This window comes from Podarcis vaucheri (genome assembly GCF_965113315.1).
Source record: "Podarcis vaucheri genome assembly, chromosome: 2".
NCBI classification, from domain to species: domain Eukaryota; kingdom Metazoa; phylum Chordata; class Lepidosauria; order Squamata; family Lacertidae; genus Podarcis; species Podarcis vaucheri.
In genome coordinates, this window is record NC_138760.1 from 38506342 (window position 1) to 38621783 (window position 115442).

General features: G+C 45.5%; 7 protein-coding genes and 2 long non-coding RNA genes across 11 annotated transcripts; 5 read left to right on the forward strand and 4 right to left on the reverse strand.

Annotated features, from left to right (window-relative positions):
• Window positions 1-3516: 3516 nt before the first annotated feature.
• Window positions 3517-8402, reverse strand: ATP5PD (ATP synthase peripheral stalk subunit d). The gene is made up of 6 exons (XM_082212037.1): window positions 8245-8402; window positions 7571-7701; window positions 6020-6116; window positions 4984-5055; window positions 3868-3930; window positions 3517-3732 (listed from the first exon to the last, which is right to left on the reverse strand). The coding sequence occupies exons 2-6, from the start codon at window positions 7690-7692 to the stop codon at window positions 3601-3603; spliced, it is 486 nt and encodes a 161-aa protein (XP_082068163.1). The 5' UTR covers window positions 7693-7701; window positions 8245-8402; the 3' UTR covers window positions 3517-3600.
• A 749-nt stretch (window positions 8403-9151) lies between these two features.
• KCTD2 (potassium channel tetramerization domain containing 2) lies at window positions 9152-20359 on the forward strand. Its single transcript, XM_082212036.1, has 6 exons — window positions 9152-9624; window positions 11198-11306; window positions 12048-12139; window positions 13345-13440; window positions 14918-15043; window positions 16719-20359. The coding sequence occupies exons 1-6, from the start codon at window positions 9316-9318 to the stop codon at window positions 16746-16748; spliced, it is 762 nt and encodes a 253-aa protein (XP_082068162.1). The 5' UTR covers window positions 9152-9315; the 3' UTR covers window positions 16749-20359.
• A 1985-nt stretch (window positions 20360-22344) lies between these two features.
• On the forward strand, window positions 22345-41695 carry LOC309525662 (E3 ubiquitin/ISG15 ligase TRIM25-like). Of its 2 annotated transcripts, none has more exons than XM_082211080.1 (7): window positions 22345-22484; window positions 23489-24151; window positions 27832-27927; window positions 30086-30319; window positions 32952-33114; window positions 34973-35035; window positions 41071-41695. In XM_082211080.1, the coding sequence occupies exons 2-7, from the start codon at window positions 23567-23569 to the stop codon at window positions 41607-41609; spliced, it is 1680 nt and encodes a 559-aa protein (XP_082067206.1). In that variant the 5' UTR covers window positions 22345-22484; window positions 23489-23566; the 3' UTR covers window positions 41610-41695. The 2 variants fall into 2 exon arrangements, with proteins under 2 accessions (XP_082067206.1, XP_082067207.1); XM_082211081.1 differs by having other exon boundaries at window positions 30086-30166.
• A 5166-nt stretch (window positions 41696-46861) lies between these two features.
• On the forward strand, window positions 46862-66016 carry SLC16A5 (solute carrier family 16 member 5). The gene is made up of 5 exons (XM_082211098.1): window positions 46862-47016; window positions 50593-50873; window positions 58625-58768; window positions 60433-61290; window positions 64743-66016. The coding sequence occupies exons 2-5, from the start codon at window positions 50654-50656 to the stop codon at window positions 64985-64987; spliced, it is 1467 nt and encodes a 488-aa protein (XP_082067224.1). The 5' UTR covers window positions 46862-47016; window positions 50593-50653; the 3' UTR covers window positions 64988-66016.
• A 7867-nt stretch (window positions 66017-73883) lies between these two features.
• On the forward strand, window positions 73884-83311 carry LOC309525623. Its single transcript, XR_014216463.1, has 2 exons — window positions 73884-74484; window positions 81813-83311. It is a non-coding gene; the product is annotated as an uncharacterized lncRNA (long non-coding RNA).
• On the reverse strand, window positions 82698-84312 carry LOC309525622. The gene is made up of 2 exons (XR_014216462.1): window positions 84163-84312; window positions 82698-83358 (listed from the first exon to the last, which is right to left on the reverse strand). It is a non-coding gene; the product is annotated as an uncharacterized lncRNA (long non-coding RNA).
• An 84-nt stretch (window positions 84313-84396) lies between these two features.
• On the forward strand, window positions 84397-91907 carry ARMC7 (armadillo repeat containing 7). Its single transcript, XM_082210993.1, has 4 exons — window positions 84397-84522; window positions 87647-87741; window positions 88055-88198; window positions 90546-91907. The coding sequence occupies exons 2-4, from the start codon at window positions 87651-87653 to the stop codon at window positions 90881-90883; spliced, it is 573 nt and encodes a 190-aa protein (XP_082067119.1). The 5' UTR covers window positions 84397-84522; window positions 87647-87650; the 3' UTR covers window positions 90884-91907.
• A 1275-nt stretch (window positions 91908-93182) lies between these two features.
• Window positions 93183-96839, reverse strand: NT5C (5', 3'-nucleotidase, cytosolic). Its single transcript, XM_082210992.1, has 5 exons — window positions 96500-96839; window positions 94889-94989; window positions 94738-94798; window positions 93626-93740; window positions 93183-93525 (listed from the first exon to the last, which is right to left on the reverse strand). The coding sequence occupies exons 1-5, from the start codon at window positions 96686-96688 to the stop codon at window positions 93383-93385; spliced, it is 609 nt and encodes a 202-aa protein (XP_082067118.1). The 5' UTR covers window positions 96689-96839; the 3' UTR covers window positions 93183-93382.
• Window positions 96840-99920: 3081 nt separating this feature from the next.
• On the reverse strand, window positions 99921-111452 carry JPT1 (Jupiter microtubule associated homolog 1). 2 transcript variants are annotated; one of them, XM_082212277.1, is made up of 5 exons: window positions 111279-111452; window positions 106081-106226; window positions 105185-105279; window positions 103714-103735; window positions 99921-100969 (listed from the first exon to the last, which is right to left on the reverse strand). In XM_082212277.1, exons 1-5 carry the CDS (start codon window positions 111332-111334, stop codon window positions 100821-100823), a joined length of 468 nt encoding a protein of 155 aa, XP_082068403.1. In that variant the 5' UTR covers window positions 111335-111452; the 3' UTR covers window positions 99921-100820. The 2 variants fall into 2 exon arrangements, with proteins under 2 accessions (XP_082068403.1, XP_082068402.1); XM_082212276.1 differs by having other exon boundaries at window positions 105185-105282; window positions 111279-111450.
• Window positions 111453-115442: the final 3990 nt, after the last annotated feature.

A 115442-nucleotide genomic window follows, 5' to 3' on the forward strand; every position in this document is an offset into this window, starting at 1 on the left:
CATGTTAAAGAGCAATTTGGAATCTGCAAAATTAATTTCGTGTCCTGTTTCTTTCATGTGTTGGAAAAGAGAGGAAGTTTTTTCTTCTTTTTTGACGGCATTCTTGTGTTCTGCGATACGTGCATTTATTCGTCTGTTTGTTTGTCCAATGTACGTGGCTGGGCAGACTTTGCAGGGTATTTCATAGACCCCTTGGTTTTCCAGCTGGATTTTGTCTTTTGGGTTTCTGAGGATATTGGCTATTTTTTGGTTGGTGCAGAAGGCTGTTTTGATATTGTGTTTATGGAGGATTTTGCTGATTTTGTCTGTAGTGCCCTTGATATAAGGAAGGAGGGCCATGCCATTGTTTTCTTCTGTGTCTTGGTTTTTGGGGGGTGTTTCTTTTTGGATTAGCTTCGTAACCCTGTTTTTCTGGTATCCATTGGCGATTAACACATTTGAGAGATTCTGTAACTCAGTTGTCAAGTGGTCTTTGTCAGCCAGGCGTTTGGTTCTGGAGATGAGAGTCTTGGCTACGGAGTTTATTTGTGCAGGGTGGTGGTGTGATTGTGCATGTAAGTAGCGGTTGGTGTGTGTGTTTTTCCGGTAGATAGTGTGTCCTAGGGAGCCATCAGGTTTTTTGTAGATTAGGACGTCAAGAAAGGGGAGTTGGTTGTTGTCTTCTATTTCCATAGTGAATTGTATTTTGGGGTGTAGGCTGTTGAGATGTGTGAGGAAGCTATCTAGTTTTTCTTTCCCGTGTGGCCAAATTACAAAGGTGTCGTCAACATATCTGAGCCAAAGTTTGGGTTTGTGTTCTGACTTGTCTAAAGCATTGGTTTCAAAGTGTTCCATGTACAAATTTGCGATGACCGGTGAGAGGGGTGATCCCATAGGTGCTCCTTCTATCTGTTTGTATCTTTGTCCATTGTGGATGAAGTACGTGTTGGTTAGGCAGTGGTTGGTCAGGTCCAGGATGTATTTGGGGGGGTTGTATTTGTTTTGAATGGCTGTCAAGGCTTCATTAATGGGCACTTGAGTGAAGAGAGATACAACATCTCCAGAACCAAACGCCTGGCTGACAAAGACCACTTGACAACTGAGTTACAGAATCTCTCAAATGTGTTAATCGCCAATGGATACCAGAAAAACAGGGTTACGAAGCTAATCCAAAAAGAAACACCCCCCAAAAACCAAGACACAGAAGAAAACAATGGCATGGCCCTCCTTCCTTATATCAAGGGCACTACAGACAAAATCAGCAAAATCCTCCATAAACACAATATCAAAACAGCCTTCTGCACCAACCAAAAAATAGCCAATATCCTCAGAAACCCAAAAGACAAAATCCAGCTGGAAAACCAAGGGGTCTATGAAATACCCTGCAAAGTCTGCCCAGCCACGTACATTGGACAAACAAACAGACGAATAAATGCACGTATCGCAGAACACAAGAATGCCGTCAAAAAAGAAGAAAAAACTTCCTCTCTTTTCCAACACATGAAAGAAACAGGACACGAAATTAATTTTGCAGATTCCAAATTGCTCTTTAACATGGAACATCACCACAAGAGAATAATCATGGAAGCCATCGAGATAGAGAAACACCCTCACAACATGAACAAGCGTGACGACACGTCCCGCCTGCCAGACATCTGGAAATTAGCCCTCCCCACAAAAACCGACACCAGAACCAGAGGCACACAGAACGCCGTCACCAATCAACCACACCAGACCCAAACCCAGACCCTCTCCACAGACATATTACAGACTCCATCCAGTAGCCAAACTATAGTGGCACCTCCGGATGCTGCACCCCCCTGCAATCCCTACACAGATCTGGCTGGCACAAGGCACAAAACCACAGCTCGCCCCTATACACGAAGCCAAGCCAGAGCACAACTAAATGCAGCACAGCCATCTTCTCAGAAAAACTCTTCACAAGCTCAGGAGGTCAAGACACAAAAGCTTTAGCAACTAATCTACACTTAATGACCCACCCAGTGGTATTCAGAATATCACTCATGAAATCACTCAAGATATCCCTCAAGTAATTAAGGAACAAAAGAAGAAAAGGCACACTAATCTAGGAACTTCCTCTCTGCCCAGAACGTTGGAGGCTATACACCACACCCCTCAACAGTATTTATAGGAACTCAAACACCAGATTCTGCTCTGTTCCAGTAACAAGAAGCCGAAAGCACCAGCCTGAAGATGACGAGTGAGACCTCGTCGAAACGTCGCACAGACACCCCGACTCTTACACGGGAAGACACCCGAAGACACCAAAACCTGCATATATATATATATATATATATATATATATATCGTATTTTTTGCACCATAACACTCATTTTTTTCCTCCTAGAAAGTAAGGGGAAATGTCTGTGCGTGTTATGGAGCGAATGCCTACGGATGACAGGGGAATCTGCTGCAGTCGTGAGCAGAGGATCCATGATTACAGCCTGCACCAAAAAAATCATGCACCCACTGTTGCCTGGGGTCACAATGGTGCAAAAACATGGTTACAAAGCATGGATCCACATGGATCCTCAGGATTTTTGCATTGGGCCACCCCAAACTCACCGTCAGATCACATGTCTGTGGCTGCAGCATGAACCACAAAAATCATACATCCACTGTTTCGTTTAGAATATTTTTTTTCTTGTTTTCCTCCTCTCAAAACTATGTGCGTGTTATGGTCAGGTGCGTGTTATAGAGCCAAAAATACGGTATATTTTCAATAGCTCACTTTGTGCCTGGCTCAAGGAGGGGTGGGGTAGGACCTCCTCTCCTTTGTCTTCTTTTAATGTACAAAGTTTGGAACGCACCATGATGCAAAGTACTGGATGCAGGCTGGTGAAAATGAAATTCAGCCACAACAAAAGTTGTCCAAGGCCAATGATCCAGCACATCCTGGTGTTTGTGTTCAGTCTCTTCTGGGTGGGGTTATGCTCACTTTTAAGGATCAATGTATTAGTTCCAGCTCTGTTCCTGAATGCTTAGGCAGCGCCTTTTTTTAGTATTAGCTGTGTGCTAGCTGCACCCTCTTGTGGAGAAGGATGCTCGTGAAAAATGTACTGCAGGCGACAATGCAGAGCCTTTCAAACACATTCAGAAACTGCAGAACATAAAAGCCGCATTATTAATCTGGACCGGCCACAAGAATGTGCTACAATGGTGCTTGAAGAACTTCACTGGCTTCCTAGCACAATTCAAAAATGTTGGTGCTGACCTTTAAAGCCATCCATGGTCAGTGATCAGAGCACCTAAACAATTGCCCACTCCGGTGTGGGGAGGCCCAGGACTGGGGACCACATGGGGGTCCCCAAAAAATCAAGTTAAAGTTAGAATCTTGGGCCAAGATTGGCAATTTTAGCTGAACCACTCAGGCTTTCAATCCTCAAAAAAAAGAAGTTTAAGGCAACAATCCTACACAGCCTTATTTGGGATCCATACTGAACTCTATGGATCTTATTTCCAAGCAAATATGCACAAATCAATAACAAGAGACAAGACAAAACAAGGCTACTAAGATTCCTGTAGAATTACTTTATTTAACATACTCCCAGGGATTCTAGAGTTGATGGTTATGGCAAAGTTCTTTTGGATAGACAGCGCTTACAATTCAGCAATAGGCTTGTGTGGCCAAAATGGGTATTTTTCTTTGTCCAGCCTACTTCCTGGAAATGCCTCTTGGAAATCTTCCATTGTCATCTGATCAAAAGGAATCATGCTTCTAACCTTCTGAAGCTTGAAAAGAAAAGACAATAGCCCATCATTAGTACATTATGAAGAAGACTACTTAAAATAAAAAGAACAGCTCTTTATTAGGAGAGTGCAACTTGGTGGAGCAGACTACTTACACCACAAAAATCACCAGCTTACCTCTTTCTCATGCTCAACAACACGTTGCTTAGAGGCTTGTATGAAAGAAGCAGCACTCTTGTCCTGCAACACAGCAAATTATTCGCTTCGCATATTAGTGACGTTAATAATAATATTATTATTCATTATTTATACCCCGCCCATCTGCACCATAAACTGCATTTTCTCTTGCCTATAATAATGCAAACTATCACCTTGAGGCTTGCAGCCTTGCATTAGACATGCCCCTATATTCCAGTTATCTTACCCCTTTCCAGTTTGGGTTCAGGCCTGACTTTGGGACAGAATTTAGTCTTGGGCGCTCCAATAGATGACCTCCTTCAGGGCAGAGACAGGGGGAGCACAACCCTATTAATTCTTCTGGGTTTCTCAGCTGCTTCTGATATCTTTGGCTACAGTATCCTCCTGGACCATCTGTGAGTAGGGGGGTATTGCTTTATGGAGATTTCACTCCTACTTACAGGGTCAGTTCCAGAGAAAAGTATTGGTGACTGTGTCTTGACACCCTGCCAGTTAATCTGTGGGATGCCCCAAATCACAATTTTGTCCCCCAGTGCTATCTTCAGGAAGCCACTGTGGGTGCTTATTAGAAGGTTTGGGGCAAGGTATCTTGATGATATCCAGGTTTATCTCTCAGTAATATCTGAACAAGCCCTAGACCACTACCAGGATGCAGTCATAGGCTAATAAACTGCAAATGACTCTTGGCAAGACAGAGACCCTATGAGTAGGCAGTTCCCAAGTCTGGGAATTGTGTTGCGTACAGACTCTGGATGTGGTTGCCCTCTCTCTGAAGGAGGTATATAGCACGGGAGTGTTCTACATCCGCTGCTAGCAGTGGTAGCCCAAGTGACCTCGTTGGCTCAGAGTAACCATTAACAACTTTGGTTGGTGCATCAACTACAATAGTTTGCGGACAAGGATTGCTTAGAGATTACTATTGCATTAAGCAATATAAAAACTGTATAAATAAATACCAGCAGAGGAAAATCAGAAGTATTGCCGATCACAAGCGGAATATAGTAAGTGGTGAGCAGGGAATAATGCCTAACACAATTTACCGAAGTGGGATACACAAAATATAACTGAACAAAGGCACACAAAAACCACACTTACAGCCTCTTTTTCTTGGGCATCTATCTTAGCTGTCTGGGTATCCACAGGCTCAGGAATCTTGAGTGCTTTAAACTGTGAAATTTGAGGGGAAAGTATTTTAAATGTGTTTCGTCCAATTCTGTCAGTGACATATATACAGTCAGAGATAACTTTTCCAAGTCCTGTCTGTTTCCCTTTAGTTGTAAGAGGTCCTTAACTCAGTCACAGTGTATGATTTGCACTTTCTAGCCTCCCAGTTCAATCCTCTCCATCCGAGTGTGGGTCAAGACCAAATGTCCGGTCTAAAGTAGACGGCTACACTGGGAACAAGCCACCTGAACGCCTAGCAGATTACTAACAGAAATTAGCTGATTTTACAGAGTTTGCTTGCCAGCACCCAAGTCATTTCACAGTGAATGACAGTTCTCATACAGCTACAGCAAATGCACACCATCTATAATTCATTCTTAAAGTGTTAACATGTTTCAATGTCCTCTAAATTCTCTGGATTGCATTTTCATACATTTATCGCTGTCCCACATGAAGAAAGCCAGGCATTCATTCATTAAATTGGATTTATATACCAAATTTCTCTGGCGCCATCTATATTGATACACATACTTTCCCGGTTCATAACCAACAAAAAATAAAAATCAGCATGATTGTTGCTTCAAGTTTAGCTTTTCTAGCCTATCCACAAGGCAGAAGTTGGTGGGAAATGTACTAATTGGCTAAAGACAAGAAAATGCTGTTGCTGTTTTTTTATGAGCACAACACCATGCAGCTGCAACATTGGTGCCAAATTACCCAGAAGGAAATAATTACTATACCCAGGGTGATTTCTATTATTATTATTATTATTATTATTATTATTATTATTAATTACCTGCCCTTCACCCTAAGGTCCCAGGGCAGGTTACAACACGAAAACACAGTATTAAAAGCAATTTAAAGCAACTTACAATTAGGTGGGTCCTAAAAATACACACTAGACTGTGTGACATGCAGTGCCTCATTTAGATTGAGAAACACTTGAAGTAGCATAACACAACCTCACCTTTTTCTCAAATTCATCTACCATGGCCTTATCAGCAATTGCAGTCTTGTAAAAAGCCCAATCTATAGCTGGGGGGTTCTCTGGCAAAGAAGCAAGCCTGTTTAGATGAAGGAAAAGTACACTTAGTATAACTTTAACAAGTTTTCATGCAATTCTTCGTTCTGTAGCCATCTCCCATTACTGTCACCCTCCTTAAGGATAGCTAACCATAGCTGCCAATGTTCTCAGCTATTCAACAGCAATAATGAACCTTGCAAGATTCATCATACACACTAACAAAGACTGGTGAGTTAAGTCCAAAATAGTAGACTGATACACTTTTGCCAGAAGCTGATAAAAGGGTTTTGTCAAATCTTAAGGCAAAGAACTAAACTTCAGTCAAGACACAGAAAAAGCATGTGACATCTCAAATCTTACTAATGTCAATCAGATAGATTTTAACCATATCAGTTACAGTGGGGACAGGGGACCAGAGGCCTTGGGACTTTTTCCAGTCTGTGCCCTTCAGCAGACCAGACACCCCTCATTAGTCCAGCTCTGCATCTGAGTCCTTTTGCCTGGCTGGAATGCATCCTTGAACAACAATACTGTATGTCTCTTACTTACCTGGATGAAAGATAGTGAGACATATGTATAGAAACCTCTGGCTTTTTGCATGCCTGGAATGAAGCCTATTGTAAAAAGATTAAAAATACACCCAATATTCCACTTACTTTTGCATCTTACTCCACCCACCATTGGAATGAAGCCCCCAGGAGATGATGCCTAATATATTGCAGCCCTCCGGGGGGGAGGGAGGGAGAGATAGACACATCTTCCTTTAACATTTTGCTTATCACAGAAATATACAGAATATAATCTGCAGCAGAAAGGACTGCCATAAAGTTGCCAAAAAGAACAAAATGAAATTTGTGTATCACTTTAATAGGCTGATCTCAGCAACAATGAATGAAGCAGAGAGCTGTGGCGTATATGGCAGGGGCTGAAGAACCCTTTTGGCCTGATGGGCCGGATTATCATGACACCAGGGAATTGGCACCTATCAAAGAGCCTGCTCAGCCCTAAACACTGCACTTCCCAAATGCCCAACAAACAGGTGGTTGGCAAGTGATTGAGAAGTACTGTATCCAGGCCTAAGCAAACTTCACAAGCCCTGTTCTTGGCACTTAGAAAGTGCCGGGCCAAAGGTCTACAAAGCGCTTTGCGCACTGCTTCCCAGACACTTGACAATCAGCTGGGTGCCAGGTGCTTGAGAAGTGCTGCACACAGGATATTGCAGGTAAGTGTGGCCTGCCCAAAATAGCATCACAGATCAAATGTGGACTGCAGGCTGGAAGTTTCCCACACCTGGTATATAGCTTAACAAACCAGTGACTGGTTCAAAGTAATTTGTAAAGATATAACCAAACAAGGCATTCTATTAATTTATTACTGCTAGCACATAGCCTGAACGCATCAACCTTGCACAAATACCAAGGCATTTGACACAAGAAAACGTGAAATTAGCAAACATAGCTCCACAGTGCCCTTTGCACACTGGGACATACTCACTTGGCTGCCAGAGAATCACTGCGTGTTTTCAGGGCATTAAACATGGGCTTCTGGTTGGGAGGCACTCGCTCAGCAAATGCCATCCAGTCTACTGCTTTCAGAGCAAATCTGCGGGCAGCCATTGTTACTTTCTAGAAAATAATAAAGCAGGAAGAAAGCTTAATAGGGAGAAAATAATCAGAACACTAACTGAGCAGCAAAAGCTATATGGCTAGGGAAGGGTCAGATGAGAGACAAACAGAAGAATGGTTCAGTTTCATCAAAACAATAATCCAATGAGGAGTTCACACCAGCACACACTTACCTGGGAGTAAACCCTATGAATTCACTACTTTATTTTCAAGTAAGCAAAATAGAGTTAGTCTGTTGAACTCACGCCATTCTTTTCATTCAATAAGGGGGGGAGGAGAAATAAAATTAATGCGGATTCTCCTTTATTAAAGATGACAGCGATGTAGCTTCTACAGTTATATAGGCTTCTGCTTGCATGTTAAAGGCGCAGCCAAAGGCAAACCAACTTGAAGAAACATTAAAAGGACCTCTGCTAGGACACCAAGGAATCCCAGCGCCGCGGTCAGAAGGTGGGGGAATAAAGAACAGAAAAGGCCCGTTAACACCACAATATTAGGAAACAGCCAACAGGGTCCCCCAAAGGACGGCCGTACTCCACTCACCTTCAGCAACCCTTCACCCCCACGATACAGAAGTCGCCGGAAACGTCCTCCCGGAAGGAGAGCCTGACCGTCATCGCCGTGACCAATCAGGACCAGCAACCCGGGAAATAGTCTGCGGCACCCTCAGCACCATAGATAGCGGAAAATATAGACTAGTAGCACACGCCTCCATTTTGGGGCAGTTAAGGGAGGCAAAAGCACAGCGTGCAAAGCAATGGAGGGCAAGGCGCGGTCACCAGTTGCCTTGCCACTCACAATCTAAGGGTCATAACAGGCTCGGTTTTTTCAGTCGGGCAACTTGCAAATATATGTACTGTATAGGGGAAGTTATTTTGACGGGAACCACTGACTGGTGCCCCCCTCAAATTAACATTCACATTATTTATTCCACAGAGAGGATTAATTGCTTCTTTGGGCGGGTAAGGAAGTGGGAGAAGCACCCGCTGCTGCCCAATCACAGTTTCAATTAAATCCTGTATCTTCTCCTCTTATCAGCTGTCACTTTCATCACGTTGACAGAGCGGGGAAAGGGGATTCGAAAATAAGTAGGAAGTCTCCTCTGCAAACAAAGTGCCGTTCTGCAACTTTTATGTATCTATGGTATAGGTAATCTAGGAACGAAGTTTCTGTTTCCTTCCTGGAATCCTGTTTCCTCCAGTGCCTTGTTCTGTTGGAGACTTTTCCCTTTAAATAATTTTATATAATTTACATTTAATTAACATTAAAATTAATTAAATTAAAATCAATTTAAATTAATTTAAATAATAGTTATTATTATTCTCCGCTTCTGCTGGCTACCTCCAGCATTACTATGTAATGGTAAACGAGGAGCATGTAAGGCCTCGGCGGTGCTCAAAGGGGCCTCGGCGGCTATTGCACCCAGAGAACGGTTGGTGACCCGGAAGTGACCTTTCCTCCCGGAAGTCCGGCTCTCCCTGTCAGCAGGGACTGGGGTGATGGCTTCCGAGCCCAGCCGAGCGCAGCTCCAGTTTCTCCGACCTGGCCGTTGAGCTGGAGCGACCGTTGCCCGTCTGCCTGCCGTAGGCCCAGGGGAAGAAACCGTAGCCCAGAATGGCGGAGCTGGTGGCCGGAGAAGGGCCGCCGCGGGGCCGCACTCCCAGCCCGCTCCCGGGGCCGCCCAGCCCGCGTCCAGCCGCCCAGCCCGCTTGCCCGCCGCGCAGTCCGGAGCCGCCGGCGCCTGAGAGAGCCGGGTCGGGGGGCGGCGGCGGGAGCAGCAGCAGCAGCGGGGGCTCCAAGTGGGTCCGGCTCAACGTGGGCGGCACCTACTTCGTGAGCACCCGCCAGACCCTCTGCCGAGAGCCCAAGTCCTTCCTCTGCCGCCTCTGCTGCCAGGAGGGGCCCGAACTGGGCTCCGACAAGGTGAGTCCGGAGGGTCCATGTGGAGTGGCAGCGCTGACCTCTTCCTTCCTTAACCGCCCGGCCCCTCCTGGGACGCTTTCCTAGAACGACGGCATGTTCTCCGCACCCCGGTAGCCCTCATACCCTCCGCCTCGTCTCCTTCCCGCTGCGATCACTGGAATAATAGGCTTGTTTCCACGCATTTAAGCCTCTTTCACCCAATGCATTTAAAGCAGTCCCCCCCACCCCACCCCAATCCTGGGAACTAGAGGTTACCCCTCACAGAGCTACGGTTCTCAGCACCCTTAGCAAGCCACAGTTCCCAGGATACTTGGCAGGGTGTGTTTTTGCAGACATCAAAGCTAACCAAAGCCTTGATGGGAACTCCTCAGCAAAAAAAGAAAGGGATCCACACAAAAGGGGCATTGCTCCCGTTGCATGTGGCAGTTGGGTGCCTGCCCACTTCAGTGACAGTTTATAGCCCCTCTAGTGGTTTCTGTGTTGACCCAACACTTCCCTGTAAGTAGTAATTTCAATATATTAACTATGCAGTCATTACACAGGTGCTGTACTCTTATTCATCAATAGTGTGGCCTCTGCTTCTGTTTTAGGGAAATAAGAAAACTGAAAAGCTTTAATCTTGTGTGCAAAATGAAAATACTTGTGAATAGGGTGTTTCTTTCAGCAGATAATTGCTGAGAGTGTTTAAATACTGTGGAACATTCTGAGCGCTCTGTAAAAGACATTATTTTAGAATAGAACAAAAGCCATTTCCCAGAATAATTAAATCAAAGTGAGAATGGGTAAGCTCTGTTTCTTATTTATAGCTTCCTTGGTGATCTTAAACAAACAAACAAAACATCTGAGCACGTAGTCAAAGGAATTGATTGCACTGCACCACTTGTGTTCAGCAGAATCTTTTTTTATTTTCTTTTTTACCATTACTAAAGAGTGATCTGAGTTGATGTTTGCTTGACACATAATAGAAGTCAGTTTGGATTAGACTGACAGTTTAGATTGGCAAAAGTATTTCTTAAGAATTCAGTTGCAAAAGTTAGGGTTGTGCTCATTTTTGTTTTTACTCTTGTCATTGTCATATCATGACAATTCAGGAGCCGATCTCACTAATTTTTAGGAGAATGCCGCTGATAGATGCAAGAACAGTTTATTTCAAGTAAATAAGCATATGATTAAGTGATTAAGTGGAATCGCCTTATGTAGGTGGTACCCTACCTTTTTTAATTATATCATGGTGTCATCTTACAGTAAAGGTAGGCATAAAAAGCTTTTGACGCCAGAGTTTAGAAACCTGCCCGTACTGTTTTCCCATCCACCTCCACTACTTCAGTAGAAGATACCCATAGTCTCCACCATAACCATGACAACATGTTAAATCTAACTTCTGTCTTTTGTGGATGATTCAACTAGTTTAAAAGAGCCCACTGGTTTTCCTGAGAACGGTAATTCTTTGCAGAGGACCAAATTCTCAACCTTTGTAAGACTAGTCTCCCCCCCACCCCCCAAGCCAAATGTCTTCATTCCATTGAATTGTCCTTTTTAGCATCAGAATCTGACACTGGTGTATCTCTAACAGGATGAAACGGGGGCATATCTCATTGATAGGGATCCCACATATTTTGGTCCAATCCTGAACTACCTCCGGCATGGAAAACTCATAATAAACAAGGAATTGGCAGAAGAAGGTAAGAAATGGAGATTGCGGTGCTTTGTCTGACTTGGGCAAGGTAAAAATCGATCTATATCCTTGAAAACCATAGGGAAGCTTAATGGATGTTGGCCACATTTCAGCCCAGAGCTAGTGCACTTAAGCCTATTGAAATCCATGGTCTTGAGTGCATTGACTCCTGTGACTGAGCGAGGCCTTGGTCAGCATCTTTCTGTGTCATAAGTTTGTGGTTTATTTTAGATTGACCTAAGGAGGAGGTGTACAAAACCAGCTTTATTCATGGAGGCACATTATTCTGATGCAACTATCTCATACAAGGCATTCTGTTAATAAACATCAGTGGCATTTTGTATTAACTTGTTGTTTTTCATTGAAGTGTGGTCTGCAAAAGCAAGCTCCTTTTTGTGAAGAGCTTCAAATGGAGGGAACACATCTTCATGAATCCCCAAGTTCTAGTTTTCTGCTCTTCATGAAATAGAAGTTTTTGCAGCTGTTTGTGGTCACATTTTTTCCTAATCTTTGCCTTTGTTTTTGCTCTTGCAAATTGAGATTCTGGTAGTATAACGTTTGTTGATCTGCAGATTAATTATTTAGGTTAAAATATATACAGTATGCAAAAAAATAATTCTGCAGTGTCATAGGCTTCAGTAATCTGCTCTGCGAAGAAGACTTTGGGGTTAGCACAATATTGCTTCTAGCATTCTTCCCTTTTTAAGGCTAACAATCTTCCTAACTGCACCCCCCTTCTCATTCGTAGGTGTGCTGGAAGAAGCTGAGTTTTACAACATTGCATCTCTAGTGCGGTTGGTGAAGGAGCGAATACGGGATAATGAAAGCAGAACTTCTCAAGTAATGCATGTTAAAGAAAATAGAAGGGGGGGTTTTGTAACTGGAATCAAGGGCAAATCTGTGCTTAGCCTTCCCTTATTTGTGGTTGTGGTCAACTGCTAGTCTCTCCCTGTGACATACACTTTGGAGAAGGGGGCTGGGTTTCTTTGCTGCTATGATGGGCTTTTGCAGAAAATCCAAGCAGCGCTTCAGTGCTGTTTCAGTCTGCAAAAGCCCAGCAAAAAGGAAAAGAAGCCACACATCCTTTCTTGTCCCAAGTTCTTGATGGAGGAAAGGCGAGGTGTGTTCTCTTCCTTGCGCTGGGCTTTTGCCAGAGGTGCCAACAAGGACCTCACTGCTCCTGCTGGACCTTTGCAGGAGCTGACAGAAAGGGAGACAAAGCAGCTCTTCGCTCAACCAAATCCTTCATGAACTGCTGGGAAATGAGGGGGAAGGGACAGCAAAGAATGCTCCCTTGTCTGTCGCAATATTTATTCATTTATTTATATTTAAAGGATTTGTATCCTGCTTTTTGGGAGAACCTCCTCACAAAGTAGCAAGCATCATGTGGAACAATACAAGCACAGTTTAAAGCTTTTTATTTTACAGCAACTCAAAAAATCCAGTCAGCACAGCTGTAAAACACATTATGAACATTAATTGCCTGCATACAAATCACTTCATAAAAGCAGCAGAGAACAGATGTGAATTCAAAACCTGTTTGAAAATTTGTAGGGGAGTGTTTTTACATGCTGAGTGGGATACATGCTGACTATTACAGGTTCTGCCAGGTTAAAAATGCTGAAGAGAAGGGCAGTCTGGGTCACTTTCCTATCATTCCCAGAGACACTATATTACTGTACTTTCATTTGAGTCATTTGTAGCAGTTTGTTGCCATGATGCCTTTATCCCGTCCCAATATGCACCAGTGTTTGATGCAATGTATCCTGGCTATCTCCATACCTACATTTCTATACACCTACCTCCCTGGGGTTATTTCTGGCTCCTAGATTTTCAGCAAAACTTGCCACATGTCTTTTTTGATGGTTGGGGAAAGCATGACATGTCCTTTTGAAACATTTCTAGTGGTGTGTGTTCTCAGGAATCAGCAAGGACCTATGACACTAATTTCCTTGAAGCTAAGCCTCTTTAAACAAGCTACCACTACTTGGCAAAGCCACAATGTTAATTTCTAACTTATTGTTTGGTTCCCCTTTGTGTCCCAGGGACCTGTCAAGCATGTTTACAGAGTCCTGCAGTGCCAAGAGGAAGAGCTCACCCAGATGGTGTCCACTATGTCTGATGGATGGAAATTTGAACAGGTATCCAGTGCTAAAGAATACTTTCCTATCCAGAAGAAGGGGCCCACTTCACAAGGCTTATATAATGGCGAATCTTCCACCTCTATTATTTGTTATTGATTGGAAGGGGCTGTCAACAGCTTAGTGAATAATGAATGCTTTAGTGGGTTTTCCTTTCACCTTTTCAGAATCTAGAGAATATGGGAATTCTCATGGAACGTAAATTGTGCCTAGTCTGCTGGTGCCTGGAGAGAAGTCTGATCACTGAGTCCCTAACAGATAATTGCTGATTATCTTCTAGGGTAGTCTGATTACAAGCCTCTGCCCATTACCCTTCCTCACTCTTCACTTTAGTTGATAAATGCTGTCAGCCTTGAAACTGTTGACTGATGCTAATCTTGCACTCAATAAATAAGTGCACAACTTGCTGGGGCCGGTCTTTTGCTATGAGAGACTGTGGCAGAATGTGCTTTGACTAATGCTTCCAGTCTTGTTAGGTTATTGGTTTTTTATTTACTTCTGGTTTTATGCATTCTGGTCAGTTGAATTTCCTCTTAATGAGGGGGAATTCTTTTTTATTATATTGAACCATCATTAGGGGGCTCTGTCGGACTTCAGGTTTTTTGCCTAAGAAAATGCATTGTTTGGGGTATGGATGGATGGCAGCTTCCCACAATTCTGATTTGGGGTACTGTAGAGCTTCACTTGGAAGTATGAAAGTCATCATACTGATGAGCTGGTGACTATCATTTTTTCCCATCTTGGAAGCTTGTTTGTTCAACTCAAGTAATCCTTATAGGCTAAACAACCAGCATTAGTCCCTGTCTCCTCTGTTTTTATAATACTGTTTTTTGCTACTTTTCCATAACGCTAAAGGTTTAAAAAAATATTAAGCTGCCTAGAAATGCTTAGTTGGATACAACTCAGTCCTAAATTCTTCATTTCCTTATTTGGTGTTTCCTAGATGCATCTGTGGCCTTTTTCATTTTGGGGGGAAAAATATTAGTGTGTATATTTTAAAATCGCACTGGTGGAATTTTAAGTAGTAACAAAAAGGAGCGCAATAGCTTGACAGAAAATACACATGGATTGCTTGCTGGTTTTGTGAATCACAGCATTTCAGGGGCTCAGACTAGAGTATGGATGTGTCCTTAAACCTTCTAAAAGTTAAGAAGGAATATAAAGGTGCAGAGTGCTCTGTCTTGTACTCTTTAATGCTTTCTCCTGCAGATCTGTATTTGATCACTGTGAGAGACTAGATACAGACCAAGATCATATTTTAGTTCAGTGATGGGAATCCTGTATCTTTCCACATGTTGCTGATTTACATTTTTCATCACAGTTGGCCATTTGTTATACTATCTGTGAATGATAGGAACAGGAGTGCAACAACATCTGGAGAACCCCAACCCATTTTAGCCTAGTATTTTAAGGCTAATTCTATACTATTCCTTGTTTATTGCTGCTTCTAACTTTTACATTCTCTTTATTACATTAGCTAATCAGTATTGGATCTTCTTATAACTATGGAAATGAAGACCAAGCAGAATTTCTATGTGTTGTGTCCAGAGAGCTCAATAACTCTACCAATGGCATAGTGATAGAGCCTAGTGAGAAAGCAAAGGTAAGGAACCTGCTTGCGATTGAATTCCTTGAGGATCACATTAATGTTTCTGAATACAGAATGGAATAAATACAGAAGGCAGCTTGCTTTTGATGTTGCAAGGTGTATAGTTCCTGTTAGTCAGAGTTTTGTCAATAATAATAATAATGATAAATTTGTATACTGCCCTGTACCTGTAGATCTCAGGGTGTTTCACAACATAAAAGTCTAAGATAAATGCAATACCCTACAATTAGAAATTGTGGAAGTATAACAATAAGCCACTGAAATGAGGGAGGCAAAAATGTACAAGGGTGGTGGTAGATATTTCCTAGTGTATTGGTCAGTTAATTCTGGAAATATCTGGTAAAGAAGCTGTCGAGCTTTCAGTATGTTCTCCTAATGGTAATCTTTAGAAACAGTTCCTCTCCCTGCTTCCATCTTCCGTAAAGTTTCTGAAAGAGTCTCTGGGAGCTTTTAATCTTTCAGTTCAATGTCTGCTAAGAAGTAAATCTTGTTGGTATCAGTGGGGTTACTCCAGATAAGTATGTATAGGATTGCAGGTTCAGAGAGTCTGGTCTTCTCTTTAGCACTGTCACCACTGCAAATTTGCACAGAACATGTGTAATGTAGTGCTGCATAAAGGGGTTGGCAAGGACCATGTTAACATTTCTGAATATATTTGTGCTATAGGGTTGTATCTAATGGTGCCTATTTGACAATAAGGCTTCCGTCCATGGAACAGGGAGGGGAGTAATTTTCAGTAGTTCCTCCTTCCACCCACAGCCCTCTAAGCACATATTCTACATCTGCTCAAGAGGGTTGGAGGACCCTCTTAGAATATTGTGGGGGTTTTTTGGTGGGGGGCAATAAGGAGACTGCAGACGTATTGCTGAAAATGGCTTCCCTCCCCATTCCATTGATGGAACCTTTGCTGTCAGCTGACAGACACCATTGGATACAACCTGTAGCCTCTGTCACTAAATCTTACATTGAGCTGAAAAGTGAAGGGAGATCGAGAGAAACTGTGGGTTAAGATAAGGGATGGGTTATAGCTCCATCCCAGGTTCAATCCCCAGCTCTTCCAGGTAGGGCTGGGAGAGAATCGTGCCTGAAACTGGCGAGTTGCTGCCAGTCAGTGTAGGCAGCACAGAGCTCATGGACCAGCTGTTGTTATACGGCAGCTTTCTATGTGACTGCATCCACAAATATTCACAAGCCACACAATGCTGTAGTGTTAGAACAACTTAAAAGCTGATATAGTCCAACTATTCCCAGCAGTTTAATCCATGAAACAGAAGCTTAAAACTGATGATGAAATCTACTTAAAGTGTAGCACAAGTAGTGAGCTGGAAGGGCCAATATGTAGGCAAAGGTGCCTACTAAACTATACATGTATTATTAGACAGAACCAGCTGCCAAAGCACAGCCCAAGTATGCCTCAAAAGTCAAATATTTTAGCATGGAGCTAAATAATTCAGTTTAGCAATAACAAAGAACCTAACCAGCTAAGGGTTTATTTTGTAGAGTATTTAGCCTCCTGTAGTTAATAACTTTTTCCTATAATACCCTGGGTGAGAAGCCAGGTGCTAAGTACTATGGTACAAAGTTCAGATTTTTCCTTCTGTTTCTTTCCCCCTCTATTGCAATAAGTTCTAATCATGTTGCTGTTGTCTTGGTGCTTCTCTCCCCACAGATTCTTCAGGAACGAGGATCACGGATGTAATCTAAGCATCTAATACTTTAAAACTCCCAGATGTCAAAAGGGCAATCTAGCTGGGCAGAGCATTTTTCCTGCAGTCCAACCTTGCTTTTGTACAGTAATCAAACTAACACAAAGCAAAGCTGAGCCTGTCCTGCCAGTAGAAAATTAATCCTGGTGAAAACCAAAGGCTCATCCCACTCCAGTTACAGAAGATGAAGAAAGAAGAGAATCTTCCAGCCAGATAGCCCCCTTTACTCCACTAACTCTGTTTCTTTTTATTTCTGTCTTGGCACTGATGTGATTTATTTTTATTTAATTGTGTTTTTGGCTCTCTTTAGAGAGGGCTAAAAGTGAGGGCTGCCCAGATTCCTGGGCTCTTTTAAGATATCCCAGGCATCAGTGGTCTGGACTGATGACTGAGGAGTTTGGTTTAATGGTGTCATTTTTAAAGAAATTTGTAACACGCTTTCCCAGATCTGATGAAAATGCATTTGAAAGTAAATGTCTAAACCAAGAACATTCCTGCCCCCCCAGCAAAAAAAAAACTTTTTAATTTTTGTTTTGGATTCGTTACTGACTCAGATACCTGTTAGATGGGCAATTTTTAATTTGGGAGTGGGTGGGGTTATGTTTACCATGGGGCCTTGGCTGAAGGGTTTTTCTTCAGATAACACTAAAATATAAGCTCTGAGCATTTCTCGCAGTGTGGTTTGGTCATCGCCATTCACACATCTTTAAAAATATGCTATTTCTGCAAATTTCAAATCCATTTCTACTATCTCTTAAATGTCAGAGGAGCGTGGCAACGGGGCTTATGTCCCGTCTTTTTTCCTGCCAGAGCCTGGAGTATAGTCCCTTGACTAACTTTAAAGTTGCTCTTTGATCTGGAGGATTTGTCCCTGCCAAGTTCAGCTTTGCCTTGTCTTGTATTCAGCAGCATGAAAAGACCCCCTTGTTCGTCCTGCATTAAAAGCAGGTTTTCTTTTTACTCTTAGTTACTTTGGTAGGCTTTAACAACTCCTTATCCAATACATTCAGGGACGGAGGGTCCCTTATTTACACATGGTGATTCTGCACTTTCAATCCTCCACCTCCTTTTATTGTATTATCTTACCCCAAATAACTAAGTGGTATTGCGGGGGGTGGGGAGGGGTGGTGATGAAAGTTGCCAAACTGTTGTGATTTTTTTTTTCTTGTCCAAAGTGGTGTGTGAACTTCTGTAATGTGTTTTTTCCCCCCTTTGGAATGCCTTGAATGGACGTGAAAATGTCGTGCCTCTCTTCTGATCTTAGCCAAATGGGACTCACTGATCTTGTCAGTGAACTTGTGCCATCCCTAATCAGTGAAATGTCCCCTCCTAGTTGTTGGTAAATGGGAATCCCTTAAGCATTTGCTGCATGCTACCTCCCCTCCGTATCCTGGCTTTGTTCCTTGGGAGTCATCTTGACTTCTGGGCCTTTGAGATAAGCCCCAAAACATACCGAACCAAAGTTTCAGAAAAATTGAAATGCTTTGGTGTCCCTTGGCAATAATCAAAGCTCTCTGCTTACAATCCGAAGACCCCTTATATACAAATTGATGTGTTTGGAATTTTCCACCAAGGAATTGCATTCACTGTGTCTTCTTTATGTTTTATAGTGTGAGTTGATGAGGCTTCTCGTTCCATTTCTTCCTTAAAAGTGAAAAGGGTGGGGTAGAAGGACAGTGCATGAAGTTTGGATGGGGACGTTAAAGGCCTCATCGCGGATAAAATGCATGGAGTTTAAATCAAGTTTGGCACTTAATTCCCCGCTGCCCCACATCCTCCATCGTTCTTCAGTTTGTATGTGCATATATCACTGAGCTTCCCACAATGCACCTCCAGAGAAGTTTTGGTAGGTTAAGGGTTAGAATAACATGTCCTAGTTCAGTCTCTATTACAAGAAGACTGTACCAAAGGTCTTGAGGTCGGTCGGTGGCTGCTGAGACTCGACTGGCTCCATATTGTGTTGAAGTAAACCAACATTCCAGTCTTGCCCTGCCCTTCCTGTTTATAATGTGTTGGTATTGGCATGATTAGACTACGTCTTGGCTGGATCTAACTAACACTGTGATGTGTACATAAACCCCTATCTTGTACCTTCAGCTGTTGTCAGTGTATGTCCACAACTGATAAATAATCGGGTGTGTATGTGCTGCGAGGAAGTATAAGAACTGCAGATATATATTTATATATATAGCATTCACATATACCCTCATAATCTCTCGTTCTCAGGGAGGAGGCGAGAGTGGGCAGTGGTGCTATGAACTAGTTGAAAGAAAAACAGGCTGACAATGCCAAGAGTAGCTGCCATTTCCAACATGGCCTAACCCAACTCATTCCCCACCTTGCTGGGCACGTAGCAGTGTTAGGTTTGCTTGGAAGGAGACCTTACTGTGTAGCTTTAGTTAATCAAAATGAATACCTCATTGCTTTATTTTATAGTCACCAAAAAGCACCATGCATGGGGAAGCCCCATTAGAGGAGTGCCTGATGTCAGGATAACAGACTGGATAAATAAGACTCATTCTGTTGCCCATATTGTGCCATTGGGAATGGCTCCATTGGAATCTGGAGGAAAACCAGATTGTGAGATGAGCCGTAACTGGCTTGATGCAATGCATTACAGCGGGATTGCAGTTAAACTTCTCTGAGAAGCAGTGTTTCTGCCTAATAAATGGGGTAGTCCTATCCTATATACTCCACTTGCTGCTGGCAACTAGTGAGCGTTTTTCAGTGGATTTTAAGTTCTTCACTGGAACACAATTGCCTTCTCCCTACCTTTCCTTGTTAAGTATTCTCAACTAAAGTAATCAAATTCGTTGGGACCCTCCCTGGAGTGGTGAGCTGTTTAGCTGGAGATAGAAACAGTATTAGGGATTGGAAAAGCTGTTGGCTTTCCTAGTATAAGGGCTTGAAATCCAGCTACGGCAAGACACCATTCTAGCTCATCCGTTTGTGATGTTCTTTCCCCACAGAGACAGGTCACCTCCAGGCCCTGTTAATCTCAAGAACTGGCTTCCATTTTCTGCACCAGTTTTATCTCTGCCTTTATTAGCAACAGGGCTTTTCCTTCCATTTGCCTTTATCTCTGTCCAAACATTATCTCCTAAACTAAAAGCTGGAAAATAAGTAAGAACCCTGTTTCCCCTGCAGAAGGCAGTAAATGAAAAGAGAGGAGCAAATGATTGGATGGGTGTTTATCTGGGTGATTTGCATCTCTTGAGGAGGTTTCCTTTAAAACATTAGCTAGCCCCTGGGGACCAATAGCAGGTCCAGTTTCCCAGTGGCCAATTGTTCCGTTACAGCAAGGTTGGAGCTAACCTCTTAAAAGTGTCTTTGTTTCTGCACATTTTTAATCAATTTTTCTCAGGGGTGACTGAGTGGTCCGAGGGGAGGGGGATTTTCCACAAGGGGGTGGGGGTTGGCTCCTCGGACCTCCGCAGCTGCGCCGTGGGCTCCTCACCCTCAGGTTTTGCCTGCAAACCTTGAGGTTTTGTACAGTTCGTCACATGTCAGTGCCCTTTGCTACTGTTTCTCTTTGTTTATTAAATGTGTTTGAATAATAATGGAGATGCTGTGATTTTTTTTTCCAATAAAGATTCTGACATGACTTGAGCATCTGAGCTATTTTCTTATGCCCTACAACTCTACCTGTAGTAAAGAGAGCTTGGGAGTGTCTTTCACGTGTGTTTTCTGTGTCACAAAGACTGCAACAACTTCTAACCTGGAAGCAATAGCTTTTGCTGGTCAAGGTTCTGTTGCTGAAAGCTTACAGGCTCTTACACTTTACCCAAACTCTTGCACCAGAACAGAAAATGCTGTCATCAAAGGGAAGACACCTAATGTCTGTTCACACACTGCCTACTTAAACAAGATAGAAATGTAAGGGTGAAAGCAGATCCATTGTCATGGGTTTAAGATACTACCTTGTAGATAAAAAAAAGTTGGGGTCCTCATTTTTAATACCGGAAGGTGCAATTTTGTATCATTTTTATGTTTTCATTGTTGTCCAAAGGAGACTTGCATCTCAGGCCATTGAGAATTAAGGGTGCTAAAATACTAATAATGAGGTGAGGTGACTTCTCTGATCATTCAAAAATAAGGAGTTTGAAAGTTACGAGCCCACTGTTCTCTTATTTTTCTTCTGAATCTTCCAACATTCAACTTCATTAGATGTCCATGTGTTCTAGTATTATGACAGGAGTATATATATACACACACACAAACTTCTTCCATGTCATGCATAATTTCTAACACTACAATTCTACGATACTTCCATGTCGCTGCTTATTTTCCTTTTCTCTGAAAAGCCCCAAATGCTGTAACTTTTTGTCACAGGAATTTATCCATTCCCTTGATAACACTGGTTGCCCTTTTCTGTACATTTGGAGGATAAAGCCATGCAGTTAATATTAACCTATACCCTGTAGTCTATGTTTCCGTGTAATCTGTAGTTCTCTGAAGCCTAAAAAGTAGCATGTCTGTGCTCTATGGGATGCAGATATATGTGCCTGCTACCTGGCTCCATGATTCTCTGGGACAAGCTTCTGTGTTTTCATACAGATCATATTTTACTTCTTTAGTAGTATAACAAACACATGATGCTAAGAATGTAGGCCAGTGGGGTACTTACACCTGAGCAGTTGTTCTCACAGGAAAGTTGGCCACCTATGGAGACAATGTTCCCAATCGTACAATAATTAAACAGATCTGAACAGCAAGGCCATAAGGCTCAGTGGTTTAGACCACAGCGCCACCCACATCCCAAATCAAATCCCCCATGATGGGGTGAGCTCCTGTTGCTCTGTCCCAGTTCCTGCCAACCTAGCAGTTCGAAAGTATGCCAGTGCAAATAGATAAATAGGTACTGCTGTGGCAGGAAGGTAAACAGTGTTCCCGTGAGCTCTGGTTTCCGTCACAGTGTTCCATTGCACCAGAAGAGGTTTAGTCATGCTGGCCACATGACCTGGAGAGCTATCTGTGAACAAATGCCGGCCCCCTTGGCCTGAAAGCAAGATGAGCACCGCAACCCCATAGTTGCCTTTGACTGGACTTAACCATCCAGGGGTCCTTTACCTTTTTTTAATTAAACAGATCATATACTTGAGGACAAGATGCTGAACGAAATTGTTCTGGTGATGCAATGCAAAATGTTGAAATTGTTATGCAGTCTTCCTGAGAGAGAGCTAAGTGTATCTCATCAAAAATAGAGACTGTTTTCTTTCAAATTTTTTTTAAATACATTTTTCTGTTTCTGGGAAATATCTGACCAGTATTTAGACTAAATTAAGAGGACAGAGGGAAGAATTGCCTCAAAGTGCCTGGTTTCCATTCAACGTGGTCTTCCCTCTTCATGTCAGTTCGCTGAGGTGCCTATAGCCTACCTCCCCTTGCAAGAGCTTTCAAGAGTGGTCTTTTTAATGTTTGACTTGGACCTGCTTGTGCAATGACGTCATAACCAGAGTGCTCAGCTCCCCCCTCCCTTGTAGTTTGAACTGTGATGTCACATAGCAAATTCAGACCCCATGAAAGACTGTAAACTGACAGGAACTCAATATGAGTTGCCGTTTTGGACCAAGAAAAGAACAACGTAAAACCTTTAGCCACTGGAGCTAGATGAAGGATCTGTTAGTAGGTAGAACAGTTGCTATTAGCACCTACGGGTTGCTAATTTTTGCCAGATGGTACTTAATGTTACAGAGTGCCACAATTGACTTTGTATCACAGCTGAACAGGTGAGTGTGGGAAATGAGTTTCACTGATAAAAATCCATCTGTTTGTAGAATTATAGGATCACAAAGGTAGGGATGGAAGGAACAGAAATAATCTAGCCAAGACTCCTGTATGGAGTGTGCTCTTTCCACATAGTTTTAACCCAGATTATCCCAGATTTGCAGTTTAGTAGTGCTGCAGAGAGCTTGCTGGGGAGATCATGCATAACAAGGAACTCAAAAATAACTTTAACAAGGTTTTAATAACAAAACAAAAACTCCTTTTACACTAAAGATAACAACAACAAACCAGACCCAACCACCAACCCATCCCCCCAGGGTAATGAGGGAGCTAGGTGCTGCTCCTTATATACTATGCCCAAATGCTGGCACAGCTTTATTAACACAACCTAGCAGCACCTGCTATGTTTCACAGCTGTAAGACTGGGTCTCGTTATTTGCCCTGGCCCTAGCCCTTAAAGACATACACAACTTGTGAAACAATAAAGAACCTTCACATTTTACAGTGACCATTCAACACTTCTGGGGGTTTTTTTGTGCTACAACACAAAATCCAAAAGTTGTGTCTACTGTTCCTGCAGAATTCACTGTGCCAGTCTTGCCTCCTTCTTAGACTAGCTCTCTCCTGAGTATGACTGAATGATGCAGTCTCACCCATTGAAGAGTGGTAACAGGTTTAACCATCTACAAAGAACACTACCTATTGCATCTCAACATGAGGAAGCCATTGTCTTTTAACAGGGATTACAACCGCCAATTACCGGTAATTGGTTGTAGTAACTAAGTAAAGAAAAGTTTGAGCAACTAAAACTTTGCCCACAGTCAATTTGGCAAGACATTTAAACATTTTGTTTACTTTTAGTGCACTCTGCAATATCTTCAAAGACACACTTTTTTCTTCTAAAATGTTATTTTCTTAGCTCTATGCAAATGTGCATGTTTTACCAGTCAATTAAAAACCATTTGTTTCAACTACTATGTGTGTTTTTTTTAATTAAAAAAAACAGGTGGCAGCCCAACTTTTCCTAGGGTTTTGTGCAACTACAAGCACTGGTTGAGTCTCAGCCAAAAAAGAAAGTGTTATTATGAAGAAAGCTAGCTTGCTTTTCCTTGAGGACAACATTGTGTGTCCGATATGCCTTGAGGTGTTCAGAGACCCCGTCACCACAGCCTGCGGACACAACTTCTGCATGGACTGTTTGCAGGATTACTGGGACCACCAAGCCCTGGTCGGGGATTGCCCCTACTGCCCTCAGTGTCGTGAGCCTTTCAGTTCGAGGCCTCAACTGCGCAAAAACACAACCCTGGGAGAAATCGCCACAAGGTTCGCACGGGAAGAAGCCCAAGGGTCAAGGAAGCTGCAAGGTCAGAGGGAGGTTTTGTGTGACTTCTGCTCCCCCAGGAAGATGAAGGCTGTCAAGTCCTGCCTGCAATGCATGGCTTCCTTGTGCGAAAACCACATCCGTTCCCACTATGAAGACAACGCCTTCAGGAACCATCAGCTGATAAAACCTCTCAATGACCTGAAGGCTAATATGTGCTTGAAACATCACAGACTCCTGGAGCTGTTCTGCAGAATCGAAGGGAAATTTATCTGCCACATCTGTGTTCGGGAAGAGCACAAGAATCATGACGCCATCTCTCTGAAGGACGACAGGAGCAAGAAAGAAGTGAGTATCATGCCATCCTTTAAAGTCAGCAGTTAGTTTTCCTGCCATGCAACTTTCAGAAGAGGACAACTGGTGCTAGGTCAGTACTATAGCACCTTCTCCTAAACGATTCCTATCAACATCTTTTGGAGATTGTGCGTGTGGCGTCCTTCACCCCTCTTGGTTGGCAACTGGGGGAGGGGAGGCAGCGTCACTTCCCACTGGGTCAGGTTGGGATTTCAGTAGCACAGACCATCTCCCATTTCACCCTATTTCTCTTACTTCTATTCTTCATCACTGTTCTTTCCATTGATAGGCACTAGAGATGGGACAGCCCAGGAAAAGAAAATTCTTAACAATTCAGAGGGAGAACTTGCTTTCCTCCCAAAGCCTTTTGTTTTTTAACTTCCCCACAAGGACAAAAATTGGAATATGACATGTGAAAAGGTACAGAAGCTTGTTTAAACTTGGGTAAATCCTCAGTTTTTAGAACTGCAGGATAAATAGGACAAATATAGAGAAGCAGAAACTGATAGTATTAGCTAAAAAATGAGACTGATAAAAATGTATATAGTATCAATTTAGTCTTAGTTCCCACCTATCTCTCTTTCTCTCTTGTTTGCGTGGTGTTGTTTTTTGGGGGGTGGAAAATGAGAGGTTTACAGTGGTACCTTGAGTTACAGACGCTTCAGGTTACAGACTCCGCTAACCCAGAAATACTACCTCGGGTTCAGAACTTTGCTTCAGGATGAGAACAGAAATCGCACGGCAGCAGCGGAAGGCCCCATTAGCTAAAGTGGTACCTCAGGTTAAGAACCGTTTCAGGTTAAGAACGGACCTCCAGAGTGAATTAAGTTCTTAACCTGAGGTATCACTGTATATCTGTTTGACACTGTTGAGGACTAGAGGAGATATAATAATTTTCAGAATGCATATTTTTTCCCCTATAACAATGATGGTGTCAGGGGTTCAGGAGCAGAGGCGAGGGCAAGGGAGGAAACAGAGAGCGAGGGGGAGGAGGCAGAAGAAAGGATGAGTGATGACGACGACCCGAGATCTCCGAGTCTTTCCAGTGAATCAGAAGATTCACAAAAAGGAGCACCAGTGGCCAGGGCAAGGGGGGAGACTAGGGGGACACCCCAGGAAGATAGAGCCAGAGGGGACTCAGAGGGGAGCAGTTGGAGATCGGGACCAGCGTCACCGCCAGAGAGTAGGAAAGAGGAAGAGCGCCAGGGATCAAGCGCTGGCAGCTCGCAACAGGAGGGAGGGCACGAGTCAGGAGTGGCCACACCTTCATCGGGGAGCGAAGTGACGGTTAGACGGAAAGTGGAAGGTTGGGCGCGCGCGCCAAGTTCAAATGCACAGGAAGGTGGCGCAGTAGGCAGCCCGGAAAGGGAGCCAGGTCCTAAAGCCCGGCGCAAGGAGACAGGAGAGTCAGGGAGGTCAGCGTCAGAAGAATCCCGGAAGGAAGAGACCCAGGGGGGCAAAGGGACCCAGAGGAGAACTGTCAGGCGGAAAAGGTGGAGCAGGGCTAGGATATTAAGTTGGTGCGCAAGGGGCGGAGACTCAGACGGAGCTTCGCCGATCTAAGCATAAGACGTAGGGTTGCACGCAGCAGCTCGAGAATGGAGACTGTAACTCAATAAAGACTTTTATTTAACGATCGCTGGCTAGCGTGATCCTCTGTGAGCTAGGATCTGGAAGTAACCCTGACAGATGGTTTATCTTTTTTATTGTTTTTTGCCTATTCATAACTTGGAAAACGAAAGAGATGATGTGCTTTAATGTTACTGACATGTTATGTGTTGCTTGCTACAATGTGCCCTATGACATAGGGTGGGATATAATTTTTAAATATAAATAATAAAATGATGAGCCCAACTGTGTGTGTGTGTGTGTGTGTGTGTATATATATATATATATATATATATATATATATATATATATGCAGGTTTTGGTGTCTTCGGGTGTCTTCCCGTGTAAGAGTCGGGGTGTCTGTGCGACGTTTCGACGAGGTCTCACTCGTCATCTTCAGGCTGGTGCTTTCGGCTTCTTGTTACTGGAACAAGTTCCAGTAACAAGAAGCCGAAAGCACCAGCCTGAAGATGACGAGTGAGACCTCGTCGAAACGTCGCACAGACACCCCGACTCTTACACGGGAAGACACCCGAAGACACCAAAACCTGCATATATATATATATATATATATATATGTAGAACCTGGTGAACTATATATTAGACATATTAGCTATGAGGTTAAAATGCTGTCTGTATTTGTGATATATGGCTTGTACTTGTATGTACTTTTCTTTCACATCCTTTATCTCTTCTAAAAGGAGAAACAGTCACATTAGGAGTGATGTTTTTTCAAGCAAGCTATCAGCAGAAGACGAGTGAGCCCATCAACTTGCCATTGCAACAAAAGCAGTGAACCAGTTCATACTGACACCAAGATTGTTATACCTTTTTTATTTTGAGTTTGCTTGCCCTTGAGATTGTGCAATTTGGACAAAGTTGGTTAGAAGCTGAACAAAAGGGTTCAGCTGAGGACAGCACCCTATCCGGTTACACCCAGTTTCATAAAAAGAAAACTGGGATAAGAACCTCCCTGCCTATTAAGATAATCAGGTGAGGCTTTTCTACTATGCCCCACATGATTAACCCCCATTCTTGGGCAGAGTGAGGTGGCTAGCAGATACTAGAGGCTGTGGATCCTTCTCCTGAGTCTCCTAGCCATTCCCTTCTGTCAGAGGGCACAGTTCTGTGTGCCATGTAGTTTGTCCCGGACCCCTGCTGCCCTCAGGTGTGGGGGGTCATGCTATCCCATCCGTACTATTGAAGTAAAATTTGACTGCCCTCCAGTTAGCTTGTCTGGAGAAGGAGGACATCATCTTATCCTTTGCCTCAGGCAGTCCTAAGTCTTAAACCAGCCCTGTTGTCCCAAAATCATTGGAGGTACAGTTTGCGATGGAAATTCGCTTGCCTTGGAGGTTTCATTATTTCCCATACTTCAGGTGTTTTGTTCGAGGGTTGCTTTTTTTATTTTACCAGACAACTAGCATGGAATTGTCAAGGCTTCTTGGCACTGCTTAATGGTGTATTGTTCTGCTGTTCCATATTGTTAGGTGTCAGCTGCAAAGGGGATTCGGACATTTAAGCTGGCATATTTTACCGGAGATTTACCTGCTATTCCAGCTCATGCAACAAATAATCTCTAGGAGACTTGACCGTGGTTTATTGCACTGGTAGCGCTAAATATTTTTTTTTTTTTATGTTTTTATGGTTATTGCTGTTTTTCCTTTTGTTCTCCCTGTGAACGATGCCATGGCCTTTGGCTAGTGCAGTAAAGTTTATGAATGAATATTGTTAGGTTTTGTATGAGGTATTAATATCAGAATTTTAAATTCTTTTTTTAAAAAACTGTAAGCTGCATTGAAGACATTTTGCGTCAAAAAGCAGTTTGTGAATAAAAAATGGGCTTCCTGATTTATTCCAGCGGCTGTTCATCTAGTCCAGTCCTTTGTAATGTGAGTCCAAACAGGCTCTCTTCTATAAAACTGGAATACACATCCCACATATCTCATTTATTTATTTTTTTAAAAAATGAGCACTGATTATTTATGCTCCACTTTTAAAAGAGGTGTATGTGAAGTCGTCATCCCCAGACTGCTGCTTCCATGTTCTAATTCTTTCTTTCCCAGGTCGAAGTCAGGAGAGTACAGGCCAACGTGGAAAACCAAGTCTTGATGGTGGCAGTGGACAGTCAGCAACACAGGGGCAGAGTTAACTACCTTGCGGTGAGAAAAGCTTCTGAGGGAAGGGACCGAATCCATGGCACATCACACAGATCCAGGGGCACTTACTGCCACTCAGTATTGTACCGTTCCTCATGTGGGCATGTATTTGCATGTACAGTGGTACCTCAGGTTACAGACACTTCAGGTTACAGACTCTGCTAACCCAGAAATAGTACCTCAGGTTAAGAACTTTGCTTCAGGATGAGAACAGAAATCGTGCGGCGGCAGCGGGAAGCCCCATTAGCTAAAGTGGTACCTTAGGTTAAGAACAGTTTCAGCTTAACAACAGACCTCCAGAACGAATTAAGTTCTTAACCTGAGGTACCACTGTACTGAAGTCAAGTGGTTGACACTTCTTTAGATCTGGAGGCCTAGCCACCCTGAAAGACCCCTTGCAAATGCCAGCTTTCTCTGCTACTCCATGGAACATCCCAGGTCATGCTTGGCTCCCATTCTGTTCTTCTGGCTGACTGAGAGTCATATACACTATACAGTGGTACCTCGGGTTACATACGCTTCAGGTTACAGACTCCGCTAACCCAGAAATATTACCTCGGGTTAAGAACTTTGCTTCAGGATGAGAACAGAAATTGTGCTCTGGCAGCACGGCAGCAGCAGGAGGCCCGATTAGCTAAAGTGGTGTTTCAGGTTAAGAACAGTTTCAGGTTAAGTACGGACCTCCGGAACGAATTAAGTACTTAACCCGAGGTACCACTGTATACTAATAGCAAACTCATCATCTGAGTATGAACTCTTATGTAGCCAAAGTGGTAACATTCATGCATAGGAATGAGCTATCAGCAGGCTCAGGGCTTGCAGATGTACAAAACAATGTGTTTTGGGGGAAACCTGCTTTAGATCACAAACTGCATCGTTTGAAGACCTAACAACATTGTTGCTTCAAGGAACTGCTGTGCGTCTGAGGCTGTCGGTCCCACAAGCGACATGTTGCTGCTTCTTTTCTTTTTTAGAAAATATGTCCAGCTTTTATTGTGAAGGACTATTTGATAAATAAAGCAGCTAAACAGCACTGAAAGGGACCACAATGCAATACATACAGACATCCCAGCGCAAACAGGAATAGGGTTTCCTGTGGTTGGTGAGCTCTGCTTTCTTCTCACTACCTCTCCTCAAATTACACACATAGGCCCTCCAGACTGAAAGCTGATTCCCTTTGTTTCCTTTCCCTCTTCACCACCACATTTCAGGTGGACAATCCTCTTTCAAAGGAAAAAATGAAAAGAAAAGAAAGCACAACAAGCAAGTTAGCCTGCTTCTTTGGTGCCTTATTTTCTTTTATCGAAAGCAGGACTTTCTCTTAACTTGAAAGGGTGCTCTCAGGAGGAAGACAAAGTTGGGAGCGTGAAGCCAATTAGCAGTGTGTGCACAGTACTTTTGCTAGAAACCAGCAGAACCAATTGCTCCTTATTTATGTATGGTTCCATAGCAGCTTTGCCACTTTAAAAATGCGTGTCTGCACCTACCCTGAGAATTTCACAAAGGAGTATTAAATGAACACATAAGAAGATAAGGAGAGCCCTAGTGAATCAGGTCCAAGGCCCACCTAATCCAACATTCAACAGTGGCCAAACAAATGCTAGGGGGAATCCCCAAGCAGGACATGAGCACAATAGGACTCTCCCGCTTGCAATCCCCAGTCACTAGGTGAAATATACTCCGAGTCGAGAGTGCATTTCATGCTCTTTATTCAGCTCATAGTGGTGAGGAGGAATGGAAGTTCCCCCAGAATGTCTGCTTTATATACATTATTTACACAATGGGCCCCATGTGATTGGCTAATTCCAGGATTCACCTGTAAGCCAATCGGGTTGCGGATTCACTTTCACCTGGAGCTGGATTGGGTGGCTCCTGTGGATCAATCAGACTGCTGCATTCTGAATCCTATTGTTCTAGGACCAATCAGACTGCTGCCTTTTGGATCCTATTCAACTCAGTACATAACACTAGGATTCACAGGCATCACGGCAATACATAGCCATCATGACTAGCAGCCATCAGTAGCCTTATCTTCCATGGATTTCTCTAATCCACTTTTAAAGCTGCCCAAGTCAACGCTACGTCGTGTTGTAGCAACTTCCATACTTTAAACAATGGTAGGTGAAAATGTGATGTGCTTGGCATTGTCTTTCCCTTTCAGAAAGTAGTGAAGACGGCCCGAGACGAAGTGAATAGGGCCTTTGCCGAGGCGATGAAAGAGCTCAAGCGGCTGCAGAACAAGGTGATGGACTTTATAGATGAAGAAGAAAGATCGGCCTTAGTTGGAATGGGGAATTCCATTCAGCACAGTCAAGAACAGCTGATTGATCTCCAGAAGCAGAATTACTGGCTGACAGGTCTCATGGAAGACCCAAGTGACCATCAGTTTCTGCAGGTAGAGTCCACACTGTAATTGGAGCACAGTCAAGACCAGGGAATCATAGAACTGTAGAGTTGGGACCCTGAGGGCCATCTAGTCCAACCTCCTGTAATGCAGGAATCTCATCTAAAGCATCAATGACAGATGGCCAGCCAACCTTCAGTGAAGGAGTGTCTACCACCTCCCAAAGGAGTTTAACAGCTCTTACTGTCAGAAAGTTCTCCCTAATGTTTAGTGGACTTGAATCCATTGGTTTGAGTCCACAGCCAGTGTGGTGTAGTGGTTAAGAGCGGTAGTCTCGTAATCTGGTGAACTGGGTTCGCTTCCCCGCTCTTCCACATGCAGCTGCTGGGTGACCTTGGACCAGTCACACTTCTCTGAAGTCTCTCAGCCCCACTCACTTCACAGAGTGTTTGTTGTGAGGGAGGAAGGGAAAGGAGAATGTTAGCCGCTTTGAGACTCCTTAAAGGGAGTGAAAGGCGGGATATCAAATCCAAACTCTTCTCTTCTTCTACCTTCTGGAGCAGGATAAAAAAGCTTGCTCTGTCTTCCATGTGACAGCCCTTTAGATATTTGAGGATAGCTTTCATATCTCCTCTCCGTCTTCTCATTTCCAGACTAAACATACCCAGCTCCCTCCACTGTTCCTCATAAGGTTTGGTTTCCAGACCCTTGATCATCTTGGTCACTCTCTTCTGCCTTTATTCTAGCTTTGTCAATATCCTTTTTAAATTGTGGTGCCCAGAATTTGACACAGTATCCCAGGTATGGTCTGACCAAGGCAGAATAGAGTAGGCAATCTTACCCAGCCATGGGTCCACCAGATATTTTAGACTACAACTCTCATCAGCCCCAGACAACATGCTGAGCAACCTGATTCTTCTCAGGCATCTCTTAACCCTTTCTGACCTCTTTTGTCCTTTGAATGGTCGGTGCTTCCAACTGTTGTTGCTACTGCCCCACCCATTATTAGCATGAAAGAAAGAGGGTGACTTGGTTAAGGAGTGTACTGTGCTGGGTGAAATTCCTCTACCACATATTCCTCTTTACTCTGCTGGGAAGTGTGCCAGTACCAAGCGCAAGAGAGTAAGCAAAGGACATTTATTTTCACAAGCCTAGCCCTGGTGCCAGCTTCCATCACCTGCTTATTATTAGATTGTACTTGTTATGTGTTTACAAAATTCTCCCCTTATGCCAGCAGCAGGTCATGTAGCCCCAGCAGCTGCCCATCTGAGGCAAGAGACTCCCAACTTCTTATACACTGCCGCTCATAAACGTTTTCAGAGGATCACCTGCCTTGATTCTAAAATCTCCAGTGCGGAACAGCAACAAAAATTCATCTTTTCGCTAAAAACATGCCCAAAGAGTGCGACTTTATTTTTCGTTTGATCAAGTGTTTCTCTAAGCCGCTAGAGAAATGCAAATAATAAAACAGAGTCTTAAACTGAACACCATGTTATGTGAGCAAATGACCTCTGTACCATTTAAGCCACACAAATGGAATGTAGCGGGAGGAATGGGCCTGTTTGCATAGAGGTGGCATTTAGCCTATAAGGCCGTATTTGGCCCATAGCAAAAGAGCAATAAAGCGTTCAGTGATATTCCAGTAGCATTATTATATCCTCGTCATGCGTGAGTGTTTGTGCGATCCTTTGAACTGAAGGTAAAGATCTTGGCACTACCCTCCCTTCCCATTTTATCCTCTCAACAACCTTATGAGGTAGCTTAGGTCTTGAGGGACAGTAACTTGGCCCAAAGTCACTCAGGGAGCTTCATGACTGAGTGGGGCTTTGAGACCTAGTCTTAGGTCTTCGTCCAACACTCTAAACATGAAGCCACACTAGCTCTTATAACATTTCTAACTTTCCTTTCTTCTGTTGTGAAGGGAGAATCAGTTTGGTCTCCCAGGCATGCACTGCTCAGACTTGCAGCTGCTTCGTTTGAACATAGTTACAGTACCATGTGCCTTCAGGCCATCATACCCTGATAGTTATAACCAATTATCCATGTTCCCTTGGATAATTAAAAAGGGGAAAGGTGGTTGTTTTTTAAAGAACATTTTCTCAAATATCTCTGGTATTTTCACCACGAAATTCAAAAACCTGATACATTCAAAGCATTAAATAGTCTCCTGTCATGGCTTGCTGTGATGGTGCCCCTTCTAGGCAGAGGGGGAAAGTTGTAGATTCTTCTTCACTGGAGGCACTTAAACAGATTTGTGTTTTGCACTGTACGTATCCAGCCTTGAGCAAAGGATGAATTCTGAGGTCCCTTCCAACTAGTCACTGTAGAAACAGAATGCTAGAATAGATTGCATGGCCAGCCTGAAAAATATTGGCGCCTGAGGTAAACCATAAAATGGCACAAACACCCTGCCAGGGAAGAAAGGGTGAGTGAAGATATACACCAGGAACAAGAGGGGTGAATGAAGATCTACACTGGGATCTGCTACCCCTGTGGATCCTGCCGCCTGAGGCAGTCTCTTCATCTTGCCTCATGGGTGAGCCGGCCCTGGATTCTATACACGTAGTCAGAAAGCCTGCAGGCAAACCAAGATGGTTGCATTTTTGTAATGAGGACATCAAAATTCTCCCAAAAATGTTTCAGTGAGTTTCAATCTTTTGTTAAAATCTATTTGTTCCCACAGGACTACCCAAAAATAAGAGTAATGTCGGGTTGCACAGAAGCTTTGATTGGACTGAAGTGTGAGGAGCCCACCAGTTTCGTAGCACTTAAACAGACCTTGAGTGACTTGAAATCCCAAGTGTCCATGTTCGGACTCTGTTTCATCAACAAAGCCCTTCAAAAAGGTGAGTTGGCTCCACATAGATGCTACAGCTAGAAAGATGCATTCATGGGCTCAAATAACTCTTCAACACATGGTGCTGTAGATTTTTTTAATTTTACAATATTTTTGTTTCATTTAAGAAAGGACATATGCTTCAATGGCATACAATAATATAGAAAGACAATACAACTGAATGAAAATTAAAATTAATCATATGCTCACACACAAAATACAAATTTGGGTAATTTCACTCACAATCCTTGGAAAAAGCTGGATCTATGTACACATTAACGTACACATTAACAATCTGATGTATGCATAGCCTCTCAGTCCCTTTGTTTCACATTAAGACTCAGAAACCCTTCAGAATGATGCAGCCACATATAAAACACTTGAAATCAAATGCATTGCTCCTTTAACATACCTACAAATCAAATGAGTTTGTGTTGTGGTGTGACCAGGAGAGGGCTTAGGGTCACGATGGATAGTTTTCTGAAAATGTTGATCCAATGTGCTGAAGTTATGCAAAAAGCAAATTCTAAACTAGGGATTGCAATGAAATGGACTGAAATCTCTTCCTCTCTGTGTAGATCCAGATGCATATAGTTGTAAAATAAACTATATAGCTTAAAGAGCCCTTAAAAATAGATTATTATAGACCTTTAAAAATAAACAAATTACATTTTTCTGTTAAATCTAACAAAACTAAGAAGCATATTTACCTGGATAGAACCAAACACAAATTAAACAGTGTCTTCTGCATGTGCTGTGGCAAAAATTAGGATTAGACAAATTCATGGAAGATAAGGCTTTGAGTGGCTGTTAGTCACTGGGGGCAAGTTACCAGCAGCAAGAGAGAGCTGTTTCACTCATGTCATGCTTGTGGGCTTTCCATTAGCATGTGGTTAGTCACTGTAGAAACAGAATGCTAGAATAGATAGCTTAGCAAGGCTCTTCTTCTGTCACATCATGGGGTATTTGGGGGGGAGGGGACCGACCAAGCTTTGGGCTATTTGAGAGTGTCAAAGTTGTACACTGGGTGAGCAGAACCCAGTGTTCTGGTTACCTTTTAATGGACAAGATGTGGTGGCTGTAGAAGAATGAGGAGAGAGACCCCAAAGAAGACTCAGTTTATTTTGCTGTGGTGCAGCACCCCCAGTTCTCACAAGCCCATGGTGATCTCCTGGTCTTCCACATGGCAGACGTGGGGGAATTATTAGTTCTGCCTTTTTGGGGTATAGTTTGCAGCCAGAAGCAGCTCATTGGGTGAGGCGCAGCCATTCAGCTAGCTTCACAGCAGGTGGGTCACTGCTGCCAACATAGAAGGTGGCTGGGAGTGGGGCTAGCGTAGTGCTAACAATGATCCGGCTGCCGGGAAATTAGCACAGAGGCTCTGCCCCACCCAGCAAGCCGCTTCTCCTTGATGCCCTGCGAGTTTTGCAACAAAACACCACACTAACTTCGAATGAAGGAAGCTCCTATAAGACTCTATCCCTTTGGTATGGATCAAGTTATTCAGGTCTTTAATTTCCCAGCCAATTATACTTGTGTCTAGGATGATTCCCGTAAATGCTGCTGGATTAATAAGGATCAGCAACCGCTGGTTGGAACAATATTTTTGTTAGTGTCTGGTGTGCCAAAGAACTGTTGTTGCTTTGCTAGATTAAAAAGGTTGTGTTTCTGGAAGGACGAAAACAGGGAATTTTGCAAGATAATGCAGATCAAATAAGTCTCTTACATGAGGGTTAAAAATAAGCTCAAAAATCTGTGTAGTCCACAGCCCTGAGGGCAAGATCTCAAATTTCTGTTTACATGGCACCCTGCACAGGCTATGCACACACACACACACACAAATAACTCCAGGACCTTTTGTCTTTCAGGGATCACAATGGTGCCTTATGAAGTGATACCAGCTCCCACGGATCGGAAAAGTCTCAGAAAGTGTAGGTGTTGCAATTCCATTTGACTTCTCATTGCTTTCCTTTGGAGTGCTTTAAAATTTAGCCTGTGCACACAGTACCATTTTATCTGGTGCCAATGTACTCCTATCACTGGTATGTGAAGCAGAGTCCTTGTGACGTTTGCCACAAACCATCTGTATCCTGAGGTTTCTTGAGAAATACTGTTACTTGAGTTGTTTTCCCTCAAGCCGGCTTCCATCACATTTGAGAAAACAAGCCGTGATTAAGCTCAGGGGTGTACATCTGGGACAGCCACTGCCAGGGCTCCCCCCGCCCCCAGTCAGATCTCGCCAGAACTCAGTTCCAGCACCTCTCAGGTGGGCACCATTGCCATTCTAAGAGAACGATGGAGGTGTTCATCATTAGTTCAGTCAACTGGCCTAACTTGTTCATTGTGACTGACCTGGTACTAGCAGCAGTAGCTTAAATTGAATTTCACACTTCCCAGCTTTGTAAGGTAAATATAATAGCCACATTAGTAAGGTAAGACAGAGGCCAAAGTCTTTCTATTTATTCAATTCAATTATTTATAAACCACATATCATTTCGCAAAGCAGTATGCAAGGTCAAAACCATACCATACAACAAGACAGAGGTAAAAGTCGGTGAACAAATAAAACACCACATCGTGGCTGGAGTCACACATCTGAACAGAAGGACCTCCTTTGTGGAGATTCGTCACTGACACAATCCTGGCAAAACACTTCTTGGGGAACTTAAAAAAAAATGCAGGCATTTCACTTCAAGAACTGAAATTTTTTCAAAGCAATTGTAGAAGATATCCAAAGAACACTGTTTCACAGGGCTGCTGCAAGATTTTCTGTTTCATGTCTTTAACAGCCAAAGCATAACAGGTTTGACTTTTCCTATCACTTCATCTCTATTCTGGGAAGTTGCAGAAATCTTGGATTTCTTGTCCTTCCAGAGGAAGAAAACTTGGAGTAAGTGGTTGCTTACGGGTGTGCCCAGATGCTTACTCACTGTTTGCTTTATCATAATCTTCCTCTTTTGTTCAAGGAGTTAATCCACATCTTATCTGATGCCCCAGTCTATTGAATACCGATTTATAACCCTGACATTTATTGATGTTCAGCATTCTAGAAGGAATAATTTAGCAGAATACGGCAAGGTTAAATACCAATTCCTGAAGTGACCAGCTTTCTCCATCAACCCCTTCTTTCTTGCTACTTAATGCTAGGGCTGCATTTCCTCAACTCAACTAACACAACAGAAACTCTCCCTCAAACACTCTCCATGCTAGCCATACTTACAGCAGACCTGTAGCAAAAGCCCATTAATGTCAGGACTCATCCGCTTGTCTCATGCCTGCCTCCCATATACAGGCACAAACACAGAATGGGGGGGGGGGAGAGAGAGAGGAATGGATGCATGAAGAGAACTCTTCCTTTTTTGCCCTCCACCTTCACTCACACAGAGAGAGACACAGGTATCATTGCCTAGGCATCCTTTATCAAATACTGACCATGTGTTGTATGCTGTGGTCACTTGGATTCCAGGAAAAGTCTGGAGGAGAGTTTGAGGAGTTAGTTTGGTTCCCAGTATGTTTTCTGCAAGGTTAGAAAGTCTCAGAGGAGACCCCTACCTGCCCTCCCATCCTGTTTCTGTCTCTGGTCATCTGCACTAGGACTGACCAAATCTGGAAACAAGATGAGAGATCCTTAGAATTCAGCACTTTTCCTAAAATCATAGAATTGTAGAGTTGCAAGGAACCCTGAGGGTCATCTAGTACAGTGGTACCTCGGGTTACATACGCTTCAGGTTACATACGCTTCAGGTTACAGACTCTGCTAACCCAGAAATAGTACCTCAGGTTAAGAACTTTGCTTCAGGATGAGAACAGAGATCGTGCTCCAGTGGTGTGGCAGCAGCGGGGGTCCCCATTAGCTAAAGTGGTGCTTCAGGTTAAGAACAGTTTCAGGTTAAGAACGGACCTCCAGAATGAATTTAGTTCTTAACCCGAGGTACCACAGTAGTCCAACCCCCAAGTGATGCTACGTTCTCTAAGCATTTCATATAATAGATTGTCTCAGTTGTTGTTGTTGTTTAGTCGTTTAGTCATGTCCGACTCTTCGTGACCCCATGGACCAGAGCACGCCAGGCACTCCTGTCTTCCACTGCCTCCCGCAGTTTGGTCAGACTCATGCTGGTAGCTTCGAGAATGCTGTCCAACCATCTCATCCTCTGTCATCCCCTTCTCCTTGTGCCCTCAATCTTTCCCAACATCAGGGTCTTTTCCAGGGAGTCTTCTCTTCTCATGAGGTGGCCAAAGTATTGGAGTCTCAGCTTCAGGATCTGTCCTTCCAGTGAGCACTCAGGGCTGATTTCCTTAAGAATGGATAGGTTTGATCTTCTTGCAGTCCATGGGACTCTCAAGAGCCTCCTCCAGCACCATAATTCAAAAGCATCAATTCTTTGGCGATCAGCCTTCTTTATGTTCCAGCTCTCACTTTCAGACATCACTACTGGGAAAACCATGGATTTAACTATACGGACCTTTGTTGATAAGGTGATGTCTCTGCTTTTTATCTCAGTTAGGTTATTATTATTATTATTATTATTATTATTATTATTATTATTCCCATATGGTAGATGGGAGGCAGAAATCCTCCATACAAATTCCCACTTCTTACATAAAATATTAGAACACTGCTTTGAGGAGCCATGCAGAAAGTGCTGGACCCAGAATCTCCCGGCACCGTCTCTGAAAAAGTCCAGTCCTAGCTGAATAGGAAAGGTCAATGTCAGCACCAATCTGTTAAGTCTTGCATTAAACCAAATACCAGTCTGTGCTTGCTAGCTGGATGCTGGCCAGTAAAAATAATCACCCGTCATAAAGTTTTGTGTGTTTTGGTTGCCCTAGTTAGCAAGGGGAGCAGAACCGCAGTTATCATCCTTTAACTGAGAGCTAGCAAGAAAGCGACAGCATCAGGTGACTGCTGCAAGCAGGTGAAAGGCACAGTGTCCTTTGCTGAGGCTGGAGGTGCGTGTGGCTTCCGGCCACTGAGTATGAATAGCAAACCTCAGACTCTTGTAATCTTCATTGAACCCTAGTAATGTTGCAGGCAGTATATGGGAGTCTAGCCATAGGGGGGCCTCTAGCATCTTCTGGTTGGTATGCTAACAGTGCACCCATGTTGTTGTTGTTTAGTTGTGTCCGACTCTTCGTGACCCCATGGACCAGAGCACACCAGGCACTCCTGTCTTCCATTGCCTCCCGCAGTTTGGTCAAACTCATGCTGGTAGCTTCGAGAACACTGTCCAACCATCTTGTCCTCTGCCGTCCCCTTCTCCTTGTGCCCTCCATCTTTGCTTGGTGTCAAACTTTGGGGGGCTTTGATTCAGCCCTGACAATGGGCCCACCCACCTAACACCTACCACAACCAGGGCAGGACCCAGATCTGGTTGTGGCAACGGTGCCTGCCGTATGCTTTCTCTGCTGCTGCTGCCATATTGGTGACAGCACCACTTGTCACCCTCTGCCGGGGGGCCTCAGGACATGTTTTAGTGGTGGATGAGTGGTGGCATTTTTGAACAAGAACTGAGCTTGTCTCCCATCCATGACGGTCACCGCCATCTTAAGCTACCCAAACTGCAATGTCCCAGCCCAAAGTTCCTACCCCTAGATGTATCCAGACTACAGATCTATGAAATCAATACATTTCATACATTTCTACCTATGGGCAGAATATTACAGTTTGGGTAATATATATAGTGGTGCAAATGGCAATGTGCCTGGGTTGAGCCAGTGTGGGCCCTTACAAGCTCCTGGGACCCTCAGCCAGGGCTCAGCTTAGCCGGCCACTGGTGCTGAACCCACCCAACCCAACAGCTTCCAAGGCCCAGGACATTTTGTTAACTGAGGTAAAGGACAAGATGTTTCTCCTCCCCGCATTCCATACACTGATGGGCAGGTTAAACTTACAGCACCCTTCAATGCACCTGAGCAAAGCAGAGCAGCTTCGGGGGCATAGGGTTAGGCTGCATTACACATGACATGGGTTCAGGAGAAACAGCCGGGGGGTTGCTGCCACTGCTCCCACACCCATCCAAGCCCTCACTGCCTGAAGGGGATGTTCCACCCTGGCTAATGCTAAGGCCTGCTCTGACTGAAGGTGAAGCTCTAGCGGCTTGTGCTTTGCCGGGGGGGGGGGGGGTTCCAGCACACTATCCTGATTCCAGCATAGAAGTACTATGAGGGGAGAAGCTGCACAGCCAAATTTCTCCCTCTCGTAAAGAGGAGCACTATCCCAAGAGCACTGTCCCAGGTGAAATCTGACAGTTCTACCAACCCAGTAAGAATGATTTAGCCTTTTTGAAAAGGCTAGGGATGCAAGAAGAAGCAACTTTAAACTGTCCCCCAAGCAAATTTCAAACGAAAGAATTCCTGAAGGCTGCCAGCAAACACTGTTTGTTCTTCCACACAAAATAGCTGTGGGAGGGCTGGCTGCCAAGCAGTTCTCAGACCATGTTCAAGGTCTTGTTACTAACATATAAAGCCCTGAACAACTTGGGATCAGGTTATCTGAAAGACCTATAAGAACAGTTAGATAATCTGAGGGAATTTTACTCTCAAAACCACGCCCTATAGAATACACAGAACGGATACCTGGAAACAGTTATTTTCCATCACTGTCCCTATATGCTCAGGAATGTCCTCCTCTCTGCCAAATGTGAAGGACCATCCATTGGTTGTGTCAGGTGTCATTTAGGGGCATTATCTTTTTGCCCAGGCTATTCCTGACCTATTAGATGGGACCCTGTTATTGCATCTTTTTTTAAATACCGTTTTACTGATTTGTATGTTTTATCTCTGTTTTTATGATACAGTATGTTTTATTGTTTTTATGATGTATTTTTGTAAATGACTTAAGAGTTTCAAAATATTAAGTGGTTCAGAAATGCTATATATATATACATATATACATATACATACATATATATATATATATATATATATATATATATATACACAGCTGCAGAATAAATTGGACATTAATGTGGTCCATCACGGTCGAACAATTTCTTCCTACCATATTGTTTGCTTTCTCCTTTCTTCAAATATTGTTGTGGCTGCACATGGGGTGTTGGCAAGACAAGTATGTCCTGAAGCCAAGGCTGCTTCATCCCCAGGATTTAATTAATACTGAAATTTGGGGATGGGAGGGAATTTCCATACAGAAACTATGAGGCTTCACTTTTCCATACTTTGGTGGACTGGCTTGTTTTCTTATTTCCACCTGGGTAGCTTTAGAAGGGAAGAAGGGGATTGGATTTGATATCCCGCCTTTCACTCCCCTTTAAGAGTCTCAAAGCAGCTAACATTCTCCTTTCCCTTCCTCCCCCACAACAAACACTCTGTGAGGTGAGTGGGGCTGAGAAACTTCAAAGAAGTGTGACTGGCCCAAGGTCACCCAGCAGCTGCATGTGGAGGAGCGGAGACGCAAACCCGGTTCCCCAGATTATGAGACTACCGCTCTTAACCACTACACCACACTGGCTCTCTTTACTAACATCTTCCATCAGTAGTCAGATACAGGTACCTGTGACACGAATCACTTTGCTTGCTACTGTTTTCTGTTTGTCGTGCATATAAATACTGTAAAGAGCTGGTGGGGTATAGTGAACAGAGCATTAGACATGAACTAGGGGAAAACCTGGTTTCAAATTCCCTCACTGTCATGGAAGTTTCTCAGTGAGTTTATTACCATTTGGAGCAAAGCTCTACTGCTACTACGCTGAGCTCCTTGGAGAAAGACTCATAACATATGTTATAAACAAAAATTTCCAGATTGTTTCCTAGGGTGGTTGATGGGTGGGACTACATGTGGGAGAATTCATGGAGGTCCTTGCCTTGGGCAAGAGGCTGGAGTAAGTTTATATTCCGATCACCTCTAGCCTCAGTGACTCTATGATTTTGGAAGATGCCCACCCTTGCCCAGCTTCCTGGAGTGGCTTCTTTTGACATTTCACCCCTTGTTTTGCCTCCTACGAAACAGATTACTGTCTGCTGAATTTTGATGCTAGCACTGCCAACGAAGAACTCTTCCTGTTTAAGGAGACCCACTCTGTGCTGAACATGGGAATCTTGTTGGAGAACTACTCAAAACCCAGCCAAGGATTCAACCACTGGCCACAGCTCTTGTGCACCCGCAGCCTATGTGAGGGCTGCCATTACTGGGAGGCTGAGATTTCAAACGCATGGCTGTGTTTGGGAGTCACCTACAGTTACAAGCATAGAACTGAGAAAGCTTGCATGTTGTACCTGCTTGGCAGGAATAGCAATTCATGGTGCTTGGAGTGGGACTCACTGAAGTACTCTGTCTGGCACAACAATATTCAGACTGTGGTGCATGGCAGCTACTATAAGACAATTGGAGTCTTACTAAACTATGCTGCTGGCTCCCTGACTTTCTATGGCATCACCAACACCATGAACCTCATCTACCGTTTCCTCACCATATTCACCGAACCGCTTTACCCAGCTGCCATGGTAAGCAGCGGGGCCTCTATTACTTTGAAACAGCAACCAGACTAGAGAGGCCACAAAAAATATCCCTCTTTAAAGGCCAGGGAGGGCTTTGCTGTAGCTGATAAAATAAACTTCTACCTCATTACTGCTAAGGTGGGATTCGTTTTTCTTTTTCCAGTCATGTGGCTATAAACAGAAAGCAAATGATACACCTGAATGCGTTTTTCTGTAAGAGAAAAGGATTGCCGCAAAGGATCATTTGAAGCAGGGAGGGAAGCCGGTTATGTTACTGGTTCCTTCCTACTTTTTCTTTCTCTTCTTTCTGCCTCTTTTAAATTTTTAACCCATGGTGTTTCTATGGCTGGCGCTTGCTGTGTTTATTTGCATACCTGCTCACGTCCTCAGTCTGAAATGAAACAGAATGCCTCTCCTACTATTCCTTTCCCTAAATATGCTGTCCCCAAAGCCTCTCTACATGGCACTTGCTGTGGAGTTGCTTCATAGCCAAGGAAGGGCAATTCTGCACATCTCCAGAAGCATCTTTCCCTTTCAGCCAAGCAGCATGTTTACAGAGGGGAAATCCCAGTTAATGTGCATAGGAAATTTCACGGGGAGGAGCTTGCACCTGAAACGTGTCCATTGGACCCAACTCAAAGGCAGCACTGTTTGCACTTTCATGAGCCACAGACATTCCAGGATCCTCTGTGTGAATGCTATGCATTCAGGAGTAAGCCATCATAGGCAGAGCCGAAAGCAAAACAATTTGCCTTGAGAGTTGATCCCCACCATGTCTTAGATTCAACCTCCGTTTTGAAAAATAAAATAAAATCAGGGTGCAGTGTCACAACTGAGACACTATCGAAATGCTCACAAGTTCAACCCAACATGTCAAAAATCACTGGGAAAGGATCATTCATGATCACTGCACCAGACAATATCGCTTGCTTCCTTTCCAGCTTCCCTCAACCCAATGCAGCTTAAAAAAACAACCCCGAGTTAATTGTTTTACAGCTACACTCACACATGATCTCATTCTCATGAACTGCAGTATGATTATTTGCAGATACCCAATCTGCCGCCTGCTCCAAGTCAGTGGCTCTCTTGAAAGGCCTGTCTGTGCCTCTGCAGAATATTCCTCTGCAAAGCATTGTTCTGAAGAGGCACAGGTGTCTTTCGAACTCTTGGGGACTGGGTGTCCAGCCAGTCCCTTGAGTAGCTGGATTAACTTAACAAGTCATTACAACCACCTGACAGGCTCTTTCAAGTTACAGTTTAAGATCTTTTGATTGTTAATTATCCCTTGCTGGCAGCAGTTGCCAGCAATTCGCCTCGGATGACAGCCTTGGCTGCATCCCAGTGTCTCCATGGCTGCATCTAAAGACACTCACTCCCAAGGCACTCGCAGTGCTACAAAGCAACCCTCAAGTTCACAGCCTTGTTTTCAAGGGTGTAGTCTTCTGGTGCTCAGAAAAAAACACACATTTGTTCACTTCGTTCTGCGTTCACATTTGATGGGTGCGCACTCTTTCTTTGGCTGTTTTCCAAGCAGCATTGCAGAATGAGGTTTTGGAGTTCCCTCTTACCCTGGGCTCCTGAGTGCTTCACAGCAGAAAACTCTACTATTAGCATTTTACGCCTGTGAGAGACCCCTGAGATCAGTATGCAGCACACAATGCACACAATGAGACATAAGAATGGCTGCACATAACCTGAACAGGCCTTCTTCGTCTTATTTCTAGATTCATGTTTGGGGATGTGGAAATCTCAATTTTCATCTTCAAGAAAACTTGAATCCTACACAGCTCCAGCAGATAAGCAAAAGCTGATGCTCATAATAAAGTTTTGTTTTATTTTTTAAAAAGTAAGGCTTTTCTTGCAATTTATGTCCTTGCTAACCAATATGGGAAATTTTGTTTCAGCTGACTTTCCTGAAATCATCTTAACTCTGTCTGAAAAGCATGGGCTCCCCTGCTCAACAAGAGACACTTTCCAAAATATTTGGCCTGTGGCCATGTAAAGTCTTAACTGGTACTGTAGAACTGAGACTGCTCTTACTCTGTCAACATAAATTACCATATCCCTTGGTGATTTTTTTTAAACCAAAACACACACCTTTTCTGAATCCAAAACACTGTACATATCATTGAAAGTTAGCTTTGCAGCAATAAAAGTTGACACTCCCCCAAGTGTTTCAATGGCTCAGTTACATAGTCTTTTCCAGTGCTTTTATTTTCTAGAGAAAAAGTTGTTGGCACTGCTCAGCTGCAAGCAGGGCGGGGAGGGAGGGCACTCTGCACATGCTCAGAGGCATGCTGCCCTTTCCCAACGCTGGCATCGTCATTTGGGTGCTGACTGTAAGTGACCTGCAGGTTTTGGGAATGGCTTTGCAAGGTGACCAGAAGAATGCCGATTACAAGTGGACTGGAGGCTCTTATTCCTAAGAGTGCCTGCCATTTTTGCCCTCATCCAGCCTGTAGCTGACATCTGATCACAGAGCAGCATTTCCTGTTGACCACCCACTCCTTCCATGAGCAACATTAAACCGCTGTCTTCTATGGTCGCCGGCTCACTCCAATCCTTTGGGCATGCTCAGCAGCGATGGCCCATCCCTCACTTGCTTTGGTGCGTGTATTTGCCTCTGATCCACCTGAGACGACTCTGGGTGTCCCTTCCAACTCTACTATGAGTCTCTGATTCAGTAAGGCAGATCTGGATAAAACTGACTTGAGCAGCAGCCTCTTCAGGCCTTTTATTAAGGGTTCCAAAGGTTCAGAGGGTAACATTTAAATCTAGACAGCTGAGACACAGTCACAGATGAGTCATTTCCAGTTGCTTCATTTGCCCCAAGAAACTCAAATTTTCAGTGCATGTAAATATTTCTGCAATTTATCCACTCAACTCTCTATCCTTGAGGCCTGTGCAAGGGAACCTAAATATTTACTAGTAAGGAAAACATAAAGGTACAACATCCTCCCCTTGTAAAGTTGCCAGTTTTCCAGATGTTCCTTTCTGGGAAAGCAAGGAGCTGGGAAGAAGAGGTCTACAATTTATTTTAGTCTGTTAGAATGGAATAGAGGTTGTTTTTAAAAAACCATTGTGTTTTGTTGGTCTTTGTTTAGAATGTTATTTAATGTATGTGACTCTGAAGTGTAGTAGCCAACACCCTTGAGCTTTCAAAAGAGTAACAATAAAATATACCCCAACAAGTCCTGTAGGAGGACCAGCTTACATTTGAGTATTAGTCAAGGACAGGCAACATACTTTATACCCACAAAGAAGAGGTCATATTTTCCTTTACTCCAAAATACCTGATTATTGGGGGGATGGGGATGTGGGTGGTGCTGTGGTCTAAACCACAGAGCCTAGGGCTTGCCGATCAGAAGGTAGGCGGTTTGAATCCCCATGACGGGGTGAGCTCCTGTTGCTCGGTCCCTGCTCCTGCCAACCTAGCAGTTCGAAAGCACGTCAAGTGCAAGTAGATAAATAGGTACCACTCTGGCGGGAAGGTAAATGGCATTTCCGTGTGCTGCTCTGGTTTGCCAGAAATGGCTTAGTCATGCTGGCCACATGACCTGAAAGCTGTTTGCAGACAAACGCCGGCTCCCTCGGCCTGTAAAGCGAGATGAGCGCCGCAACCCCAGAGTCATTCGCGACTGGACTTAATGGTCAGGGGTCCCTTTACCTTTGGGGGGGGGTGAATTTCCTGACATACCTCTTAGCTCTGATAATTGGCAGATGACTGCATTAGAACATCAGGAGAGCCAGTGACCCATCTAGTCCAGCATCCTGTTCTCACAGTGGCAAACCGGATGCCTGAAGGAAACCCACAAGTAAGATTTGAGCACTCTTTCCCCTCTTCTGGTTTCCAGCAACTTGGTATTCAGAAACACTGCTGCCTCCAACTGTGGAGACAGGACATAGCCATCATACACACAGTCTCACACACCCCATTTGAATGGGAACGCCCATCAACTGTGTGGGGGTCCGGCACCCTCAAATATTTTATTGTGGGGGCCAAAGGCTAGTACCAACTGATAGCCAACTGATAGCCCCAGGGCAGGCAGGCTTTATAGATATGCCCCAGAAACTGGTGCCCACCTTTCTGTCATTTCAAGCAGCCCTAAGCAAACTTGGGTTTAATTCTGGATCGTAATTTATTACCTTCTTTTATATATGATATGAGGTAGTTTTGTGTGTGTGTGTGTGTCTATTACAAGCCTGGAGGAGAAATACATTAACCAGTGTGGTAGCTAAGGGAGGGCTAGCCAGGTTTTTTGGGGGGGTTGCCCTGGGGTGCCATTGAGATTCGCAGTCTCTCTCTGTGTGTACACAACTGCATGGGTTTTTCTTTTTCTGCCAAACTGGCTCTTTGACCCGAGTGAAATAAAGCCTAGTTTCGCCCCTGCATTAACTTACCTATTAATTACTTATTTCTCCCTGAGCTGGGAAATGTGTGTCTGGGCTGCAAAGCGAGGGTTGTTTCCCTGCAATAATAGAAAACGTGTGATGCTGGGGGTGGGGGTGGGAGGCAAGGTCAGGATCCTGGCATGCTAGTTTTCTATGTGCAGGGACATTTTGTTTGGTACGGAGTACCAGTTCCATCAGACAGTGTGCTATACTGGGGTGTGGAGTTGAATAAAATATTGAGGGCGGGGGAGGAGAGGAAGATAAGCCCCGCCCCGCATAATCGATCACATGACATGGTACACACCCTATTTGAGTGGGAATTCCCCTTAACTTTGGGGGGGGGGGCCCTAAAATATTTTATTGGGGGAGAGGGGTGCCGAAGGGACCCCTAAGATTTGGCTCCTATGGTGTTATAGCAGCACTGGGCTTCACCCTGCTCAGTTATGCAGTTCAGTGGGTGACCTTCGGCCAGTCCCTCTCCTCCCTCCCCCTCGGCCTCACCTGCATAGGTGAAACGAGCGTAAAACGAGGGAGACGAGAAGCGCCTTTGGCGAGGAGGAAGGGTGAGATAAGCACGTACAAGTCCCCCATCTGCAGCCTGAAGCGACACACAGACACAGGCTTGCCACCTCCGTGAGATCTAGGACCTTGAAAACAACTTTTGGAAACAGATCTATAAGGCATGCGGGGTGGGGGGGGGGAGGCGGGTGAACCAAGGCAGATCCCACGACCCCAATCAAATTAAGCAAAAGCAACAATAGGCTCCTCTCTCCTCCTCGCCACCCTATTGAACAGGAGCCGCCCCCGGGGCTCCTCGCCTGACCTCGGCCCCCTTTGACCTCAGCCCGCCCCGGGCTCCTCTGGCAGCGCGCGACGCTGTCGGATCTCCGGCTTCCAAGTCTCCTCCTCCTCCTTCTCTTCCATAAGCAACCGAAAGGGAACCGGAGTCGAGAGCTCGGCCGGCCCTTGGAGGAAGTGGAGCGGGGTGGAGAGCGAAGAGGAAGGGGCCACGGGGTCGCCCCTGGGAAGGGAGGAAACAGCAGCCCCGCCTGGGGGGCGTGAGCAGGTGAGCAGGCGGCGATCGGCTGGTGAACCCGATCAAGATCACTACGAGACCGCGGGGGGGGGGTGGAGGGGGGGAGAGTTCTTAAGATCCCAGCCTCTGCCCTGCACTTCCTTATGGGGATTCTTCGATCACCCTAGCTGAGGCCAGAGGGGGATCCCTGGGGGGAGTAAGGATGGGGGTAAAGTGCAGAAAGGATCCCCTTGGTGATCGAAGGGTCCTGGATCGAAGGGTGCCTGGTCTCGATTTCCTGTTTTCGGGAGGGAAAGGAACGACGACGCCCCCTCCCCTCCGCCCCCGCTGACACCTGGTCCGAAACCGGAACAATCCCTTTCTCGGTCGACACCAGATTTGAGAGTTGCTATAAGCCTTCTCAGGATCCCCGAGGCGTGCAGGGATCTCTCTCCGGGTGAGCCCTTGGAAAGAAGCTCCGTTTCGAAATTGCCGCTGCTGAAAACGGCGCGGGGGTCGAAGCAAACCCACCCCTTTCTAATACCGCTTTGCACAAAATCTAAACTGATAATCGGACGCTTGTCTGGATGGCCATTTTTCTGATTCCGTATAGACAGGAAGGGAGGCAGCCCTGAAACTGGCTCCAAAGAACCACATGGGTTGGTATGAGCAACAAGTTATGGAGTTCCCGTTTCGTATCGCTGTTGATGTTTTTAAAGAGGCAGCTGTTGTAGCTCATGACTCCAGAGATGCTGTGTTGTATACCGGCGGAGAGCCAGAGCAGTGAACTTAGGCTCAAATTTTGTCTCAGCCTCGAATTCACTAGGTCTCAATTCTCTCGTCTGCAATATTGAGATAAGAGCACTGGGCTTTCTTTACAGATTAAAGGTAAAGGTAAAGGGACCACTGACCATTAGTCCAGTCGTGACCGACTCTGGGGTTGCAGCGCTCATTTTTATTGGCCGAGTCCGGAGTGGTACCTATTTATCTACTTGCAGTTTGACGTGCTTTCGAACTGCTAATTTATCTACTTGCACTTTGACGTGGTTTCAAACTGCTAGGTTGGCAGGAGCAGGGACCGAGCAACGGGAGCTCACCCCATCACAGGGATTCGAACCACCGACCTTCTGATTGGCAAGTCCTAGGCTCTGTGGTTTAACCCACAGCACCACCGGCGTCCCTCATTACAGATTACCAAGACTTTTACTAGGGGATCAGCAACCTTTTTCAGCCGTGGGCCGGTCCACAATCCCTCAGACCATGTGGTGGGCCGGACTATATTTGGGGGGGGGGAGTGAACAAATTCCTATTCCCCACAAATAACCCATTTTAAATAAAAGGATACATTCTACTCATGTAAAAACACGCTGATTCCCTAACCGTCCGCGGGCCAGATTGAGAAGGCGATTGGGCCGCATCCAGCCCCTGGCCCTTCGGATGCCTACACCTGTTTTACAAGCACCAGCACTTTGCACTTTCCTCTAAACATTTAAATACTGGTGGTAAGAACCGTACAACTATGAACATTTCCAAGCAAATGTTAAGTACTAGGGGGCAAGAACTATACAGCTATAAAGCAGTAATGAAAGTGCATCCTTTCATGATCTTCAGTACAGTGGTACCTCTGGTTAAGTAATTAATTTGTTCCAGAGGTCCGTACTTAACCTGAAACTGTTCTTAACCTGAAGCACCACTTTAGCTAATGGGGCCTCCTGCTGCCACCGCGCCGCCGGAGCACGATTTCTCTTCTCACCCTGAAGCAAAGTTCTTAACCTGAAGCACTATTTCTGGGTTAGCGGAGTCTGTAACCTGAAGCGTATGTAACCTGAAGCATATGTAACTTGAGGTACCACTGTATCACCCTAATCTGACCAACTCCAGGCAGGATGAATAGTTGCATGTATTGATCTACATCTCACACAGGTTTCCCCCCCCCTCTCTCTCTCTGTGTATGTGTGTGTACACACATACCTGGCCCCATAGTATTTAAAAATTAAGTATAAATAAAATGTAACTTGCAATAAAGTATGGTATTTTAAAAACTGGAGCATCCATAAAGGGTCAGTAATCCAGTAAGTGTGGCTGTGGTGGTGAAATGGATTGCCTTGCTCCCACTCAGAAACTTCTAGTTTGTGTAACTGGCAGATCACACCAGAGGAGCCAGTCAGTGGGCACAACATTATCTCTTGGTACAGGTGTGTATGTGTGTTGTCCAATCAGTTTTCAGCACCATAGCTGAGAAATAAGGGGATTTGGTGTTCAGGTTCAAAATAACCCCCAGAACCCCTGCCTTGGGAACTTGCTGTAGCAAAGCACTAAGGAGGTCACAATGTTCTGCGTTCAGCACCAGCGTTACTATGAAGCAACACGAAATGGGCATTTCAGGCTGCAGAATCCATAGAGGGTGACCACCTCCCTGCTTTTGATTCATTTATGTGGCATTAAAAATTAACTACCGCTACTTCTGGTGAAATTTTGAGGGTTGGAAAACAGACTGCTGGCAACACATGATCCCTTAAATACCTAGGAGACCACTACACTGGCTAGTTTATGGAACTCAGGGGAGAGGAACATACAGAAGAAGGCCTGACAGCTTTGAGGCATGCATCCCAACTTCTTCCTCCGACTCTCTGCCAGCAAAATGCCCGGTTAGGTTTGGCGATAGAATAGTGGACCAACCATGCATTTTTCAACTGGACCAGGCCAGTCTTGGCCCTGCTAGAGGTCACCTAGATAACACCCTTGTTCCTTTGTACCTGCTTCTGCTGACCATTAGTAGCTCCGAGTAGTGAGGGCGCCACATATTTTATCTGATGGAACAAATATTGCATAAGCTGTTTCCCCGTCTCCACTCCTGCATAACTGAGTGGGGCATTCCAAAGGAAACAACCAGTGGTCTCTTTTATTTATTTATTTTGGAGGGCACTTCCAAGTTGCCACTATTTGGGGGGGCAATTCACTCACATATCGGCAAATGCAGGTTACAAACTTGAGCAACAAATCCCCTTCTCAAAAAGACTGGACATTTTTGTGATGGGGAAAGAAAATGCACTGGGATGGGTGGGAATAACACTTGCTTTGATGTAACACCATCTAACCTCCCAGAAAACAAATCAGGACAAATGCTCAATAAACAGGTCATCTGGAAGCGCCCTGGACCCCTGGAGGTACCTGAGTTGACCATGAAAGTGAAAGGCACTTTCTGTTGTATCCTGGGACAAATAGGACAACTCGGACAGGAACTTGTGCAAGAGAAGTCATTACAACTTAATTCTCAGCAGAACTGTACAGACTTTACACTGGGATTGACATTTACGGGCAGAGCCTTCTTGTCTTGGCACAAGAATTTTATGACATTCGATAAAGGCAGCAAGGGGATTCCATTGACCGAAAGCAGGTGAAAGGGAAAACTGGCAGGGTGCTGGTGTTGAGTAATACCAGCTAGCTCTTTCCTCACTGGAGGTGTGTCTAACATTATACCTAGAAGCATTCATAATCTTGTGAAATAAAAGGAGATGACAGACCTTTCTCAGGCAGGCTGGTGACACCAGAACTGAGAGGCTCTCTAGAGAAGCACAACAAATTCTTCTATTTTTCAGCAAATCTTTTTTTCTGTCTTCTTTGCAGCTGCTGCATCACTTTCGTTTGTGCATTTTCCTCTAACGAAGCTTGCTCAGAAAAAAAAAAAATGCCCAAAGAAGAAGAGGCAACTGCTAGGATCTCCAAAGACCAGGATCGAGGATGGGCGTGGGTGGTCTTAGTAGCCACCGTGATTGTTCAAGGCTTAACACTGGGCTTCCCTTCGTGCACTGGGGTCTTCTTCAAGGACCTGCAGCGTGATTTCCAGGCTAGCAACAGCGAGACATCATGGTTTCCTTCCATCATGACAGCTGTGCTCCATGCAGGGGGTGAGTGTTTGCTTTTACTTATATGAACATCCTTCGCAAAAGGCACCCGAAGTCAGTGTTTGAAACTCCCATTGTTCTAGGCATATTTTGCGACAGGGAATTTTATTAGCACGAGCAGTTTCTGAGCTCTGGGCGCAGTACTGCACCTAAGATTTCGATTAAAACTGCAGAGTGGAAGGAAAGGAGAACGTTTTTCTGCCTCCCCACTTCCAGCTACTCTCTGAAGACTGGAGAAGAGACCCTCTTAAGAATATTAGGGGGGTGGTCAGGGGTGGGACTAGACCATGTAAAAAGCAAACATAATATTTTAGCTGCAGTTCATTCATTTTCAGCTTTGTATTCTTATTATAAAAAATTCTTATTTTTTATTCTTATTATAAAAAATCTTATTATAAAAAAGCGCACCTAGCCATTCCGTTGTTGTGCCCATAAGCTAGGTTTAAGGTGCCATGGAGCTCCTAGCTTTTATATCTCAGCTTCTGACACAGCCCCAAAGTACAACTCACAGAAAGTCCTCAGTCAATGAAACCCATCTAAAAGCTGTTGCTCGACTGCCTTTAGCTTCCTGATCTGTACAGACTCGTCTGTTTCAGCCCACTTCACTATTACTACACAGATGCCAAATACAACCTGGAGACTTAAGGAGAGCTCCACAGGAACAGGCCAATGTCCCATCTAGTCCAGCACCCTGTTCACACAATGGCCAGCTAGATGCCTTTGGGAAGCCTACAGATAATTCTTGAGTGCAACAGCACTCTCCCCACTTGTGATTCCCAGCTACCGGTAGGGGAGCAGGTGGCGCTGTGGTCTAAACCACTGAGCCTCTTGATCTTGCCGATCAGAAGGTCAGCGGTTCAAATCCGCACGATGGGTCAACATTCAGCTTTATTGAGTGGCCTCAGGTTCTAGAGCAGGCTTCCTCAGCCCTCCTGATGTTTTGAGACTACAATTCCCATCATTCCTGACCACTGGTCCTGCTAGCTAGGGATCATGGGAGTTGTAGGCCAAAAACATCTGGAGGGCCGAGGTTGAGGGAGCCTGTGCTAGATGGGAAAAAGGGAAACGAAATTACAGTACATCTTGTGCTTACCTGGTTTTATTGATATATGACACCTCTATACAACAGACTCCTGATAAATGCAACAGCAGGTCTTGAACATGCCATTAGCTTACTGTTTCCTCAGGTTAGGTATTAATCTGTGCCTTTGGCTACTATGTATTTTGCACCTCATGCAAAGGATGGAGGCCATAAACAAGCAATTAAGTTATAGCACAGAGAAATTAAAGATTAAGGTGGTGAACGGCCTGTGAGAGTGTCTGGAGGCAGTGGGAGGATGCATAGCAGTTAATGGGATGAGGTTGAACCCTGACAAGACACAAGTATTGTTTCTGGGAGACAGGGAGCAAGTAGGTATGAGGGACTCCCTGGTCCTGAATGGAGTAACTGTGCCCCTGAAGGACCAGGTGCACAGCCTGGGAGTCCTTTTGGACTCAAAGCTGTCCATGAAGGTTAATTCTGTGTCCAGGGCGGCTGTCTACCAGCTCCATCTGGTCAGGGGCGTAGCTAGCTGTTCCGGCACCTGGAGCGGTGGGGACAAGGAATCCGCCCATGGGGGCGCCGCAGCGATCCACACATGGGGGCACTGCAGTGAGCTGCCCACAGAGCCCACCTGGTGGACGCAAGCCCCATGCTGCCGTTTTGGGCAGCGTGGGGCCCCAAGCTACTGTGCCACTCCCAGGAGAGACACGTGGCTCGGGCACGCTGCATGCCAGGCCCCACGGTAAGTTCTGACCCCTGTGGTCTGCCATTTTGTCACCCCATGAAGGATGACACCTGGGGCAGACCACACACCCCACACTCCCCTTCCTATGCCCCTGCTCTGGTGTGCCAGCTGAGATCCTATCTGCCTGCGCATTGTCATGATAGAGTGGTACATGCTCTGGATATCTCCCACTTGGACTACTGCAATGCACTCTATGTGGGGCTATCTTTGAAGGTGACTCAGAAACTGCAACTAATCCAGAATTTGGCTGCCAGACTGGTGACTGGAAGCGGCCTCCAGGACCATATAACTCCAGTCTTGAAAGACCTACATTGGCTTCCAATACATTTCCGAGCACAATTCAAAGTGTTGGTGCTGACCTTTAAAGCCCTGGATGGCCTTAGCTGTGTATACCTGAAGGAGCATCTCCACCCACGTCGTTCAGCCAGGACATTGAGATCCAGCTCCGAGGGCCTTCTGGCAGTTCCCTCAGTGTGAGAAGTGAAGTTACAGGGAACCAGGCAGAAGGCCTTCTCGGTAGTGGTGCCCACCCTGTGGAATGCCCTCCCATCAGATGTCAAGGTGATAAGAAACTATATAACCTTTAGAAGACCTCTGAATGCAGCCCTGTATAGGGAATGGGTTATTTTTTTAATGTTTAATGTTTTATTATGCTTTATATATGTTGGAAGCTGCCCAGAGTGGCAGGGGCAACCCAGTCAGATGGACAGGGTACAAATTAAATCATCATCATCAATAATTCCTGCTGCAATCAGAGCAACTTTTTCCAGGGAGAAAAAACCCTCGAAGGATTTGAGCTCTTAGGCTACCCAGTCACACTGATCTGGCACTGCCTGCCACATTGCTCTGTTGCTGCAGCACTCTGCGTAAATTTAGTTTGTTCTATATATGTACCCTCACAGTCCACATGACTGGGAGGTTTACATAAACTAGAGATAAGGTGGAAGAGAGATTTAAGCAGTCACAGTGATTAATCATGTAATAGGATCATGTTGAGCTGAGCAAAGGGAAAACACTCAGATTTCTTCAAACAGCAGCATGAGTAGGATTGCCAACTTGTTTCTGGCAAGGCTGCTGTGCCTTTAACACCTGGCAGTTGAAAGCACAAAGCCCTGCCCAGAGAAAAAGTTGGCAGCCCTATACCCCATTCAGTTAACCTAGAAAATGGGTAAAAGTTTAACGTTGCATAAGAAAAATAAATGTATACCTGGCTCCTGTGTTAATCTAGGGTTTGGCAATGAGCCAGGAAAAGGGACTGGCTTGGTCCTGTGTCTTTAAAAGAGCTATTTACAAATCAGCGGGTGACCATGTATGCCCTGAGGTCTGTCTAGGGTTGCCAACATCTTTGTTAGCTCCTGAACATTTAACAAGCAGGGTGTCGTTTCCCAACATCCAGAAGCTGTTCAATGTGCTGAAATTTCCTGAGGTCTTAAACTCTTAAACCCTGGCAAGAAAACAAACCAACCCCCAAGCCTTTCCAGTCCGGCCTGTGCCTCCATGTAGAGAAAGCTAAACTCCTTAGGTACTTTCCCTCCTCAGGGTCAGCAAGAGCAGGGTTCAGATCCTGCACTTGGCCATGACACTCTCTAGGTGACTTTGGGGTCAGTGTTAGTCTCTTAGCCTAACATTGCAATAAACCAAGTAGTTTTGTTGTTCTATAAATCTGCCCTTAAAAAAAAAAAAAAGTTTCAGTTCAAGCTATCTGTGTGCAAGGGTGAAACCAATCCACCCATCTCCAGGACGACATCCACCCTTCCTTTGTGCTGACTAATTTTTATTCATTTTTGTCTGTGGGTGTTTCTTCCCTGTGCTCACTCTGTAAACAGCGTGGGACTAGGGGAAAGGAGGCAGGTGACACCTGGGGCTGAACCTTGCCCTTCATGCTCACCAGTCCTGGGAAACGTGAGCAGTTAGGAAATCCCAAGGCCACACAGGAAGAAGCAGGCTGGTTCTCGATCTGTCCCAACCAGGGCCCTGCAGATGAGCTGACAGCCTCACAGGGAAGAAACTACTCACTGGTGTAAGAATTCAAGTCCGTACAGCATTGCTGGGTCTGAGCAGAACCTGCTCCTGTGCCTTTAACAGGGATCTGGCAGGCAATTTCATGAAAAACAAAGGGCTCTCCCAGGCAACCTATTTATCGAGCATTTGCCCTGGGTTGCCCACACAAAAGATTATATCTGCTATTTCATTGAGCATTTGTTCTGATTTGATGTGGGGTGCTTACATGATAATGGGGCATTTATTCTCATTTGTGTTAGTCATTAGTTCATCCTGTACTTTTCTTGTTGTGCTTTCCAACCTGCAAAAAGTCCTGTTGTTTTGTTTTGTTTTGTTTTGTTTTGTTAGCTGGGGCTGATGGGACTTGTGGTCCAAAGCATCTGAAAGGGCATCAGGTTGGCAAAGGCTGCCCTAGAGAGCATAAGAACATAAGAAGACTGTGCTGGATCAGACCAGTGGCCCGGAAGCAGGACCCAAGTGCAACAGTGCTTTCCCCTGCTGCAGTTTCCTGCTCCTAGTAGTCAGAAGCATTTCTCCCTCCAGCCATGGAGACAGAGCATAGTCATCATGACTAATTAATAATAATAATAATAATTTTATTATTTATACCCCGCCCATCCGGCTGGGTTGCCAGCCAGACACTGGATCAATGGCTAGTGGCCATTGATAGCTTATGTGCACTTCAGTCCACTTTAACTGCACATATTTCAAGCTCCGGTAATTGCCTGAATCCCTTCTGCAAAATACTGTCAGCCTGGAGGCACCCATCATCTGGTTATTTCTCCAGATCAGATCTCTATTAAAAGCTCAGGAGCAGCCAGGCTAGAGGGCAACCTTAAACCTTAGGCTTCGTGCCAGCTTTTGACTCAGCCTTCTTCCAGGTATTAGGTAAGAATTAATTTTAAAAGCCTCTTTATGAGGAGTTAGGGTAACGGTCCATCTAATTTAGCACTATAAATGAATGGCAACAAGTCTGAGATCTTTTCTGGGCCTAGCTGATTTTATGCTCCTTTAATAGTTGGACAAAAAACTGCTGTTAAAGGTACAGGAGCCCTGCCAGGAGTGTTAAAGCTCTTAACAACCCTAAATGATGATTTGCTCATTTGATGATACTGGGGTTGTTATACATGATCCCACATTCAATGCTGTTTGCACTTGCAAAAGTTTTTGGGGTGGGCATACTGCTTCATTTCCAACCAGTGCGTGTCCTGTAGCTTCCTGCTGAAATCTTCTAACTTTTCATACCATAAATGTTCTCGTGTTGTTTTTAGTTGTTGTCCCACTCTCGTTGCGCTGTAGTGCAAGACCCAATTGCCCTTCCAGGCAGCAATAATGTGGCATCTTTGAGGAAGCATTGCAGAGCAACTGGTAAAGTGAAATTATTTGTGTGTGGCCCAGTATAAGTCCACCTCCAATACACAATTGTTGTGTCAATGACATGTTTCATAGAATCATAGCGTTGGAAGGGACTCCAAGAATCATCCAGTCCAACCTCCTGCAATGCAGGCATCTCAACACGTGGTCCCCCATCCAATTTGAAATGGTACCGGACCCTGCTTAGCTTTGCAAATGTGCAAGCAGTTTTATTGCTGCTCCACTATGTTGCAGAATACATCTGTAAAACAATTTTTAAAAAAACTCTGGAGGGACTCTACAATTTTTCCAGTCGCAGACCGTGCTTCATTCTTTTTTTTAAAAAATAATAATTATTGAATGATTTTATATTACAAAAAACATTACAACCATACTACCACAAAATAAAATTGAGAAATAAAAATTACATACATCAATATTTTGTTTGTTATTTGTTACTTACCGTCTTATTTCCTCCCAAACATCCCATACAAAACACACACACACATACAAAGAATAATAATGATAATAATGAAAATAAACATTTTCCCCTTTTTAGCTTACAAAATCTTTTCTTCACTTTTGACTTCCTGTCAAGTCCCTTCACATATGTTTTATCTTACAATTGAATGTACACAAAACAATAAACCTTTCTATATAAATTTTCCAATACATTCAGAAAACATAATAATTCCTTAATTGTTATCCACCTCCTTCTACTTCCTTTGTCACTCAAATGCTAGCACAGAGTCAAAACTATTATTGTATTTTTAAACATATCTTCTGTAACCATCTCATTTTTCCGCAAATTTTTGCTTTGAGTTTCCTCTGAGTTTGCTAGTCAATTGAGGACCATGCTTCTACAGCCTACTTCCACATGAGGAAGAAAAAAGGGGTCTCAAAGGTCACTGACTCCACGCTCTTAAGACTTGGTCATAGCATTCAGGCTACAATCCCACCGGGGCACCAGAATTTTCCAAGTCAGAAGTTGGTGGCCTGAGAGCAAGGGACAGCCATGCCCTTGTGTCCCTTAAAAACAAAGAGATCTTAAAGCAGAAATAAAACCTACAACCTCATATATGCAAGGCTATACAGTGGCACCTCGGATTACATACGCTTCAGGTTACAGACGCTTCAGGTTACACATTCCGCTAACCCAGAAATAGTGCTTCAGGTTAAGAACTTTGCTTCAGGATGAGAACAGAAATTGTGGTCCGGTGGCGCGACAGCAGCAGGAGGCCCCATTAGCTAAAGTGGTGCTTCAGGTTAAGAACAGTTTCAGGTTAAGTACGGACCTCCGGAACGAATTAAGTACTTAACCTGAAGTACCACTGTATATTCAACCAAGGAGCCTCAATCTGTGAAACTGAGGTTGCCCAAGGAGTCTTCGTAGGTGTATTCAGGCAAACATCCCCTCACGTGCTGAGGGGGGAAACTGGACTGTGTCCCACCAGTAACATCTCACCTGCTGGTTATGTATGCAATGACCACACCTCTACTAGTCTGTGAGGACCTATATTGTAAGAGGGGCTAATTTGAAACCCCTCCCCCCCCCAAAAAAAAATGTCATAGCCAACTGCAAATGAAGCCTTTTGGCTTCAGAAAATTGCTTTTGGCAAGAAATAAAAGTAATGAGAGAAAGCTTTCCAATAAATGTCGGGGATGAGTGGGAATATGTTGGGTTATTGGCAGGATTTGATTGGGGTTGGGATTTATTTCCTCTGGAAAAGACATCTTCACACACACAAACACAGAGGAAGGTCATGTTTAAACAGTAATTTAAGCCACTGAAAAAGTCACGTAAAGGGCAAACGCCACTTCCTGTTCTTCTCCTGCTTACCTGAGAACTTGCTGAGGAAATCAAGTCCTGGGGGGGGGGGGAATTCCTATTACCAGAGAGGCATCTGTTGGACCAAAAAAAGCTATGGTATCATACATATGCTACTGAATATATTATGTACCCAGGTAGTTGGTAGCCCAGTTGTCATCATTATACAGTACTGTATACGTAAGGCAGTTCACAGACCACAGCCTTCCTCCCTTTTGCTGAGGAGCATATTTTGCTTGAGTTTGTTTAGATCTTGCCAAACAAATCACGCTTATTCAGATTGCTCCCCAGCTCCCTCCGGAAAGGCCATATTAGTTTACAGAAATATGGATTCATCCCTTCTTACATCTCCCACACTGAAACCCAGCGCATTGTTCACCACACGGAGGCTGCATTCACATGTCCTGTCTTGCCCACACTGTAAGTGCTGCTACCTGTTCCCCTTGGCATTTGCTTTTATTCTGAGTGGTTTGTACACAAATTGCGGTCCACATTATCTTTTCTGCCCCCGCCTCCAACCTTTTCCCATTTTGGACTAGGCCTACTGCATGAACTTACCGGCAAGAAGGCATAAATATTTGCTTTGGAACATTAGTGTTGATACTCTGAGCAGAAAGTTTAGACAGTGGTACAGGAGTATCTTCTTGCCCTTTACAATTCTGTTTTTGCATAACATAGCCTTGGGTTATGTGGGTGACGACTGCTATTACCTGGGAGGGGCCCACAGCATCGTATTTTGACAGCGCTCCTCCTGCTCTGATTGACGCTGAAGTTTGCTTTTTCAGGGCCTCTTTGCAGCATTTTGGTGGAACGATTTGGCTGCAGGACCACTGTGATGCTTGGAGGCCTTCTCAGCGGGGTGGGCATGGTTGCCAGTGCTTTCTCCAAGTCCATTAGTCACCTTTACATAACAGCAGGATTCATCACAGGTGAGTAGAGTCTCCACGTGGGTTGGTATGCAGAAGCTTCGTCCGGGTTTTGTAACATGTGGTGCCCCAGTTCATGCAGCACTCAGTTCATGCAGCACTCAGCCAAGCTGTGGCTTAGCACGAATGAGAAAATGTGTGGGTTCCCAGGCAGGAGATGGGGGCTGCTGCATTCCTGCTACCAAGGGCTTAACCATGGCTTGGCTTAGTGTTATGTTCCAACCTCGGTTTGTGGTTTGCCTCTCTCAGTAGAGACTGTAACCTTGGTTATAGTTCATATTTTGTCTGGAACGAAAGATTTACCGTATTTTTCACTCCATAGGGCGCACCTAGTTTTTAGGGGGGGAATAAAGGGGGGGAAGCGGAGCTTGCGGGGCTGGGGACAAGGGAAGCCCGAGCTTCCCCCGACCCCAGCCCCCAGAACAGACTGCTATCCGCAAGCCTTCGGAGCCCAGCGGGAACTCCTGCCGCGCTCAGAGGGCTTGTGGAGAACAGACTGCTATCCGCAAGCCTTCGGAGCCCAGTGGGAACTCCCGCTGAGCTCGGCGGGAGTTCCCACTGGGCTCCGAAGGCTTGCGGATAGCTGCCTGAAGCCTGCATTCGCTCCATAGGACGCACACACTTTCCCCCTTCATTTTTGGAGGGGGAAAAGTGCGTCCTATAGAGCGAAAAATACGGTATATTTAATGTGAGGCCAAACCATGGCTTAGTCCTGGGTAGCACCATAACAACAGGATTGGGGAAGGAGCGCAGTGTGCCAGTGGAGGTATACATTCGCGGAAGAGGAGAGGTGATTCTTGCCATTTGGGGGACCCTCCACAACAGATTTATTTTGGGGAGGTGGGCATTGCTTGAAGGATAGGGAATAGTCAAAAATGTCCTCCCCTCCTCCTCCATATGCAGACGCCTCCTGGTAAAGCAGTTAGTGTCTGTTGTACATAATTTTTCTTATAAGCCCATCATATTATAATTGGATTTCAACACAGCTCTGCTCAATGAACTGTCCTTGAGGATGGTTTAGTTTATCATACCATTTAATAGTACTTTTCAATATCATGTGGAACCTTGGTTTTCGAACGTAATTACTTAAGAGCTTTAACACCCTTGTTAAAACGGAAGTAATTATTCTGGGTTTTTGGCATTCGGGTTCTCAATTATTTGGCTTTTGAGACGCTTGAAAACCAAGGTTCCTCTGTAGATTGAAAATAATGGTATCGTATTTGGAAATATAAGACCTCCTATTTCATAAGATTTTTGTCTAGTGGGCAATGCGACTTGCGTTTTCTCTTTTCTGTTTTTGTCCAAGCATAGAAAAGTGCAAATACTTTTTCCTTTTTTTTTTTTGCTAACCTTTAAGTACATTCATAAATAGGAGAGTTCTTGACCATATACATTACTATTGTTGTTATACTTTTGATTGTGTACAACGCTTGAGGTGCTGTAAAATATAGCTGCTCTTGAATAAAGATCTCATGTGGTCTGAAAACTGGGGCAGGGAGACTGTTTTGCCTCCATCCTCCTTAGACTGGTTGCCTTGGCCTTAGAGGGCCACTGAACTAATTCATGTAATGTGTTCTGAACACCTTAAAAGTGCTTGATAAACACACAATATATCTAAAACTCCAACATTCCAAATTCACATTCTTGAATCTCTTCTTTCTTTAAAGGCTTGGGGTCATGTTTCAGCTTCCAGGCTGGAGTCACCGTGCTTGGCTACTACTTCATACGCCGCCGAGCCCTGGCCAACGCTCTGGCCTCCACAGGTGTCTCCATTGGCCTCACGCTCTGGCCACTGTTCTCCCAGTACATGCTCGACGAGATGGGCTGGAGAAACACTTTCCTCATCTTTGGCGGGGTGCTGCTGAACTGCTGCGTTTGTGGGGCTGTGATGAGGCCGGTGGTGCCAGTCCAGTTGCCTGCCCCATCACCAAAGCCCTACCTTGAACAGCCACCTGAAGGGGCCTGTTTGTCTAATGGAAACAATGTGCATCATGAAAAGGAACTGCCTCGGCCCAGGTGTGCCGCTTGCATCCAGACCCTACAGAAGTACCTGGCTTTTGACGTCTTCTGCAATAACAAAGGCTACCAGATCTACACCATTGGCGTGTCTTGGATGGTGATGGGTTTCGTGCTGCCCCTCATCTACCTGGTGCCTTACGCCATCTTCAGTGGAGTGCCGGAGCGCAAGGCAGCCCTGCTCATCTCCATCATTGGGTTCATCAACATATTCATGCGCCCCATGGCGGGCCTGCTCTCAGGCCTCAACGTCTTCACTGGCCGGAGGATCTACCTCTTTAGCCTGGCTGTCCTCCTCAACGGCCTGAGTAACCTCATCTGCGCAATCTCAGCTGACTACACCGTCCTTGTCTTCTACTGCTTGGTCTACAGTGTCTCCATGAGTGTCATCGGTGCTCTTCTCTTCCAGGTGTTAATGGATGTGGTAGAGATGGACAGGTTCTCCAGTGCCTTGGGTCTCTTCACCATCTTGGAGAGTGTCACCATTCTCATTGGACCCCCTCTTGCAGGTAAGATGTGGGCAGGGCCTGAGACATTGGGTATTCCGCAAGTACAAGAACTTCAGCAGAATTTGGCAGGGGTCATAGACTTCCCTGCAGGTAAAACTACTACAGCCTTGAAATGGCAAGCACTGAGGCACAGCGGTTGCTTTAGACACTCCATGTTGGCTATCCCTTCTTTTGATCAGCCTTTCCCTAACCTGGTATCCTCCAGTTGTTTTGCACTAAAACTCCCATCAGCCCTGCCAGCCAGCATGGCTAATTGTAAGGGCTGGTGGGTGTTGTGATCCAAAATATCTGGAAGTTTGGGAAGGTTGCTCCAGATTGTGAAGAGTTGCTCAAAGAATCAGCAAAAATAACCTTTCCCCCACTTTTCTGTAGGTGGGTGCTGGGAGTGCTCTTTCTGTGAGAAAACTCAGCTCATGGGAAGTTTGGATTCAACCCTACATGTTTACCTTTGTATTTTAATGTCCTTGAGGAAGAGCTGAAAAAGTTCAGGCCAGCTCCATCCTAAAACAAAAGAACCCCTGTGGATATTTCCACACACCCTCCCCCTTGTTGCTTAGTGTGTTTCTCCTATTCTTACAATTTGTGTGCTATTCACTGCAACAAATGTTTGGGTACACACATCCAACACAATTGGCTCATAGTATGAATCAGCCATCAGACACTCTGGCTATTCCTGCCTGTTGCCATGCGGTTTGAGAAGCCAGATGGCTGTTTTCAATTATCTAGTGACCTTTCAGAGCCAGAGTTTCAAGGCTCTATGGAGCAAGCAAGCATGTGAAATTCAATGCATTTTTAAAAAGACGTCAAATAGAGATAATTGATGAGCAAACTATGATGCAGCAGTTTTACCAGGCTTTACAAAAATAGACCAAAGGCCACAGGAAGGAAATATCAAATTGGTTGACTGCCCAGGGTTTTCTATTACCATATTTTTCGCTCTATAGGACGCACTTTTCCCCCTCCAAAAATGAAGGGGAAATGTGTGTGCGTCCTATGGGCGAATGCAGGCTTCAGGAAGCTATCCACAAGCCGTGGGATTTCCCGTCGGGCTCCCAAGGCTTGTGGATAGTAGCCTGCATCCTTCATGCAGATATCGGGCAGCCCCACAAGCTCGGGGGACAGCGGGGAGGCAGAGCACCGCCATCCCGCTATTCCCCGACCTGGTTTGGAGGCTGGCACTGGGGAGAAGTGCGCTTCTCCCCACCACCAGCCCCACAAGCTTGGGGGACAGATATCCGCAAGCCTGGGGAGACCGGCGCAACTTCCCACCGGGCTCCCTAGGCTTGTGGATAGCAGCCTGTTCTGGGGGCTGGGGTCGGGGGAAGCTCAGGCATCCCCCACCCCAGCCCCGCGCCTGGGGAAAAAAAATAAATCCCCCCCTTTATTTTCCCCCAAAAAAACTAGGTGCGTCCTATGGGCCGGTGCATCCTATGGGGCGAAAAATATGGTACATGCAAGGAGCCTCCATGAATACAGGAGACTCCCTGTTTCAGAAGCTCACCTTCCAACTTGTGGAATGTGATGGTGATGTAGGAAGGAGGCAGAACTTAACACACTTGCCTCCCCACTCAGCATCTTGGGTTTTATGTTTAAGCAAAATGCCTGAAAAGAGCTACTGGTGCAGAATTCAGAAGAACAACAATTTATTATTTACTATTTATTATTTATATCCAACACAATAAAAGATCAAACATTTAAAACTTCCCTAAACAGGGCTGCTTTCAGTTTTCTTCTAAAAGTCAGATAGTTGTTTATTTCCTTGACATCTGATGGGAGGGCATTCCACAGGGCGGGCACCACTACCGAGAAGGCCCTCTGCCTGGTTCCCTGTAACCTCACTTCTTGCAGTGAGGGAACCGCCAGAAGGTCTCAGATCTGGACCTCAGTGTCTGGGCAGAACGATCGGGGTGGAGATGCTCCTTCAGGTATACTGGACTGAGGCCGTTTAGGGCTTTAAAGGTCAGCACCTAACAACATAAAATAACTATCTCACTCACAAGAATGAAGAACTGTAGACAACCAAACCCTGACCATTACTGCCATCTAAATATCTAGGAGAATGCAAATGTCTTACTGAAATGATGATAAAGACCTTGCTAGGCATGCCTCTCTGGAGAAAGCATTCCACAATGGGGGTGTGGGGGTGTGGAGGCACTTACAGAATGTTTTCTCCTTGCCAGCCTCCAAATGTCTCTTGGAAAGAAGCAAACAAAGAATCACCTATTGGGCTATGAGAAAGTGATGAGGCAGTGTTTGGTTGCTACCAACACCATGGTGGCAAAGAACAGATACTAGGACCAAAAACAGTTTGGTCCTGTCTTCACCACTGACTTATATTCCCTTGCCCTAGGGATCCTGGAAACTAGTTCTTCTGGGAATGGGGCATTAAGATTTGGAACAGATCTCAGCAGAATCGCCAGACCACAATTCATAAATATATATTGTGGTGGGTGGGGAAGCAAAGACAGTTAAATTGGGATCATGTTTATAGTGTAGAAATACCTTTCGGGTGGGGAGACCAGAGGCAGCTGCATTTGCTGCTGGATGAGGCCATCTGTACAGTGAGGGGGGAAAGTATTTTTTTTGTCCCTGACATCCTTGGACAGCTCTTTGGTCTTGGTCATGGTGGCTAGTTTGGAATCTGCTGGATTGATTGCTTCTGTTGACAGGTGTCTTTTGTACAGGTACTGTAATGAGCTGGGATTACAGGTACCGTCTTTTTCGCCCTATAGGACGCACCGTCCCATAAGGTGTACCTAGTTTTTTTGGGGGGAAATAAAGGGGGGGAAATGAGCTTTCCCCGACCCCAGCCCTCAAACAGGCAGCTCTCTGCAAGCCATGGGAACCCAGTGCTGGCTCCTGCTGCTTGCTGAGAGGTCCACGAAGCCTGGACGCGCTGAGCTCAGCACGTGCAGGCTTCAGCATGCTGGCAACTCTCCACAAGCAGCGAGAGCACTCCCGCTGCTTGCAGAGAGGTCCGCGAAGCCTGGATGCGCTGAGCTCAGCGTGCGCAGGCTTCAGCATGCAGGCAACTCTCCGCAAGCAGCGGGAGCGCTCCCGCTGCTTGCGGAGAGGTCCGCGAAGCCTGGAGAGCAGAGGGGTCGGTGTGCACCGACCCCTCTCGCTCTCCAGGCTTCAGCGAAAGCCTGCATTCGCCCCATAGGACGCACACACATTTCCCCTTCATTTTTGGAGGAGAAAAAGTGCGTCCTATAGGGTTTCTGGGGGTTTTTCCTGTTATTATTCTGTCTCTCACAGCTACAATAAACCCACCATTACAATTATGGGCTGGTCATTTCTTCGCCAGAGGGCAAATTTAGCAGTGAATCAAATACTCCCCCCCCCCTCACTGTATGTGGTTGTGAGCGTTTTGGAGGAGAATGGAATCCTATTAAAAAGTGGAAGGTTGCACTTCTGTATGCCATTGAGATGTGAACTTTTTTCTGTTCCAGGTCTTCTTGTGGATATCACGGGCCACTATAGTTACGTCTTCTATGCTTCCACCTTCTTCATGGTAACATCTGCTCTCTTCATGGGTCTTAGCTTCTGCACTATGAAAGCAAAGAACAAACTGAAAGAGACCCATAAGCTGCTATCCCCAGAGGTCCCCTCCAGGGGAAAATACATGGAAGTGCCAACAGAACAGGGGCCAAAGAGAAATGATCCTCCTGCAGTCATCTATATAACAAGCATCTGAGTCCAGATGTGCTGGAGGGACATTGGATTTCTCACAAATGAAAAACATCTGGAAGCAGAAGGGGGGGAAACAAGTGCCTCATTTTTCTGGTTCTCCCGTCCTCCCTACTGTGACCTCCTACTCAGCTGTGCTGGGCTCATATGAAGGATCTAGGTCAGAGGATATGAACTCAAAGCTATCCAGAAATCTAAAGAGCACTTTAAACAAAACATACACGGTGTAAGCCATGGGGCCAAAGAGGGACATTGCCCTGTGGCAACATCTGTATTATTACTTGAAGCTTAATCATTTTTATCACCAGGTTTTCTTTATACATTCCAGTTTTTCAAGCTGGAAGGATTTCTTCACCCACTGGGTTATATGAATGACAATAGAACCTGTAGAGAAGGGCAAGTAATAGTTATGCGGGACTTGTTTCCGGACATGTCCATTTACTAATTGGCTGATTCTCTCCTAGTCCAAGAGAAAAGTTATTAATTAGGGAGTTTTACTGCTGAATTCCTTGAATGTTAACATGAAGGCTTTCTTTCCTGCTGCATAATCTCAGAGCAGTTGCTGTTTGACCATATTACTTATCTCCCTTACAGCAGCCAGATTGCGGATGAGTAGCGTTGTATGTGCAACTAAGCAAAGTGAATCATTTCTGCATTTTGAGGTTATTTGGGGGGGATAACAGATGCTCATATCTTGAAGCTGGAGAGCTCCAAAGTGCCTATATATTCTTGCCAATAGTGTATTGAAATCCTTTGCATTCTCCTTTGAAATATATGCTGCAGTAAAGAAAAGGTGATGCTAATTAAAAGAGGTGGCTATTCTGTCCACCTCCACAAGGAACAACAAATGCGAGTACAATGGCATTTTAAGTTTTATCTCCAGTGGGCATTCCTCACCATTGTAGGCTTCCAGTGTCTTATAGAGCCAACTCAGAATGGGTGTATAAGCTATAATAAGGGTAATATGTTACATGTTGGCAAACTGACATCTATGCAGATGTATGTTGGTGTAAAGAAACATGAAGAATGGCAAGTACTACCCTTTGCTGCATGCCTAAAACAGCAGGTCAGATCAAGACCATCTCTGCTTTGGACTGAAGGTCTCGTTTTTTTTAAGGATATGCAGAGAAATATAATTAGGAAAATGGCACTCCAGTCTGGAATCTTCTTCTTAAAACAATAGCTTCATGTTACTTTGTGTTAAGACAAGCCTTGAAAATGACCCAGGATGCTTACTGAGTTGGCTGGGGAAATTGCAGCTAACATTGCCAAATCTTCTGTGTTTGAGCCATTGCGCTTAGGCTTGTTAAAACAGCCGTGTTTGACCTGGAACACAACTGTGTTTTAATTCTGATATACTTGCTTGCTTTTCGTAGTTCCAGCTCCCCAGCTCACATTGTTCTTCCGATTCTGGTGTTTCTTTCTAAGCACTAACTTTGTGGAGGGTGTGAGCCAGATACGGCTTGGAATGGCAGGGATTTGTCGTCGATGAACTCCAGCACTTTCAAAACCAGAAAGCTTTAAGAATATGCAAGAAGTTGTACAGTTGTAGGGTTCCGGCCTGACAAGTCTATATTAATCTATTCAAACGACAAGGAACAAACCAAGGAAATGTTCATGCAGGACTGAACTACAATGGTGCACTGAAAGAGGGAATCCAAGTGGGTATTCCCTGTCTCCAGCCAAGTAACATGGAGTTCAATTCATTTCTCCTGCACAAGCTTCAGTAACATGAGTGAGAGCTGTTCTCCTTACAGAGGAGCTTCTCTTCAGACGGGCTTTGAATCGAGTCCACTCCCATGCTATCTGCAACGAGTGGGGAATCTGTGGACCTCCAGATGTTCTTGGACTACAGCCCCCACCATCCCTGACCATTGACCACGCTGGCAAGGCCAGATGGGAGTTGCAGTCCAGAAGCATCATGCGGAAGGCAGACATGCATAGAAGCCACTAGAGGAGTTTAAAAAGCTGACAGTCTTCAATTTCCTCTGCTGATTTAGGGCAAAGGAGCAAGGTGGAGGTGTATTTGAGTCCTTGCAGATGGGCTCTGCATGGTGCTTGTGCACAAACTAGCTAGGAAGCCACAGTGCCCCACTGATTCCAGGTGGCTAGATATAAAACACAACCTTAGGGGTTAGGTTGTGATTCTGGTCTTTTGTAGGGTGAAAGGATTTGCCGTGTCTGACAAGCATATGTTGTTGTTGTTTAGTCGTTTAGTCGTGTCCGACTCTTCGTGACCCCATGGACCAGAGCACGCCAGGCACTTCTGTCCTCCACTGCCTCCCGCAGTTTGATCAAACTCATGCTAGTAGCTTCAAGAACACCATCCAACCATCTCATTCTCTGTCGTCCCCTTCTCCTTGTGCCCTCCATCTTTCCCAACATCAGGGTCTTTTCCAGGGAGTCCTCTCTTCTCATGAGGTGGCCAAAGTATTGGAGCCTCAGCTTCACGATCTGTCCTTCCAGTGAGCACTCAGGGCTGATTTCCTTCAGAATGGAGAGGTTTGATCTTCTTGCAGTCCATGGGACTCTCAAGAGTCTCCTCCAGCACCATAATTCAAAAGCATCAATTCTTCGGCGATCAGCCTTCTTTATGGTCCAGCTCTCACTTCCATACATCACTACTGGGAAAACCATGGCTTTTACTATACGGACCTTTGTTGGCAAGGTGATGTCTCTGCTTTTTAAGATGTTGTCTAGGTTTGCCATCGCCTTTCTCCCAAGGAGCAGGCGTCTTTTAATTTCGTGACTGCTGTCACCATCTGCACTGATCATGGAGCCCAAGAAAGTAAAGTCTCTCACTGCCTCCATTTCTTCCCCATCTATTTGCCAGGAGGTGATGGGCCCAGTGGCCATGATCTTCGTTTTTTTGATGTTGAGCTTCAGACCATATTTTGCGCTCTCCTCTTTCACCCTCATTAAAAGGTTCTTTAATTCCTCTTCACTTTCTGCCATCAAGGTTGTGTCATCTGCATATCTGAGGTTGTTGATATTTCTTCCGGCAATCTTAATTCCGGCTTGGGATTCATCCAGCCCAGCCTTTCGCATGATGAATTCTGCATATAAGTTAAATAAGCAGGGAGACAATATACAGCCTTGCCGTACTCCTTTCCCAATTTGGAACCAATCAGTTGTTCCATATCCAGTTCTAACTGTAGCTTCTTGTCCCACATAGAGATTTCGCAGGAGACAGATGAGGTGATCAGGCACTCCCATTTCTTTAAGAACTTGCCATAGTTTGCTGTGGTCAACACAGTCAAAGGCTTTTGCATAGTCAATGAAGCAGAAGTAGATGTCTTTCTGGAACTCTCTAGCTTTCTCCATAATCCAGCGCATGTTTGCAATTTGGTCTCTGGTTCCTCTGCCTCTTCTAAATCCAGCTTGCACTTCTGGGAGTTCTCGGTCCACATACTGCTTGAGCCTTCCTTGTAGAATTTTAAGCATCACCTTGCTAGCATGTGAAATGAGTGAAATTGTGCGGTAGTTGGAGCATTCTTTGGCACTGCCTTTCTTTGGGATTGGAATGTAGACTGATCTTCTCCAATCCTCTGGCCACTGCTGAGTTTTCCAAACTTGCTGGCATATTGAGTGTAGCACCTTAACAGCATCATCTTTTAAAATTTTAAACAGTTCAGCTGGAATACCATCACTTCCACTGGCCTTGTTATTTGCAGTGCTTTCTAAGGCCCATTTGACTTCACTCTCCAGGATGTCTGGCTCAAGGTCAGCAACCACACTACCTGGGGTGTACGAGACATCCATATCTTTCTGGTATAATTCCTCTGTGTATTCTTGCCACCTCTTCTTGATGTCTTCTGCTTCAGTTAGATCTTTACCACTTTTGTCCTTTATTATGGTAATCTTTGTACGAAATGTTCCTTTCATATTTCCGATTTTCTTGAACAGATCTCTGGTTCTTCCCGTTCTGTTGCTTTCCTCTATTTCTTTGCATTGCTCGTTTAAGAAGGCCTTCCAGGGACGCGGACTTATAAAAAATATTGGGGGGGCCCGGGAAAGCTCGTGAAATGCAAATAAGCTCATGAATATGCAAATAAGCTCATGAATATGCAAATAAAGTGGCGCCGCCCCCTCGTGAGCAAATAGGGGAGAGCGTGCTGCTGCCTATTTATCAGCTCCGGAACAGCTGATATGCGGGAAACCTGGGGCTAGAGGCAGGAGCCCCCGCCCCCGGGGATTCCCTAATCTCGCGGGGGACGGCCGGGGCTCTCCGGCTAGGACGCGCGGCTGGCTGGCTGGCGAGGGAGCAGGTGGGGAGGAGGCAGGGGACGGCGGCGGCGCCCGAGATTATTGGGGGGGCTGAGCCCCCCCAAAAATTTTTTTGAGGGGGCTCAAGCCCCCTCAAGCCCCATGGAGTCGGCGCCTATGAGGCCTTCTTGTCTCTCCTTGCTGTTCTTTGGAAATCTGCATTCAATTTCCTGTATCTTTCACTATCTCCCTCGCATTTTGCTTGCCTTCTCTCCCCCGCTATTTGTAAGGCCTCGTTGGACAGCCACTTTGCTTTCTTGCATTTCTTTTTCATTGGGATGGTTTTAGTTGCTGCCTCCTGTATAATGTTGCGAGCCTCCATCCATAGTTCTTCAGGCACTCTGTCCAGCAAATCTAAATCCTTAAACCTGTTCCTCACTTCCACTGTGTATTCATAAGGGATTTGGTTTAGATTGTATCTTACCTGTCCAGTGGTTTTTCCTACTTTCTTCAGTTTAAGCTTGAATTTTGCTATAAGGAGCTGATGATCTGAGCCACAGTCAGCTCCAGGTCTTGTTTTTGCTGACTGTATAGAGCTTCTCCATCTTTGGCTGCAGAGAATATAATCAATCTGATTTCGATGTTGCCCATCTGGGGATGTCCATGTGTAGAGTCGTCTCTTGTGTTGTTGGAAAAGCGTGTTTGTGATGACCAGCTTGTTCTCTTGACAGAACTCTATTAGCCTTTGCCCTGCTTCGTTTTGATCTCCAAGGCCAAACTTGCCAGTTGTTCCTTTTATCTCTTGATTCCCTACTTTAGCATTCCAATCCCCTATAATGAGCAGAACATCCTTCTTTGGTGTCACTTCGATAAGGTTTTGTAAGTCTTCATAGAACTGGTCAATTTCAGTTTCTTCAGCACCAGTAGTTGGTGCATAAACTTGGATTACTGTGATGTTAAAAGGTCTGCCTTGGATTCGTATCGAGATCATTCTATCATTTTTGAGACTGCATCCCAGTACAGCTTTCGCCACTCTTTCAGCTGACATGCACACAAACATAGTTCTGAATACTCCTGTTCTATAGAAAGCCAAACCTCTATGTTTTAATTGGATTTTGGGCATTATCGTACATGGCAGCCTTTCACACTAGTTTTAAATAAATATTCCTGACCAAATATACCAGGTATAACGTAGAAGAGAAGTATTTAAAAATAGAGTGTGCATATCCATACCATGTTCAGGACTGACATGGGACGTGCAAAAATGTGTTTTACAAGCCAATCTGGTGCAAGTTTCAGCTGCTAGCTTAGGTGGTTTTTTAAAGGTGTGTCAGACAAATTCACAAAGGATACTGCTAAGATTGAAGTGGGGCTTCCTAGGACACTTCCAGACTGTTGCTGTTTTCAGATGGGATTCAACCACATACTTGCAATTTCAGGTTGCGCAATTATAGCTGACTGGGCAGTCTTGCACTACAGAACTGCTTCCTCCAAAGATGGGTCATTTCATGATAAGGAAAATAAAACGCACTGGGAAATCCGAGCAAACAAGCCAGAAGGTATGCTCATTAAGTCGCCAGTGTCATCTAATCTTCCAGCAAACAAGCTGGGATAAATGCTCAATAAATAGATTGTTTGGAAGTGCCCTTAGTCTACAGGTAGGATACATCCCAGTAGTGGAGAGTTCCTGCCTTTATGTCCTACTTTTAAATGTCTCAAAGTCATCTGGCTGGCTGATGTTGTAAAACTAGATGGACCTTTGCATAATCCTCTTGGTCTCTTCCCTAGGTGTGTGTTTCGTTTAGCCCAATTTATCCCTTGTGGGTTAGCAGCTTTCACTAAGCATCTCTAGATAGACTGGGCTCCTTAAAAAGCACTGTAAGGAAAACACACACACACACACACAGAGAGAGACAGACAGACAGACAGACAGCATATTCTCAATCCTACTCCTCTCTACACTGGTGAAAACAGGTTCAGAAATAGAATATAGGCAGCTAGATCTCCAACGTATCCAACATGGGGGGGGGGGAGTTTCCTCAAATAAAAAAATATCATTAATTGGGTGCAAATTGCTCAGTATCATTTAATTCCACTCCCACCCCCCAATGCTGCAGTGGTGTTTAAGTAACATACACTGAATGAAGCACTTTTTATTAAGACCACAATCAGAGAAGGCAGATCTGTGGCCTTTCAGGTGCTGTTGGATGCAAAGTCCCACTTGTCCCAATGGCATAGTCAAAGATCAGGGAAGATGGGTGTTAATAGTTGTCCAACAATCTCTGGAGGACTACAGCTTCCCCATCCCAGTCCTAAAGAAGTTGACAGTTGGACTAGAAGATTGGCATCAATTTAGGCCACTGTTGTAAAGCGATTTCTTTGCAATTTCTTGATCTCAGGACTGTGGCCAGTTTGTTACAATATGCTCTTGAACAAGATTGCTGCATTATTGCTTGGATATATACGTGTAGTCTTCTTTAAAAAAAATAATAATGTATTGATCCAAATGCACTTGGTAACTTTTGTAAAGCTGAAAACATTACAGCAAATAGGCAGACTTAAGGACTTTGAATTGTAATGCACACCGACTTTTGTGCTTCCTTCAGGAATTGTGGAATGCTTTTTCTTCTTTCAGAATACACCATTTAAGAAGGGACCAAATATTAGCTTTTTCTATCCATGTCTGAATAAAGAAGCTAGGTAGTAAGACCTGTTTTGTTTAAGGCATTTTTTTGTTCATGAACTCTCAATAAAAAATTTAAACTTACTATTTTAGATTCCCTGTAATTTCTCCATATCATTTTCCTCTGGATTAAGGGGAAACTGTTAATAAGCTTTCACATAGCAACTGATGTTGGTAGCCGTAATGTTGGTGGAGGAGGAACAAGGGTAGGACTGTTTCTGGAGCCTCTTGAACTAAATTCAATGTTGATTCTAGAGGAGCTCTATACGTTTCCTTCTTGTCAATTACAGCTGTCATTTTGCTCCTGTTGGCAACGGCTGCATGAGTTTCCTAGTTGGCAAGAGGAGTATTAACATTCCTGGCTGCATAACAAAATTGGTGGAAACACAGCAATTTAGTATTTAATAACTTGAGACTGCAGCCCTTTATGCACTTAACCTGGAAGTAAGAAACACTGAGTTCAATGGAATTTACTTCTGGGTAGGCATGCCTAGGATTGCACTGAAAGTAACATTAAAATACTGTACTGGTTGGTTAATGGTGGGGGGTATTGTGGTTTCAAATTCACTTACGACGTTCCCCTTCCACCTCACATTATATTCTTCCCCCCTGCATCACTACTACCACCACATATCTTTGGCTCTCAACATGATTGATTTTTCCCCCCTAAGCGACAAATTACAGTACAACAGCTATGCTCCTACAGATTGTTTAAAACCAGTAATTTCTCTATTGCAGGAGCACAAGTATAGTGCTGGACATCTGAGGTTTTAAATAAAATGTCTGGCAAAGGTAATAAGTCACAAAGATTTCTTTCCTTAGATTTATCCCTGTTGCATTGTGAAAGGCAAGTCACTAAGTCATGGAACAGAACTGGCTTCTTCAAGACTTTCTGGGTAGGAAGTCAGAGGAATTAAGTTTTAATTAAATTCAGAAGCCAGGGAACACAAACACAGCTAGTTTTATTATACAACATTGAAAGCTAGCTAATCTGGAGAAACCAGCCAATAAAAAGACACTCCCATTCTCCATGACCTTCTTTCATGCTTACTATTCCCCTCCCCACCCCCCAAAAAAGCATTATAGGCAGACTATTTTCTAGAGAAGACATGTTTCTCAAATAGCATAGAAACAAGACAGAAAAATATCAATTGTTAAACTACCTAGGGATTATGTCAGTGTAGATGATACTGTGCTAATGGATCAATGGGTTGCCTCTGTAAGGCAGCTGCCTGTGTTTCTAAATTAAAGTTCCATTACTTCTTAAGAAATATTAAAAGTTTCACTGATGTTAAAATAAAAAGGAACCTTATGTGTCACCCCTGTGCATAAAAGGTGGGGTTGCTCTGAAACACACCCATAGGAGGACTTTCTTCCTCGTCTACAACTAGTTGCCCAAGAAACCGGAATTCACAAACACCTATTCCTCACCCAACTTGCTCTGAGAGCAGTACAAAAGACTCCTCCCGCCTCCCGCCTCTTCTAAGAAGCTCTCCAAAATATGCCCATTTCCTGTTCCACCCCACCACGCTACCAATTAGTAGGTCACAAGTAGGAACCTACTCAACAGGAACCTACTCCTGGCTAAGTGCTTTGTTGTTGTTGTTGTTTAGTCGTTTAGTCATGTCCGACTCTTCGTGACCCCATGGACCAGAGCACGCCAGGCCCTCCTGTCTTCCACTGCCTCCCGCAGTTTGGTCAGACTCATGCTGGTAGCTTCGAATACACTGTCCAACCATCTCGTCCTCTGTCGTACCCTTCTCCTTGTGCCCTCCATCTTTCCCAAAATCAGGGTCTTTTCCAGGGAGTCTTCTCTTCTCATGAGGTGGCCAAAGTATTGGAGCCTCAGCTTCAGGATCTGTCCTTCCAGTGAGCACTCAGGGCTGATTTCCCTAAGAATGGATAGGTTTGATCTTCTTGCAGTCTATGGGACTCTCAAGAGTCTCCTCCAGCACCATAATTGAAAAGCATCAATTCTTCGGCGATCAGCCGCCTTTATGGTCCAGCATTCACTTCCATACATCGCTACTGGGAAAAACATAGCTTTTACTATACGGACCTTTGTTGACAAGATCCTTCATGGATCACGGCCTTGCTGTGGCGAAGGGGCTTGAAGAACTCAGAGAAGCTATGAACTATGCCGAGCAGGGCTAAGTGCTTAGGCAGGCCTTTCTCAGCCTCGGGTCTCCAAGTGTTCTTGAACTGCAACTTCACTGCTAGATAGCTCAGGAGGTAGAGCATGAAACCCAGCCAGAGGGGTGGGGTAGAAATAATAAATTATTATATTATTATATCTTTTAATCTCAGGGTCGTGGGTTTGAGTCCCACATGGGGCAAAATATTCCTGCACTGCAAGAGGCTGGACTATAGACACTGGTGGTACCTTCAGTTCTACAATTCCATCATCCCTGAACACTGGCCATGCTGTCTAGGAATGATAGTTGTGGTCAAATATTTGGGGACTCAAGGTTAAGAAAGGCTGGCTTAGATTCTAGTGACCATAGCCTCTTGCTCAGGTGTGGGGAACTTTTGGCTCTTCAGATGTTGCTGATCCTTGGCCATGCTTGCTTGAGCTGACAAGGAGTTGTAGTTCAGCAACACCTGGAAAGTCAAAGGTTACGATTAAGGCTTTCTGGGAAATGATATATAATGAACTGAAAAAGGTATTTAAATATACCTTCTTGAAGAAACCAGACGCCTTTCTCCTGGGCATTGTCGGCCAGTTGGTGCCAAAGAAGGACAGAACTTTTTTTATGTATGCTACAACAGCAGCAAGGATACTCATTGCAAAGTATTGGAAGACACAAGATTTACCCACTCTGGAAGAATGGCAGATGAAGGTGATCGACTACATGGAATTGGCAGAAATGACTGGCAGAATCCGAGACCAGGGAGAAGAGTTGGTGAAAGAAGACTGGAAGAAATTTAAAGACTATTTACAGAAATATTGTAAAATTAATGAATGTTAGAAGGATGTTGGAAAGAAATTAAGGGGTTTCCAGCTGTAATGCTTTAGGAGATACGGGGAAAAAAGGTTTATAAATGGGTAAAAGCTTAATGGTAAGTGTCAGGGGTTCAGGAGCAGAGACGCAGAGAAGGAAGGAAACAGAGAGCGAGGGGGAGGAATCCGAAGGGAGAATGAGTGATGATGACGACCCGAGATCTCCAAGCCTAAGCAGTGAGTCAGAGGACTCCCAAAAGGGAGCCCCAGTGAGCAGAGCAAGGGGGGGATCCGGGGGGACACCCCAGGAGGAAGGGAACAGAGGAGATTCAGAGAGCAGCAGCTGGAAGTCGGGACCCACGCTCATAACTGAGAGCGGCAGCAGCTGGAAGTCGGGACCCACGCTCAAGACTGAGAGCAGCAGGGAGGAAGGTAGCCAGGCATCGGGTTCCGGAGGCTGTCAGCAGGAGGGAGGGCACGAGTCAGGGGTGGTCACGCCCTCCTCAGAGAGCGAGGCAACGGTTAAGAGGAAGGCAGGGAGTTGGGCGCGCGCGCCAAGTTCAAATGCAGAGGAAGCTGGCGCAGCAAGCAGCCCGGAGAGGGAGCTGGGTCCCAAAGCCCGCCGAAAGGAGGAGGAAGGAAGTGGGGGGTCTTCAGCGTCGGAGGAGTCTAGGAGGGAGGAGACTAGGAGGAGCAGTGGGACCCAGAGACGCAGGGAGAGGCGTAGGAGGTGGAGCAAGGCTAGGGTATTAAGCTGGTGCACAGGGGGCGGAGAGTCAGACGAGACTTCGGCGACCTAGAATGGAAGGTGTAGAGCTGCACGCTGCAGTTCGGACATGAAACTTGTAACTCAATAAAGACTCTTATAAAGTGAACGTTGGCTAGCGTGGTCCTGTGTGAGCTGGGACCTGGTGGCAGCTCTGACAGTAAGTCTCGTCCCCCCTACAAAGAAGTTCCAGGCGCCTGAAACACCGCAGCGGGAGAAGGCGCAGCGAGGGGTGAAGAGGGGTGCCTGGACTCAAGCTCACAAAATCGGCAGGCATGACGGCTGAACAGCAAATCGCAAATCTGCAAGAGGCAGTGACACAATTAAACACAGAGATATTAGCATCCCGAAAGAGGGAGGAGGAAGCAGCGCTCGCCTACAGAGATCTCCAAGCCAGGTTTGAAGCGTTTGCCAAGCAGGTACAAACGGGACCCAAGCCGGAGGGAGTTGGGTTGGCAAGGAGATCAGGCGGTCTTGTGCAGCATTTTGATGGGAACCTGCAACAGTACCCCAATTTTCAAGCAGATGTACTGTGTGCACTGCAACTGCTGGCAAAGGACTTTAGAGATGAGGAAGAGAAGGTGGGGTTTATCCTATCCCATTTGCATGGAGATGCTAAAGCTTGGCTGCGCAATTTGTGGAGGGATAAGGATCCAGCGCTTCAAAGTGCGGATGCCTTCATCAAAGCGATGGATGCATGCTTTTATTCTAGCATAGATGTGGATCTTGCGCGACGGGAGATACATGGACTTAAACAAGGCAGGGCCACGGTACGACAGTACCACGCACGCTTTTTCGCACTCGTCAGCGCTTTAGAATGGGACCGAGATTCGCCTCCAGTAAGAGATCTCTTCTGGGAGGGTCTCAGCAACCCAGTTAAGGACGAAATTGCGAGAGGGGAGAGACCCAAGAGCACGCAGGAGGTGGTCCAGAGGGCGCTATCTGCGGGAGTGCGGCTAGAAGAACGCCCATGGGCCAGGGAGGAGGGGCGTAGTGGGCGCGAAGCAGCGAGAAGTTTTTCCTTCGTTCCCAGAGAAGCAGAGCGTGCGCAATCCACGCCTCCGCCAGGAGGGGGAGCAGAACCTATGGAGGTGGGAGGTGCCAGGGCTCAGTCAGCAACCAGAGCCCTAGCACCAGGAGCAGGCAAATCTAAGACTCCTAGAGGGACCCGGAAGTGCTACATCTGCGAAAGTCCGCAACACTTGGCGAAAGAGTGTCCCCAGAGGAGCCTGAAGCACACTGCAGCCGCTGCTAAAGTGGAGACAGCTACACAGCACAAAGAACCTCTGCAGGGAAACGACGATGTCTGGCTGGAGACGGAAGTACTGGGGCCCAGCCAGACGTATCAGTGAAGCAGTCCCCAGAGATCTTGCAACCCACAGACCCCCTCCCGCCCAAACCGGTCGTGCAACTGACCGCATCGCTCCAGCTGCCCAATGGACTCACAATAGACGTCCCGATCACTGTGGACTCTGGGAGTAATGCAGATTTTATGGCGCAGGATTTTGTGAAGCGACACGCTATACAGCTACTGCCTGCCACTCTGCCCCTGCAAGTCGTCACGGTGGATGGGAGAGAGTTACTAGGGGGGCAAGTGGTGCAGCAAACGCCGCCAATGGTGATGCGATTAGGTAACCACAGAGAAGTCATCAGCTTTAATGTCACTCAGTTGTCGGACACTCCCATCGTCTTGGGCATGAGCTGGCTGGACAGGCACAGTCCGACACTGGCGTGGTACCAGAGACAGCTGATCTTCGGTTCTTCTTATTGCGCTGAACACTGCATTATACCCAGAAGGGAGGGGGAAGAGGAAGAATCGCAACTACAGTTGGGGACGCTGCACACAGTTCCCCACAAATACGCGGACTTTTTGGAGGTCTTCTGCGAGAAGGAGGCGGACAAGCTACCCCCTCACCGGCCATATGACTGCAAGATTGACCTCCTGCCAGGGGCGACGCTGCCTAAGGGGAGGCTATACTCCATGTCTGAGGACGAAATGCAGGAACTCAAACAGTTCATTGATCATAATCTGGAGCGTGGCTTCATCAGAGAGTCCAAGGCAGTGGGGGGCAGTCCCGTTTTCTTCGTGAAAAAGAAAGACACGCCCCAAAAAAGACTCGTTGTGGACTACCGCCTCTTGAACCAGATGACCAAGCCGTCTGATTACCCCATGCCCAGGATTGACGACCTCCTCGCGACGGTGCGCAAGGGACGCGTGTTCACCAAGTTGGACCTACGAGGGGCGTACAATCTCATCCGCATACGGGAGGGCGATGAGTGGAAAACGGCCATGTTCACGCCCCTGGGCACCTACGAGTACAGAGTTATGCCCTTTGGATTACAAAATGGCTCTCACTGTTTTCAAGCTTTCATGCATCACGTATTGGCGGGGCTCCTCTACAAGAAGTGCGTCTGCTTCCTGGATGACATCCTGATATTCTCTGAATCGCAGCAAGCTCACGACCAAGACGTGAGGGAGGTGCTGAGGAGGTTGCAACAACATAGACTGTACGCCAAGCTAGAGAAGTGCCAGTTCGACACGACGGAGGTGGATTTCCTGGGATACAAGTTGTCGGACAAGGGACTAGCCATGGACAGCACCAAGGTTCGCGCGGTGTTGGATTGGAAGAGCCCGCGAAACCGGAAGGAGGTACAGCGGTTTGTCGGCTTTGCCAACTTCTATCGCAAATTTATCAAGGGGTTCGCGATGCAGACGGCGGCCATTACGGACACGCTCAGCTCCAAGAAAAAGAAATTCATCTGGACGGAGCAGGCGGAGCAGTCCTTTCAAGCGCTCAAGCGTCTCTTCGCGTCGGAAAAGCAACTGCTGCATATCGACCCCAGTAAACCGTTGAGGGTAGAGACAGATGCGTCAGACAGAGCCGTGGGAGCCGTCCTGCTGCAGCGAGACCCGCAGGGGGTCTGGAGGCCGGGAGCGTTCTACTCCAGGAAGCTCAGCAAGTCGGAGCAGAACTACACCATCTGGGACAGGGAGTTGCTGGCCATTCATGCAGCGTTCAAGGCGTGGAGGCATTTCCTGATCGGCGCCAAGCATACAGTGCAGGTTTGCACGGACCACAAGAATCTGGAGCACTGGCGCACGGCGCAGTTCCTGAACCAGAGGCAGATACGTTGGGCAGAGTTCTTTGCGGACTTCGATTTCCGAATAGAGTACGTCCCAGGAGACACCAACATCATGGCGGATGCACTGTCCCGGAAACCGCAATACCTAGAAGAGGTGACGCCAGCGGCGGCCATGCACATCTTCGCACCGACGGCGTGGGCGTGTGCCTCAGCTACGGTAGACCTGGATGCGGTGCGGCGTGCGTTGCGGGACGACTCATTCGCGCAAGAGAAGATGGCAGAAGTGCACAGAGGCACGGCTAACACAGACGAGTTCCAGGTGCGGGACGGCTTGCTCCTACATAAAGGGGCCGTCTATGTGCCTGGAGACGAACTTCGAGCCAAGGTACTGCAACAGTTGCACGACGCACCCACGGCCGGTCACTTTGGCACAGAAAAAACGGTGGAATTAGTCGCGAGAGACTTCTGGTGGCCCAGGCTGAGAGGGGAGGTCGCGGACTACGTCGCGAGGTGCGACACCTGCCAGAGGGCCAAGCCGGTACACAGACCGCCGGCGGGACTGTTAGAACCGCTGCAAACGCCGTTTGAACCGTGGGAGAGGGTGGCCCTAGACTTTGTCACGGATTTACCCAGCTCGAGGGGCAAGACAGCTGTACTAGTGGTGGTGGACTTGTTCACCAAGATGGCACATTTCATTCCGTGTGCGAAGGTGGCCACGGCGGAACAAACCGCCAAACTGTTCATAGATCACGTGTTCAAAGTGCATGGTCTGCCGCGGTCTATACTGTCCGACCGCGGACGCCAGTTCATCTCGAATTTCTGGCAGAAGCTGATGGGTTTTCTACATGTCAAGGTCAATCTGGCATCGGCAAGACACCCGCAGACCAACGGGCAAGCAGAGAGGGTCAATGCCATCATGCAGCAGTACCTGAGATGCTATGCCAATCAACAGCCTGCGACGTGGGTGGATTACCTGCCGCTCGCCGAGTTCGCTTACAACAACACGAAGCACGTGTCCACAGGGGTGACGCCGTTCTTCGCCAACAATGGGAGGAATCCCAGAACCTTCCCGGGACTGGAGAGAGTGGGGGAAGGAGAACCACAGACGGCGGACGCGTTCGCGTCAGAGTTGCAGGCGGTCCACGATCAACTCAGACGGCAGCTGGAGCTAGCTAAGCACGCCTACAAGGTGCAAGCTGACAAGCACAGGCGGGTTGGCGAAGAGATCCACGTAGGAGACTGGGTCTGGTTGGCAGCCCACGCAGTGCCGACCAGGTCACTAGCCAAGAAGAAGTTGGGGCACAAGCAAATTGGTCCGTACCAAGTCGAAGCACAGATCAACCCGGTAGCTTTCCGGCTGGCGCTGCCGGAGGGTTCCAGAATGCATCCGGTGTTCCACAGGTCGGTGCTCACTCCCTACAAGGCACCTCACAGATTCCAGGAGCCCGGGACGGCACCGAGTCCGTTCCGGAAGCGGACGGAGACGCGGGGGGTGGCGCAGCAGGACCCCATCAACGAGGTCACGGAGATTTTGGACTCCAGATGGGGGGAAGAGGGAGTCGAATACCTCCTAGCCAGAGAGGGCACCCGGGCCAGCGCCAATAGCTGGGTGCCAGACTACGCTTTGGAGGAACCCCTGCTCAAGGACGAGTTTCATGCCCTTTTCCCACACAGACCCATGCCAGCGAGCTTCTTCGACGACTGGCTGTTCACGCCCACACTTTCTTCCAGCACGTTCCATGGATTCGACTCGGACGGGGAACCCGCACTGAGCACCCGTTCCCCAGAAGGATCACCGGCGGGTTCGGCGTCAGACACCTCGTATTGGTGGGACGATCGACCAGAGGAGCAATGGCGCCGGAAGTGGCTGGAGATGCCAGGTCGAGCGACCGACGCAGAGACTGACACAGACGTGTTCGGGGAGGACCTTGGGTTCGAGCACGGCGGTACAGAGATGGAAGCGGAACAGGTCAACGTCGACGACCGCGAGGAGGAAGAATCGGAGGTCTTCAGTTGGCGGCCAACCACGGGGAGCGAACTGTATCCGGCATTCCCTCCCATGATGATGGAGCACCCAGCACCCACACCTGAAAGCGGGGAGGGGGGAAGGGGGGGCTTCGAGGGGGGGATGGATGTCAGGGGTTCAGGAGCAGAGACGCAGAGAAGGAAGGAAACAGAGAGCGAGGGGGAGGAATCCGAAGGGAGAATGAGTGATGATGACGACCCGAGATCTCCAAGCCTAAGCAGTGAGTCAGAGGACTCCCAAAAGGGAGCCCCAGTGAGCAGAGCAAGGGGGGGATCCGGGGGGACACCCCAGGAGGAAGGGAACAGAGGAGATTCAGAGAGCAGCAGCTGGAAGTCGGGACCCACGCTCATAACTGAGAGCGGCAGCAGCTGGAAGTCGGGACCCACGCTCAAGACTGAGAGCAGCAGGGAGGAAGGTAGCCAGGCATCGGGTTCCGGAGGCTGTCAGCAGGAGGGAGGGCACGAGTCAGGGGTGGTCACGCCCTCCTCAGAGAGCGAGGCAACGGTTAAGAGGAAGGCAGGGAGTTGGGCGCGCGCGCCAAGTTCAAATGCAGAGGAAGCTGGCGCAGCAAGCAGCCCGGAGAGGGAGCCGGGTCCCAAAGCCCGCCGAAAGGAGGAGGAAGGAAGTGGGGGGTCTTCAGCGTCGGAGGAGTCTAGGAGGGAGGAGACTAGGAGGAGCAGTGGGACCCAGAGACGCAGGGAGAGGCGTAGGAGGTGGAGCAAGGCTAGGGTATTAAGCTGGTGCACAGGGGGCGGAGAGTCAGACGAGACTTCGGCGACCTAGAATGGAAGGTGTAGAGCTGCACGCTGCAGTTCGGACATGAAACTTGTAACTCAATAAAGACTCTTATAAAGTGAACGTTGGCTAGCGTGGTCCTGTGTGAGCTGGGACCTGGTGGCAGCTCTGACAGTAAGGATTTGCTGAACTAACAAATTGAAGTGGAATAAAAAAAAGGGAGGTATGAGGAGGTCTGGGGAAATAATTGTAAGGAAGATATGTTATGGAAAACTGTTTTTAATTGTTTTTATGTTGTATTTTGTATTTTGTTTTGTTTTTTTCATTTTCATTGTTATATTTTAAAAACTTTAATAAATATCTTTTTTTAAAAAAAAAGGGAAAGTCAAAGGTTACCCACTCCCGCTCATGGCTTCTTTGTTCACCTTCCAGAAAAGAGATGGCTGTTCACCCTCTTCATAACTGGACCACTGTTCCCTCTCTGGTTCATGTGACTTAATTCCTTACCTCATCCTTCACACTTTCCCGCAGGAAGGATCTCATTCCTGGGTCTTGTGGCTTAAGATCCCATTCCTGGGTCTCGTGGCTTAAGAAATACCCCCCCCCCCAACCACATACTGTTTTTGCAGCTCCAAGATCAATTTCTCAAACTGATTCTGTGTCACTGTAAACCATCTCCCCTAAATATAAAATATATACATGCAGTGCCTAGAGTGGAGGGGAAGATTGTGAACTTTATTTTAATACTCTTGATAATGGCAGAACATTTCATTATTATACAGATTCCCCGAAAAACTTATTATCATATCCCCCACTGCCTCTTGAGTACTTCACATCTTAAATTTTGTCAGCCTACAAGCAAACAGGTGAGATTCTTAGATAATTAAAAGGAACATCAAGGGTGACACTCTTTGGACTGGGCTGACTGGCTCAAATTCTCTTCCTTGTTCCACACAAGCAAATCAACCAAGGTAAGGGACTGTTGCTCCGTTAACTTGTACTGGGAAGACAGGGGCTGCAATCATTACAGGTGCTTGCAGGGAGACACAATTGTTCCTACAATTTAATGTCCAAGCTTTTGAAATGGAAATTTGAGGACAGCAGTTCTCAAATCCCACCAACCTTGCAGGGCACTAAGAAATTACTGTCTGTCTCAGTGGACTGCTTAGGCTGCAAATTTATACCCAGTTACCTAGAAGTAAGCTACCTTGAAGTCAGTAGAACTGAGTACAGTATAGCTATATGTAGCATTGATTCAAAACTTCACACTAAACAATTACAAAGAATTTGGGTAATATATTTGCATCAGCACATCATTTTAGTTCACAATCACTTTTACAGCTATGATCCAACTGCAGGAATTCATTCATGTTTCAAAATAAACAATTGTGCTTCATTCAGTGATTAAGCAGACACACGCCAGAAATAGACATTCATTTGTCTGAACAGTGGCCTAGGAGTTTCTGCATAGGAAGCAAGAATATTGTTCATCTCTGAAATATTGTCTGAAAGCAGGGATATATTTCACGACTGGACTTAACTGTCAATACGTAACTTAACCAATACGTAATCTTAACTTAACTTAACCAATACGTAATCTTAGGTTCCCTCAGACTCAAATCCTTATTCTTATGGACATTACATGCTCTCTCCCAAGAACTCTCAAGTTAATTAAGATATGATTTGCTCAAACCCCACTGAGTAGTCCAAGCCCAAACACGCCTGTAAGAACCAATGGCATGGGAGCATAGTCATCTAGTCCATTTAGTCAGGTCTCTGTCTTTCCTCAGCAGTAAAAGGCCAGCTACGGGGCTGATTTCTTCTGCGCCAGCTCAGCCAGTTGCTGCTGACGCCTCTGCAGCACCTCCAGGCGTTTCTTTTCATAGTACTCATACTCCCGGGCACGGATCTCCTCTACCTCTTGGAAAAAATGATGTCTGCAGTAAACAGAGACAAAAAGAGAGTTAATCAAACTCCAGACCTTTGCTTATCAGGCGTCCCTCAACAAAGCTCTATTCTGCCACCCACCGTGCATGTTAGTACACACAACCCATTCCTTGTCTGGTTGGGGAGGTTCTAAAACATAGGACGAGTTCTACCTAGCAAAGGACCACACACCGAAAAGTTCTTGGGAAAGAGAGTAATAAAACTTCCTACGGCCACTAGACTGATTGACAGTTAATAAAGAGCTATGAATCTGCGTGGGGTGGGAGCCTTGGGAAAAACTCCAGACAGTCTTATGCACGTTTACCCAGCAGAAAGCCCCACAGAACAATGGGGCTTACTCCTCAGGAGGGCTGCAATGGGTTTGCAAGCCTGTTTCTGCAAAAACACAACGACTTGCAAGACTCGAGAGACCAAACAGATTGCATGTGGCACAAACCTTCCTAACCGAAGGAAAACCCAACCCAGCAAAAGTTTGTATCGCAGCAGATCCGCTAGCTTTTAAAGGCGCCACAGCTACTTTGGGGGTGGGGGGGGTCCTCCTTTGTGAAGTCCACAAAAATGGGATCTTGCAAGAGGACTGCCCCGGACTTTTTCACGGTGCAATCCTCTGTGTGCTTATGATGCAAAAGTTCGGCGGGGATCACTCCCAAGAAAGTGAGCCGAGGGCCAAAGCCTTAAGCTGAAAAGTCAGGGAGCTGAACTGTGCACTTTGTTTCCGACCTCAACACCAACCCCTGCCAGGCTCCTTGAGCTCCTCCTCCCTTTGGACTCCTGCCCAGGCCCTCTCACGGCACCTGTACACGAAGGCGGTCGCCAAGGCACAGAAGATGCCCCCAAACAACAAGGGCTTGGACAGACGTTTCTTCGCGGAGAAGCCCGCCATGGCTGGAAGGGGCTCGGCGGCGGAGCGGTAGAGCGGACCCTCCCACCTCTAAAGGGTACTTGTTCCCCGCTAGGGTGCTGCCCTTAGTGTAACTCTTCCGCCCGTTCTTCAACGCAACATCCGGTTTCCTGCGCGTTCCTGGAGTTTTTTTCCGTGCGTGCCGGCGTGTCTCGTCCGGAAGTTCCGAGCGAGTTTTTGCTGTGCCTCCAACCGGCTGGGCGATAAAGCGAGGCCGGTGCGGGCAAGGGAAGGAGCCATCCAAGGGCAGCAGGTAACGAAGTGGGCGGGGAAACGAACGGAAATACCCGGGGTTAGATTCCTATGGCAATATCCTATCCTAGACCTCGGTTTACCTGTAAGCCGCCTGGAGTCCCAATCAGGGGGAAAGACGGAGTACAGTATAAGAAAATACAGTGGTACCTCGGGTTACAGACGCTTCAGGTTACAGACTCCACTAACCCAGAAATAGTACCTCGGGTTAAGAACTTTGCTTCAGGATGAGAACAGAAATTGTGCTCCGGCGGTGCGGCGGCAGCGGGAGGCCCCATTAGCTAAAGTGGTACCTCAGGTTAAGAACAGTTTCAGGTTAAGAACGGACCTCCAGAACGAATTAAGTACTTAACCCGAGGTACCACTGTATAGAGGACTACTACCACCACTACTAGTAGCAACAATAATATGTTAACCTAGGTCTTTTTCAGCCATGTTCTGGTCAGGGCAGCCTTCCAGGGATCAGAAAGTCTTCCAGAATAAATATGGGAAACCTGATCCATCATATGACATGTTTTCCCATGGTGGGGAGGACACTCCAAAGGAGAGGGGAGTGGCAGTTGTTTCATGGGACCATTAGATCAGTGTTTCCCAACCTTTTTTGGGCAAAGGCACACTTGTTTCATGAAAAAAATCTCGAGGCACACCACCATTACAGCCCCGTGACGTCAGCGCACGAAAGTGTAAGTTTCAATTTTTTCCCCTCCCCCTTGCCTTCCTTCTGTGCCAACCGCCAAAAAGCCAAGAAAAAAGCCAAGACTTTAGGGCAGCAGGTCGACACGGAAGAAGCTCCTACCTAAGGACAGGTGCGACGGCCGTGTCCTCTTCTGCCACACTTGGCAGCCCTGCCTCACGGTCGTGACTCCCACCCTGATTTCTCCCCGCAGGTCGAGCAGCACAGGCAGCCCAATGTGTCCAGCCCAGACACAAGCCCCGCTTCCCCACTCTAGATCCTGAATGCGACCAAGTGCTCTGGACTCCCGAGCAGGGTGGGAAAGAGGACTCGCATCTGGTAGCCTCCGGGCTCCTCGCCTGCTCGAGGGATGGCATTGCAGGCAAGCTGCCGGCCGTCGCCATCGCCGCCCCCTCATGCGAGTGGACCTGCCCAGAGTGGTGGGCCGGGGGAGGCTCGCTCTCTGTGGGGATGTGGCCCGCACGCGCGGCCCCGCTTCCTCCTGCCCAGGGCTGAGCTCCTTACCCGCGATCTCGGTCTCGTGCACGCGGATCCCACTTATTCCAAAGCTCGCGCCACTAGCCAGGGCTCTCACACCGTGCCAGGGCGAGGCGGCGCGGCCCACTGACGTCATCGCGGCTCGCCGCCACCCTCGACTTCCCTGTTCCCTCCCCTCCCTCGGGTCGCTGTGGTTACCGAGGACTGCAAGCTGTGGTTACCGAGGACTGCAAGGACTGCAAACTTCACGCATGTGCAGGCCCAGTAGCGAGCGGCGATGGGGCTAGCCGGAGAAGAGAGGGCGAGCCCCCTCCGCTCCGGCCCTAAATAGGGCAAGCCACGCCCCCTCCAGCCAGCCGATTGGCTGGCCAGGAGGCGTGGCCGGATGGGATTCCCCTGCTCTCGCGGGGGCTGAGACCAGCCCCCGCTCACATGGGGAAGGGCGTGATGCCCGCAACCCCACCTCCTGGGGCAGGCCCGGAAGTGGCTATGCGTGAAAACTTCGCGCATGCGTAGGCCCAGTAGCGAGCGGCGATGGGATGTGGGAGGGAGCTCGCTCGCCGCCCCGCGTGTGCTCGCCGCCGCCCCGCCTCTCGCCGCCCGACTCGCCCGCCTCCCTCCCACGGAACACAAGGCAACGTTCCACGGCACACTAGTGTGCCGCGGAACACCGGTTGGGAAACACTGCATTAGATCATACACACGGGTGATGCTGTGGTCCAAGCCACTGAGCCGCTTAGACTTGCCAATCAGAAGGTTGGTGGTTCGAATCCCTGCAATGGGATGAGCTCCCATTGCTCTGTCCCAGCTCCTGTCAACCTAGCAGTTCAAAGGCACACCAGTGCAAGTAGATGAATAGGTACCGCTGTGGCAGAAAGGTAAACTACATTCCCATGCGCTCTGGCTTCCATCACTGTCCCATTGTGCCAGAAGTGGTTTAGTCATGCTGGCTACGACCTGGGAAGCTGTATGTGGACAAACACCAACTCCCTTGGCCTGAAAGTGAGATGAGCACCGCAACCCCATAGTCGCTTTGGACTGGACTTAACCATCCAGGGGTTCTTTACCGTTTACCTTAGATCATACACGGGTAAATACTGGAAAAGTGGTGATTTAAGGACACATCTACACAAGTCGCAAAGTGTTGCCCTGGTGGAGGGGTAGGTTATAGTCACACAGGCTCATTTATTTTACTGGGAGCTTTTCCATAGTTATGTGGAGGAACTAGAGAGTAGGAATACTAGTTGGTGGGACATCGATTGAATTTTTGTACGCCCTGTGTCTTCTAGTTCCTTGTTTAGTTAATATTTAAAAGAGGAAGTAGTGAGTGTTTTTTTAAAGGCTCTTGGAGAAATTGGCAATATTTTTTGCTGTAATTCTGAGTACACAAAGGTGAGGAGTCTAGTCATGATTAGAAAATGTTTTATGTCAAATGGTTTCCTGCCTCACTGAGAACCTAAGAGTTGTCCTGAACAAGCACATATCAACCATATCCGTGTTTTAAAATACTAAGGGATATGAACAGAGAGTTTGTCATACGGCAGTGTAGGAAGCTTGGAGGGAGAATGTTATATGCAAAGATCTAACCTGGAAAGTTTAACTTCATGGTTTGTTTTCAGGTCAAAAGTAGATTTGATTCTGCAGACATGTGGAAGTACTTTTTTGAGGCAGTGGGATTTTCCACATTTGGGAGATGGAAAATGCTTTTTCCTGAACGAAAAGCAAAATGTGTTTAGGAAGCCTGCCCCATTTGAAGAATGAAGCTGTAGTTTATTCACTGCTCGTATGACATTATTAGCTTAAAATTATACGTAGTCTAAAGAGGCTAAACATTAAAGACAAGGAAATTGGGATTGAAAATGGAGAAGAAATCTTTCACAGAACCTTTCAGTACTCGTGTAATAGTACATCCTTCAGAATATTATTTCAAATGAAACTCTGCCTTTTCTTCTAGCACCATGTCCCAAAACCACAAGGACCTACTTGGTCTGGGTCGCCTTGAATACCTACAGGCCCTAGTCACTGAATTCCAGGTGACTGAGAGCTCCGGTGAGTATAATTTATTGGCCACTATCTGCTTCTGTTCTATGTGTATGCCTTGCCCATCTTAGTTGCTTCTTTCCTCCTCTCAAGAGTTGTTGCTTTGGTAACGCAGTTTTTATTCATTTTCATCTTTAAACTGTTTAACATGGTTGCATTGTATATATATTTTTGTTTGCATTAGAGCATATGACATGCAATATTACCTAAAAATCAAACAACCACAAAAACTCAAGTAAACGTTTCGGAATATATTAACAAAGTTGTGTCAAATTTTATATAACAAAAATATTACCTCAAGAGTTGTTTTATATTATTTCAGAAGCCAAGGAGCAGGTGTTGGCCAATCTAGCTAATTTTGCTTATGATCCCAAGAACTATGAATATCTCCGGCAGCTGAAAGTATTGGACCTGTTCCTAGATATGCTCAGTGAGGACAATGAAACCCTTGTGGAATTTGCACTTGGTAAGGCTTGGGTTTAAGCTTGATGCTTACTATGAATTAAAGCGATTTTTAAAAGCTTCTCTCAACCCCCACACTTGGAATTATACTCCCACATCACTTTAGGGATAGTCACGTTAGTCAGTCTTGGTACATGGCAGTGGTTTTTTTACCTTTACCTTTATGGCACTGGTTATGATTGTAAGCTGGGAAGGCCTCGTGGTTCAGCCATTAAATCTCTAACTGTTCAATCCTGTATACATCTGCTCAGACCTATGTCCCACTGTTCAGTGGGGCTTCCTTCTGGGTAAGCAAGCATTGGATTGCAGCCTGTGGCCTTAAGTAAACTTCTCTCTTTCTCTCTCATCAGCCTCAAACCCCCATTTAATGTTGACCTCTCTTACAATGTGTGTGAAAGCAGGATTACTAAGAAAATGTGTGTGAAACATTTTAGTGTTCAATGCACTATATAAATATTGAATTTCATCATTATTAAGATCTGTATCCTTTGTGGGAGCAAGATAAAACTTCACAATTAGAAGAAATTTAGTCAGAGCAGCCAGCTAACATTGTAAACTTAGGAAAAGAGCAGTTACTGTGCCATTCCAGTTGTTTTTGGTCTCCCAACTCCCCCAGCCAGCATGCTCAATGGTCAGGGAACATGGGCGTTGCTGTCCAGCAACATCTGGAGCGACATAGGTTCTCCATACCCATACAACGGTATCACTTGTTAAGAAAACACCATAGGTTAAATATATCGGCCCCCAGAGTGTGGAAATAATTGTTTACTTTTATTATCATCATGCTAATAATTCAGCATTCCAAATATTTCAGCAAATGATTCCATTTTATTTCTCGAAGCCATGAGCAGAACAGTTGGCCCCCATGAATCCCAGGACCTGCTAACATGCAGGATATCCCACTTCTTGTAAAAGGCTGCTTAGTCTGACATGCGGAGTTGAAGGAGCAGGTGAGACACTGCTGAGCCAATAAGAGCAGGAAGCAGACAAGTTTTGAAAACAAAGGAGCATTCTCTTATGCAGAGGCTGCAGCACTTACAGGAGCGCACAGTGCCTTCTAGTGTTGTGTGTGGGGAGTTAGTATGAATGCTTTGGTTGGGGGAAAAACAGGAAGGCTTTTTCAGAATGAAAACAAGGTAGATAATTGCAATCAGAGGGAGTTGTTATGGGCAGAAAGAAAGAAAACAAAAAAGTTTTTAAGTTGAACAAGAACCCAGTGGTGTTCTTTTATTGCAGATAGCTTAGTGTGTAACCCTGCTGGGTTCTTGTTCCACTTGTTTTCTTTCTTTTCCCTCTCATAAAAAAACTGTGTGTTAAGCTAATGAGGAACCTGTGGCAGAGTGTGAAAATAGTTAAACATACACTAGTATTGCCACCAGTCAACTTTGCAAGACATAAATTACATTGTTCCCAGCCCATAATGCCCTGTGCCTCTTGCTAGCTCTTCCCTTCAGCATCTTGTCCTTTGCCAGCAGATTCCAAATTCTTCTTAATCACATTTTGTAAGTTGCAGACCCCCCCTTTCCCCCCAATGTGTGCAATGTTTACAACTCTCATGACAGAATTTGAATAGATAATAGAAGTTTTAACCTGTGTCTGCCTGGCTATAACTCCCACTGAGATCTCCCCTCTCGCTAGTAACCAGTTGCCTTCGTTGTGGATGTTGGGGAAAGAAGAAGGGAAAGTCAGGACAGTGCAGAGGCAAGCATGCAAGCTACATAGGGAAAGACTTAGATCATGGTTTCCCAAACTTGGGTCTCCAGCTGTTTTTTTGGACTACAATTCCCATCATCCCTGACCACTAGTTGTGCTAGCTAGGGATGATGGGAGTTGTAGTCCGAAAAACAGCTGGAGACCCAAATTTGGGGAACCCTGACTTAATAATAAAATTAATTTATATCCTGCCCATCTGATTGGGTTTCCCCAGCCACTCTTGGTGGCTTACAACATATATAAAAACACACCAAACATTAAAAAACAAAATATGCTGACAAGCAACAAACCAACCAATAAATCAATAGAAACCAATAACAACAATACTAAACAGTTTGCAGTTATACCCAAATTAAAATTACCACCAACCTCAACTAAACATTTAACCAACACCAACCCAACAAAAAACTGAGGAACTAAAATTAGAACAGTTAAAAAAAATTTAGCCAGTTGCCCCAGCCCCCCAAGAGTTGTTCCAGCAATGTCCCTCTGGCCTCCCAGAAGCCTCTTTTAGCTGTTCAGGGTGAGTCTGGGTGACTTAGATGAACCTGGTTGCCTGAATACCTCTGCCAACGGTGAGTGTGAAGGAGATGAGAAGGCTGGCCCTGTCTTTACTATCTCATTCTCTCGTACTTTAGGTGGCCTTTGTAACCTCTGCCTGGACAAAATCAACAAAGACTATATCTTGGAGGCAGATGGTGTCGCAGCCGTTGTCGGTTCCCTCTCCAGCACCAATGAAGAGACTGTGATGTCCGCAGTCACTACTTTAATGTACTTGACCACCCCCCAGTCTCGCCAACAGATCACAGCTCTTCCTGTGGTGGAATGCATGCTGCGCTTCTCCCTCTCGGCCAACCGGAGGCTACGAAACTTGGCCACCATCTTCCTTGAAGATTACTGCACCCCTCATCAGGTAGAGGCGGCCAAGGCCCTGACCGAACACACCGCCCTAGGGATCCCCCTGCCAAAGGACTGACGGGGCACAGAGGGCAGCCGGAAAGCTTTTCATGGAAGAAGCAGCAGCCCTTGTGTTGGAAAAAGCCAGCCCTCGGGTGAGGAAAATCATCCCCGGAATCTCACTTTAAAAAGAGACTCTTCAGGAACTGTTAAGCACCACGAGGCACGCATCTGATGCTGTCATTTTTAGGGGCTACTGAAATATTTTGGCACATTACACCATGCTTTGGTGGGAGGCTGGATTACACCGAGGTGTCCTGCTGCCTAGCTCTCCTGGGTAAGCCAGCCTTCCATCTGCTGGGTGGGTTTCTCACTGGCAGAAGACAGCAGGAAGTCCCAAAACAGAGCATTGCAAGGGCAAGGAGGGGCAAAATTGAGCCAGCCCAGGATCTGCTGGATCCTAAGCTGGTCTTAGTACCAAGATGCAGTGCATTCAGGGTGAATCTGGGCCCAGTTCCTACACTGACCTGGAAATGGTGCAGCAATCTGGCCTAGTTCAAGCCCGACTATTCTCCCCTACTGCCACCGCTTTGCAGCCAAAGTGAGCTGCGATGCTACTGATGCAGTAGGGGGTCTACTGCTTGGCCAAGCTCTGCCAGCAGGGTTGGGAGTTTAGATTGCCCCTTAAGCTTGTCTTTCATTCTACTGGAATGAAAGTCAGTCATTCTATTGGAATGAGCGTGGAATTCCTTGCCAATAGAAGTTCAGCAGGAATCAGGAGATGTGCCACGATTATGCTTCGTTGTCTTGTTACATTTTGTTATACATCTAAAAAAATCCCAATGCATTTTTACTTTCTTCCTTTTTTATTTTTTACACTTCCTTTCTTTTTTAAGGAAGCTTGGCAGAGTTCCATTACTGCTTTCTTTCAATTGACTTTGCAAACTCTGCATTGTTCAGACATGCTTTTGGAGTGTGAAATTTTTTAACCAACCAGATTTGATTGATGGCTTTACTGTTGTGGTGGTATTTTGTACAGCCTTGTTATATTTTCTGTGTAAGCGTGGTTTATAAATATTTGAATAAAGAACAGAGATATAAAATGTTGTTATCTGGAGATTTAAATCATGCTACAGGACCCTAGTATAGTATAGTATAGTATAGTATAGTATAGTATAGTATAGTATAGTATAGTATAGTAAAAGCTATGGTTTTCCCAGTAGTGATGTATGGAAGTGAGAGCTGGACCATAAAGAAGTCTGATCGCCGAAGAATTGATGCTTTTGAATTATGGTGCTGGAGGAGACTCTTGAGAGTCCCATGGACTGCAAGAAGATCAAACCTATCCATTCTGAAGGAAATCAGCCCTGAGTGCTCCCTGGAAGGACAGATCGTGAAGCTGAGGCTCCAATACTTTGGCCACCTCATGAGAAGAGAGGACTCCCTGGAAAAGACCCTGATGTTGGGAAAGATGGAGGGCACAAGGAGAAGAGGACGGCAGAGGACGAGATGGTTGGTGTTCTCGAAGCTACCAGCATGAATTTGACTCAACTGTGGGAGGCAGTAGAAGACAGAAGTGTCTGGCGTGCTCTGGTCCATGGGGTCACGAAGAGTCGGACACGACTAAACAACTAAACAACAACAACAACAACAACAGGACCCTAATAACTATTATAGTGGATATACCTTGGAGCAGGAGAATACAGATGGGAATCCTGTTGCCCTCCAAATATAGTTGGGACTCCAATTCCCATCCGCCAGTGTGGTCAGAAATGATGGGCGTTGGAACATTTGGAAAGTCATGGGTTGCACATCCTGCTTTAGCTGGGCTTTTTTTTAAGTAGCAGAATGAACAGAAGACAGGTGAGCAATAGCAAATGGCTCAGTTGGTTAGTGTGTGGTGCTCATAATGCCAAGTTTTCAGATTTGATTCCCTTATGGGACAGCTGCATATTTCTTGCATTGCAGGGAGCTGAACTAGATCAGAGCTTTCCAAACTGCACTGTGTAGGTGTTGTTAGGATCGTCCTACTCTCATGTAGGACCCTGGCAGAGACACATGCCCGATTGGCATGTTCTCTCCCTCCTGGTCGGTCGGTCGCTTCAAAAACTTTCTCCAGCCCGAACATCACAGCGACTGATACCAGGAAGCATCAGCACACTTACGGAACCTGCAGAGTATTTGTAGTTTGTGTAACAGACTCAAAAGCTCAACATCTTGGCTAATCTACATTTATTTACATATAATACACTCGGAGCATTCTGACTTAGCTCCTTCATGACTGCAAACACGAAGCAAGAATCCTAACAGGTGTGTCCTAACAGCTACTGACCGTTTGCACTTTTATTTATCTAGATGTATGACAAAGACTCCACACAGGGATTTAACATCTTTATAACTCACATTGTTGATGTTTAATTAGGACAAATCACTATTCTCTTGCAAATAGGAAATATATTTCCGTCTAGGCCGGCTCACTAGGTGGGTGTCTTGCTTCGTTCCAGTGGGGTTTAATGACCAGCTGGCGTTTTGGGTCACTTTCACTGCCTGTTGAAGTACATGCCCCTTTCTCCAGCCATCACTTGGAGCGCTTGCTCTCCAGTATTGCCCTCCAGTCATCAGTCCAAGACTCGAGTCTTCTTCGTGGGGGCTGCAGCTTTAGATGCTTGTTATGACAGCACGAGAACAAGATGTGCTCCCAGCTCGGATTAGGCTCAACCCCTGAGAAGAATGAGAATGGGAAATTGCAAGAGGGACCATTTCATCACTGGAGCAACGGTAAAGTGTTTGGATCTGGAAACTGCACTGCACATTCTCGTACCTTTAACGGCATCCTTGTCATCAAAGAGCAGATCAGCAGACACAACTGTTTTATCTCTGGTCAGAATTATCCGCTCCACAAATTTGGGACCCAAGTGCTTTTGAACCCAGCTGTACTATCAGGTGAAGAAAGATCAGTATCAGAAGAATTTTAATTACAGCCTTTTTACCAAAAAAAAACAAAGAAGCCAAAACACTCGACTATATCCGACCGGTTATCTAGACAGGAGAGTCAGAGGAGACGTGAAATTATAAAGCTGGTATGAAATGTTTTCTACAAACTTTGACAGACATTTTCTCATTTCACAAATTGCTTAGGCTGCAATCCTGAACACACATACTCAGGAATGAATGCAGTGGGGTGTACTTTTGAGTAAACATGCAGAAGATGTCTGTTTTAATCGGGCTTGTAGAGCAGAAGCTGGTGGCTTCCTGAAGCATCTGGAGACCCATAGCTTAGGGGGTAGAAATTCTTCTTAACATAGGTATTCCAATCATTGTACATTTTGGTCATCCAGCAAAATGCAGAGATTCTCATGGGGTTTTTTTTCACAGAAAAGGGGGAAACATTTAAATAAATTGGGCCAGAGGGCAAGAAAAATGCAAGATGTTTCCTGTTACCTACAAGATTCACAACACAATCATGTGCACATTTACTCAGACATAAGCCCCACTGTGTCTTCTTCCTAGAGTTTAAGAACAGGCTTCCAGAACGGATTAAGTTCGTAAACCAAGGTACCACTGTATTATAAAAACTATATGCTTGTGTTTCGTGGGGGTACATATCCTACTTTTATAATACATTTGTTTATTTTCCAGTGCAATGTGCAATAGACTGTTCAACTGACTTGTGCCTGCAAGTTACCATTCAAAAGCTTCTGAAATACTGCCATAGGTGAGGGATCTACATCAGAGCAGGTAACCCAATGGTGTGGAAGGGACATGAATAGAGCCTCACCTCGACAATGAAGCACATAAGCCACTAGTATTGAAGACGAGGAACATAGAAGCAAAAATAAGGAATCTGATGGGAGGCTCTGCATAACACATGGTTGGAGTCAGGGTAAGCAAGCAGAACAGAGAGAGTGTAGGGGACAGCAAACAATTGCCAACCTTCTCTTGAACGCAGTATTCATATTTCCGGATAGGGCTTGTGCAAATAAATACTTCTGTGCTGAAAAGACATGGGCATTTATTAGTCACTATATGAAAATAAACCATGGGAGCTAATTGCAAACCATTCTGTGTTCCGAATGGGCCTTACTTGGGCATTTGAATCATCTCCTGCATTGCTTCCATAGCTCCTGGAATGGGATCCAAACCCAGAAAGAAGCCTGGTGACTCGTACACACTGGCTACCTTCACCTGAAACCAGATGCATGGAATTACACTTCTAGTCTAAACAGAGCTCACCTAGTTGCTTAATATTCAATCTACTATGAAGAAAATAGGAGAAGGCTCTCCTTCCCCCCGAGAAGGGCTCAAGAACTGCTTTAATTTTCAAAACTGTATCCCATGTACGTGGTCAAGGAGTGCCTTCTGGAGCAAGGCACTGGGGCTGCCGTAGAAACCCTGGCTGAGCAGCAGAGGGGTTGAACTGAGCTGCAGGACCACAGCCATTGCATGCATGCCAGCTGGGATGGGGTGGGCTGGCAAATCAAGCCACAGCATTAGGGCTGGCTTAGGATCCAGCAGAGCCTGGGTTAGCTCTATGAGCTGCTGCAGGGGGGGGGGTTTCCTGTCGGCAGTACATGCCCCCCACCTCTTTTAGCAGGTTGAAGGGCGTGTTCTGAGACACTTCTGCCCAATCCAACTCGCCAACCCTGCACAAAGGGGGTTTGGATTGCAGCCTAAGACTGCTTTATTCCTGCAGGCTTTTTATTGGATAACGTTTCTGGCATGGTGAAGACTTGCTCCTAGGTATATTTCGCATTTCAATATTTTTTCATGGTTGGGGGAATAATTGTTTATATAAACCGATTATTTAAAATGATATTTCTTGTACTGAGAAACTTGGCTGAAAAGTGACTGGTTTCAGATAGCTTTTTTGGGAAAGCCTCTCACTTTCCAAGCCTATTTAGCAGTGGAAAGAGAGTGTGCTGATCCTGTAAAGAAAAATATATAATTGTTAATGCAAGTTGCACTGAGCCCTTTTTTTAAAAGAAAGCTAAAAAATACAAAACGGCATTTCAAAGCTACTTTGGATGCTACCAAAGGATTGTGTCTCCGTTTTCCTTCATCTGTTCTTTTGGGCTATGTTTGCTGCTGTAATTGGTGACACCATGATTCTTCACCATACAGAGAATCTCCACAATTGGGTTTAAAAGCAAGGTTGTAGCCTTAATGTTTCAACTTGAAGAAATGAATCATTCCCATGTATGGCTTTTCCAGTGGAATGAAATATGCCTACCGCAAAACTTTTAAAAGACACATGAAACCTGCAGAGGAGAGATGGAGTGTGGTGGAGGAATAGAGGGCAGCTCTGAAACTTTAGCTATCAACTTGTAGCGTTGAAGATAGTTTGATGCTCTGCGTCACTAAATGCCACCGACGGGGCGGGCAGGGGAGCGCGCGTTCCTCTTTGCGGCAAGGCTGCTGACTCGAGCTTTTAAGAGGTAAAATTCCACAAGATCCAGTTTTCCCTCCTTGCTGCCAGCTGAAAGTTGACTTTTTTAAAGGCAGAAGGGGACCGCAATGCCCCTGCCGGTTTTTCTAAAGTTTCCTGCTGCGTTGGATCTCGGGTTAGCACTCGAGCTCTCCAAAAAGGAGCCGGGGCTCTTCTCCCTCTTCCCCCCCGTCATCTTCCGGGAGCAGCTCGGGTCATGGGAGCCGTCCAGCGGCGCCCCCCCCCCCCGCCCGCCCTTCCGATGCTCACCCCCAGATCCTCCCGCAGGGAGCGGTATTGCTCCACCGCCAAGAAGCCCCTTCGCTGCTCCAGTTCCACGCGAGGCTCTCCGGGGTAGGCGGCAGAGAAGCCCCGCAGCAGCGCGCCTTCGAAGTCCGCCAGGACCCCGTCCATGTCCACCAGGACGCGCAGCGGGCGGGACGCGGAGCCGCCGTCCATTCTTCCCCGGGGACGCACGTGGGCCGCTGCAGAGCCCGGCTACGCCAGAGGAGGCGCTGGGGAGTCAGAGAGGCGGAGCCTGGGGGGAACTTCGGCCCCCGGCGACCCACGAGAGAGGAGTAATGGATACTCAAAGGGCGCGATCTAACCCGCTCAGGGGCGCATGAGCAGAGGGCGCACGTGGGAAGCGCGGCGCTTTGTGGGAAGAAGAGGGGGAGAGATTTCTCCCCATTCTCCGGCTTGGAAGGGCGAGGAGGAGGAGGTGGCTTTTCCCCTTCGTGCTCAAGACAGGAGTCCCCATTTTGCATTAACTTTTTGCTGTTATTTGATCAGCGTCTTGTGTTTCTCAATCTGTGGGTCTCCAAATGTTGTTGGACTACAACTCCCATCTTCCCTGACCACTGGTCATGCTGGCTAAGAATGATGGGAGTTGTAGTCCAGCAACATCTGGGGACCCACAGGTCTAAACGAAGAGATCTGCACTTGAAGCAATGTTTTCAGCTATCCAAGGTCGCTCTAAAGTCAGAATTGTAAGGAAACGCCCCCCCCCCAGTCATCTGGCCCAACCCCCTGCACTGCAGGAATCTTTGGCCCAACGTGCGGCTCGAACCGACGACGCTGAAATTAAGAGTCTCGTGCTCTACCAACTGAGCTACCTGGACACATTTGTTCAAGCAAGGGTTGAAAGTTACAGGCATGGCTTTGAGTTTTCTTTATATGGTAACTGAGCCTGGTCAATAGCAAATATACAATGAGGGGTGGATTTATTGGACGGGGCAGGGGGAGAGGGAAGAAAAGAGTGAGAGATGAGCTTTTATCAAGAATTAGGGAAGCTACAAGAAGAATTGGGACACGGGTGGCGCTGTGGGTTAATCCACAGAGCCTTGGACTTGCCGATCAGAAGGTCGGCGGTTCAAATGCCCGTGAGGGGGTGAGCTCCCGTTGCTCGGTCCCTGCTCCTGCCAACCTCGCAGTTTGAAAGCACGTCAAAGTGCAAGCAGATAAATAGGTACCACTCTGGCAAGAAGTTAAACAGTGTTTTCATGCGCTGCTCTGGTTTGCCAGAAGCAGCTTAGTCATGCTGGCCACATGACCCGCAAGCTGTACACCGGCTCCCTCGGCCAATAAAGCGAGTTGAGCGCCGCAACCCCAGTCGGCCCTGACTGGACCTAATGGTCCTTTACCTTTACAAGAATTGCTCAGTATGTTGCTCAATTCACTCTGTTCTATTGCAAAAAAGCAATCAAACACTTGAATTCTACACCACCACTGTGGCATTTTAATGGTGTCAGTTACTACTAGATAGAGAACATACCCAAATGATTCCTAAACCAGTGTTTCCCAACCGGTGTTCCGCGGCACACTAGTGTGCCGCGAGACGTTGCCTGGTGTGCCGTGGGAGGGAGGCGGGCGAGTCGGGCGGCGAGAGGCGGGGCGGCGGCGGCGAGGAGAGGCCGCCCAGCGCGGGGCTCTCGCCGTCTGCCTGCCTGCCTGCCTGCCTGCCTGCGTGGCGCCGACGTCACGGGGCTGTAACGTGCCCCACATAGGCACACGCGGGGCGGCGAGCTCCCTCCCACCCACATCCCATCGCCACTCGCTTTGGCCGGCCTACTGGGCTGTCGCAGGCGGAAGGCCTGCGCATGCGCGAGGTTTTCGCGCCTTCCTCCTCCCGGGGCCTTGAGAGCGCGGTGTGCCTTTGCCCAAAAAAGGTTGGGAAACACTGTCCTAAACTGTTGAAGTGAGAGCTCAATCCAGGATAGCTTCTAACATTTTGACCACACTGCAGGATTTCATTATTACACAAAATTGCAATGTGTGGTAAAGTTCATCCCACTGAAATCAGAATTGGGACATCCAGCAGAGCATGGTGGAAACCCCTCATTATGAGGGAGATAAGCAGACACTGATAAAGTGTTTCTCTCTGCAACGCTAAGAACGTAGATTAGATTTTATGGCACACCATCACAGGCCATATTGCACAACAATGATGTGTAAGAAACTATTTGCTTCCCTTCAATTAGTGCAAAGACTTTCTTTCATCTGTATCAGGTTGCAATAGTTCCCAAGCTCTTAATGGACAGCCAGCAAACAATGGGCTAATACAAAGATCAGTATCTGGGAGCTAGAGCACACAAGACGACCTATGCAGACAGGGCACTGTTTCCCCCGGATTCTGGTGCTTCCAGACTGTAGTGTGGAGGACTTCTGTAACTCATTGTTTAATGCCTCTACATGAAACTACTGGGACCAATGATCTGACTCTATAGAACAGAGCACCCTATGAAGACCTTTTATTTTAATTTAGGTTGTAGGCAGCCTTGAGCATTTCTTACAGCAAGTAGCATCCTGGCCCATTCAGGTTTGAGATAGTAAGGTTTTGTTTTTGCTTATTTGCACAATATGCATGAACATAGTTTTGCTAAATAAACACTAGGCAGGTTAAAAAAAACATTCAAATAGAAATGCTTTTTTAAAAAAATAGGTCAGGTATTGGAGCTGAAAACAGGGATATTGACCTGTTTGTTCCAGATCTTACCTGTTTTAGACTTAGAACCTCTTTTCCATTTAAAAACCAACCAGTAGGAAAAATGGATGCAACCGATCAGGAGTTCATTACAGGATTCCTAGAGTACCCAGGAACAGGCAAGTCAACAATATTGGATCTATGGCATATTATCCAGTTACGGACCAGTTGACAAATTTTCAAAATATTCTGTATTCAAGATAGGAAGTGCTGTTCAATGTAAGATGTAAAACTTCTTTGTTATGCCCAACTGCTACTCAACCTCTGAAATGTGTTCCACTTTCATGTTTTAAATATTATGGTCAAACTGTTCCATCTGTAATTACTAGCCATTTTATGTACAGCAGCCTTTGAATAAGAGATCTTGTTTAGCATCCCTTAACGTGTGTAAAAAGCCAAATGAAAGTGATTTAGTTTCACAACTATCAACGCTGTATTCCCATCTCTTAAAGCAGATATACCTCCGTAGTTACCGCAAAGCATGATGGCTACATGACACTTGATTACACTTCTAGTATAATGGCACTAATTAGCAGCAACCTAGCATGTTAACATTGCTACAGCAATGGTTGTTTGTTTGGGAAGTGTATATGGAAATGTTCTATGAAACCACCCAATTTCTCTTCCACATTTTTGTGGATTTCAACTTGATATTCAAGTGATGAGTAGGCAGCATAGCAGACCCTGAAAACAAAGCTCTGACACTGCTTCAAAATTTCTATATATTTTATTTAAGCAACAATCCAGCTTCATCAAGATACAACACACATTTAGAAGGATGAAACTCTCACCTCATGGTCAAGCATCAACATGATCATGCATAGCACAGGAATTGTTTGAACTAGACTGCCTCTTAAAAGAGATTGTTCCTGTCTCCAATACTTACTTCTGCAAGATCCACTCCACCTTGACTTCAGGTGGGTCCCGATACTGGGGCAACAGAACAGCATCTCAAATTACTAGCCCTGTCATTTGGCACTGGTCCCAACTTGATATGCCTGAAGCAAGATTCTTCTTGTTTGAAGGCAGCATGGTAATCGCTAGCACCAAGACTCTTACTGTTCAGAAATGCACAACAGGGCTTTAGACATTTACCAGTTACTGAATGATACCTTGGATAACCAACTAGTATGTGTTGCAGGGATAGGTAGGAAAGAGAGTACATTTGTCAACCGTCTTCTGATCTGTGCAATCCTGGACTTTCAACCCTTCTTCTAAGCTAACTAAGGGGTTTCTACAAATTTCAGGACAAAATGCCATCTAACACACTCAGAACCAACCAGCCTAGGTTATGATACACTACTATATATATATATACCTTAGAAATTTTTCCATCAGCCATGGGCTGCATAGGAATGCCACTGCTCTACGTCTACCACTAGGAAAAGAAATCACACATTCCACTTCCAGTAGACCCAAGGGAGACAAGACAGAAGTTGAAAAAACCTTCCTTTAAAAAAGATGAAGTACATAAAGTGCTTCTTTAATGACAGTTTGAGAAGAAGTACAGTCAGGCTCAAGTTGTGCAGTTCACAAGCATGGAAGGAAAACAAAGATGACAGACATGAGTTCCAAGTAGTTAGGAGGAGGAGCAAAGGAGGAATCAGTTTAACCAAGGACTAGGCTGGACTTTCCGCCAGGTGGATTTCTCCTAGATGGTGCAGGTGCTGCAGCTACGGGGCTAGGAACTGGTGCAGCTGGCACAGGCTTCTCTTCACTCGGGCCAGAGGCAGCTTCTATTTCAACCTCTGTGTTTTCTAGAAAAGGAGGAATAGGAAAAAAAGAGGAATGCTTCAATCTCCAACGTATCAAAGTTATTGCTGGACAAACACTGGCTCCGTGGCAAATCTTAAACAATGGAAGTAGAAAAGACTGCCGCCCAACAGCTCTATCTAGCAGATACACTGCTCTGGGCTTGCATCTTTCATGGGCTTTACTTGTACAGGACTGTCTCTGGGAAAGGTCCAGGGTTGCCTCTGGATGCTGCTGAACTACAGCTCCCATCATCCCTGATCACTGGCCATGCTGGCTGGGGCTGATGGGAGTAAGCAAAATTCTAGCAACATCTGGAGGGCCACAGGATCCCCATTCCTCAGCTGCATGTATAGCAAAGCACAAATTATTTGGAGTCGGACCCAAGCAAATTCGTTTTTCTGTTTAAGTATTTCCAAGTATCGAGAGTAAATTAGATTTCTTGAGGGGTCAACACCAGTCAGCCCCAATGTCCTACAGTAGCATTATGAATTTGTATTCTTGTCCCCATTGTTATATTTTGGCATTATCGTTTTTCTTGTGTTTTCTTTTTGTCTCCAACAATATAAAAACCCAATTTTTAAAAGTAGGAAAAACAGAAGTTAACGCCAGCGAATTTAGCAAGGAAAGAGCATCAGTCAATCCATGTTATGCATATGCACTTTAGGGGAATATTCATTGTACAAGGAGCCTTATTATCACATCTAACCATTTGCTTAATTGAAGCACCTGCTTATGGTAAGCAGATCCAACAAAAGCAGAACACACTATTATGCAGAAGAGTAAGGATTAATGTTGTGTTGTGAAATTGAATGCAGGCAGCATGTCGAACAGGATTTAATGTGCCATTTGGCCACAGAACTAAGTACATCATACATCCTAGCCAGATAGTTTAGGAACTCCTTGGTATGCAGCTTTCCCAAAGATGTTTCAACCAAAGCTTTCAAACAATCTGCCAAGCCTGGTTATTACAATCTAGACACCACACTAATGACTGGCTGCACGGATAGAATTCCTGCATATGCATGTAATTAAAACCATTATTGTTTAGTCTTTACTCAGGAACTCCTACCTGCCAACATACAAATAATTCACTGTCCTAATACCATCACATTTCCAGAAAGAAAAATCAGATAAATTAGATTTTTCAAAATTAATGTAGAATAGGTTTCCAAACTATAGCTGCTTGCTATCTTCAAGCTCTTTCTATAATCTTTCTGCTGTAAATTCATCCAGCCACCTTTGCTGTTCATTTCCACAATGGCTATTAGTCTCAGACATTAAACTACCCAAGGCTCAGATCTGCTAGTTATCAGTGGCCTTACACCTGCCCTTCCTGTGGCATGTTACAATCCCATTCTTGGACTATAAGGTGTAGGTTTTAAATGGGAGTGCCAAATTGGGGTTTATTTCACTTTCAGGTTGCCAGGTTGTCTCTCTGACCTTGATTCTGAAATCTACTTCAACTGGCAGATTTCTGGATGATTAACCACAAGTTGAAAAAACCCCTCTATCCAGCTCTTATAAGAAACATTTTCACTGAACACTGATTGAGGTTAATTATGTTTGGAGTGCACTAGACAGCTAAGGCTATCTGCTGAAATTCTGAAGATCAGTCATCTTAGAAAGCTGTCCCATGCATATAAAAAGTCAGCTAAGAGAAGGCAAAGGTCTACAAGAATCCTGAAGAGAGATCAAGTGAGTAATGATAACTGGCTACCAGACAAAGAGGTGTGCTATTTCACAGCTGATAGAAGCTACTCATGTGCACAATACATTAAGCGTCATGAGTACCTGTTCTGCTTGACAGAAAACTGGACTAATTCTGTTCTATTCACTCCATTTCCCCAACAAAATGAGTGTGGTAATTCTGGATTGCTTTAATATACCTAAGAGCCTTCACATGGTAGCCGGGGCACTTTTTTGTGCCATTAGCAGACTAACCACCACCAACAGGAACTCTACAGAATTAGGAGAAGGATCCCAATTCGTTAAGGCAGGTTTTCAAGTTGGAAGTCTCTTGCCTAAGTTGTTAAGTTTTCCAACAACCCCACTAGTCACATCACACACTCACATGCAGCCTTCTCAAAGTACAGTTTATGTTGTAGGTTTCATGGAGTTATGGCTCTACAAATGACAGCTCTGGAAGCTTAGCTCAGAAAACACACACTTTATTCACCACACAACGTTGGGAGTAAAAGGAACACTCAACCTCAAAGGTGCTATGGAAGCCTCTCTCTAGCTTCACTCTTAATAGTTCCTGATGTTTGAAAACAAACAAAAAAACCACCACTCCCATTTCCATTCTGCTCCTTTCTGTGTAATTTGGCAGCAATTTCCCCTTAAACTTAGTTTCAGCATGTCTGCCACCATACACAACACATACACGAATTGGACATATTTACGCCATTCTATATTCCCAAATCCCTACAGAACTCCAATGAATTATGCCTACATGCACATTCTATTAACTTATTGTATGTGGTGGCAAGTGCACCCCAGGTACACCTGAGAATTAAAATGTTTTGCATTTATTCATGTGTGAACTGCAACCAGGTAAAATCTTATGCAAGACCAAGAGGCCACAGAGCTGACAGATAGGTCTTCATTATGAAGACACCTCTCCTCAAGTCATCTTGATCTCCATTTATCCTTTCAGACTCCAACATACATCAGTGTACACATCCACCCAAGCCGGAAATGAATTTTCTTTTCGCTTATTTAGAGGCAAGGAGGAGAAAGTACTTACCGGGAGCTTCACCTTCCCCGCCCTGCAATAAAATAAAATAAAGGCCAATGTTAATTCTACCTTTGCTGACATTAACCAACAAAGATCACATCTTTAGCTGAGCCAATATAAAGTAAGCACATTTGTCAATAGCAGAAACCTGATTTCTGAAACAATGAACGTAGTTTGAGTTTTATGGGGAAAAACGCAATCCTGGTGGGCATACATTTTCCAATTTGTAGACAGGCACCGTATATACTCGAGTATAAGCCAACCTGAATATAAGCAGAGGCACCTAATTTTACCACAAAAAAACTGGGAAAACTTATTGACTCAAGTATAAGCCAGTTCAATAGCGGCAAAGGCGGCGGAGGAGGAAGGAGCAGCCCGAAAGGACCCTCACTCGAGTATAAACCGAGGGGGGCTTTTTCAGTATAAAAAAATGTGCTGAAAAAGTCAGCTTATACTTGAGTATATATGGTAATTTGCAATCTGTGAGTTGAGGCATACTAACATACCTGGAGGAAACTGCTGATGTCCAGAAGAAAACAAGTGTCTGTGAGACTTGAATACCCATTCAAGAGAAGAAACTGACCATTGCATGGCTATAAGTTTTACTGATTTTCCCTGCTGCCTACTTCCAGTCAGCCTCTACAAAGGGCTGGTAATTCTGCAGCATCAAGAATGTCTGGCTCATTCATCCAGTCATTTCCCATGTAGAATAACCTACCAGTGAAGGTACTCCCATAACAGGCCACCAAACATACCCAAGGGGGTAGTTTCCTGAAGGTCACTTTCTGACTTCAGCAACATGTGCACTAAAGGAAACTTACAGGCCCATAACAAAACATATACCAGCCTACCACTAGTTGAGAATCAGGATGAAAATATGCTAGGAGCAGTACATCCCTAGTATAGGCTAACCTATGATTACTAATTACTTTGCAATCTGATAAATAAACTAAAATTTGGGGGTAGTTAAGCTGTGTTAAATTATCTTCAAAAAAACACTAGCATACATAGGATCCACCTTGTCTAAAATCAGAGGAAACTCTAGACATACATGTTGACTGAAGTCACAACTATCAGTTCACATGTTAACTAGTGTACAAGGTGTCCATCAATAGGAAGCAAACTCTCCTAATACTCACACCAGGTACTTTATGCTTGTGGCTGATCACTATGAGTACAGGGATGCTGCTGATGTATATGGGCCACTGGCCTGATCCAGCAGCGCTATGAGTTTTAGTCTTATGTTAATCTGCTACACTATTAATGTCTTTGGAGTTTTGCTTCAAATGGCAAGCGTAGAGGCAGTGTTTTCAGAGCAGCACTGTGCTTGAAATCTAATTATCAAGAACTAGGGATATCTTCATGTATACCTTCCTTTGAGGAGGAAGGTAACAAAATAAGAGCAAAGCCAGCCCTTTGAAGGTTGAGCAGCTCTGCCACCATTTTAATATTCTCAATTTACAGAAAGAGCAGCTCTTACCTTTGGATCCACGAAGTCACCAGAGATTGCATCAGAAGAATTTCTTCTTTGTGACCCAGGAGCTTCGGAATTTTCACTGACATCGCTGGGCTTGGCTGCTGTGGATAAATTGTCACTGTAACATGTACTTAAAGCAGATACCCCAAATAATAAAATCATGTACAATATTTCTAAGCAACAACCAGAGACAATGAACTGGCCCAAAAATTCTTTGCTACCTGCTTAACACATACCTCATCTAGCACAGTCCCAACACCTCCCTATTCAAAATGTTTCTGAATCTTGAACATCTGCTATGAGTTTAAGCTTAGTACAAGTACTTTTGCACGTTCAACCAGTTGACCTAACAATGACCCTCTTGACCTGTTCTGTATTGAAATTTCATGCAGTTTTCTTCATTTATAGACACACCCTCATAGGCACATTAGAAACAGATTGAATGCTAGTATTGTGCTGTAGTGGCAGATTAATGTTTTCCCAATGCCTGCCGAGTACATGCAGCTAGTTCTGTAAGTGAAATAGCCACTGGTGTGCTAGTACACCACGGCTTAGAACAGGGTCACAGGAGTTAGCATGTAAACAGGCTAGGACTTGCCCCAGTGCCAAGAGATTGTGAACAGGATAAACTGAAGCCAAAAATTGCTCAACGTTACTTCCACATGCTGCAGCTCCTCCTAACTGAGGAAGTAGTTCATGCTTCCACCCACCAGCGACTATTCAAGTACAGACAAGCCTACATTGAAAGTTATCCTCTCTCCAGTAATTTTTAAAATTGTTTTACAAAGACTATTTTACAGCTCCAAAACAAGGCCAGGAAGCACAGTCAGAAAACCCGAATCCAGATATTCAACCCCTTTAAAGGCACCCCTTTAAAGAAGGAGAAGTAGTTGTTTCACCTGTTGAGCTAGCCCAGGGGGATGAATTATCTTCTGGAGTCCCAAAGATATTGGATGCCATCTTGTGTCTTCTTGTGTTTTGATGTTCTTTTGGCAGATCAAATCCCATGTTGAACGTGGAACCACCACCTGGTGGACGGAGAACTCTAGAAATAGAGACCCGAGAGTTATGTTTACAGCATTGTCATCTACAGTGTAGCCTACCAGTGCAAAAAGAGGGCATTAAAGTAGCAGGTTAGCCCAACTATTTTCAGAGTAAACTGAAAGCTGTTGCTGAAACTTTCCAAAAGTGGGGCACTTAGTATCTATGAGAAAGAAGCAAAGAAGGACAAGGTCAGACTGGAGGATAGTTCAGGAATCTGAAATTTAGATCAGTAATTTCTAATCCCCATGCTGTCCGGATAACATGCCTTAGCTATAGTCTGGATCAACAAGCAACTCACTGTGCCATACTTCATACCTGACTTCAGCAGCATTAAACACTGCTAGCCTTGCAGTGTGCATTAGAGGGTGGAGTGTGCATTAGAGAGCATATCACTGTAGGTCCTTTGAACTAGATGTTAGATATAATATAGTGTACTTCTGGTGTTAAGGTTTGCACATCTTGTCACTGAATACTCTTATGGCACAGCTAACATCTCTAGGTCATGCTGCAAACAATTCAAATGCCTGCCTATTACCCCGCAGAATAGGAATTCTACTAGGGTATCTTTTTTGGCTGTGTCATCCACCTGGATGTTGGAAAGCCAACACACCACCTGGCAAAGCATCATCAACACTGCCAGGGTCTGGGTCCCTTGTATGTTGGAGTTACCTAGTACACACCAATCACACACCCTTGACTAGTTACATCAGGAAAACGAAATCATAGACCTGTAAGTTAGAAGGGACTCGAGGGTCATCCAGCCCCCTGCAATGCAGGAATCTCAATGACAGACGGCCATCCAACCTCTGTTCAAAAGTCTCCAAGGAAGGAGAGTCCACAACCTCCCATGGGAGTCTGTTCCACTCTCAAACAGCTCTTACTGTCAGAAAGCTCTTCCTGATGTTTAGTCGGAATCTCTTTTCTTGTAACTTGAATCCACTGTTTTGGGTCTAGACTCCAGAGCAGGAGTAAACAAGCTTGCTCCATCCTCCATATGACTGCGCAATTTCATGGGAGTTTAGCATACAAACCTTCTATAAAAACCTATTTTAGATGCTTCTATAGACTAGAACAAGAAAGTTGTACCTCCCAACAATTACCAGTCAATTTCATTAAGGCAACTTTTTGAATTAAATAACAAGTGACTGTGACAAAGTAAGGTTTTTTGACCCATACATGAGCTGTGCTATTATAAATCCAATCCAAGGCAATTTGGAAGTCGTCCACACATTATATCATATGAGTTGTTCCCAAATGAAATGAGCGATAAACCAAACTTTAAAAGTAAGACTTATCTTCCTTAACAACCAACAGGTGGGTGGAACCTGACTGAGTGCAAAAAGAGCACTCAATGCAAGCACTGGAAGGAATCCTACATATATTATTCTTTAAAAAAGTACAGTAGTTTCTGCAAGGGAATCCATGTATCATCACCATTTTTCTTGCAATATGTATTTCATATCTTCACACACAGGAAGCTGTCATAAGCTTACCTAAAGCTCTTATGTTCCCCAATGGGAGATACTCCACAAAGGGAGAGTACATATGGAACACATTTTTATGTAGGAATGTTTCATACTAAAGTGGAAAGGGCTCAGCAGTCAAACAGACAAAGCTAAAGAAGGAATGGAAGGGCTGCTTCGGTGGACTGATGCCTTTACCATCAGCTAGCTTCAGAGTGCACCTACAGATCCTTTATGCCACCCTTTCCTTAGAGGCAAGAGCCTGGAACTTGGAATAGAGCCAGTGTGATGTAGTGGTTAGAGTGTTGAACTCTTAATGCCTGAGTTCATGCTTACCTCCAGCATGGCATAGTGGTTAGGGTGCTGGACGAGGACATGGGGAGACCTGGGTTCAAATCCCCACTCAGCCTGAAGCTCACTGGGTGACCTTGGGCCAGTCTTTGCCTTTCAGGCTAAACTACCTCACAGGGTTGTTGAGGGGATTAAATGAGGAGGGGAGTAATATACACCGCCAAATAATAATAATAAAAATAAAATAAAATTTTATTATTTATATCCCGCCCACCTGGCTGGGTATCCCAGCTCCTTGGAGAAAAGGTGAGATACAAATGAAACAAACAAACAAACTGCTGGTAACTAGAAAAAGCTACCACAAACACCTCCCCTATTCCAAATTACATCATTCAGTAGATTTAATTGTAGGCCATTTTGGTAGTACTAACAACCACCAACCAGACACAGGGGAGGAAAAAACTTTCAGGCATTAACAAACTTACTTTTATCAAATGTGACTTCTGCCTTTTACAATAGTTACTGTCTTACAAAGAAACCAGTGTGTTTGTGAATATGTGCTCAGTCATTTATGGCACAAAAGAAGGGTGTGTGCAGAGAAACAAGTGTAATAAACCTTTCCAGTCTTGTTGCCTGGAGGCTATTCTTATTCACCAGAGGTGTCTGTACAAGTGCTTTTTTAAAAAAATAAAATACTGCTTCAGTTGGTTTCTACTGCAGATGTGTGCAATCTGTTCCGCTAGAGCTGTACTTGGACTCCAAAACCATCATCCCCAGCCAGGAAGGTAAATAATGGCAGCTGTGGTTTGCAACATCTGGAGGACACAAGATCTCCACTCCTGGTGTGGAGTGTGTGTGCAATGAAATTAATAAGCTGGAAATAAATGATATACAAATATGGCGCACTACAGCTAATGGGGCCTCCCGCCGCCCAATTTCTGTTCTCATCCTGAAGCAAAGTTCTTAACCCAAGGTATTATTTCTGGGTTAGCCGAGTCTGTAACCTGAAGCGTCTGTAACCCGAGGTACTACTGTACTGCAGAAAGGTGCCACTGGCTAAATTGCTCTACTACCAGAGTTCAAGTGCAATTTGTGCAAATCCCCAAAATGGGGTGTAGTCATGGGCAAGGTATGGACTCGACACACACCAGATCCAACACCCCACTCCAAGGACATGCCAAAAGCCTACTCTGGGAATGAGGATCCTCAGATCTGAAGCCTACAGTGGCCCTCCAAGCCCTTTTATCTGGCCCTTGGGCATCTTCCAAAAGTACAAGGCCTTGTACTGTGATAATGCCTCTTGCCTGCCACATCTGTTGCTGGCTCCATCTGCCAATGGCATAAGGTCCTGGGAGGTAGCCTAGATGGAAATGCAACCTTTGGAATGAAAAAGATCCCCCACCCATGGTCTATGCCATGACAGAACCTGGTGCAGTTAATTCTTCTCCCACTGACTCCCATGGGAGCTAACAAGGCAGAAAACAATTACTTCTCCTGCCAAGCTTTTTATACTACCTCTCTACACATAAACTAGGGGCACTCTGAGTGCCACATTAGAGTTTGGGGCCTTTGGATTCCCAACCACATGACTACTTGGCCTCTCTCTCAGTTTTGCAATGCAACTTATAATTAACCCCCCAACTTAGTTCCTTTGTTCACCAAAAAGGCATTTTTCAAAAATCAGTTCTGAAGAACCAGAGTTATTCCTCCACTTCCAATGCCCCCACTTTGTAATCCCAAAAGCAAGCCATGCAGCACTGCAGAGTACTGACCAATACAAAAGATATTCAAAGTTGCAGCACCAGAACATGCTTAAGATCTAATCCATTTAAAGCAACAGTGTGCAATAAGCTCCATACACCTTCATGCCTTTCAAGATCAAGTCTTCCTCTACAGGCAGAAGTTGGACCAAAGATAGAGACAGCCTTTCAGAGGATTACAGAAGTTGCTGACTTGCTCCCGGCTTCTAAGCCTCGAGTTAACAGGTAGAGATGGTCATAGATGCTAGACAATAGAAGTGTGCTCAAGCCCCACCCAGCGCGAGGAATCACTTACAGAAACCACGCCAGATTAAGATATTCGCTGCCGAGATCTACAAGCCAGACAAAAAGGAAGCCAAGAAACGGTGCCAGGGGTGACGCAAAAGGGTTTTGGGAGCACCTAATCCTGTTGATCGGGGAGGGGTAGCAGCCTCCTTTGTTAGGCTGGGAAGCAGAAGCACACGGATCAATCTGCTGAGCGAGTCTGACACAGCCAAGCCTCCAGAGCGCGCCCCCGCCCCGCAGCTGTTTCTTTGGGGAGAAGAAGGGAAAGAGCTGTGGCAAGCGAAAGGCTCCGCGGCCCCCGAGCAGATTCCGGGCTGGGTGCGGCTCCCACCCTCGCAAGCCAAAGAATCTTACCCGTCGTGGCGGAAAGCAAACAGTACTGTACTAAACTAAACTAAAGCCTCGTGGCTAATCCTCCTTTTTTTTGGGGGGGGGGGTAAGAGGCCTATTCTCAACATGCACAAAAACATCCCCCCCATAAAACTATCCTCTTATAAAAGCTCCAGCCCCCCCCCAAGCAATATGGTGCGTCATTTCTCCGTTTCCCAACAATCTGCAGTTCCAAAGCCGAGAAGCAGGGGCTTCTTCCCGACGATCGCAGCGTACAAAGGGGAAGGCAAGTACGACACAGGTCCGGAAAAGCGAGCGAGGCCTCGAAGGAGAGAAAAGGCGGACCGCCGGCTCCCCATTTCCAGCAGCGGAGAGCTGGACGGCACCACGCCTGTCTTCTGGGCATCCTGGCAGACATAAAAGGGAAGGCGAGCGGCTCCTGCCTGCCCACCCACCCGCCCTAGAGACGCATCCAGGCGGTGTGTGGGTGTGGACCGCCGGGAGGAAAGTCCCGGAGCCGCGGCATAACAATAGGCCACCCGCGGTCACTGTGCGCCTGAAGGAAAGCGCCCACACCCGTGTAGTGGCCTCGTGCAGACGACCCCTTCGCCTCCCAGGAATAGCCTCGGGCGGCCGCGAACTGGGATCCCCGTTTGCCAAGCGGAACTGGCTCCCAGGACCCTCCCAGGCCCACCGGAGGAGCCCCCTTCCCCAACACCCTGTTCTCTAACCCGCGTTGATAGGGGGCTTCACGTGTCCGGCAGCAACCACGTGTGAACGGAAGAACCGCCACCGCCGCCAACCCAAAAGACATGGGCTCTGGCCCGCTCCCCACACGGTCCAGGGAAAGGAAGGGGGGAAGCGAAGGATAGGAAGCGGCGACGTATATATAGATATGAAACCAAGGAAACGGTCTAAACCGACCTGGAACTGCTTCGCCCGCTGGGGTCCATCCCCTTGTAGGTGGTCGTGGTGGTCATGGCGGGGAAGAAGCCGGGTGAGGAGCCGCCCGAGGAAGAGGTAAGCGGAAGGTCTTGTTCCCGCAAACCGACACTGTACTACTGCCGGCGTCAACTGCAGTAGCCGCTTGGCGCTGGCAGCTCCTTTTATACCCGTCATGGCTCGTGCCGTCGTATTGGACAGTTCAAAACCGTTCTCCCGGCCTCACTTGCCGGCCTCGTGCCACTCCAGAGACCGTCCCGCCTCCGGCTGCCGGAGACTGGTCCAGCCACAAGCACACCCCGCTGGACTGGACGAGAGGTACTTTTGCTCAGCGCTTATTGGTTGTTCCAGAGCGCTCTCCCCCTTTGTTTCCGATTTAACGGTGTGGCTGCCACTCAAATCAATTGGGTGCTGATTGGCTGGGCTACACATGAGGCAATAACAACTTCCTTAGCCTTTCTTTACGAGAGAGCAGTTTGAGGGGATCCCTTCATAGGGAGTGGCATAGTAGGGATGCGTGAAGTGGTGTTTGGTCGCGCCCCGGAACCTGAAATAAGGGTTTGGCCCCCATAATGTATGAAAAGAAAGTGCCGCTCTGCCCTTTCAAACTATTGTACACAAAACCGCGCAGCACAACAAAACACTGGCAACTCACTACTTCAGTACAATGCCCCGTAGTTTTGCTGCTTCCAGGATATGATTGAACTGGGTGATGCTAACATTCCTACCGCATGAGCGGCCAAAAAATAAAAATACTTGAATATAGAAGTATGCAGTACAATGGTATCACATTATTGCTTTGCGATGTATAATCACAAGGGGTAAGAAGGTAGAAAGGAAAAAGCTGACATCTCTCTTGATGCAGGCAGCATGACTGGGCATGAAATGGGCAGGTTTCCGCATGAAGAAAAATTGGGGATTTTTCGGGGCAGGGGGGAGATAAAGCATAGTTGCTTGACTTTTCACTAAAATGTAGGTTCCGGCAGCTGCTTTGCAAAGCACTTGGTATTTAAACATGCCAGTATTTTTTTAATGCTTTGATGTTTTAGATGAGGACTCCTCTCCAAACGCAACTTCAGTTTTGCTCTAAGAAAAATAGGGTGGCAATTTACCATGCGATCATAGCGGCCAGCAGACTTTTTATTCTACAAAGCTATGAAAGTATGCATGTACATACATGTTTGAGAGCACGAAGCAACAGTCAAGTAAAAAAAAAAAAGGCAAAAGGGCACTATAGTTCTATCTCAAGGTTTTGTTATTCTATGATATGACATAATCCTACTCAGTACAAAGGAAGTGCATCATTTACTTTTCGGGGAATGGGAACACTTTACAACGTGCTGGTCTCAAGTGTAGTAGTACTGACACAATGCTAGCAAAAGGTAATCAGTGTGAAATCACTTTAAGCAGGGCTATCAAGTAATACTAGCTTCTCACATTTATAGAGTACTGTCTCCTCAGTCCCGCTGTTGAAACAAGCATTTCTAATCATTTCTCCATATTGAGACATAGATCAGGGGGGAAAACCTACTTCCCTATTTAAAGTCATTCAGTTAAAGGGGGGGGGCACTTTAACGAGATGAGATCATGGCTGTCTCAGTAAAGGTAAATTAAGGGGGATGGAACTGAAACCACCCAGTCAAAACACTTAACTCTCCACACTCCCTGAAAGCTTGTTATTTCATGGAAGTTGTCTTCAGGTAATTACCCTCTTTGGCATCCTTTACTCCTGTGTCCTCATCTGTGAATGACTGCAGTCTCTTACTCTTGGGAGGGTGAAAAGAGCAACACAAAGTATCTGCACTATCCCATCCTTTCATACCAGAATTTGCCGTTGGTCCTACTTGGTACCAGGCACCCATTTTGTATAGAGGCCACCCCATAACACACCAATTAAGTAGATAGCTGCTTTCATAAATTACTGAATTTCTGGGGGCTCTCAGAAGTTTTTTTATCTTCCCCTAATTATCTGTATAAACCATGATAGTATTTTTGTTAAGTGGGTGATGTAAACATGCATGAAGAAGCACTAGAATACCACATCCCTTTGAAAGCTACTCCATATGGCTGAGAGGAAGCTATGCCCATGGGAATCAATCTAGAAAATGATAATTGTAGGTGTTTGATTCCAGATGATCAAGTAGGAAAAATAGGTCATCATGAATCCAGCACTTTCCTCAAGTACGGTAAATGTCCCATTGCTGCTGACACAAATATATTTCTGTCTTTCTTAAACTCATCAGACCATGTATTTAAATCTTTGAAGCAGGTGGGTTTTTTTAACATACCCCTCTTCACGTTTGCAGAACGGTAGATATGCATTTTATCAAATATTTATTAGCTAGCCCTGTAAATACAGTGCATGTACAGAAGCACTGGACAGTGTATATGCCATTTCAGAGCTACAATTGCCCCCTACCACCCTGTTTTTAGAAAATATGTCAAGGCACATCTTCCTAATTTGAACTTCTGTATCTTTTAGTAGTACTTGCAATGTTTTTATCATATTTTTATTTTTAATACACTGCCTTGGTAGTTTTCAGAAAGGCAGTACAAAAGTAAATAAGCATAACATTTCTAGAATACAGATGCTCTTGCTTAACTCCATTCCAACAAGACAGTAACAATTTCATTTGAGTAATAAATTTCTTGAGATTGCCTTGTTTTAAAATACTTATAAGTACATACTATCAGGTGAATCTATACAATTTCAGATGGAGACAAAATCTTAAATTTAAAAATACGTTAAAAAATATACCCCAGTATTCTTAGGACATTCTTAAAATTTGGATTTCATCAGCATGCGTAGAACGCAAAATATGACCATGGATGCTGAAGCCTCTCCTTCCATCTCCTCTCAAGAAGCCCCATACCATGGATTTTTAACAGCAGAAGCAGAACCAGTAATATTTACAGTAAAATTACAGTCTTAAACCTGGCTGCTCTGAACTAGATACCTCAACTCTATCACAACTTATGACCGTGGGCTGGCAGTTTTACACCAGCTCCTATGGCTCCTATGAAGGCTTACCTGAATCTCCACAAAGCAACAAGAGTAACTTAACTGCCCGGTTAAGTAGGAAGGCAGCTGCATATATGGCAATTTCTGCACTGACAACTTCTCAGCACTAATTAGGCCTTCACACTAATGCTAGAACCCCAATGTTGTATTCACATAAAAGATTACAAGACTGGAACAAACTACAATGTCTCTTTTCCCATTCCACAAGGTATACTGTTGTTTTTGATGAGAGCACTGTTTTAATCACGAAATGTGTAAAATAATCTCATAATATCCTAACCATATTTTACTCCCTAGCAGATGAAAAAACATGTAAATACTGAGCCCTCTATTAATGTAATAGCTTTATCCTTTTTTATAACTTAACAGCAGTTTATTGTAAGGAACAGTACTTTATATTTTACAGATTACTTTGTTATGAACTTAAGTAGGCAAAACTAATGTGTCATAGGAGATCCACTATCCAGTTATTTTTACTAACTGATCCCAAGCAACTACTCCAAAGATAGGGGAAATGAGGTTTCATCCCATTTCATCTTAGGCTATTTCCCCCAATCTAAATCAGCCTTCTCAAGCTATTCATTTATTTATATACCACCAACTCATATTTCAAGGCAGAGTACAATAATATATACAACAAAACATAAAACACCATAAAAACAATATAAAAGGATTATGAAAATGACTAGCTAATCAATAAAGTTTTTAAGATATCCTGGACCCAAAGTTGTTCAGGCCTAGTCCAGGGGCATATGGGCAGAGGTTTTAGCAGAAGTGCTGCATGCCACTGGCCATCTGACACCATCAGCAGCCTAGCCCCTGCATTCTGCACTAGCTGGAGCTTCTAGGCCAGCCCCAAGTGCAGCCCCACATATAGCCCACTGCAGGAATCCAGTCTCAAGGTTACCACTAGCCGAGCTAGCCCAATCCTGATGTGCCCAAAACGGTTGTTCCAGAGAAAGCAGGTAAAAGGCACTACTAGCTACACCTCCAAGCTTTATACCTGCTTCCAGAGGAGTGCAACCCCATCCAGAACCAGAAATTTGTCTACCTTCCAGACCCAGAAACCACCTCTCCATAAAGCCTCCATCTTGCGTTTCTCCCCACAATGTTAATAGCAGGGT

Excerpts from the sequence above, each read along its gene's own strand:
- LOC309525662 (XM_082211080.1), top strand. The coding sequence starts at position 23,567 with ATGAAGAAAGCTAGCTTGCTTTTCCTTGAGGACAACATTGTGTGTCCG. Across the intron at positions 27,928-30,085 it reads GCAGAGTTAACTACCTTGCG|AAAGTAGTGAAGACGGCCCG; the intron begins GTGAGAAAAGCT and ends TTTCCCTTTCAG. Across the intron at positions 35,036-41,070 it reads TCGGAAAAGTCTCAGAAAGT|ATTACTGTCTGCTGAATTTT; the intron begins GTAGGTGTTGCA and ends CCTACGAAACAG.
- SLC16A5 (XM_082211098.1), top strand. The coding sequence starts at position 50,654 with ATGCCCAAAGAAGAAGAGGCAACTGCTAGGATCTCCAAAGACCAGGAT. Across the intron at positions 50,874-58,624 it reads AGCTGTGCTCCATGCAGGGG|GGCCTCTTTGCAGCATTTTG; the intron begins GTGAGTGTTTGC and ends TTGCTTTTTCAG. Across the intron at positions 61,291-64,742 it reads CATTGGACCCCCTCTTGCAG|GTCTTCTTGTGGATATCACG; the intron begins GTAAGATGTGGG and ends TTTCTGTTCCAG.
- KCTD2 (XM_082212036.1), top strand. The coding sequence starts at position 9,316 with ATGGCGGAGCTGGTGGCCGGAGAAGGGCCGCCGCGGGGCCGCACTCCC. Across the intron at positions 13,441-14,917 it reads ATGGATGGAAATTTGAACAG|CTAATCAGTATTGGATCTTC; the intron begins GTATCCAGTGCT and ends TTATTACATTAG. Across the intron at positions 15,044-16,718 it reads AGCCTAGTGAGAAAGCAAAG|ATTCTTCAGGAACGAGGATC; the intron begins GTAAGGAACCTG and ends CTCTCCCCACAG.
- ARMC7 (XM_082210993.1), top strand. The coding sequence starts at position 87,651 with ATGTCCCAAAACCACAAGGACCTACTTGGTCTGGGTCGCCTTGAATAC. Across the intron at positions 87,742-88,054 it reads CCAGGTGACTGAGAGCTCCG|AAGCCAAGGAGCAGGTGTTG; the intron begins GTGAGTATAATT and ends ATATTATTTCAG. Across the intron at positions 88,199-90,545 it reads CCTTGTGGAATTTGCACTTG|GTGGCCTTTGTAACCTCTGC; the intron begins GTAAGGCTTGGG and ends CTCGTACTTTAG.
- JPT1 (XM_082212276.1), bottom strand. The coding sequence starts at position 111,334 with ATGACCACCACGACCACCTACAAGGGGATGGACCCCAGCGGGCGAAGC. Across the intron at positions 105,283-106,080 it reads CCCCTGGGCTAGCTCAACAG|CAGCCAAGCCCAGCGATGTC; the intron begins GTGAAACAACTA and ends ATTTATCCACAG. Across the intron at positions 100,970-103,713 it reads CGGGGAAGGTGAAGCTCCCG|AAAACACAGAGGTTGAAATA; the intron begins GTAAGTACTTTC and ends CTCCTTTTCTAG.
- NT5C (XM_082210992.1), bottom strand. The coding sequence starts at position 96,688 with ATGGACGGCGGCTCCGCGTCCCGCCCGCTGCGCGTCCTGGTGGACATG. Across the intron at positions 94,990-96,499 it reads CCCTGCGGGAGGATCTGGGG|GTGAAGGTAGCCAGTGTGTA; the intron begins GTGAGCATCGGA and ends ATCTGGTTTCAG. Across the intron at positions 94,799-94,888 it reads GAGATGATTCAAATGCCCAA|CACAGAAGTATTTATTTGCA; the intron begins GTAAGGCCCATT and ends ATGTCTTTTCAG.
- ATP5PD (XM_082212037.1), bottom strand. The coding sequence starts at position 7,692 with ATGGCTGCCCGCAGATTTGCTCTGAAAGCAGTAGACTGGATGGCATTT. Across the intron at positions 6,117-7,570 it reads AGTGATTCTCTGGCAGCCAA|GCTTGCTTCTTTGCCAGAGA; the intron begins GTGAGTATGTCC and ends TCATCTAAACAG. Across the intron at positions 3,931-4,983 it reads ATGCCCAAGAAAAAGAGGCT|GACAAGAGTGCTGCTTCTTT; the intron begins GTAAGTGTGGTT and ends GCTGTGTTGCAG.